Source organism: Ruditapes philippinarum, unplaced genomic scaffold, assembly GCF_026571515.1.
Source record: "Ruditapes philippinarum isolate M1 unplaced genomic scaffold, ASM2657151v2 ctg633_1_1_1_1, whole genome shotgun sequence".
Classification (NCBI taxonomy): domain Eukaryota; kingdom Metazoa; phylum Mollusca; class Bivalvia; order Venerida; family Veneridae; genus Ruditapes; species Ruditapes philippinarum.
The window spans coordinates 109820-232470 of NW_026861215.1; the positions used below are offsets into that span (position 1 = coordinate 109820).

A 122651-nucleotide genomic window follows, 5' to 3' on the forward strand; every position below is an offset into this window, starting at 1 on the left:
GCGCAAAGTGAACCAAATAAGCAATTATATATTTATTATCGTTTGAAGCAGCGGTTATTCAAATATAAATATATCATAGCCACTGCGTAATTTCATCAAACAATACATTTTATTCATTTTATGTTATTCCGTTTACCCCGCCGACAACCTATATTACAAAGTTATGTTAATGTAATTTATTCAATATACCTTTCATTTATGCAAAACCTTCCATCAGTAAATAATTACCAGTTATTCTTACAATAGTCATAAGAAATAATGATAACATTGGATAAATCAAGTGTGTATGTAATATTGACGGAATTTTGGGACATGTTTAATGTTTTGTGGGGACACAATAAGACAAGAATACTCAGTGATTTTATTTTCATTGGAAAAAATCAAATCAAACTAAACAAAAAATAAAGAAAAAAACGAACAAAACCCCAAATTTCAGAACATCATCATGAGGCCCAATACTTTGTTATGTAGAATTTTACATAATCTTCGGAAACGTTAGAGGGTAGATGTTCAAATTATATCTCTTCGCTTAAAATTGGCCATCCCCGGGGGTCAAAGGTAGTTCTTATATGTTAATAGTTTAAAAGTGTTTGGCTAAAAACTTCATGTGAAGGATCTCTAGCAATGTTGTCAAATTATGGAACTGGGGTCAAAAAATGGCCCTGTCCCGGGGCCTTGGTGTTCCCATGCTTTAAATTGTGTTTTTTGTAAGTTGTTTTTTTTTCTCTAAAGGCATAGAGCTAATCTAAACAAATGGAATGAAATTGACCCGCAAAGAAGGATTTTGGGTTATCCAATAATAAGTTATGACTAATAAACCACTTTAAATTTTGAGGTTAGTCGGTCAAAGGTCAAGATCACTCCAAAATATTATCCAACACTACACTATAGAGAAGAGAACATGGTACCACTCTGTCACCTGTTAAGCGATTTTAGGCCAATTCCCCGTTAATTTAAAACATTTGAGTGTCTAATAATTTGTTTCGAATGAATGAAAATTCATGATTGAAAATAGAGATATGTCTTATGTCCATTAAATGGAACAACCACGTCGTGAGATGATGATACCGGGTGTTATCGAGCACGTCATCTGCTACATGTTTAAAGGCCCATTATGCCTCAGATATCCTTTATTTCTATTTCTCAAAACCTTTTAATTTTGGTGTACTTTTTTAGTATCAGCAATCAATCTTCATGTACCTTAATATTACTCTTCGGATAAGGACCTCTCACAAAAGTATGAATACATGGAAAGAATACGGTATTTCGGTCAAACCTACGCAAAGAAACTAAACATGTAAACAAATAGAAATTTAATGCTGAATGGGAGTTGTTGCTGTTTTTTTCCATTATATCAAGTAAAAGTCCGCCTTAAATAAGTAGATTATATATATATATAATATATATATATATATATATATATATATATATATATATATATATATATATATATATATATATATATATATATATATATATATATATATATATATATATATACAAACACATTCCTCCATACGGGGCATCGTCTATTGATACATACTTGTGGGGGTATATAATTGGGCATACATATCGCAACTCTGCATGTTTAAAACGATGTATGGGGCGTAGGCTACCCTTCTTACATAGTGCCCGTAGGCCGGTTTAGTAGTAAATGATATATGTCCCCAAATGTATATATTTTTAATGGGTTTTCTGTTATTGTCAATATGTTCACCTATGGTAAAATCAAATATATAGTTTATATATATAACTAAGTACCCCTTAGTTCTTGTATGGAAATGTTCATTATAGGCCTATATAGTGGCGTATATAAAAAACTACTGCATGAAATAATGCCACTCAACTCGGTCTTATATATGGGCCCCGTAAGTGAAGATATGTGAATATATATATAATATATATATATATATATATATATATATATATATATATATATATATATATATATATATATAATATATAATATATATATATATATATATATTATATATATATATATATATATATATATATATATATATATCTTTATGCAGATATATTTTCAATCATAACTGAAACAGACTTTATTTTCCTTTGGATGACAAATATATACTTTCGTCTTACATTGTCGAAGATTACTCTCTCTTTGAATCTGTTAACATCTAAAACCACGTGGTATTTCTACTTTCAATACGTATTAATTCCGAGGTTATTATAGATAATAGCCGAGGACATTCCGATCGTTTCCAAAATGTTACTAATTGGCAATTAACGGAAGCATCTTTTTTATCTATTACGCTTTTTGACAATAAGTAGGCTCACAGAGACAGAGTATTATTATGGATGTCAAAATACTACTTTGTTTACATTTTGCTACGTTTATGACATATTTTTTCACATTCATCGCTACTTTTCAAGGTACGAGCATCTTACAATTCTCTTAAACCATCATTTAAACATCATAAAATTCAAGTTTACACCTTCTAAAGAAGTTAAAATAAAATTTGTTACTGAGGGAAAATAGGCTCATTTATTGATTATGCTTTGCCTGCCTGACCCATATCTTTTTGTTATCTTATAATTTTGTTGATATTTGTAATGTTATCAACATGTCCAAATATCAGGCTAAAACAGTTTTTCCTTTAACGAAGTAAATGATCTGAAGCGTTAAGATTAATTAAGTGACGCATGGTCAACAAATTTTGAAATTATGTTTATATTTAGATTTACATTCAGATATTTTGTAAAATAAATGAGTAATTATTATATATCAAATAAGATTTTTGGTATATATATTTTATCTAAAAGTCAATTATATAGAAGCATGGGAAAACATTTTTACAAAGATTCAATGTTGCTTTATACATTGAAGCGTTACAAGTTATTTAAATCATTATTAAAATCATTATGAAAAAGTATAAAAGGGATCTAAGTTCCTTTGACATGTTAAACGATTTGATTGTTTCTTTTCTTAGCTTTCGTTTAAGAAATGTTTCTTACATAAAACCAAGCTACTGAATTATGCCACTTATAAAGATTTGGAAATTAATCAATGACAACAACAGTATAAATATATGAAAATTGAAGTGTCTGTTCACGAAATATAATTTCCTTTTTCTGTTGAACTTATCAAAGGGACACCTAAAATATTCAGCCAATCAATAAATGGTAATGTATATGTAAGGTTGCGTATATTAGTGTAAGACCTCTCATATAATCAGATAAAGTTTTCTTTATATATATATATATATATATATATATATATATATATATATATATATATATATATATATATATATATATATATATATATATATATATATATATATATATATATATATATATATATATATATATATATATATATATATATATAAGATACCAACAACTTATACACTTCTTGCATTACAAAATATTTAAAATGTTTGGAGCTGCAGGGCAGCTAACGATTTCATCTTCATTGTCACAGGGTGAGAATCGTGTAATGAAGTCTCTAAAGCTTCTTCTAGGCACGAAGTATTCGAATTTTTATTATTCAAATTCAGAGTAAGATGACAAGGCCGTGAAAACTTACTTTAGGGAACACAATGCAGATAGGATTCACTTTATCTGGATTTGTTTTTACGCATAACCACTTGGTAAGCCTTCGTGCTTCGTGTAATGGGGATTTACCAATAAAGCTCACAGATTTCCTAGTGGTTTACATGCTGCTTAACACAAATTTAAGGGAGATCACATACACGCGCGCACGCACACAAGTGCACGCGCACACACTCAAACGCGCACAATCAGACACGACATAAGCGCGCTCACTCACCCGCAAGACACAAAAGCATGCATGTTCACTATTTTTAAACGCTGTCTCATAGTCCTTTTCTACTGGCAATTTTTTATATATGAGCCTATTAAAATCAATTATGTTAATGAATGTATAAATCACCTCTCGGCTATTCTTTTAGAACAAGTCATAAAACATAAGTTTTGCAAACAAAATAAATCTATAAAATGGTTTGTTTGTTTGTATTAAATCTCAAAGTACATAAATTAAAACTTTGTTTTTCATCCGACTTATTAAAACAATGCAGAATAATAATAATAACAACTTTCTGTGAGAGAAAATATGAAAAGGTAAAGATTAAATTCTAATGGTTTTAATCATTATTAAACCGTTTTGATTTCCCAACACTTTTTACAATCTTAAACACAAATGCATAAATGACGTTTATAACTATTTGAAGTTAGAAGTTAAAAGGAAAGAATAAATAGATCTTTACTTTCAAACTGATTTTTTTTATTTAATTAAATTAAAAGATAAGTGTTACAAAAGATACTTGAATGGCATGTTACTTTGATTCTATATCATTATCATAAGTAAGTGTAAGTATCCAATTGCAAACACAATTTCCACGTGACACGGCTGGAATTATAAAACGGGTGTTTTGGAGTTTAAAGAAGGACTATATCAAGTGGTCTGTTTTAGATAAAAAACATGTATTCTTATCCGTATACCTTATATATATTGTTTTGTAAAGGTAAGTAGCGTTTTTTGAATGGTTATATTCTTTCAATGTTAATTTTTACGTAGTAATTATTGTTCGTAAACGCATTTATTTGAAAAAACGTAACTATGTTGATTACTTATGATAAATGCATCTGGAACGTTATCTCACTCAGTAATGTGAAAATTGCATAGACTTAAACAGGTCGCGAAAATAGATATAAATGTTGTAAATTACGTTTACATAGACAAATTAATGTAGTTTAATTATTGACGTTTAAAAGCGCCTAACTCTGTTCTAGCCCTTTGGTCACTGATAAAAAACCTTTATTCGGTCCCTTCTTTGTTTTTCTTTATGAATTGTAAACCAAATGATGTGATTTAACCCGAACTTCTGGTGTATTATGTTTTCCATTATTTAAATTGTTAACAACACTTATGTCCTTATTTGATAATAAAAGATGAATTGTAATCTTGTAATGAATTTTTAAAAATTAAAACGAGTTTGTTAAGATAAAATAGTGTAATACTTTACATGACGCCAATGAGAAATGACAACATATTAATAAAGTACACTTGTTGAAGGTTCATGATGGCAAATCGGAGGATATTTATTTTACATCACCCTGATCTTATTTGTCTGGACAGTGGCAACTTTAAATGCATCTACTCTAGAAGCTTTTTGTGTCGCTCACTTAACATTGTGATCTACTTAAAAATGAGTAGTAGATAATTGAACACGCAGTTAAATATGTCAAACATATTCTTGATTAAAGACACTCAAATTAAGACTTCTTTAAACAGGCGATTCACATCATAACGGTTGGTCTAAAACCGCAACATAAAGATAAATATGCGCAAAACAAAATTCCCATTGATTTAAGACTTAAGTGTAAAAAGTCTAATGTATATGATGTTTCAGAACATAATTTAAGAGGTGTTATCTAACGGTGAGTCCGAAATAACGGTGATCCACAACATGATTAGCAAATGTCAGGTCGATAAATGACAATGGTCGTCGTACATGTTAATGTTCATGACTTTCCATATTGGATACACTCGATCTTCCTTAACAGTGCCGGTGTAGCTCAAAATCCAACACAACAACATCATTAAAACATGTTAACATGTAGTTGATTAATAAAACCTCTTCCGAGGAAAATAATATTAGTTTTTTTTTCACGGAATAAGTCACGTTTTGCTGCGAGTTTAGTCCCTAGATGTTACTAAACTTAGATCGACCTATTCCCGAAGAGAAAATTTGATATAGGCAATAATTTTATTTTTCAGTGTACGTAAATAAATCTCGTAGAGATACTTTTGGCAGATTTAGGGTATTTATTCTTCAGTTTATGTAAATAAATTATGTGTTTGACGCTTGCAACATTTTGCTACACCGGCGAAAATTTAGTACGACGGGTGTTCAAATATGAATGAAACTTGATTTATTTTCAGAAGAGCTCAACAAACAGTACCATTATAAATGTAATATACGAAGTGTTAGTCTTTTATCCGATTTGTAAATTTAATGCGTTTTCATAATCTTTTCGAGGTATACAGTTCAGAAACTCGAAAATAACAGAACAGAGATTTTTTTCCGCGTTTGATATTTTCTTCAAGCAAGGTATTTTCTGAGACTCGGAAATAATAAAAAGTCAAAAGGGGCAAGATCTGGCGAAAAAGGAGGGTGAGGAAGCTCGATAACCTTCTTTGTTTCAGATATGCTCGTAAAATGGTCGCTTTGTGTGACAACAATCTGACACCACAGAGACCAGTTGATAGTCGACGTTTATTTGAAATATTTCTTTAATCTATGAAAAATTTAGCCTTTGTAAAGTTTGCATTTACAGATTTACCCTTTGCTACGGCAATCTTTATTGATAAAGAAAATTACATACACGTCCTTTTTGACGGTCATGATGTGTTTTGCTATGCAAGGTATTTGACTTCCTTTGGTTGCCCATGTTTTGTTATGTATCGTTCGGTTTGGGTCATAAAAGTTAACACATGTTTTATCGCCAGTTATGATTTTTGCGATTTGTTGTTTGTAGGGAACTGTTTCAACAATTGTTTGGAGATTCTTACCCGACCTCTTTTTTGCTCTATAGTAATGTTTCCATCTGGCACTTATCCATCTCACTTTAAAATCACGTCTGATATTTGTATGAGCGGCTCCTACAGAGATACAAACGAATTTAGCTATATACATAGTTCTAGATCTTGCATCAGTAGCAATCAAATCCTTTATTTTCAACCATTTTTGCAGTTGCAGTTTTCGGACGGTGTGAAGTTTCAGTTTTCCGACGGCTTGCATAAGGTGCATCTTGCACTAAATACACATCACTTTAAAATTTATTTCACCATCGTGTGACAGATGAAAAAGAAAATTCAATGTTCCCATAAACAAGACATATTTAATTCAATATGTTATTCGCCAGTATACCAAGAGTACAGTGGATATTGATAAAGGACTGTTTTTGGTCAGTGAAAATGAGACCTTTTCCCAACCATTTTAGCTTTAGTATACAAGAGTAGATAGCGTTAATCGAATTAATGTCAAAGCTAGATTGAACTGATTTACACATGTATTGTATCCATTGAGAGTTAACGTAACCATGTAAGCGATACATGTACAAAGTTCGTAAAAACGTTGTTAAAAGCAGGATATCAGCTTAGTTGCATTATATTTGGACACCCCTCGTTGTAACGGCATTGCGTATTAGGTGCCTTTCTGTATAAATGATATTCTTCCTAGTAATTATATAATATTTATCAGATTTTATCTTGCCGATATTAAATCATGTTGTGAATGAAGTGTTTTAATAGAAAAGTCTTTAATAAAAAAATAATTTTGTCATTGTTTATAGGAGAATAGGTTTTAAATAAAAGTGTTTTTTTTTTAATTTTATTTCACTTCTTTAAATGTTTAGACTTAAGTTCGAGGACAGTACTTCTTTATTTTTTTTCTATAACTTTAATAATTAGTTTAAAAATAGAAGAGTATCAGCTTAATACCTTAGCAAATCTTATAATGTATATTTAAGCCATGCTTTTTAGGTATTGCACATGCTGCTTTGGTAGAAGTATGGGAACGTTCAGCAGCCATTATCCCATGCGATTTAAACGTACAATATCCAACATGGACTGGACCTAGTGGACTTGCGGACCCTCTTATAACCGGAGAAACAATGAATGAAGTAGACATAAAGCGGTATGAGAACACGAGCCTCATTATCATGAAGGCATTGCTGAAACATGATGGCTATTATACATGTTCAGATGATAATGGTAACAGTCAGACAACAGAACTTGATGTTCAATGTATGTACACAATTTTTACTAAGAAATAGGCATGTAATACTTAATTCGAATAATACATGCGTTTGTAAGTATGCTATCGAGTAAAATATGGTCATGGTAGCGCACACTTTTTTTCACCAGAATGGAAAATGAAATGAAAATGTATAAAATTCTCCAGTTACAATTTTACCTGTTCAATCGGTTTACAAGAAAAACATTTGCTGACAACATCTATCGGTACAACGAATTAGATATGTTGTGATAACATAAAAAATATATCGTATGAGTGCAATTCTTGGAATGGTAACAAACTATAGCTTTTATGTTTAGAATTATAAAGATTCCAATCTTCATCATATCAAATCGAAAAAAAAGAACAAGTGGGGAAAAATGTATAACATTTTGAACTTTTATACTTTTCACAGATTTTTTACCTTCGGCGAATTTATCTGCAGCTTCAACAGAGAACACCACAGCAGTGTTTACTTGTCGTTGCCATAGTAACCCACCTTGTGTGATATTATTGTATACTAGTTCCTATCACCAACCTGATGTTCTTTTCATAAGGAATTACCCTTGTGAACCAGTAAGTTCCGTTACTTTAGCATAAATTCATACAGCAAGATTGATTTGGATTCAATTACTTCAACAAATGCCAGCATTTAAATACTATTTGCCTATATGATTTATATTTTGAGCATAGTATAGACTATACCATTGTGTGGGAGAACCATATCTGCAGTTATACACAGAAGACCGAGATGATGCGAGTGACAATAATATGAACAACAAATTGAGGCACTTACTAAGAAAACTCAAATTGGCTTTGTATTGATTCAACTGACAAAATGGTCTTATTAGACGGGGGTCTAACTTATCTTGAAAAGTCAAATCTCGATAAGCAAAGGCCTTCTAAATATTTACTCTTTTGTTAAAGATTGTAAACAAATTATTATAAATTACACATACGTACATAGCTAATTAGTCCCCTACTGGTTTAACTGGAGGGGACTTAAGGTGTATCCTCCGTCCGTCTGTCTGTCCGTCCGTCAGTCCGTCCGTCCACAAAACTAGATCCTGCGATAACACAAAAAGTACTGAAAATATTTTATGAAACTTGATATATGGATAGATGGCAGTATGGAGATTATGCACGTCTTTTTCTTTTCTTCCTATGTTGAAAATTCTGGTTGCTGTGGCAACAAATAATCTGAAAATATGATTAATTCAAAACATAAACTGGATCCAGCGATAACTCAAAAAGTACTGAAAATATTTTATGGATAGATTTATAAGTAAATGGCAGTCTGTAAATTATGCACATCTTTTTCTTTCTTTCCATTGTTGAAAATTCAGGTTGCTATGGCAACAAATAGTCTGAATTTCAAGATTTCTGATTTACATTTTTCAGCTTTTTCACTATAAGTTCTTTATTTCTTAAGGTGTTTACTTCAAACTTTAAACTTTAAATACAAGTTTTTGGTCATCAACCACATCCTATGTGACAAGGACAAGGTTTACAAATCTAGTTTACAAATCTAGCACAAAAATTATCAGTATTACCGCCCTTGAACTTAGAAACTTATGAAAAAAATGTTGTTTTTTAAATAACTTCTTTATTTCGTAATGTATCTACTTCAAGCTTCATATATATGTTTCTTATTATCACTCAACATTTTTGAGTAGGTTAAATAATATAGCAAGTCTATTTCCAGAATTATGTCCCCCATGAACTTAGATTTTTTTCGAAAATTTGGTATTTTTTACTCCAACTTCTTCATACCTTATAGGATTTACTTTAAAATCCACATCGTAATAATATGACAAGGTTGTATAAACATAATTTCCTTACTAGGCAGGGAAAATGATACAGAAAACTTAGAACTCAAAAGATTAAGTTCATTCATGTCATTCATTCACTGGTAAAATTGAATGGCCAATGGCCCATCATAATGTTGCTGGGGTTCTAACCGGTAGGGGACTTATGGATTGCTTGCAATACTATGATAATTGCTTGTTTATTTCAATATTACATGTATAAGTGATAAAAATCTGTTCCATATAATAGAATATGTTCAAAATACATTTATTAAGGTAAACTGGTCGTATAAATGCCACGGAAGAATATTTCCCCTAGGAACCTTTAATCTCGAAACTAGCTTTAAATATTTATGTCTCAAATCCAAAATTACCCTGATTTCACTGTTTCAGACTCTGAAATATATTTTTTGCGCCAGCAGGATTTAATATTCATTCATTGATATTGAAAATATTTTTTTGCAGGTATTAAAAAAAAAATTTCTGTCATTGCTTATATTCTTCTTGTCATACATAGGATCCAAATCGTGAAAATCGAACAATGTGTAGCTTTGTAACAACAATAGGGATAATAAAAGAAAGTAACGGTCTCGAAGAAAACCAATGCGAATTCACGTACAAAGGCATTTTTAAGTTCTCTACACTTACTACAAAAAATACTTTTTACTGTAAGTCACTTGTTGTAAAAACTTTATTCCTTGTTGTTTTTGTTATTGTTGTTGATTTTAAATGCTATAAAGTTATTTAAATCGTATTATATGAAGCCACATTGGAATTTTCCATAAGCTTATAGCGAGGCAATCTTCAATAAATAGAGGACATCGAATGAGTGTAGTTTAATACTAAATTTGATAAAAACATATTATGCGAGCCTCTGGCGAGCATAATATTGTTTTATTCAACGAGTTCAATAAATTTAGTATTGAATCTACACGAATATAATATTCTTTTTATCACATATATAAAATAAAAACAGTAAACTGTTAAAATGAGTAATTTTTCAATGACGCGCCTATAGTGTAACGCTAACATTAGCGAGCTTTAACGCTATGTTTCTATATAGCGCAAATGACGTCACGTCCAAGTGTTATTACACTAGTGTAATATTGTTTTTATAAAATGGCTTTATTACACTCCTGTGCCGCAGTTTATGTGATAAATGTTATTATGTGACAATAGATAATAAAATAATATGAAATGATGTTCCATATTTTACATTTAGTTCCACCAACATATGTCAACATAACTGCAAATAAAGATGAGAAGACTGTGACCCTAAACTGCACAACCGATTCGTCAAACCCTGTTGCTATGTTAAAATGGTATAAAGGGAATGAAGATGTAGCCTCAAATAACTCTATAATCACAAGTGATTATCAGTCAGTCATTGTTGACGCGGAGTATAATGGTAAAAATATAACGCAATCTCTTGATATCAACGTAGATGATGTTAAAGATGGAGAGAAGGTCTTCTGTTGTGGAAAACAATTGAATACCGAGATCTGTAACTCTATTCTACTGGCACAATTTAGAGAAACATGTGAGTATCATACAAGGTGTTTGTTTATAACGTTAAAAATCATCATTTGTGACTTGTGATGATAAGATGTATCGTTGTTTCAATGAGTGAAAATTTTAGCTATCGCGTATAAGGGGTGACAAGGGTTGTTTTCATATCTATATACATTACCATAAGAATTACTTTTTCTATTGATCAAGTGAAGACAGTTTTCACTGGTTATATATCTTTATCTTATCAATTGTACTAAAATAAAAATATTGTCAAGGATATTTCACTGTCATTCATTGACCCAAAGATATATTCTAATCATAATATGAATGATCTTGATCTCATCTTTTTGACATACTTCGTCTGTATTAAGTCACGTATAAAACACGTCGTTTCATAGCATATCCTCTTAAAAACATAGTTTTTTTTCTTTTACAGCTGGTGGCTCCTGTCTTACAGTATGGGTGACTTTGATTATTGTTGCGGTTTCCGCCGTTATCATTTAAGAGAACAGCAAAGCACTGTTTTGTTTCGGTGCTTTTTTCATGAATGTGTTGTCGAGTCCATTGTAATTTATTGTTCAGTGCCATAATGTGTCATTTAGGTAAGGTGTTTGTACTAGTACAATAGAAAACAAAGTGTTATTTGTGCCATGTGGCGGATGCAAAAAGGCTCCCCGTATATTTAATCAAAGATGTTATATTTTCGATCCTTGAAGATCGTTCACCACGGCATAATTATCGTGTATACATTTTATGTGGTATGTTTAGTTTCTTCCATTTGACCTTTCAACTTTGGTGGTTCCAGTATTCCTACTTGAATACTGTATAATCACCCTTAGAATATGTTGCCTACTTTTTAAACTGTCTTTTGACATCTTGTCTGTGATATTCAGGGATCATAGACTCAGATCCCCTTTCAAAATTCAATATTATTTAATTTCGGCCATTGTTTTTCTCGTTTAGGGCACAAGCATTCTTTTATTTGGGGACCATATGCCCCTTTTCATGAAATATCACTACTATGTCGATGTCACATTGAAGGTTTTATGATAACCGCCGTGTGAGCACATCTGCAGATGTTTCTAGATTCAAAATTTCACCATTTTCATGTTTAGATATTGAATTCTGCCAGAGCCGGTGCTATGGGGCGTGGACGGTATCTTGCACTTTCCAGTACCGTCCATGACGAGACTCAATCAAACCAAGCCTGCAACATTTTCATTTCTGCCGTGTTGGACTTTCTTTAGGGATTCTGTTTCTTCTGTATTTTCTCTATTTTGTACTCAACAATGTATAATAACCTCATGATATAAATATTAAATATATATATATTGTAAATAATTTATGTTTAACTTTTACGGTAATATTTACTTCCAATTGAAGTTTCTTGGGGTCTTTTTGTAAACAAGTTTAACTAACGTCGTCGTTAATGCAAAGATTTCGTGACCCTAAACTGTACACTCAAATCGTCACAACCTGTAGCAGCTGTGAGTGGGATTCAGATTTAGCCTAGTAAGATAATGAAAATGTATCCATGTACAATTATATACAATCTATAGGGTTCTTTGATACGTTATTTATCTTCAATCGAAATATAGGATATACACCATTTTTGGAGATAAACAAGCAATAAATTTTTCAATATCTTATTCAGGTGGGAGAAACCAATAACCAAATAAATCATTATAATACAAATAACAAAGAGTTGTATAATAGTTTGGGGACCTTTCTGTTGAAGATGTGTTAAGAGTTAAATCGTATACATATACATGCACAGTGCGTTAACTGGAGTGCAGGTATTAATTACCCGCACTCCAGAGCAAGCCCGTTGATTGGCTCATTTTTGCTTTGGTTTACTTATAGTGACGGCAAAAAAAAGAGAAAGCGATAGAAATATCATATTCAGGTGCTCAATCATTAGTTACTTTTTTCTAGGGTTTCATTTTGTGATGACAGGGAACTAGATTTTATGTTTGACTATGCTAAAAAATAGAAAGAACATCAAAACACTCGGCAGTCTGATTAATATTCGGAGGCTATGCCCCCTCGTACAAATCAAATAGCCTCGTGTTTCGATGCTCATTCTATTTAATATGCAACAAACAATTAATATATTAAATATTTCATAATAACAATAATGTCAATAATTACAATATATACGAAGGGTTATCCAAACATTCGTTGACTTTTTAAGTATGTCTTGAAAGTCAACGCGTATTATGATGAAATTTTATCAGCAATTTTGTAGAATATCATCAATACATTTTGAAAGGAACATATTACTGCGCCAATAAATAATAATATTATATTGCTATTAAATAAACACATACACGACAATTGGCGCACGGTAGAAAAACGTAGATAGCCATCGTATATTTTTTGCCAAAAAAAACTAATAATTAACGTAGAAAACCAGCTAAACATCGCATGTTTCCTCCATGACGTCATTTAAGTGATTTCTTTTTAAATTGTGGACGTCATTTCCGTTAGTTTTGGTTAATATCGCTAGAAACGCCAGACGCCGATATTGTTTACAACGGGATAATGACGTCAACACGCGCCTTAATAAAGATAGGCGGCAAACCATTAAACAAATTATGGAGGCGGCCGTTTGCAGTTATGGAACAATGTGGCGCATTCTTTATGAACTTTGCGTATGTGTCACGTGTATCAGCAAGATGGGTGCCTAGACTTCTCACAGATGAGGAGCGAAACCGTGGTGTCTGCGAATCAACAGCATTTCTTTGCCGACACCGAAGGGAACCAGACCGTATCATCACGTACGATGAAACGTCGTTATGGACATTTGAGCCTGAATCCAAGCAACTCTCCAAACTCACTCCCGCCCAAGAAGGCTCGTGTGAACCGTTGTGAACGACTATGGTGATAGTATTTGCTGACAAGTCATGAATCATATTGTGTCACGCAGTTAAACGGGGATGCACCGTGAACTCTGCTTACTACTCATAGTTATGTTGAACTTTAATAAAACTTAATAATTGAATAAAAATAATGTAAAGAGCAGCAATAATGTAAAATCATTATAATTAATTATTTAATTAATTCATTTGTTTATTATTAATTTAATATTTTAAAGGTTTTACACTCACATTGTAAGATTGTTGGACTATTAATCTGTGCGGTAAATTGATAAGGTATTCATAATAATGAAAATGTTATTGATTGATTACAGGTGTTGAGACGCAATCTGGTGCATGTTTTGGAAAAGAAGAGGCCGGGTCTTCTGATCAGCACATTTCTGCTACATTATTTTTGTTTACATTTAAATGAATATTATATTCGTTACATGCTAATTACAGGGCAAGGGATAACTGCGGGGTCGCCGGTTCCAGGCCATTGCCGATCTTATGATAGCTACACAGCTTATTCTGTGTCAATTAGATGAAACATTGTTTTCAACTGTGTACCAGCGTTGGATCCATCTTTATGAACGATGTGTGCAGGCTTTGAGAAACAGTTACGGTCATTGACTGCGTAATGTTATTTACAAGTTGAACGTTAAAATGACGTTGACGTCAATATTGTTATGGGGTTCGCCGCTGTTGCCGATATGTGTTTATGAAAAATTAAATATTGTTGTATATTAAGAAGCTACTAGCATGATTCTTTCTGTGTTTATTTGCTTTTTTTTCTTCTAAGCAGTGTAAAATCTTCAAATGAATATCTAAAATATATTCTACGCGATTTTTTGGATAACCCCTTGTACATTATCAACATTTCACAATGCAATTTAATAAATATATGCATACTAGGTTTTGTAATAGAAGAAATCTAATGCAACAAGAAATGTCGAACGACACATATGCCCCTTTCTAGCCCTTTACTCATACTAATGGTAATTTTGTTATAGAAACATGCTGAAAATGGGTATGTGGAAGAGTTCAGTTATGGAAAAAATGAACTATATATGAACTGAAACTGACTGAAAGCTATCATTAATAAATTATACAAGTTGGAGGGTAGCTGGAATAAAATTTATGTTACAAGCGTATAAATGTAACCATTCCGATATTTAAGGACCCTGTGACCTTGACCTTTGACCTAGTGACCCTGAAAACAACAGAGGTCATCTACCTATTAATTGTTATTTAAATTATTCCCAGGTAGAAATCGGCGAATTTATTTGTAAAAGTTTGATATTATATCTATGGTAATAGAAGGCCTTAAAGGTCTAAAAATAAAAGCAAATCAATTATTGAACAATTAAGGACCAAAATTATTTTTCATAATCTTAAACATTTCACCATAAAATTACGTTGTTCAATGAAATGAAATATACAAATATAAACATCTTTACACACAACATTACAATTTTCATAAAATGAAAATAATGATGTATCCCTATGGACAAGTTATTGAATATAGGGATATGTTTACCTTTATTCTAAGTGTCAAGCGTTGTTATTTCATGATGGATAAATCATGAATGATATTTAAAATGACACTTTTAAATTATTTGGTTCTTTATAGCTTACTCTTATGAGACCTTTTATATTTCATTATTTAATCTAGTTATTAACAAATTCTCCCTGTTCTTTTGTAAGAACCACGTGACTACGTGTTGTATGTTATTGCTTTAAAATCTATTAATAGTAACAGATTGCTGATAAAACATACATGTTACTTGTGAATGGTTGGAAAAATGTATGGTGGCTGATAAGATGCAAATCATAATAATTTTGTATAAACAATTACAAAGTTATTTTTCATTAATCGGTTTTATATTTTATATCAATAGAAAGGTCTGTATACTCATATTTTACACATTAAAGAATAAATTTTAAAACTTGGCCATTTCTGTCAAACTTCTGACAAAAACGTTCAATAGTTTAGTTTAGGTTAAAAATAGATTAATGCCAAAAAAAGCACATTTATTGAAATTGTCGTCATTAAATGACTTCTTATCCAGTTACCTCTCAGACATGGGTTCGATCCCCGGGAGATGCTTTGGTAGTTTAGCACGGAGAAGGTATTCTAGTACTGGTGTAACTCTGCAGGAACGATGGTTAGGAAACTACCCTCCTATATGACTGAAATGATGTTGGGGAAAGGCGTAAAATGAAACAAACAAACAAACAAAACAAACAAAAACATCCGAGGGATTTTACTTTCCAAGAAATGTTAAACAATCCGTTTGTTTCTTTTCCTCACACAGTTTAAGTCGCTTTCGTTTCAGAAAATATTTCTGACACCAAACTAAGCTACTGAATTATACCACTTCATAAAAATCCTGAAATGAATCAAAGACAACAACAATATTTATATGTGAAAATTGCAGAGTCTTATTATGATTGATAATGTCTTTTATTTTTGTAAACTAACCAAAGATTCACAGATAAAAAAACAAACCAATCAATAAAATGTGATTTATTCATTTTTAGGTTGCTTATATGAGTATTTGACAAATACTGATATACATTTTCTTTATACATGTATAAATATACCAACAAAAGTACAAGATACCAACAAAATGAACACTTCTCGTGTAAAAAAATACATTACGTATATATTCTGTTTTAACAAAGATAAAGATTAAAACACGTATATAATATGATGCTTCTTTGCTCAAACTTTTGTTGTTTTTTATACTCGGATTACCTGTTGTTCAGAGCAGGAAGATTTCTCATTAATAAAATTTAGAATAAGAGGTTAAGGTCGTGCAAATTTACTCTAGTTAACAAAATGTAAATAATAAACACATTGTTTGGATTTGTTTTCAAAGGACAAATACAACCACCTCGTCAACCCGATATACTTATGGTATATACCAATTAAGAAGACAGATGTCTAAAAGGTGTAGATTCTTTTAACGTGAACTGAAAGACAATAACTTCATGCATGCATGCATACAATTCTTAATTCATGTGTATATTTTAGTATGATTGGCTTTTTACATATTAGTCAATTCATATCATCTGCGTTAATATTTGTTATAGTCACCTCTCGGTTTACAATTAGGAGAAGTCATTTGTCACAAAGAAATTAAGTCCAAGTGTTAAATCAAATTTAAGGAAAATTAGTCAACACTATCAAATAGACAAAACAATTAAATAATAATGCTGTGACCTCAAAAGCTAGAAATCAAAACATCCGAAACATACTGATACAATGCAAAAACAAAGTAATTTTGCATAAGAGTCTTAAGAGCAATGATATAAATGTATAAAACATAAAATCATAATGGTTTTCATAATTATTAAACTGCTTTGTTTTTAAGCACCATTTACAATCTAAAACACAAACATTCACTAATGACTTTTATAACTATTTGAACATAGAAAGTTAAAAAGATAATAAATAAACTTTTACTTTGATATTATTGTTTTAATCACGTTAATGGCTAAGTGTTACAAAAAGTACATTGAATTTCAAGTCTTTTTTCATTCGATATCATTTTATAAGTAAGTTAAAGTATCCAATAGAATGAAAACAACTTTTCATGTGTCACTGCTGGAACTATAAAACAGGTGTTTTGGAATTGAAAGAAGCACAATATCGAATGAACTGTTATATATAAAAAATATGTATTTTAATCCGTATACCTTATATCTATTGTTTTGTACAGGTAAGTAGCGTCTTTTTAATTGTTAAATCTTTTTAAATGGTTTTGTAAGTTTTGTTTACAAACACAGTTATTTACAGCGATTCTTCAAAATAAATGCATGTTTAACGTTATATCACTCAATAAAGTGAAAATTGCATTAACTTCAAAACAAAGTCGAGAAAATAGATAAACATGTTATTAATTACATTTACACAGATAAATAAATGTTTCTTTATTTTAAAGCATAGTAAATATACATTGCCAAATTTTGGATAGCGTCAATATAAGAGCATGACATAAATCTGTAAAAGACTGAAAAGGTGGGTCATCAAATACTTGGCAGATATATGTACAAAGCGCACGTCAATGCAAAATGAAACGTCGACATTTCCATAACAATACAAACATGTTCGATACCAACATATCTACCAGGTTAAATCATCAATTTCGAAACAATGCTAAACATTTTCTAAATTTTAAAATATAAATTTTCAGTATATACTCTTCCATGTTTTCGGTATTATACTTTTCCGTGTAAATGTCGGTTCTATATTCTATGTAATGAAATAAGTAATAGAAAGAGCATCGAAACACGAGGCTATCTGATTTTTACGAGGGGGCGTACCCTTTCTCTTCCGTCACAATTGGTAACCCCCAGCAAAAATGAGCCAATCAATGGGCATGCTCTGGAGTGCGGGTAACTTTTACCTGCACTCCAGTTAACGCACTGTGCTTGTATATGTATACGATTTAAAACTGACACATTTTCAACATAAATGTCCCCAAACTATGATACAGCTTTATTTTCACAACATCAAGCATAATAAAATTGATTATATAGATCTATATGCTGCTGAACATAAATTCTTTAAACCAACTGATCATCATCTACATACTGGTTTTCCCAAATATTTTAGAAAAATCAATTTGCAATAGGAACAACAATATGTAGCAAAATATCCGCATTTCGCATTTCTAGTTACTTGCGGGCCAAAATATCTGTCTTCTTTGTAGAAGAAAAGTTGCAACACTTGAAGAGAGTAGTTAGAACATTATATCTCAAACTGGCAAGGATTACTTCGACATTGAGAAGATTACATGCTAGATTTAAAGTTTCGAATCCGGAACTTATAAGTAGACCAGAGCAAACCCTCTGGTAATGTAATACCACAACTGCTGCTAAATCACGTAGATCCTCCGCTGAGCCGCCGCCTATGAATAATATAATCCGGAAACAATTCCGGTAACACGATCAAAAGTACTTCCGATAGACATGAAAATGACATTTCTATACTTTACAGAAAGTATTCCTAGTTTCACAAACTGCCCTTAAGTACGCTTTCTGTATTTACCGGCATAATTTTAGAATGACAGACATTTTTGAGATTCGTAGAAGTCATGTGTACACAATAACGCTTCTTTTTTGACGTACAGAAGTTTGCATATCTAAGATCTTTACTCCACGCCGATGCTATTTGGTCCGGTAATTCTTTACACACAGGTGAACTCCATAACGCTACGCCGCTTCATTCCTTACGGGGACACGTTTTATACAGCAAACGATAAAAGACAGAGAGCTGAACGTCAAAGATATACATACTTTTTGCGTCGATCATCATTTAGCAAGTAAATGTAGTAAGGTAACTAATATTGTTAAACGTTAGAAAATTGTGAAAGAGAAAAAATTATATTTATTATCTATGAAGCTACCAACTAACTGCATGTTAATCGAACCATCGATGCCGCTTTTGTAAGCGAAAGCACCACCCTAGCATCTGTGCTACAAATGCTCAGCTGTTAACTACACATAGTAATTTCACATTCTACACAACAGGGCAGACCTAAGGTTTCGTTGAAAACCGCTATTGCGAAAGTAAAATCTGGAGTTACATCTGGTACCCTTTGTACTATTGTTAATATTTTATTTGACGAAGGGACACATAGGTAATTTGTGACAAAGAACTCTCAGAATGACTCGAACTCAGAAGAACGGGAACAGAAGTCGAACGATTGCTTCATCTTCAAAGAAAATATGCCAAATTGATAACGTGACAGTATGCTATTTAACTGATATCAAACTAAATATAGCTATAGATGTCAAGATTGTCTTAACTATTTCCGTCCCCCTAAGAAACGTACAACAAGTCACAACAGCACTCCTGTGTCCTCTTGGGTTTAAATATACTAAAAGTCTTATTAGTTGGCAGAATAGAGCAGAATATATCAATTGTTTAATAACAAACTTATTTCAGAGAAATCACTTTGATAAAGCAGATATAAATATCACCTCGGTAATGAAAGGAACCAGACAGAAGTTGCAGATGATACAATCCCCTTCATGTATTTGTGTTGCAAGTCTACAAGCCTGTTGACCAGTGGTATACATCGTCAAAGGTAAGCAGTCTACATTGGTCATGTCGAAACTCGTATTTTGCCACTCCAACAATTGACACTACCGGCACTCGAACTTATGGCTGCGGTTGTTGGAGCCTGTCTTACAAAACATGTGTTATATTCTATATAAGCACATTCAGTCTACTTGTGGTTAAATATCTGCATCGGTTGGTAACAAATCGGTAGTTGAAGATATTTATACAGAACAGGGTAATGACGATTCACGATTTACAGAGAAGGGAGGTATTGTCCAACAAACCAGAATCCGGCTAATCCTATTAACAAAAGGTTGGTGGGAGCCACTTATTGAACTTACAAATACAACTATCAGAACAATGTTAGCTCGTTCATTTATTATTTACGAGAACATTCAGACCATAGAAAAAGATATTGTAGGTATAATGAACGACATACCACTTACTTACGTCACCTCCGATATAGGAGACCTAGACGAATTAACACCGGCGCACCTTCTTTATGGGCGACGTATTACATCCCTTCCATATGATGGCAATACACAAAAACCGCATACTGTTACAATGTCTGACTTAACGAAAAGGGCACGGATGCAGGCACAACTAATCAGTCAATATCGTTTACGAAGTCGTCATGGATATCTTACGTCACTACGTCAGTACCACATTCAAAACAACAAGAAACACTGTTTGAGTTGGCAACGTTGTACAGATTTATGATGAATCACCAAGCACGCAGTGGAAACCAAGCGTAATCCTTCAGATAATTTACGGTAATTTCAGTCTTGCACGAGCAGAAATTTTTCGCACGAGTGTTCTTATCACTATGAAACCTATTGTAAAACTGTACCCATAAGAATTCATTTCTACATAATCCAAGTAATCATATTGTGTCGGAGAGAATGTCGAGAAAATGTACGCTACGTATAGGCAGCAATTTTCATGACTTCTTGACGGCTGTATTCAAGATGACGTCAACCTTTCTATCAATGTAATATCCGTTAACTTGTAAACCATTTGAATGGTAAAATACTTATATAACTATACCCTAAAAGTACTAATTTAAAAGCTTTCTATATCTGTTGGAGGTGAACATTTAAATTGTGTTAAAGTTGAGATGTTACAGGGGTTAGGTAAAATTTGTTATTAAATACATGTATATCAAGGAGAAGAGTTGATATGCTTCCAAACATTCATACTTAAACATTCTTCAGATGTAAAATTATTCGAGATATTTCTTACTTTGCCTTTTTATCATTGTCTGTATAGTGTAGTTTGTATGCTATGCTTGTATTTAAACAGAATATCGTGTCATCATAATTGTTTGAACGACCCTGTCTTGTATGTCCTTTGGATCCCATAACTGATTGAAATAATGCAAACAGATGCACCTACGGTCTGCATCACAGTATGAGTGTGACTAAAAATCAAACACAAATTTAAAAAAAGCACTTTCATTGAAAAGTGTACACATGTAGATAATTTATTTATCTTTTGCAAAGGAAATTAATATTGTCAGATCCGGTAATATAGTGTTCCCTTCCCCTTTGGCTTTATGAACCTGTTTGTTCAGCCATTTATTTGTTTTCTTTGAATTCATTGTCAGTTTCCAACTATTTCCTATAATTCAATCATTTATTTGTTTTCTTTGAATGTCTTATCAGTTACTAATTATTTATCATTTAGTGATTAGCCTGTCCTTGCTCTGCCTAGTGCCCTGTCCTGTTTTTTGTTTTAGGTCCGCCTGGGATCTTTGTCACTGGTTCTTGTTGCTTGGTTATGTGGGGGTTGCGTTCATTGAACGATGCCTTTCCTTTTTGATCTTGTTAATCATATTTGAAACTTTGCTCGATAGTTGTTATGCGACATAAGAAACCTTTAGCAGAAGATAATACAAATGTTTTATTTTTATAATATTGCCAAACGTTACCGATGCAATAAAATTTTATTTAACCGATAAGGAAAACTGTTAGTATTGTAACTTGATTATTTTTAACTATTCTGAGTGATTTTTTAAATGGTTATATGTAACAGTATTTTTATGAAAGACTTTACAAACCTGGAAACAAAGTGATTCATCGGAAGCAAATATTACCACAAAATAACATGAAAATTGCAGACTCTGTTTAATTGAGTCTCTACATGAGGTAAATGAGACCTAATAGGTGCCCTGTCTGTACATAAAGCCAGTATTAAGAAAGAGAAGTCTTGAACCAAAATTTACTCCTGTTTTTTTTTTATTAAAGAATTGAAGTTAGATCATATATTAAATAAGGAAGTTTTATTTGTTTTTTTTTTATATTATTTTTATCAGTTTTTAGATATTTTGATTTGAAATTCGATGGCAAGATAACTGTTTTTCATTTTTTCTTTTTATTTGTTTTTACCTTTAAATTTATAATAAGTTGCCAATTGAAAAGAATCTGCTGATTCGCAAATATTATAATTTCAATTTAAACCATGCTTCGTTTAAGGCATTGCACATGCTGCTTTGGTAGAAGTATGGGAACGTTCAGCAGCCATTATCCCATGCGATTTAAACGTACAATATCCAACATGGACTGGACCTAGTGGACTTGCGGAGCCTCTTATAACCGGAGAAACAATGAATGAAGTAGACATAAAGCGGTATAAGAACACGAGCCTCATTATCATGAAGGCATTGCTGAAACATGATGGCAATTATACATGTTCAGATGATAATGGTAACAGTCAGACAACAGAACTTGATGTTCAATGTATGTACACAATGTCAACTATATTTTTATGTGATATGCAGGTATAATGTATGCATTCGTTTGTAAGTATACATTTGAATGTAATTGTGTGAACGGCAATGCAAACAATTTATTTCAACAGTATGGAAAATGAAATTAAATTAACTTCTGACATGTGTAAAAATTCTTCAGTGACAATATTATTTAATAAGGTTATGGCATTTTCAATTGTTGTACAAGAGAAACGTTTGCTGATAGCACCTCTCAGTTCTATGAATATAGGGAGGACATCAATTCTTATGTTTCTTTATAAGGTATTACATGTTGTTTTGATGATAGAAAATAAGGTTATCTCGTAATTCGTGCAATTCTTTAAATTATAAACTATAGATCTTATTATTAAAAATACCTATTTTTATAAGTCGTATCATATTTCGCATCGTGAAAAATGTATAACATTTTGAATTTTGACTCTTTCACAGATTTTTTACCCATGGCGAATTTATCTGCAGCTTCAACAGAGAATACAACAGCAGTGCTTACTTGTCGTTGCCATAGTAACCCACCTTGTCAAATAATTAGTCTTACGTTTTCCTATCACAGACCTGATATTTTTGTCTATAAGAAATATCCTTGTGTACCAGTAAGTTCCGTTCCTTTGACATAACTCCTAAATGAAGGATATGATTTGCATTCAATTACAGTGACAATTATATCCATTGAACTGTGGTCTGCTTGTCAGTCGTATTTTTTATAAGCCAAAATTGTGTGCCATAAAATTTGTGTCCCAACTTTCTATCCTAAACAGTTTTTTTGTTGTTTTTTTTTAAATGTTTTGTTATTACAAAAATCAGAGTTTTAATGCAAACATCTTTTAGCCTTCAATATATTTTAGCATCGAGTTATTGATATTAATCGATATGCAATAATGACAATCGGCACACCTCGACTATTATTCATAACAATTTCGGTTAGATTATTTTTAATAGTTAATAAAAAAATTATTTTACTCGTATGCCTATAAATAGGACTTGTACACAATATAATACCTGAAAAATCCCAGAATTTAATACTTTTTGTCTACATAATTAGTTTTTAGGGTTAAGATAAGGCTGTTCTTTTTATTAATACCATTGTTTTGAATGCTCTTATCTGCCATTAAACACAGACGACATACAATATGCGATTGACAACAGTAAGTAATAGTTACCGTACGAGGAATAGGTCTGCCTAGTATTTACAGACCCGGGTGGCGATTTGAAGACCGAGAGAGCGTAGCGATCGAGGTTTTTAAAAGGCCACCGGGTCTGTAAATACTAGGCAGACCTATTCCGAGTGCGGTAACTATCTTACCTACATGCTCTTTTGTTTTTCTATCCATACATCAGTTTTTAACTCAGTATTTATTAATATATTACTCACAAGTAACATATTATTTATGTACTTTATCATGTTTAAGAAAGCATTCCAAAGCCAAGCAAAGATACCATCCGCTACGCTCTTGTAATTTATTCGTTCACAAATCAGGTGTTATTTGAATATTCTCGTGATTTTCGTGGGGTTTCATTAGGTAATGTGCTTGCTGAGTTGAGTCACAGAAAAAGAAAACAGAAATTGTCGAATAGGGAAAGGTAAGATCATTATTTTGATATATGAATACATAACATATTAATAATATAAGCAAATACTGAGGAAGATAAAAATGTTTTCTAATCATAAAAACGGAACACTTTATCTTTATATATAATAAATTTCATGGTAAATAGATGATCAGGCTATTTCTTATATAATTAAAATATAAAAGGAAAGTAAAAGACGGGGTTATATGAATAAATATTAGTAATACATGTAGTAACACAGTTATGTAAGTTGGGTTTTGTTGTTGTTGATTTTTATGATGGCTGATTTTAAACGTTCTTAGAATTTCATCCATGTTTGGAAGAATTTTCTTTCCGTGTATTCTTAATTAGCATCATCCGTTATAAGACCGCATAATTATGTAAGCACGCAGTCTAGAATGGAAGCGCAAATCGTATTCTTGGTACTGGTATACAAAATCCAAATTGTAATGTAAAAATAAATGGGAAAAATGAGAAAAACGGTCTTATACTTAAGATGAACTATACTCTCACTGAAAGTAATATTTTGGGAAAGAAAGATGCAGAAGTTGACTTTGATTCGATATGCACCAATAATATAATCGTCGTATATATCCTATAATGCAGAATTGTTAAAATAATGCAGGATTGTGCAAATTCAGACATAGTTGTGGAAATAACTAGTATCTTATGAAGCTATATAGTTCGGCAAATGTATTAGGTATACCGAAAAGCAAACTTTAAAGAAAGGCTTTATATGCGTTGTTATACTCATTAATATGGCGAAACACAAAACTTCAACGCCAGAACAGTAGCCAGTTCGTTTTTCTCACAAATAATCTGGAATATAAGTTATGAGGGTACTTACAGCCGTATGTGCTAATTTATTTCGATTAACCTTTAAAATATATATCGACCCTTTTTCCTATTCAATCTTTTTTTTCAATTTTATTTATTCACTCAGATCATACATGACAACATGAGGTAATAATACAATTACATAATAAATGAGGCTTCAGAATCAGAAAGTATCAAAATATATTTTATATAAATTGTTAACATAAATATTGCGGGAGAGTCAGTATTAAAACATATACTTCAATAGGGTTCTCCACAGCATTAAATTTATACAATTTTTGGCTCATTTGAATCTTAATATAATTTCTTTAATAAATAAACAAAGTCTTTTTGTAATCTGGAATGTTAACATCAGTGTTCATAAGAAGATCAATAGCATGTATATTATGTTTCTGTAAATAGTTATGTTTCAAAAAACGTTTCCTGCTGTTATTAAAACAAGGACACTCAAAAATATAATGAAATTCATCAACAATTGATCTATCACACAGTGTACAGACACGCCTGTTAAGTTCGATGTTGTTCCAACTTCCGGTTTCTACTGGCAATTTGTTATTTCTTGTTCTAAATTTTATCATGTATTGTAAAAATTTTGATGGAGTTTTTACAAGATATGTTTCAAAACAAAAGTTATGTTTGGATAATCTATAATTTATACATTTACTAGAATTCTCAATATCAGAATACCATTCATCTAAAAATAAATCTGATAATTTTTGTTTGACTGACATCGTTAACCATTTATGGTTATGAAATTCATGGTTATGCCAAATGTTATACAGACCACATTCATACAAAATATTCTGAACAAATTTTATCCACTGAAATCTTAATCTAGATACAGTCTGGGAGTTATTAAAATTATTTAACAAAATACGATATATCAAACACGGTAACTTGTTCTGTTGTGGTATGACTAAGTCAGACCAATATGATATAATTCTACATTTAATTTCAAGAGATAGTGGTTTAACACCAGTTTCACCGTAAACCATACAATTTGGTGTACTTGACTTTAAACCTAGAATATATTTTAAAAATTTAAGCTGTACTCTTTCAATACAATCAATATTACCAAAAAAAAATTACTATTCAAAGTGGTCATTATCCCCCCCCCCTCCCCCACAATTCAGCGTTATTTTACGGTGAATATTGTGTACTGTAATGCACGAGTTTCTCGACTTCACATATATTCTATTGTATAGAAAACAATAGAACAATAACCGGTCGGTATCTATTTGCAGACCTGTTAACCGGTCGGTAAGTGATTTACTAGACCGCTTTTAACAAAGGAGCCGGTAGGTAAATGGGTTTTGCACAGCACGTAAAGGCAGTTTTTAAAATTATTTTTGCTATCTTTCAATTGAACTGACAAATGGTCTTATTGAAAACGGGCTCTAAATTATCTTTAAAAAAAGTCACATCTCATATTAGATTCATTGACTGTATAAATACCTAGGAAGAATATTGCAGTGTTCTTAAAGCTGTCATTTATAATGTCAAAGATACAAACTAGTTTAACGGTTAATGGTTTTGATTTACAACCCATTTGACCGCTTGCATGTCTGATAGTGCAAATATTGATACCTCGAGTAGTATTCTATTAAAAGTATTGCCCCTGGCATATTTTAACTTTTACCGGTGAGCTTTGATCTCAAAACTAGCTTTAATCATTTATATAACTCTGAAATTCATCACGCCCCAAATTTTCCTCGAACTTTCAGGCTTTGGAATTTGAAATCGCTAGCAGGACTTAATATTCTTTCATTGGTACTGAAAGCATTTCGGCGCAGGTTTATAAAGCATTTTGTCATAGGTTACTTTTTTCTTGTCTTACATAGGATCCAACTCGTGAAAATCGAACAATGTGTAGCTTTGTAATAACAATAGGAATAACAAAAGAAAGTAACGGTCGCGAAGAAAACCAATGCGAATTCAAATACAAAGGCATGGAGAGGTTCTCTACACTTACTACAAAAAATACGTTTTACTGTAAGTCAATTATTGTGATAACTTAATTTAATTTATTTGTTGTTGTTTTTGTTACTGCTGTTGTTTATCTGAAATGAAGTTATTCAACTGATGTTTTTTTATTACGCCATTTTTATATTTTCTTTTTTCCATAAGTCTATAGCGAGGTCATCTTAAATAGAACTAATGTGACAATAATTTATTACATAAAATAAAAAGATGTTACATACATTTCATTCAGTTCCACCATCAAATGTCAACATAACTGTAAATAAAAATGACGACAAGACTGTGACCCTATACTGCACAACCGATTCGTCACATCCTGTAGCTCTGTTAAACTGGTATATAGGGAATGAAGATGTAGCCTCAAATAACTCTATCATCTTAAGTAATTATCAGTCAGTCATTGCTGACGCTGAGTATGATGGTAAAAGTATATCGCAATCTCTCGATATCAACGTAGATGATGTTAAAGATGGAGAGATGGCTTTCTGTTGTGCAAAACAATTGATTACCGATATCTGTACATCTATCCAACTAGCACCAATTAGAGAAACATGTGAGTATCATACATGGTGTCAACTGTTATTTATAACGTAGCAGCAAATTATCATTTTGCAAATCGTGATAATAAGACATATTGTTTATTCATTAAATCAAACTTTAGTCATCACACCATTTTACTCATACGATCGATCTATATCATCTTTTTGTAATAAGCTACATATTATATAAGATTTGAGCCGCGCCATGACAAAACCAGCATAATGCGTTTGCGACCAGCATGGATCCGGACCAGCCTGCGCATCCGCGTAGTCTGATCAGGATCCTTGCTATTCGCTATCAGTTTCTCTACTTGTTATAGGGTTTGTAAGCGAACAGCATGGATCCTGATCAGACTGCGCGGATGCGCAGGCTGGTCTGAATCAATGCTGGTCGAAACCCATTATGTTGGTTTTGTCATGACGTGGCTCATTTGTTTTTTTATACCATCTTTAACATGTGGCTTTATTTTTCTTTTACAGCTGGTGGTTCCAGTCTTTCAGCCGGGGTGACTTTGATTAGTGTTGCAGTTTCCGTCATTATCATTTAATTGAACAGCGTAACTTATTCTAAAATCATCAAAATATGATAGTTGACTTGAACTGTTATGAATATTATTATTCAAGATTATCATAGTTTTTGGACATTTATCTTTTCGGAGTGTTTTAGTTCTTTTATTTATGACGTAAAACGAATTTAATTTATGTATCAGCTAAAAGACAAAGAAATATGAATTATGAAAGATACAATTAAGAAAGTTGGCTATGAAATACTGAGCGCTGTTTTTCACGAGATTTAATCACTACAAGATATAAGCGATGTAGAAACAAGTGTCATGGATGGCATTCTGTGAATCATTGATTTCTTATGGTTACGCTATCAAACGGACCTTTAAATTACTTATGTCATCGTCATGCGATTCAAGAGATTATTTTTTACGTAAAGTAATTACAATTTACCTTTGCAAGTTACAAAATGTTTTAACCAAATTGATAAAAATGAGTCGAAAAGTAAGTTAATGTCATTTTAACACAGTTAATGTTTTATCGTACGCGTACTATTGAATAAAAGATCAATTACAATGTATCTGATGTCATTTGATAAAATTATCGGCAGATTGCCATTATTACATATTTTCAATAATTGGGAGGAAAAAAAACGTCAAGAACTAATCAATATTGTCGAAAGAAAAAGGAACGACCTTTCCAATGTATCTTATTTCTGTACTGAACAGTTTTCCAAAATTTCGTATTTTGTGTTGTTCATAGTCCACTTCAGATCCATACTGTTTTAGGAAATTGAATTTCTGAAGATGAAAATTTACCTTTATCTGAACATATTTATTATTTTCTAATATCATTCTGACTTTAAATATGATTACTATATAGCTTTCTAGCGTTCTTTTTTAAAACACATCTAGTGTTATATTCAATGACAGAAAAATCAATGCACACTTTATCATAATATCTCCAAATAAATCATGAAATCCAATTTTATTCATGCAAAACTATAGCTATGACAAGTTTTGTTCAGTACAGTTCAATTTATTTTTGTGGAAATCAACACAAAATTTGCCATCTACCATTTACGATGTCATATAGCAATGTCAGAAAAAAGTATAAATCATATTGTGCTAAATTGAATAAACATTCTTTTAATTTATCGATGACATAAATTGTTTGAATTTTGAATAGCTGGCCACGACCCTATACCTTTATAGTTTCTTCTAGCAGCTCATATTGGACAACCAATAGACATTATTGCATTCTGACTCGTCACCATTTAACTACAATTCTGATTTCTCTATTTACATTTTCTTACAAATCAACCACAATAAGTAATTTATGAGAGCAAAATAAAAAACTAGCTTTTCGTTATTGATTCATTAAACTATCATTCGATATAACTTCCAAATATTTTTCGAATCAGAAATAAGCCTTATCATTGCAATAGATGTTTTTTTCGACATATTTGTTCACCATTCTTGAAGTAAATGATCCTTCATTTTGGCTTTTAACGCATTTACATAGATAAAATAAGGATTGAATTTTAATCTTATAATCATCAAACCAAGAATATCTCTAAAGAATTTATTCTGCTCGCCAAATATGGTGTATTTATATTTTGGCATGCATCTCTATAGACATTGTAAGTTGGAAAACATATTGGGGAGCTTTGATTTATGAATGTGAATGCAACTAGGCCAATATCTCGCGTTTAATCACTTTTTGTAAAAACTCTATACATATATCTCATAAATAGTTATGTAAGCTATCAATTCAAACAATATACTCGTATGTGTAAATCAGTTCATTTTATCTTTGACAAAAGCTCAATTAACTCTATTTACTCGGGTATACTAAAGCTAAAATGGTTGGGAACAGGTCTTTTTTTACTGACTAAATACGAACCGCTGTATTCATGGTATACATGGGAAAGACATATTTAATGAAATATGTCGTGTTTATGGGAACAATGAATTTTTCATCTGCCAAACGGTGGTGTAATGATTTAAAAGTGGTGTGGATTCAGCAAAAGGTGTACCTCATGCAAGCCGACCGAAAACAGCAATTTCGCCAAAAAAGGTTAAAAGGGTAAAGAATTTGATTTCTACTGATGCAATACTCAAAACTAGGTATATATAGATAAATGCGTTGCTATCTCTTGGAGCCGCTCATACAATTCGCAGACGTGATTTAAAAATGAGAAGAATAAGTGCCAGATGGATATCCCATTACTACACAAAAGATCAATACTTGCTCTGGTTAGAATCTCCAAAGAAACAGTTCCCTTACAACATTCGATCTTTTGCAAATAGCATCACCGGCGATTATACGTGGATTTACTTTGGTGAGCTCAAGCGGTATATACATAACAAAAATATGGGCAACCAAAGGAAGTCAAAGACATTCCATTGCAAAACGCACCATGAGCATAAAAAGGTCATGTATGCAATTTTCTTTACCATTCAAGGTCCTGCTATTCAAATTGCCGTACCAAAGTGTTATTCTGTAAATGCCAAATTTTAAAAAGGCACGGTCCTTCATAAATGAAAAGAACTATTTCAAAAACCGTCGACCAGCAGGTGACAATGCTTCATCACACAAAACGGCCATTGTTCGAGAATTTCTAAAACAGGAAATGGTTGTCGAGCTTCTTCACCTTCCTTATTCGCCAGATCTTGCCACTTGTCACTTTTTCCTATGTCAGAGGCTCAAAACCCATTAAAGTGTTCTTTTATTAGGAAATATTTTGTGGTGAAATTCTTATTGTAATAAGAATGCCTTAATAATTCAAATTAATCGAATAAGGGCCATGTAGGGATCTATCAATTTATAATTTCCTCACATTTCTTTCTTTTTAAGAGCTTTTTAAATACCGCAAAAAACGCCTTACAGAATGCAAAATTTAAAACATTACAAGAGAAATTAATGTATTGACTCAATCAAACTTACTTTGCAATGTTCGTGTTATTTTGTTGTGATTAATGCTCCCGAGGGATTTCACTTTCCAGATTTTCATTTCTTATTAAATAGCATATGAAAATGGGAGGGACGGCAATGATGATATTTATTTTCAGCAAATGCCCAAGAGTTTCTCTAATTCTCATGCATCTTATGGTAATGGCACCTAGAATCTCCCCTGTGTGTAATAAGATATAAAACACTTACCATTAATGTTGTTTTAATTTCAAAACTATTTTTCATCAGATCCATAGCCTGTAGACAGTTTGCCTCACAGATAAGAACGAATTTGACTTAAAAGGGAATTTTCATTAACAAATTGATCTAAACGTCCTTTATCAAATCGATTTATATAATTATATTCACTATCATTGAGGTTAGTCTCATGACTGTACATAAAATAGTATCTTATGCAAAGAAAAATCCTACGTTTCACACACAAAGAGGATAAATTGCAAAGGACTCCATAGTGCGTGATAGATATAAACAAGCAATGTTATATGAACACAAAATTGTTGGCAGTGCATTGGGAGTTCATGTAGGACATATCAATAACAAATGGAGATGCGCTTTGGTTTCGTTCATATATTATTTGTCCTTTATCTTCTGTTTTCAAACAATCAAACACACCTTATATAAGCTGAGTATTTTAAAGAATACACAATTAAAGAAAGCTAAAAAATGTTTCAAAAATGCTTCTTCAAGTTATGAACTATCAAATATTTGAATCTGATATATACTTATGATTACCCGTAGTCATAAAGCCATCCATCCACCATCCACCCACCTTATATCTTATATTTAACGGGGTCATAAAAACCTGGTTATAATGAAGGGGAGAAACTCTTCTACTCTTAAAGGTTTAAGCATTCATGTTACTTTCCTTTTTATAGTAAGCACAATATCAACAAAAAGTTACAGACATTTCTAAAAGTTGAGCATTCTGCCTCAATTGTGGCATACCGGTTAACAGCGTCAGCATAAAATTGATCTTATTAGTGTTTAATGTATGCAAATTAAAACATTTATCCAGTACCGTTTTAAAACTTCAAATGCTTTATTTGTTTTATTTTTATATTTTCAATTGAAAAAGAAGACGCAAGATAATAAATAACCCAAAACTTTACATGTTGAATTTTAAGCGGTTCGCGTTGAGGCGGACAATGTCCTTTTTATTTGTTTGGGTCGTCAGACCAAACAAATAATGGTAGCGAAATTTCAGACCCTGATGCTGTTAATTGTAAATGCCGAAAATAGTCCGCTTTTTTGAAGCGGTTACTTCCCTTTATATGTACACTAACGCCGAAAAATTCAGGGGAGATCACTGCGTAAAAATTGTAAAATGACAGGCGCATTAATTCAAGCAAAATAGTTCCCGAATGGTCGAACATTTCTAGTATTGTTTTATTCTTTATAGACATATAAGCTCCATGATTATTTACAATTGTGTTAAACAACAGGTAGCGTCGTTACAAACCCTAATTTAGAAAAATATGGTTTTCTTCAGGCCATTAACTTATAACTTCACCGTGGCCGAGGGGTTAGTGCGCTCGCTTAGGAAGCCAGAGGTCTGGAGTTCAGATCCCAGTTAAGTCAAATAAACATGAATTAAGTATCAGTGTTGCAATTAGTCTTATAGCCAATTTACTACAATTAAAACGCTTGAAAGCATTGGTGGTACTATACAAAAACAAATGGTTTATTATCTCACAACCTTCACCTTTCTGACATTCTGAGACCCAAACAAATTCAGCGACTTCTGTGCTTTGAGTCTACTTGTCTTCAGTAAAGAAAACAGTTGTTATTAATTTTCTATGAACGAGTTTTATTATTAACATGAAACTTTTTGATAAGCCATGCTTATAAGGAGATATTGCGATGATGTAAATGCAAATGACAATACCATACTGCTGAACTCTTAGTAGCTTGCTTGTGGCAACACCCATGATACCAGTGCAGACCAAGACCAGATGGCACATCAGGTGCCTTCTGGTCATTGTCAATACTGTTCTCTAATCCATCAATACATTCAAATACATATTTACTTTTTCTATTTTTCCATAAAAGTAACATATTTTCTAAAAAAGGCAAATTCCATTTAATAATTAATTTAGGAAATTAAGGTTTTATATCTTATATTCTGCTATTTGGTTTAAAACTGAATGGATACTTAAATAAGAGGAATTACAAAATTTGTTTTATGTCTAAAAGCTGTATAAATCTTTCTATCTCCGTTTTGAAATTCACCAAGATTAGTGGAGAGATCCAGTGATGAATAGCAATTACAATGTTTAAAACAAACCAAAGCTACCCCTGTAGCTACCACAGTGACAATTTGTCATAATTTGCAAATAAAACAACAGTAAATACTCATTTACAAATAGATATTTCTGCTGTTAAATTCAAATTAATGACATAAAAACACCATTGGAATTTCATTAAAGTTTCATTGCACCCATGTGGCTGTATTACAAGGTAAAATATCTTAAATCAACTTAAAGTGGCCGAATGCTTTAAAAGGTAAATAGCAAAATTTTTTCAGATTTTTCTTTTTTTTTCTTTTTCCTTTCATTAATTTACACAAAAATCCTTTTTGGCTTCTAGTAATAATAATCGAGGTAGGTCCAATAAAAAAAAACATTGTTGAATATTATCGGAAGTCCTCAAATTGTAAAATTATTCAAAGTTTCAGCTTTATAGTTATGTCACTAAGTATTTCACAATTTAAAATGAAACAGTTAAGGATCAACAAATCAACATTTATCTAACATTTAGGAATACCAGTTGCTGTTTTGTATATAATAAATATTATGTATATAATCAACAGATTTATTAAACAAATAACTAATTACAAATGCTAATGATAACAAAACTCAGAAAATTGAGAAATTAAAAGCTGAAAGAACCAGAAAACCTCATTCCTGGCAAACATTTAAACTAAAGCTTTTGTAATATTTATAACAAGTGTTATCAATATATTATCATAATAATATATAGAGGATATTCAAGTTTTTTCTATAACTACATTATTTATTTTCATCGAGTGGTATGAAAATAAATATTTCATGAGTGGCGGTAGCCACGTGTGAAATATGGTAATTTTCATGCCACAAGATGAAAATAAATCATGTATTTTTAGAAAAAACTTGAATTTTCTGTTTATTATATACATTTTTTCTCTTTCTTGACATTAAAATTTGAAAGACCTTCCCTTAAATTTTGAGTGCTGGCAGAATTTAAAAGAAAGTAGTCCGGCAAGACACCAGTGAAAAATACGGAAAATATGTTTCACTGCAGTGAAAAATAAATTTTTACAGTGAAAATACGGAAAAGGATTTTATTTTGTAAATATTTCTCAATATTTCACTTAAAAGTATATAATAAACAAGATTAGGTTTTAAAAAAGCTAGTAGCGACTCGCTTCGTAATTTTTTCCAGGGGTGTGTTTAAATGTAAAAAGGACAGTTCTGTTACCTGAAGAGACTTCAGCGAAGTTATGGAAGCCAGTTCTCTCAGTTTAACAAAGAGGAATATGAGTATATATGAAGATGCATGTAAACAGATAGAATGAAGTCTCTATGTTTATGCACATTTACTATATGGCCTGTTGACCTTGACCAAAAATGTTAGATAGGTAGAATTCATAAAGATGTCTCTTTATACGAAGTTAAGTTGTAATATGTCATTTAGTATTCGAATGAGTGACAGACACAAATCCTATACAGGAATATATTACTGAAGAACTGTCTTGGGTGTGGGCGAATTTAGATTCATGGGGCATGATTAACATTTGATTTGTTCAAGTTCTCAAGGCATTGGTACATATTCAATATTAAAGCTGGAGGCATTGAAGATTATATCAATAAGACTTAAACATATTTTCCCTAAACATTTTAATAAAAATTATGTCCACTTCATCTTGATATGTGAAACATTTTAAAAAATGGACATGAACAAAATTTTATTAAAGTGGTCAACAAGGCAATACCACATGCCAAATATTTAAGGTTTAGGCATTAATAAGGTATAAAGGTGTGCGTATGTGTTTCTATATAAGACGTGTCCTTGACCTATGTGTAAAACAATATAAAAGAGGACTCCTGTAGTGTGGTTAATGTGCAGTCTTTGGTTTCATAGATATCATTTAAAGAGAAACTAAATTATACATTAGGGACAGCAGATAAATAGGGATCCCAATTCCTGTTTATGCTCACCAGAGCACAACTTGCTCATAGTGAGCATAAAAGGGAATTATATTGTAAGAGGGCTTGGTATAATGATAATGGTATAATCTCCTGTACAAAAATTCAACGACAATAATCAACACAAATATAGTTTATATTCCTTTTCCCTTTATATCTAATACTATCCCGGATCCCGGGCGTCCCGGATCCCGGATCCAGGGATTTTCCCCCCACCCTAAATACCGGAAAGGATAAAATGACCGGAAAAAAAGAAAAAGAAAAAATGCACTGAACCAGATGTATATTTATGTTAATTAACGAAACGAAAACTTACTACAGAGAAAACAGGTGAAATCGCTAAATCAAAAGTCAGTGTAAATATGATTTATTAAAAATAAACATTTTAATCATCATTATATCTTTGTGCTCAAAGCAATACTTGTTGCTTTTTAAAAATGGCGTGAAAATTGAAGTTTTTTTGACGCTTTGTAAGATTAAATTTGATTGGCTAAATAATTTTGGAGTCCAGCCCTGACAGATAAATTTTGTAGAAAGCTGGAAGCCAAGCTTCGATTAAATTTTTGGATGGATTCGGACTTTTAGGTTGTTTCTTTGTAAAATCATATCGTAATACCGCAAAGTGTTGCAATTTTGTTGTAGATTTAACAGGCAGCATCAGCCGGTAACTTGAGCTTATAGCATGTTTATAGCGGGTAATTAAACAATAGAAAACATGCATACAATATTTTTATCATGTACATCATCACTGAGTCACATTCTAGAGCATCCATGTTGTTTAACCATCGGCACCATGATTTTCACATTAAATATAAAAATGCTTCAAAAGTCTTATATCAGATATTAATAAAACAGTAAGATCACTTGAAAATTGCATTAAGTCTGCATTACTGGATACGTGTAGGAAAAAGTGGCAATTCACATGTTTAAATAAAATCTGCTACAACCTTGCCTTAGGGTTGATAAAATGTAAGAACGACATGCTTTAGATTCTCATAAAACTAAGCGAAACTGATTAAGAAAATATACAACATTATTTTCTGGCTCAACATTTTAATTGTAAACATTTTTCTTTTCTTCGGCACAGAACAGAGAAAAGAGTTTTGCTAAATTAAAATCTCTCACAGATAATTGTTCCTTTATAATAAGCTGGAAATAATAAAAACACGTAGAGGTTTTGATGCTAAAACATCAAGTCGCCGGATAGAAAAATAATTGTATTATCATAAATATAATGAAATATCAGTTTAATTAATGGTTTAAGAAAAGAGGAACAATATGTTGTGTAACTGTTTAATCACGATAAACATCACATTTGAAGCAAACACTTACTTAACAATACTGTCATGGAACTGTTATCATTATTAAACAAGCAAGTATTGTTTGGCAATATTGAACTGAGATTCATTAATTTTCGGGAGGTGTTTTGTTAGTTTACGTAACTTATTATGATTAATGCTAAATATGTTATTGATAGTATAGATCTCAATATTAAATCAATTAATACGAAGTTGTAACCTAGTAGTCCAAGTTTGAATATTTGAAAATCATTTTTGTAGTTTTCATAAAAATATTTTTTATTATTTCTTTTAACTATATGAAACATAAGTTGATAAATCGTGTGTTTCATTTCTACCATTTTTTATTTCATATGTTAGGCGAGTGATATGCTTGTAATTCTTATTGTAATTCTACCTTATACATATACCGTTATACCAGACATCGAAATCCGTATTGTATAATTCAGTTATTGCATGAAACAATGCGCAATTCTACCGTAAAAGTGGTATTTGCATAAAAGAAAGTATTCTGATGTGCTATCGAAAAAAAAATTTAGTTGAAATTAGTGTTAGGTTTCGAACTAAAAAATCACAATCGATAATCGGACCACCAAAATCGAGTGTCTGCCGATAGGATAATCGAGTTTCATAATTTTTATGGGCCTTTTTTTAAGGTACTAATCCTTTTTTTTTTACAGTAGTGACCACATTTCGATAATAAATAAACTCTTTTCTCCAAGATTAAAGTAAGATTTACTCTTTGAATGCAAAACAAACAACACAAATACCTGATACAACTTTGTGACAGACAAGTTTTAAAGTTTTGGGTCGTCAGACCAAACAAATAATGGTAGCGAAAACTCAGACCCTGATGCTGTTAATTGCAAATGCCGAAAGTAGTCCGCTTTTTTTTAAGCAGTTACTTCCCTTTAAATGTACACAGGGGAGATCACTGCGTAAAGAATGTAAAATTACAGGCGCATTAATTTTCAAGCAAAATAGTTCCCGAATGGTCGAAGATTTCTAATATTGTTTTTTTTTTTCTTTTTTTTATAGATATACATGCTTATAGTAAGCTCCATAATTATTTACATCTGTGTTAAACAACAGGCAGCGTCGAAATTATAAGAGTTACAACCCCTTTAGAATAATATGGTTTTCTTCAGGCCGTTAACATATAACTCCACCGCGGCCGAGCGGTTTGCACGCTCGCTTAGGAATCGAGAGGTCTGGAGTTCAAATCCCAGTTGAGGCAACTCATTTCTTTTTCATTTTCTTTTAAGTCAAATAAACATTGAATTGAATATCAGTGTTGCAATTAGTCTTATAGTCAATTTACTACAGTTAAAACACTAACAAGCATTTGTGGCACTATACAAAAACAAATTGGTTTATAATCTCACAACCTTCACCTTTCTGACATTCTGAGACCCAAACAAATTCAGCGCCTTCTGTGCTTTGAGTACTGCTGTAATGCTGAGAAATGAGCACAGTTTCCTTCAATATTATTTTGATACTTTCAATGGTATACAATAATGTTGATATTGTTCCTTTATCCATGAAAACAGACGATTAATTTATTGGTGAAGTAAAGCGAGGGCATCCGTGTGCGGGTTTTATTTTGGTTACATTTAGTAACAGGTCTGGTGCCTATAGAATGCCTTACCAACAATATATAAAAAGCGGCAATCATCGTTTTGGAAGCCAAATACACGTCCGCTAAGCACAAGTTCAATCGCCTCAAAAGAAAAATAAAAAAGTTCAAAATGAACTTTTCTCTAGTTCTTAAAGGCTAACAGATGAATAGATAGAAAATAATCAGCTGTTTTATGACAACGCAATGCATTAGCTCTTACACCGATGCGTTTTAACTAATACAAAACAGTACCTTTTAGATAAGTACACCGCTTTTTCAGCAGGATTTACTTTTAGCTTTGATTCGTGATTTAACATTTCATTAAACATGATTACATCTTCAAACTTTATACACAGTCATCTTTAAATTATCAAAATAGAAATATAACAGAATTTTGAATCGACCTATAAAATTATTCAACATAATGATAAGATAAAATATCGTATATTTTAATTTTAATTTATTTACACTTTGTTTTACTATTGTATAAAAATGCTCGGGCGATTTCACGAAGCGGCCGTGGTCTCAGGGTAGGACGCTCGAGCGTCTGGAACGGATACCCGTCAAATGAAACACCTCTGATCTGAAAAAATTTCCCCGAGTTAAGTAGTCAATATGTGCAAAGGAAAAAGCATGCGTGTGTTTTAAAAGTAGAAAAAAATAAGAATTACAGATACTGTCTTGTTGATTTGAAACAAGAAGAAATATGTATGTATCAAACTCATAATCTTGTAAAGTTTTGTTTTTTGCCATATTTTTTATAACTTGTTTAGATCTATTTATCTTTGCATATGTTTCTAATTTAAAAAAAATATGAGAACAAAGATCAGAAAAGGCAGCCCAAACAAATCCCGGCTACACCGTACTACCGACACGGTACCCAGCCGTGTACCAAGAAGATGCAGGAGAGGGCACAATGAATCAAACTAGATGTCCCATATATTGGCACTAGATTTAGTTGTTGGAACAGATTTGCATTTCATGATTCTGGTAAAAGGAGGCATGTGTTTATAATTTGTGTTTTACAATTTCAAGCGGAAGAAAAAGAGAATAACAATGGCAAAAGTCCGAATGCTTTTAACTCTATTAATGACTTAATATTATTAAAGCGCTAAACAATTCCCTTGTAGAAAACATTTTAACTTGTATCATATCGTGCACCAATTCTTGCGATAACAAGCACCAATAACTTCTGATCAGTCTACCTTTCTTAAGAGCTCATGCATTTTATCAAGCAGGCTTCAGAACTTCTTACCCCTTTTCAAAGTTCCTTTATTATTTAACTCCGCCCATTGTTTTCTCATTTAGTACACACACATTCTTTTACTTTTACTTCTTTCACTCAGCATACGCTGGAGAGTGAGGCCTAATCGCATACGTGTTGAAGTAAAGACACTGTGAGGAAAAAAATGAGAATTCATGAAGTTTAAATGTCCCACTGGTCTTTGGCAGAAAACATATACGTTTCACTAATGTACAAGTAAAATGGTTTCCTGCGGGGAACATTTTTAATGATATAAAGATATTTCATTTTACTATTTTCAACATTGTTTTGGGGGGGGGATAAATAAACGTTTGCATCAGTTGACAATAATCGATAAATATAGAAGAAGGTCTTTGGTGATGGTGACCGTTGAAGACCGGAGAAGTTCGAACATAAAACAATTATTTATTTTAAGAAAATTATTAAATAGGCCTATTATTTTATGAATAATTTCGAGCAAAAAAAGTAAATACACAAGTTTACGCATATAATATCTCTATTTATTAGATGCCACTACGTATATTTTAATCTTGTAGATTTTCAGTATAAACAATTTATTGTTTGTAAAATTTGAGATAGATATTAAAGAAACATTGATAATTTTCAAACACATCATTCAAGTTTTTCCACCTTAAACGGTAAATGATTATAGAAAATTAGAAATATCACGTAATAGTGTTTTGTTCTTAATGAGGTGCAATTCGAACAAATTCCCTAGAGGTAAATCCGTAACGTACCGGCAAATGGTATTTAGCTAGGTTTTTTTCGAAAAGGTCAATTAACCAATCATGTACGGTTTACAGATCACATGCTCCTCCATGTACCGAAAACAGGTCACGTGCTCCTCCATGCCTCAAAAGTTAAACGCGTACCAATACCCTGCGGTCTCCAGACCGCAGAGAATAATTCGCATATAAATGGAATCTCGCACAAAGTTTCAAAACGATTTATAGCCAGAGGACTGTTTGTCTCAGCGATCTAATGGCATTTGACTTAATAGAGATTCTTATGAACGAAAAGAAATAAACATCTTCTTTCAGCACGATTATTTTACCATTGAGAATAGACGCATGTGAATAAATCATAAGATGAAACGTTTTCATTATTTTAAAGTGACAAGAAGCCAAATGTCTCGTTTGTGTACATCATTTATAAACCATTAAAATTTATGTCGAAATATATTTTTTCCTGAAATACTAATGAAATTATACAAGCTTAAATACACCTTTTAAGACCATGACAAAGAAGGGGCGTGTATAACGAGAACAATGACATAAATATAACCCACAGTCATTATCTATAAAGAATATCAACTTCCTCATCATAGCAATATACACCGCGAGTCAAAGTATTTTATCCTCTCAACATCAAGTATAGAAAAACAGAATCCCTAAAGAAAGCCCAACACGGCAAAATTGTAAAATGTTGCAAACTCGGTTTGATTGAGCCTGTTCATGGACGGTACTGCAAAGTGCAAGTTACCGTCCACGCCCCCTATCACCGGCTATACCAGAATTAAACATTTAACATGAACTGGTAAAATTTAGAATTTTGAAACATCCGCAGATATGTTCATATGGCGGTCATCATGGAACCTTCAATATGACACGTTAGTGCCATTCCATGAAAAGCGGCATATGGTCCCCAAGTAAAAAACATGCGCGTGCCCTAACAATGGGCGGAACTAAATAAAATGTAATTTTGAAAGGGAATCTGAGCTTATGAAGCCTGCATATCAGAGATAAGACGTCAAAAGACAAATTTAAAAAGCAGGCAACATATCCTAAGGGTGATTATACAGTATTCAAGTAGGAATACTGGAACCACCCAAGTTGAAAATGGCCGAAAAGAAGAAACTAAAAGTACCAGATAACATGTATGCACAACAATAATGTCGTGCTGAACGATCTTCAAGGATCGAAAATATAACATCATTGATTAAATGTACGGGGAGACTTTTAACAGCCGAAAACGAATGGCCCAAACGAAGAATTATGAATTCCATATATAATAAACATAGGCCCCATATTCATCAGGATCAAAAGCGCGATTAGGATTCCAAACACAAATTCTCCATTGCTTATCCTCATAGATTTAATATTCAACATTACCTAAAGACAAGTGGGCTTGAAATAGTATATTTGTGAACTTTCATTACTTCACAAGATATGGGTTTCCAACAGTTGGTCCAAATATTGATCTATTTCACGAAACTGACCTTTACTTGATCTGTATTGTTATTCTTCAACTCTATCACAATATAGGTTTTTTCATAGAAAATCGGCAACTTTTAATCTTTTGTTTCTGTATCATATGAAATAGCCTAATTTGATCAATTTCACTTTCATATAAGTATTTAAAAAGTATCAGATCCTGATCCGGATTTTTCTTTGAGAACAAAGGGCATTGTAATTCGATTTAAACACATTCTATTGCCAAAAAAACGACAAAGATATGCATAAACGTTACAATGCCATAACATATTTGACAAAAGACTTAGGGTTGATTCACAAGTTCTCCTAACATTTGCAACGAGTCTTCCCTGGTTCCCTGATGCAGTAAGTTACAAAAACGTAAATGATAGATGGACTTTCAGTTAGATAGAATAACATACGTATATAACATGTTGTACATGACTTTCTTATACACAAATAATGTGGTTTGATTTTAGATAAGAAAGAATAATAAAATTATGATTGGGTCTACGTGTTTACTAGTTTGATTAATATTGAATTGTAGAATGTTATCCGGAATTCGGAAAATATGGAAGTTTCAAAGCTAATGCCCCGGGACAAATACAATTAAAACGTTACAGCTTCACGTTACAGCTTCACGGTACAACACCGGTCGCCACAGTATAGTCAACATCTTGCTTATTTTCGAAGCTGTAACTGTAATTATATCAAATAGAGAAAGTAAGAATCCCTAAAGAAAGCCCAACACGGAACATAAGTTTGTTTATACTCCCAGATTAGCTGAGAAACCCCAAAATATTTTTTATTCCGGATTAAGCCCATGAAAGAAACAAAATCACAAAATTTTCAAAACAAAATCGCTCAAAAATGTTTGTAAAATATATAGAATAAAACCATTCTATATAGATGCCGATGGTTCTGTTTGTTCTTTAGCCAGAGGATGATATGATGAATTAAATAATTTAGCAAATCAAAATTTGATAGAGGGTCACTTAATAAATATTTCGCATTTTGACATAATGTCAAAAGAAAACAAAATTTAATTTATATTATTTGTAAGATTTCTTGTATCACCTAAGATACCTAAATACCCTTTTCTTCTCTGTCTATCTCTCTGTCATGTTCTGTTTGATTTTGTAGGAAGCTGTGAGTTTCTAGACACACTCGGAACCAACCTGTACTCAGCAATGAGTGAAAAGTTTGTTGCTCGAGAAAGCAACGGCTTGTCGAACCCATACGGTTAGCAATCCTAGTCCCACTATCCAGTTGTGATGTATGGTGCTAGATTTCATAAACGTTGTTCTCCTTTGTTAACATTACTCTTGTATCAGTCACAAAAGTCTACTATTTGATGCCATTTATCTCATGGGTCAATTTTAGCAATTTACGTTCTTACGAAAACATATACTTCTTATCTCACTTTCACCGAGATCACAGTCATCAAGTTCGCACTTTTCAAGTTAAAGCATAACTTTCACAATTGAATATGTGTTGTCTCGGATGCAATAATTATATTTAAAGGACGGCAATAATACGACATCTATATGTTTGGAAGAACGTTTTACGAAAAAGTTTTACTCGAGACTCTGGTAATTCGTTTACCATAAGACTAAATCAAACCAAATCAGTCCATTTACAATATTGTTTCTAATTTATAAATAGACGCTTAACGTAGTGTTGTGCAGCCGAAAAATAATAAAATTTATTTAAAAAAAAAAAGAATAAATATGCATAACAATTTTTTTTTAAACACTAATATTTATATATATAATTTTATTAGTGTTGTGCAGCCGAAAAATAATAAAATTCATTTAAAAAAAAAAAGAATAAATATGCATAACAATTTTCTTTTAAACACTAATATTTATATATATAATCATTTTCTAAAAGGTCATATTTTTAAAACAAAATTTGTAAAATTTCAAATATGTTAAGTTACAAATTGTATATGTTTCAATAACAAATGTCAAATTTAAAATTATGTAACTGGAAGATTAAAATGCGGCTTTTCCTCTTTGTCCAATCAACTGTGCTAAAAGTTTTATAATATATAGGTAATAAGGTCAATTAAGCTGTCTGTACTTATCATGTTGTTAAACCTTATAACTAATAAAATATCCAGGTAATAATTGTTGTTATAAATTCTATGTTGCTATGTTACATTATTTTGTATTAAAACCTAATTGGTCATTTTGTTATTTAAAACACAAAAAGGTTAAAATTCTATTGGTCAGTTAAAACAAAATCAATTTTAAAATTATTGTAAAAATACATGTAAAAAATTTAAAAACAGTTAAATTTTGGATTTCCAAGTAATAACGTTGTGGCTCTCCACTAGAAATAATTGTTACTGTTTTTAATATTAATTTGTAAACATCAGAATAACCTGTGTATATGTTATATATTATCTGTGGTATTCCACTAAAAAAAAAACATTAAAATATAAAACAAAACATTGTGTTGTAATACAATCCACCTTCAGTAAAACCTATAATTTAGCGCATAATAGTAGTTAAAAAAATTACCGTTACACGCGTGAAGAGATAAGTTAGACTGCACTACATACAAAACAAGAAACGTAATGTGATGAATCATTTGAAGATGGATGACCTTTATAAACGATTTTATTATTTGATTTGACTTTTATCATTCCGTTAATACGTATTGTTTCTGAAGTAACATTAATGGCAGGAACATCAACAATAACACAATCTGTATTTGAAAGTCATTTAGTATAAGTTGTTCAAATATTAATATTTTACAGGGAAATGGGATATATAATTGTCTAGCATTGTTCTTCATTTATCTTTATCACTTCAGTTGTATCTAATAAAAGACCCATATTGATCTTATATGGATGAACATATGAGCCGTGTCACGACAAAACCAACATAATTGGTTTGCGACCAGCATGGATCCAGACCAGCCTGTGCATCCGCGCAGTCTGATCAGAATCCATGCTGTTCGCTTACAGACCCTATAACAAGTAGTGAAACTGATAGTGAACAGCATAGATCCTGAGCAGACGACGCGGAAGCGCAGGCTGGTCTGGATCCATGCTGGTCGCAAACGCACTATGTTGGTTTTGTCGTGACGCGACTCATATATAGATTTGCTTAGATATAGTCTATTTGGAACCTTTAAGGACATGTTTGCTGGAAAATGGCTAGATATAATTTCTGAGGATGAAGGAACATTTTGGCGGCATTTGTTTAAAGTGGTCATTTTTAATAACATAACACCAAATTATTAGTGTTTTTATAGGAGTAGGTTGGTCATTAGGAGTCGGTATTTAATCAGAAACAGGAAAAAGGTTATCGTTTTATCGTTTTGAGTATAGAAAAGTATTTTGCCGACAGTTCTGACCGCTCCCAGTGTCCATTGTCAAAATTTAAAAAAAAGTATTGCAAACAGGTGTGGACTTTTATCTTAATCAAAAGTTCATGAGTCAACTAAAAAATAACGTTCATGTAATTGTCAATCATTATACAATACAATTTCACAATCGACTTCATTTTATATGTTACTTATATGAAATGAGTATACTATAAACATTAGTACATATACATGTAGTAGTTACCATCCATGTGATTTTTACAGTTCCCCGTAAATGAGAATCATTTTTGAGAACATTCGTGACCGAAATTACTCCAAACTATTAAATCATCAAGTTGAATTCAGACAGGACATAATTTAGATATTCAAGCGTGACAATATAATGACTATAATTTTTAGAATGCTGTCGCTAGTTAAACGTAAGAGGTAAAAATGACAATGTGTTTGCTTCTTAAAGGAATACTCACTATACTATCATTGATACCTTTCTGCACTTTAATATGGTGTATAAAATGTAAACTATTTGGAAACTTAAATGAACCGTTTTATTTACCTTTCGTCGGACACTTACCATTCTTGACAAGCTTTCAAGAAAACAATTTAGCAAGATGGCGATTGATGTATGGTGACGTATTTTGGTTACGCTTAGGGGGCTGGAAAACCGTCATTTTTAACGGTTTCAACGTAATTTCAAGCGCTACTAAACGTTCGAATGACGCGTTTTCTAGTCGACAAGCCTTCCTCACACAACGAGTTCTTAAAGATTTAAATCATGGGAAAGAATCACTCATCTTTTCTCCTTTCAACTGCGACTTTATTAAGCATCAAAAGATGACGTCATCTGCCTTGTATTTGTTCATGAAAACTGGATACAATTCGATACAAGACATTATCAATGAAGAAGCGGACATGTTGGCACAGCGTTTAACGGATAAATGCTTGTCAGCAAATATCGGTGTCAATGTGGCAGACGACATTCAAAAATCTGTTGCCACTGTTTCATACAAACTTTTCTTTGGACAAGGAAAATCAGATGAAACTGAAAAAGATATCAGAGAAATCATAAAGACAACAGAATATATCATTAGAAAGGCTGGTATTAATAATTTAGTCGAACTTATGCCTTGTTTACAATATAATTTTCCATGGAAAGTTTCAGAATATGTTACAAACTTACGGCGAATTTCTACAATACGGTACGTGACCGGCAGATTGCAAGTCATATTAACACATTTGACGAAAATCAAGTTCGTGACGTCATCGACGCTATACTAAAGTTAAATCCTAATGCGTGTGGTATGACCCCGGGGAACTGCTTACTCTGTACAGTTCAAGATTTCTTTGGTGGTGGTTTCCAAACAAGTACTGCGTTATTGACATGGTTGATAAAATATATGGCAGCTTTCCCAGAAGTCCAAAAACGGGTACAAGACGAGATAAGCATGTGTAGGGAAATATCCTTCAAAGAACGATCTAAATTACCATACACAGAAGCTGTGATACACGAAGTCATGAGATTATCTTGCGTGCTACCATTTTCTCTGCCTCATTGCTCCATTAAGGACACAGATTTTGGAGGAATACACATAAAAAAGGATACAGTAGTAATGCTTAACCTACAGTCTGTTTCGTTTGATAAAGATGTTTGGGGAGATCCGGATTCTTTTCGACCGGAACGCTTTCTGAACGCAGACGGACTGGATCGGAATATATGCAACCGAGTCCCCATCTTTGGTTTTGGGAGGCGGAGATGTGTTGGGGAAAAACTTGCTCGCTTTATCATTTTTGTTATGTTTGCCAATTTAATGCAAAAATGTACATTTATACACGAAGACAAAACCATAAACTTTAAAAGAGTTTTTGATTTAGTCTGTCGACCTAAGCCGTTTCGAGTTATTGTCCAATCACGAATTTAGTGATTGTTGATTATGAACATGTATGCATATATTTTTAGAGTTTGGGTTTGTTTCTCCTCGCCAAAAGAAAACAATGTTGATTGGAAGGAGCAGTTAGGCGTGGGTTTTTTTTCCGACCCACAATATTGACATATTGTTGAGTAATGACGTCAAAGGAAACATTGTCTTGCGCGAAAAAATGGACAAAAAAGTTAATTATAAAAACTATCAAAGTAATTTTTTGTGTTACCAATAGTACATTGCTAGATATGTTTCAACAGATAATATTCGATGCAGACATTATTTTGAATGAACCATTTCTGACTACTGAAGCAATAAATATTTTATGACATTATTGTTATCAAATGATTGATCAAATTTATGTAGTTAGATAATTATGTTAAATCGTAAAACATTAGGGCAAATCGAGTTGGGAAAAATCGTTAAGTGGTATATTATTGTTATTAATATCCTCATATTATAATGAAATGTTAAAGAGATGAAAATATTTGTTTGATACGAGTTATTTTGAAACATATGTCATTAAATGAATTGGGTGAGCTATAAAAAAATTTCCTTAGATGTATAAATAGTTATCCTAAAAGTGGGGTAAAACGACCAAATTGTTTTAATGTTTTTGCTTAAGATGTTTTACATGCCACACTTCACGTCGATCTCAATAACAAACCTGTTTACAGTATATCAGCCCAAGTGTAATTCTTAACCTTTATAGCAAAGTCTTAAAAAGCAGTAGAGTTGCTCTCGGTGGGAAACAAAGATAAGGCGCTCGAAAATGCATTGCCACGTGAAATATCTCACTGTCCTATAGGTAATGATTTTTCATTATCCACCATTAAAATATATTACTTATCCAAATATACTTGACAGATTGTTTATTGGAAAAAATTTTGTCATGCTCTTGCGTATTTTCTTTTGTATTAACAAAATCACACTAATAAAACTAGCTTTTATGATATACAACATGTCACCAAGCTTTAAGGAATTAAAATTAACGTTTAACTTAAGTGATAGTGCCATGTTTGAATATCATAATATTATTATTTTTATTTGCTATATTATCTCATTTTATTTATGTAATAAATAACGTACCAATGAGCCAGTCTATAGTCTAACGACGAGAGGGAACATGAGGTATGCCAACAATACGCAAACGGAGATTTTTTTTAAGCGCTACATGCGAAACGGAAATATTTTTTGCAAATGCTTAATCATGAAAATAATTGACATTTAAGTTATACACAAATTAACTAAGTAAAAAAAGTATTTTTATTTTAAAATGTGTCACAAATACATGTATTTGCAACAGGTTTTTTTTAAGGATTCTGTGCGATTATTCCCTCTGTCGAGATTCTTTATTACATTTAGTGGTTCTATATCTAAATTCCAGGCAAATATGCAATCTTGTGTTTAATCAAGTAGTTTAATCTTTTATAAATAAGTAAACAATACATAACTAAGATTTTATTTTATTTAACAATGTCTTCATAACTATTATTTGATATTACAGACATGTTTTTGCTGTTTGTTAAAATAACAGTTCGTCCTCAAATTCATTCGAACATTACGCAATTCGCACCAATATTTAAATGGCAACGGGGTATTTTTCTTTCTCTCTATCTTTGCCTTGAATTTAGTTAAAGTATACGAATAATTTCATTTTTACTTGTTATTCAATTTATTTTGCTTCAACCAGACCTTTCAATTTTTGTCGCAATATTTCAGAATTTCAGATATGACATTACGTTTTAATTGATGCATTATGTTCTACTTTTTCACAAAAATATGCATCTTAATTATTAAACAACGAGCACATTATTTAACAAAACATGAAGAAAAATTGGCGGCGTCTTTGATGTGCAGCATCAATATTTAACTTGTTTTAGTTTTAAACGTATGCTGTCCTGTTGCTGCAAACAGAGTACGACTCTGCAAAATGTACATCTACATGATGCCAATGAAAGAAGAAAATACCCTGTGCCATTTCAAATCTTGTGATTCATGGGAATATTTTTGAAATAAAAAATAATCAAAATGAAATAAAATTTATTTTTATTTTGGATGCAATTAAAGGGCGGTAATGTTTCAGTGACTCGTTCGGTTTAAGATACTCAGAGTTATTCCCCCTTGTTTACTCAAGGTGGATGTGGATTTGTTGTCACTCTTAATTGTAATTGTTATTGGATTGCAAAATAATCATAAGTTCTTTTCATAGTTCAATTGAAATATTTGATGTCATCACTACTCAGGTGCATGGAATAAAATATATTTTAAAACGATAATGCTATTCCTTCATTTTATTTACATTTTATTTACAATGTATTAGTGTGAACTGAAGTGTAAATTTGTGAAACATAAACAAAATTATTTATTAAATGTATAGGATAACTATTTGATTTATTTGGAAAAAATCGTAGGGTTTTGGGGTGTTGTTTTTGTCTTATGCTATATCCAAGAAATAAAGAGAAAAATAATTTATAATTTAAGCATTTTTAACATATATATTTGCCGAATATAATGTTGAATTGAATTGAATTTAAATAAATGTCACTATATAGACGATATTTTAGAACAATTAAACCTGTTCCACATAATGATATACATGTATGATTCGCAAATACCACACATAATAAAAATCTTTTAATATACTGTTGAAAAAAAGGAAATTAAATACGCCCATGTGTTGTTTTTGTTTTGTTGTTGTTGTTTATTTATTTATATTTTCCAGAATTAGACCAGCCAATTACAGTTTGTGAAATTTTAACTGCTGTAAAATCACTAAAGCGTAACAAAGCGTATGGTAGCGACTGCTTATTAAACGAGTATTTTATTGAAAGTATAGATATTTTATCAGCTCATATCTGTGATTTATTTAATGGTATTTTAGATTCGGGTTATTTCCCCGATAAATGGACAGAGGGTATTATAATCCCTTTACACAAAAAAGGTCACGATGACGTAAATAATTACAGAGGTATTACTCTTGTTAGTTGTATGTCAAAATTGTTTACTACTGTTATTAATAATCGAATTGAGAAATTTTGTAACGAACATAACACTAATTCGGATGCTCAATTCGGATTCCGTAAAGGAAGGTCTACTGTAGATGCTATATTTGTACTTATGTCATTAGTTGAAAAATATTTGAATGAAAATAAAAGATTATATGTTATATTTGTTGATATGATGAAGTGTTTTGATTCTATTGATAGAAATGGTTTATGGTTAAAAATGTATAATTTTGGAATACAGGGTAAATTATTAAGAATTGTTCGTGATATGTACCAGAAAATTAAGTCTTGTGTTAAACTTTTGTAATAGGATGGGTATTTACGGTAATCTAAGTTAACAGTTAATCTATAAGTTATGAGTTACTATCTTTCATACTTATTGCATGGTATATACAATATTATTTTCAACCAATCAAATTGTTGTAGTGAATACTGAATTGTATAAATAAGCTGACTTTTGCAATGTTAGCTAGGTTAGGTACTGTACCTACTCTGGTCAGTACAACAAGGCTTAGCCTTGAAACATTAAACTGGACTTAGTCCTTAACAAACGTTTATGTTTATTATAAACGACCATATATAAAAATATCATAAACATAATCTTAATTAAATAATAAATATAGTTATTCTTAATATAAAACTAAATATAATTTGATTAGTATTCTCTTTCAATTTGTTAGGGCTTTTCATATATTAAAAGCATTGATTGAAATTGAATTTACTAGTTGTTGTTGTTTAGTCCATCATCTTTATATAGTGACACTTATATATAAATCTACTGAGCCCTGAGAATTTACTCCACTTATAATTTGTGATCGTTTGGTCTCCGTGTAAAGCATTGATTCTCATTAGAACCTGACCACTATTACACTTTATTCAAATTATTCTGAATATTTCCAATATGCTGTTGGTCTCCGTCAAGGGGAGGTAATGTCACCTCTACTATTTTCATTTTTTGTAGAAGACATTGAATTGTATCTTCAAAACAATCCCGACTCAGGTTTAATATTAGATGATATTGTTTTAATACTTTTACTTTTTGCAGATGATATGGCAATTATAGGCAAAAGCCCTGAGGAAATACAGGAACTTTTAGATCTTTTGTATTTATATTGTAACAACTGTGGCCTTAAATTAAATACAACAAAAACTAAAATAATGGTATTTAGAAAAAGAGGTCGTATTTTAACAACTGAGCAATGGAACTACAATGGCCAAAATATTGAAGTAGTTAATGATTTTAATTATCTTGGGACAGTTTTTAATTATACGGGCAATTTTACATTAAATCAGGAATATTTGAGTGGTAAAGCTTTAAAGGCAATGAATGTACTTCTTTGTAAATTGAAAAAATTTGACCTTTCTCCCAGAACATTATGTCAGTTATTTGACTCATTTGTTTCATCGATATTAAATTATTCATGTGAAATCCGGGGATATACTAAGTCTAAAGAGCTAGAAAGAATACATTTAAGATTTTGTGAAAGGTTATTAAGAGTTCAACCTAACACTTGTAATGCTAGTGTATATGGCGAACTGGGAAGATATCCCTTATATATTCATAGGTTTGTAAGGATAATAAAATACTGGTTAAAAATTGTAGAAACTGATAACATTATCCTTAAGACAGTATATAATCAAGCTCTAGATGATAGCAACAATGGTCATAAAAATTGGGTTTCAAATGTAAAGAAGCTTTTGAATGATTATGGATTTTCATATGTATTTGATAATGTTGATATTATTGACAAAAAAATATTTTTATTTGAATTTAGAAGTCGTGTTATTGATTCTTTTAAACAGGAATGGTATGCTACTTTAGATAATAGTTCTGTATTGTATATGTACAAAAATGTTAAATGTAGTTTTGAGTATGAAATTTATTTGGATATCTTGCCAAGATGTTTAAGATTTTATTTCTGTAGATTAAGAATGAGTACTTTGTCTTTGAGAATACAAACTGGCAGATATTCTAGAAATAGAATTGTTAGAGAAGAAAGATATTGTTTATGCTGTAATACCTCAGACATTGAAGATGAATTTCATTTTGTTTGTATATGTCGTTGTTATTCAGAGATAAGAAAAAAATATTTGAAAATTAAATATACCAGAAACCCGTCAGTTTATAAATTTTTACAATTAGTGAACTCAAATAATAAATATGAATTAATTCAGTTATCAAAATTTGTTAAAGAAGCACTTGCTTTGAGAAACACACTGTTAAATGTTGAGCGTTAAACATCATAATAGCTCATTCTCCTTTTCGTATGTCTTTGCTTTTTTGGTTCGTAGTATACATATTTATCATTTAATTTTCTTGTTACTAGATAAATTTAGATGAAGAATTTTGAAATAATGTCATTATTGCAATTACCATTATATTGACGTTATGCTTGTAAAAATATTGTATTATAGATGATGTACTATGTACAAGTCTTAATAAAGTATCTGTTCTGTTCTGTTCTGTTTATTTCTTGTTGTTTATTTCTTGTTGTTGTTTTTTTTTTTTTTTTTTGTTGTTGTTTTTTTCTAAATAATTATTAGGATATTGACCTAGTAATGCGACAATTTTATTTGTATATGATTGTTTCTGCCCTTTGGTGTAGGTCTTTAGGATTTGTTTTTTCTGGCATGAAATTAAATCTAATCGTTGGTCAAAAATATAAATATGTATACATCAAAAGTAAGTGTGTCAACAATTTGATATCCGAAACAAATGTAATGAAATTGACGAACAAAAGTAGGAAAAACTACCACTTACAGTTCCATTTGAAAGCGAAACGAAGAAAGTGAAACAATTATACGTCACAATCATTAACTGTTGTATCGCCATGCTAAAATAATTCACGAAAATCGTTACAAATGCTCGATACGGTATTACCATTTCGTACATGACATTACATTTTGCTGTTAGATACTTTATGTAACAGTAAGCTGTGTCTACTGCTGTTAGATTAATTATGTAACAGTAACAGCAGATATAGCTGTGTCTACTGCTGTTAGATAAGTTATGTAACAGTAACAGCAGATGTAGCTGTGTCTACTGCTGTTAGATTAATTATGTAACTGTAACAGCAGATGTAGCTGTGTCTACTGCTGTTAAATAAGTTATGTAACAGTAACAGCAGATGTAGCTGTGTCTACTTCTGTTAGATAAGTTATGTAACAGTAACAGCAGATGTAGCTGTGTCTACTGCTGTTAGATAAGTTATGTAACTGTAACAGCAGATGTAGCTGTGTCTACTGCTGTTAGATAAGTTATGTAACAGTAACAGCAGATGTAGCTGTGTCTACTGCTGTTAGATAAGTTATGTAACAGTAACAGCAGATGTAGCTGTGTCTACTGCTGTTAGATTAATTATGTAACAGTAACAGCAGATGTAGCTGTGTCTACTGCTGTTAGATAAGTTATGTAACAGTAACAGCAGATGTAGTTGTGTCTACTGCTGTTAGATAAATTATGTAACAGTAATAGGAGATAAGCTGTGTATATTGCTGTAAGATAAATTATGTAACAGTTACAGCAGATATCGTGTTGTGTCTACTACTGCAGATATCGTGTTGTGTCTACTACTGTTAGATAAGTTATGTAACAGTAACAGCAGATGTAGCTGTGTCTACTGCTGTTAGATAAGTTATGTAACTGTAACAGCAGATGTAGCTGTGTCTACTGCTGTTAGATAAGTTATGTAACAGTAACAGCAGATGTAGCTGTGTCTACTGCTGTTAGATAAGTTATGTAACAGTAACAGCAGATGTAGCTGTGTCTACTGCTGTTAGATAAGTTATGTAACAGTAACAGCAGATGAAGCTGTGTCTACTGCTGTTAGATAAGTTATGTAACAGTAACAGCAGATGTAGTTGTGTCTACTGCTGTTAGATAAATTATGTAACAGTAATAGGAGATAAGCTGTGTATATTGCTGTAAGATAAATTATGTAACAGTTACAGCAGATATCGTGTTGTGTCTACTACTGCAGATATCGTGTTGTGTCTACTACTGTTAGGTACATTAGGTAGATAGGTAGGTAGGTAGGTAGGTAGGTAGGTAGGTAGGTAGGTAGCAGGCAGGGCAGGCAGGCAGGCAGGCAGGCAGGCAGGTAGGTAGGTAGGTAGGTAGGCAGAGCCTCGTTACCACCGTAAACAGTTATCCACCGGCTAGATAGTCCGATCTGTACCGACAGCCAAGTATACGTCCAAATTTATGGTGAGCAGTTGACCGAATAGAGCATCTTTTTGGTACTGTATTCGAAAGGAACCATAAAGTGTGTGACAGTGCTGCAGTGACAGTGACTCTTCAAAAGTCTACAAAATTTTCCTTCTTTCTTATATATCATATTATAATATACATGTAGTATATAAATGCAATACCAGTCTGTTGAAAACAATTTATCAAAGAAGAGAAAATTTCACATGATCTGCCTCAAGGGGTAGGGACTGTATGGTTTTAGAATTCTAAAATAATTTGTCATTTGATATGCACATTTAAAAATGAATTTCAAGTTAGATTTATTTTATTGCATGGTAAAAAGCGATTGCTGGAGCGCTGAAAATCGAAAAGAAAATGTCATTTGAAGGCATTGAACGCTTATGAAACATAACAAACATTACCTTGAAATGAAGGCGATATACGGATCGCATTGTAATACCGCACTTTCGGGTCAGATCCCAAAGTGCGTTACATTTGCATCGCACTTTTGAGGTCCAACGCACTTTTGGGTCAAAATCCATAAATTGACCCTAAAGAGCGTAAATATTAAACATATCAACGCACTTTGGGTTACAGAGTTCTGAAGGTGTCAACTGAGTTCTGCATAAATACTGAGTACTGACGTATTTTCGATCTGCGACATTGAAATATTTAAGGTGAAGTTCGAGATGACGGTCGATACTTTGTTTGATGATAAAGTGATAAAAGTTTCATTTATTTTACCACTTGAAATATCTGAAAATTGTGTCAATATAAAAAAGTACTCTAGTACATAAATTGTGAATGTATTCCTAAAATAAAAACATGCATTGAGTCAGTCTTTTACTTGATAACTTTTGGTGCCATATTGAGTACATCCGTAACTCTTGCAGGCAACGTCCGGGATGATCCGGAAACATCCGGCATTCGACCCCAGATTAATATCGCCGAGGTGGTCCGGGATGATCCGGGAAGTATAGCTTTGCCGGCTTCATCCTTGGCTCTGCCGGGAATGACCGAGGTTAAAACGGGGAATCACCGCCGCTCTGCCGGCACAAACAGGGGATGATCCGGGCAAATGCTGGACAGAGCTCCGGTAAACGCCGGCAGAGCCCCGGAGGGTGCCGACAGAGCCCCAGAAGATGATGATGGAGCCACGGCTGATCCCGGTAAAGCCCGGGCAAAGCCCAGTTCATTTCAAAAGAATCACGACAAATTCCGATGATTTCACTTGTTTGTTTTTTATTCGGTCTTGCATAAGGATTTTCAAAAAAAACATCATGAATTACTGTATTGGAACAATAGATATAATATCAAATAAAAATTATATATAATCATTGTCGCGCGTTTTCAATCCACCGGAGTTCTACCGAGACTCTGCCTGGATCGTCCTGGGCTCTGCCGGGGCTCTGTTAGGCTCGACCGGGGCTCTGCCTGGGTCAACCGGGGCTCTTATGGCGTAATCCAGGAACGAAATGGGAAGCACCGGTATGGACCGTAGATCATTTAAAATTCCTATTGATTCTGCTGTAATTTAATATAGAGGCTATTCGTTGCCAAAAATCCAGCCTTTGAAACTTGACAATACATACTTCGGTTCTACTAAACAGATTAGTAAAAATCTAATTGTCGATCCGAGAGTTACATACTGCACTGGTATTAAGCATTTTGATTATCTCGATTTGATAAAATGAAAGCTGAAGCTGTTAACTTGCAACTTAGATAAATTGCAAACTGTATTTATAAATGTATAATTTTAAAATTTGCGACATGTAGAAATGTAAACGATAGAACGTACACAATACGTTTTAATGATGTAACTACATCAACTTGACACACTCAGGTTTACAACACCACACTTTCCTGTTACATTCTAACGCGATTAACATTTGTAAACGATTTTGCAACTTCCATATATGGAATTATCACGGAAATAGACGAAAATTAATAGGCGGAGCCAATTTCACAAAAGCAGAATAAAAAGAGAGGTAACTCTTGCTGGTACAAAAATATTTCAAATTATATATAATAGAAACTGTTACATCAATCTTGACTTTGAACATCCTCTGATTTTGTTAAAACGTATTCTAGTACAGGATATTCAAGTAATGCAAAATTGGTTAAGATATAATGTAAAAATGTAACAACGTATATACTGATAATGAGCATAATAATATGCAAAAACTAAAGTTGGTGAAATAACATAAGGAAATGTTTCCCATATATAATGACACACATTACTAATCATTGATATCAATGATAGGGTTTTGTGAGCCACGGCAATACTCTTAAGCATATCTTTTTTTTACCTTCAGCAAATAGTACTAGAATGCGGTACATGGAAGGCACTTTTGGCAACACGAACAAAGAGAACTGAACAATAAGCCTGTGCCTTCTTTCTTTAAAGGTCTATGTTGGATTGTAGAAAAACTCATATTTTTGACCAAGTGTATAACCACGAAACAATGCAAAGTTTACTATCGATAATTCCGTTGTATAACCAAAACTTGTGAATTTGTCCCATATTAATGTTGAAATAAATATTCAGTGTATCCTGGCAACTCTGTTTACCTCCATTGGGAGGTATTTTGAGTCATAGGATGAGATTTAGCCTTTTATTGTTAAATATATGTAAGCTGGCGTAGGTTAAGGTCTTTTCATGCATTGTGCTGAATCAATAGCACCTCTAAAATATGTGTATACATGCTGTCATTAGCTGTTACCTAGATTTGCTGTCTAGATTTGCTGTCTATATGATCAAAAACAGAGAACTACTTTTATGTACATGAAATACTACACAGAATATTTATTAAGTTTTGTAAGTGATGGCTTTCTAAGAGATAAAATAAACAAGGTAGACATAAATTGATAATCAACATACATACATTTGGACTCATTTAAATTTTACTTTTTGAAAAACAAAATGGGAAAAATGGGAAAATATATGGTAAAAATAAAAAGTTATGTACGAAAGGCTACATACAACTTTGGTTATAATTTTACTATAATTGTTAAAAGTTTTTTTCTTGTCAACTCATGCGCTAGAATTAAGGCTACTAATATAATAGTACTACTAGGAAAGACAACAGCCAGAATTTGGTCTGTATTAGTAATTAGTCGTATCAAAATCTCTATCAGATGTTGACTTGATAATTTGAAAGTGGTAAGGTAGCAGCTTATCTGTAAATGTTACTCATTCCTATGCAAATTGGAATAACATCAGTAAAATTTATTTGTCGTTGAATATAGTCTTATCAATAGTTTTCACTTCCTTGAAAAATATTTAACCTCAGACAGTATGTAACCTGGTGTTTTGGTTTTTTTTTAAGTTTCTTTTTCCAGGAAATGTGGTGTCTACAACGTTTTAAAACTTATATGCCTATATTCCTTTAAAGTCCGCTGATGTTGATTCTAGGCAATCATGCAAGTGAATTATTTTTAGTAACTAAACACCTAAAAGGTATGATAAACGGAAACTACGCCGCTTCTTGTCGCCGACATGAGCGGAAAATACGTTTGTTTACGATGATTTAGTGGGCGGGGAAATGGGCGGAGCTTATTTTATCTCCTATTGAAAAACGTATATAAAGCTGGATTATGCTGATCTGAATCATGATGGTTCGACAATGTAAAGCTAAGAATGTAACTTCTGTTTTGAGTATTCGAACACTTGGTATTGCTACTATCAGTTAATGTTTTGTCGTTTAACAAAATGTATTTTGTTGAAATGCATGTTTACAATGTTAAATCGGCAAACTCAATCCAAGTATGCAACATTGGAGTTTACATACAAAGAAATACAATTGTATTTGTTCCATTAACAAACTGTTCAACTCAGATCAACAAGGCTGGATTTTTGGCAACGAATAGCCTCCATAATTTAAGGCACATGTTTTGCGTCTATTTGATACCTTGATTTTATTTAAATACGATGCATTTTAATCAAATGCAGTTATATTTTTTCTAAGGAACTACATGTATAAATATACTCTATTACAATGTCCTGGCGAAATATTAAGTTTCTCGATCGGACTGTAAATAGCGACTTTTACAAATACATTATTAAGCTTGTTTTGTAAGCTCCGTAACAACCGCTCGCCAGTGGCCTTTTTAATAGGAAATCTTACATACTTCTTCAGAAAGGGCAAACATGAATTTTATAATGTTTAAATAATGTAATCAGAGAAAAAGTAGATGCTTGTTACCTGAATAGAGTAGCAATAAATGTGAAATAATTTGTCAAAAAAGTAGCAAAATGTAAACAATGTAGTATCGTACTTCAATATAAATACTAATTCACTGTAACTTTCATTGCCTAAAAGTAACAGATGAAAAAATTATTCCGGTAATTGGCAAATGAGTAACTTTTTGGATACTTTAGAAGTACACCAAAATCTAAAAGCTGTTATGAAATACAAATAAAGCATAAATGTTATTTTTATTATCTCGGGACGCTCGACACCTCGCCATCCCCTCTAGACCCCTCAGTAATTCAGGGCAAATGTTTTGCATCATTTGATACCTTGACTTATGTTTACCTTTGGATTTGACTACAATATATCATTTAAAACGTCATGGAAATTATATTTATTGATTGACATTTTATGAACCCAAAGTGCGATCGCTTGTCTGATGCCAAAACATGCATAAGTACCTGTTTAACACGCGTTGGGGTCAAAAGTGCGGTGTTACAGTGCATAATCACGTGATTTAGACGATAAAACAGCAATGAATAAGACTGAATATTGCACATGCCGATTAATTTGAAACGCATCTGTTACTTGTTGTATAATTCTATAATGCTAATGATTTTTAACTTGTTCATGAAAAAAGCGGGGTTTCAAGGCAACATGCCTCTATATTTATGCTAATTATCAAACTTTTGAAAATATATTTCAAGTAAAAAAATTTGTGAAATGTACAAAGACAGTAATTTACACGTTGCAAACGGCACTCACAATCCACGTTACTTGTCAAAAATATATTAAAACATAAAAAACATTAATGGGTTAGTTACGCTGTATAAATATGGTGATAAATGCTGCAAGCACATAACATGTAAATTATTTCTACAATTGTTTTACTTCAAAAAATCTAAAAGCATTTTGCCCAAGTTTGATTTCCTTGTAGAAAAACACATTACAACAGTTAAAGTTTAGTAAGCATGTATCTTTATGCGTGAGAATTGAGTAATGGTTCATAATAATAATAAATAGAATAATTTAATAGAAGTCAAGTATGATAATACGTTTTTCTTTCATTTGCGATATCGTAGACTTGCAAAATCTTCAAAAATTGATATGATTTTTTTTCATAAAGTGGTAACTTGCATATTACCCGGTACCATCCTTAAAAAACATAAATCATACTTAGAGTCATATGTTAATAACTTAAGTAAGTAAAGTAGTATCTGATTCAGATTGTATTAAATATGTAATGGTAACGTCTGTCACGTAAGGTACAGTCACCTCAAAACATTTTATTAAATTATTTATGGTATTTTCCGACGAGATTTTATATTGATGCATTAAGATAGATAACCCCAAGCGTTTTTTTTTGTACATTTTTAGATAAACATTATCACATTAAGTAAAAATGTTGTAAACAAAATTGCTCGTTGGTGTGTAGCAAACAAAGACTATATACACTAAATACCACAGAAACCGTTATTCATATTAAGTCTGCATTTATGAACGGTAGAGGTGTCAGTCAACAAAAACAACATAAAAAAAACTAACAGAATCTATAGAAAAAACTGGCAGATACTTATTTGCAAACATTCATAACAAAAGATGAATACAAAATTACACTGTGGAACTCTGTTGCTATTTACAAGTAAGTCAAACATATTTATTGTTCTTTGTTTTCAAAAATCATTTTAACATGTATCTAGAGCCTTGGTCGAAAAAGTATGCAAAGCGTTACAACTTTTCAGGCCATTTTCTGTTGTCACTCATTTAAAATGGAAGAGATAGAGTTTTAAGCTAAATATTTATTTTATCTTAGACGAATGAAAATTAATACAAACTCTGTACCACAGACATCAATTTACTGCAAGTTAAAGAATTAATCACAGCTTCCATAAGAATATTTCTAAGTATTTTATATAAAGTGTCTCTACTACAGTACATAGATTTCAGGACTAAATTGAATAATATTGAAAAGACTGGAAGTGGCTAATACATAATACTAGGGTAAAAGGTAACATTCTATTTAAGCAATAGTTCAAACATACGCCATACTTGTAATGGAAGGAGATCCCGTGACGATCACGTGCCCTCTGACCGGAAGTTATAGATACCCAGTTTGGACTGGACCTGCGTCTTTGTCGAACCCTTTAACGTCAGGATCCACTTTTAACGAGGATGATATGCAGTGGGCGGATAGTGACGTAAACAGACATATACGACTGACGGAGGCTATGTTAAAACATGACGGAACATATACATGTCAAGATAGTACTGGAAGAAGGGCATCAGTTAAACTTGATGTGGGATGTAAGTTTGTTATAGACATATATGATATAAAGTTTATCACATACCACTTTCGCTTTTGCGACTCCGTAAAAATGGTATTGCACGGCCGTGCATATTTTTACGTGACGTTATACGCGTTGAGTGAGATTAAAAAAAGTATTGGAGCACCTAACTTAATACCGTAATCCGGTACATAACGGACAAGACGCCTGAATGTTTAAATGCTTAAAATCTTGTCTTTTAACCTTACGGAATGAACTTAAGGTATAGCTCATCTTTTCACATCGATTTATGTATGATAATGAATGAAAAATGTTGTAATCGGTGGAACAAAACACCATATTTGTCCATTTTAAGACCATGATTTCTGCAAGCTTCTACAGGTACTGCTTCATTCGCGTTATACAAACATAGCGTTTAGACGCGCTAAATGGTCTTTTTTCATTTCAAACGGTCGTTAGATTTGGTATGTGATAAAAAGAATATTATACTCGTGTAAGTTCATTACCATGATTACTGAATTTATTGAACTCGCTGTTTAAAACAATATTATGCTCGCCAGAGGCTCGTATTATAATTTTAGTCAAATAAATTCAGTAAACTTATACTCATTCAATATCCTCGATGTTAATGTTTTTAAACTACGTGTATATTTGAATGTTTATAACTGAATGAAAAAAATGTTGTTTTTTTTCATGATTTCACATCTGATTAAAAGTATCAGTTTTGGGTTTATATAAACGCTTACACACTTACAGATGTCTTTACACATTTATAAAAGATCAAAATATAAAAATATTCTCATTTACATTATATCCATCTAAAGTAATATCAATATACTGTTATTCAACCCCTTTGCTTATACATGTAGACAGGGGTACTTCTGCATATTTGGACATCTTTTAAGAAATTAATACAGATTGCAAGTTCCTTGTGCTAGCTTTAATTTATCACTTTCAATATTTTAACTCGTCATAAAAAATACAATCATGTATTTTGAGGTTCAGTATGGTAAGTGAGGTCTGGCGTTTAAAAATTGCATTAGCGGCTAACGTCAAAGTACCAGTTTGTTTGAAGTCTAAATCAATTATTCAATTATATAAAACTTCATTATTATAGTTTTTCATACCGGCCAAAGGACTTTTTATTATATGTTCGTGAAAGGTCCTTGTCCCTAAAGTCACAGTTCAGATCAAGGTTATCTCTACCTGATGGCAAAATTAACGTTTTAACTGAGCTAGAACTGTGTGAATATGATACATAATAAAACACTAAAATGTAGAAAATGATTTAATCTGTTTTATTTGTTTACGATGTCGCTGGAAGATCTTTGAACGGAAAATCATATTGAATTTTATGACTTAAATGCTTGTCTTTACAAGATGTTTCTGTAAATTCGTTATTTTTTTAAATTGTAAATGCATAATGCAAAAAAGTCATGTAAATCAATCATTCGTGAAAATTCGGCGGATTTCATCATGGTCCTTATCGAAATACATGTAATTATTTTGAGAGCCGGGACAAAACATATAATTCCAGTTTCTGTATTGATTTGAAAGGGACATGTTTAGTTCTGATCTTGTGATTTATGTTAGTATGTATTGTAAAATTGTTTATATTTGTATGACTGTAGAAGTAAAACATACAGTATAATTATGTTCTTTTCTGTTCTGTTCTGTTCGGCATATCTTATTTGATATGTTTAAGTTATGGCCTAAACATTGTTCGTTTCAATGGTGTTATATTAATTTGTAAGAATATTTATTTGCACATTTCCCTTTCATACTACATGTAATATTTAAAACGCCGCCAATAAAACTGCACAAAAGAACTGAAATCATGTACATTTAATTTTTGTCAATGTGTAAGCTAATAGTATTTGTACAAAAGTTATAGTCTCTACATTGAATAATAGCGACAAGCTTCGGTTTTATTGCATTACATAGTCCAAAACATATTTCACATCATCGTATTTATAAAATATCTCATAAAAATGCATATTTAAAGTAATATTATTGGTACTGACAAAATGTTTCTCTTTTAGATTACAAAATGCCATCGATAGATATAGAAACGTCAAGCAGTGGCCGAACCGTCCTAACGTGCGGTGCATACAGCAACCCAGCCTTACAAATACCAGTTAAACTTGCTACGGCAGCAAACATAGATAATCCTCAACCTGGTGCTAAAATTACATACAACGGCTGTGATCCGGTACACATCTTTTACTTTCTACTCTTTGTTTGTTTGTTTGTTTGTTTGTTTGTTTTAAGCATAAGTTAACCATTTTACTGTTTATTTCATATAACAGAACTTCACTACCCTGTGTAACAAATGAAAATCGCTGGCCAGCTTAAATTATAGAGACTTATCGGATGGCAAAGACGTGTACGTTAGCCTAGCTCTATTTCGGTGACAAAAGCTCTAAATTTTCGCTTCCAGTTTCCTTAAAAATAAGCATTAGAATAAGCATGAGAATAAATTTCATATATTTGTTGTTAGGCATCTCGTCTCGGTTTGCAAGTAAATGGCAATATCAGCAAATAACTGTCACAATGATTTTAATATGCGTTCACAAATAATACTAGTATGGAATAATACTAAAATGCTTATCTTAATTAAAAGAATACATATCTACAGACGAAGAAAACATATAAACATAAGCCTTGCAACAATCTCTTATATAAAGCAATTGAAATATGTTCTAAATCTTAATATAATACTTTTAAAAATAACGATGAGGCTTTATCACAACTATTCATTATTCTAATAAGATGTTCATTAACAAGGTGAGCTCAATCTTTGTACAAACTGATGATATCTTGTTTATATTCAAAAAATAATGCTGACTAGTGGCGACACGTACGATTCATAATTGGATTTAGTAATTTATATGAACACTTTATGTTTATATGATGACAATCTAAAACAGCATAGTTACCCGAATGTTGTTTACATTACTAAGATATTAACATTATTATATTTTTTATCCTAAAAGTCGAACCTCAATTATATATTTGACACATGATTGGCCTAAATGATGCAGAACACTTCATTAATTCTGTAGTATTATTGAAGGATTAAAAGAATTTAGATTGTACTAGCTGTGGAAAAAAATATTGAGCATGAGTTCCAATTTTAAACATAAAAAATTATGGTAACCATAAAACAGTTTTTCAGAATATTGGTTATTTTAACTCAAAGCAAAAAGGGCTTATTATCAGAATAATACTTTGTGGATAGTTTTGGATTGTCCTGCCATCATAAAGTCATCAAGAGTTTTATCTTTTACAGGATGCAGACATGGATAACAGAATGTACTGTTCCGTTACCGCTGTGTGGTATATGTGGAAGGGAGACAACGGCAAGGAACAAAGCTGTACTTTCGTCGTTAATAATGTCACCAAAAACATTCTTGCTAAGAGGGCATATTTCAATTGTAAGATTCTTTTTGAAATTATGTAATTTTTATATATTTGTCCGAATGAGTTACTTGTTCTGAGGGTATGGGATATCTATAAGCTATTAAGATGCTGTATTGAACGTTTTGAGTAATAACAACTGATCTTGTTTTAAGAAGTAAAATATTAAAAAGAATCGCATTGATATATATTGAATAAAAGGCAAGGTGGCGATAGTATACAAAGCAAAATGATAATAAAGTATTCAACACTTAAACACAAATTACATACAGAATGGTAATCGAAACGATGTTGTTTTTGTATCACTATGTTATAACAAGTGTTTAAATATGTATTATTTTCAGTCCCACCTACTATCGTTAGAATATCTGGCAATAAACCGGTTACAAAGGGTCCGACATTGCCGTTGACTTGTTCCACAGATTCGTCATATCCAGTTTCGACTTTGGTTTGGCGAAAGGGTACAGGGAGTGCACAAACCAACCCTATTATCACGAACAACGCCAGGAGCACTGTGAGGGATGATAAATACAATGGCAAGAACGTCTCTCAAATACTATCCTTAAAAGTGACGAACGATATGTCGGGTGAGAGAATCTCCTGCTGTGCGTCAAATGTGTGCGCCTCAGTTACACTGTCCATTAATATAACATGTAAGTTATCTTAGCATTATTGTTTGTCCAGAAAACTTTGCCAAGCTTATATATCTTAGATACTTTAGACTAACTAGAGGTACTTAGTACGCATATACATTGGTAAATTTTAAAATAGTTTTGGAATAAGAAAACAAACAAAGATTATCTTAAAGCTTGTTTTGTGAATTTAAAAATTTTAATGTGAAATGTTTTATCTAGATTGAAGCTCTTATATGATAGTAAGCGTTGAGATCCTTGTATCTTGGCGTCTTTCCATGTATAAGGCCGAATCTGGAAAAGCCTGACGGCGACCTCGGTAATTCATATAAACAATTAGGATCATAATCAATATTCAATATTCTTTGAATAAAACATAAAAAATTATTGTAAAGCAAAATGTCCGATGTGCACAATGTATAGGATACAAATGTATCTTGATATTGTCCAAAAGACACTGTGTTTATCGCATCATGATTAAGAGTACAATGGACAGTGAAAAATCAGGTTAGTGAATACAATATATACAATATATACAAATCTCGTCATTACATCGATACAACATATTTTTAGGATAATTTGATTTGTTTTTTCTTTAATACAGCTGATGGGTCAACCGTGACAATGTGGATGGTACTAATGGTAGCGTGTATAATCTTAACAAATCTCATAAAACATTAGTTCACTTTGATGTTAGGGTACATATATAAACTGATGTGACAACAGGTGTTTTTTCCCACACGCTAAACTTCGCTGAAAATGACTTTGCGAATCTTGTAGTTATGTTCCGTTTTAGAAACAAAAATCAGAGACATATATAATCTACATCTCTGTAAAAATATAGTGGGGAAAAGATGACGATCGGCCAATGATTAGCTTTCTACAAGGCAACTACACGATTATACTATTATTGTACAAAACTATCTTAAAGTGCTTCAAATATCATCTTAATCATTTCATTCTTTGTTTTGAAGATTTATTTATATTGATTCGTTGTAATCCATCAAGACTTTGTTCATCAATATTCCATTTTATTATTTTACTTAGAAATATTTGTTCAATAAAGCTTTTATATTTACTTTTACATATATATTGTTTAAGCTACTTTACATACACATACATGTTAGTTGCCAATTTAATAAAAATAAATAAATTTTAGATATTTATGTTTCCATTTTGAGTTTTACTGTAACAGTTAATCTCGCTTTCATACTTCGTTGTTTCCATCGCCACACCACACTTGGTCATGGAAACTAAAGTGAAATGTACTTCAACATAACCTGTAGAATATGTTCTTCATTCAAAAGTCAATTGTCGCACATTAATCTCCCTTTTTACCTTGACGGACTGGTTTTTACTCAAATTCGGAAATGAGGTAAACGCAGATTAACATTTCTACTGACATGTTTTCTAAGAATTTCACAAAATATTATTGTCTCCACTGTAGTTATTCAGTTCTTGTTAAAGCCATGTCTGTTTATTAAAACGAAACACTTTTAAGAATAGTTTTATTACGAAAAGAAAACAACAAAAACAACGTTTATAGACAATATTTACAAAGTCAACAATAGTTTGGAACACGTCAGAACCATCCTTTATTTGCTCTAGCCTTCTGCGCAGCCATTCTCTTGTTGTTTACTGACATTAAACCTTGCGGGTCTTTGCTTAATAGAAAACTTAGATATTTTGATAGTTTCTTTTTCTGTTCTTCATGCCTTTGTATTTCACCCTCCATTTCTTCATAAATGTCTTGAGTTGGAGCAACTTTGTTGTTGGCCCTGGCTTTTGCTTCTTCCTGCTCTCGTACCATTTCTTCTAACTCTTTCTTTCTGAAAATTGAGTGAAAACGAGCACTACACTAACAGTTATTGTATAAACATGAAATTGTGTTGAAAGTGCACGAAATATCTTAGTGACTCAAAACTTTTTTTACTGACGCAGCTTTGATAAAGCTAAAACTTTACTTAAGGAAAAAGAGAGGGAGAAAACTTCTTTTTCAGTGACGTTAGTTTTCATCTCATCAACAAAACAACCCTCCTCATTATAGATATATATCCAGTATGTACGAGCTATTAACTATATTGGGCAATGACCGTGACCTTACCAACGTTTTACAATTAAACCTAAAAAGGAAAGAAGACTAGTAGTTGTAATTTAATGAAAAGAGCCATGGCAAGACATGTCGAGAAAATGGTTTACAATTTTGTTCCGAATTATCTCGTGAAATGGATGTAAATTCAAGCCTTACATACTTATATAAAGTTAATCCCTCAAACGTAAAACTTCATACTTTTACATTCCTATTAATGACAATACCACACAATTGATATGATTATTTTCTCATTTCATTTCGAGCTTTTATGCTTAATTTTTCTTATTTTTGTTGTTGTTTGTTGTTGTCTGTTTCTTGTTTTATGTGGCATGCAACTCGACGTGCGAATAACAGCCACTGAAATAAGTTCATAATAAATGGATTTTATTTGAGGTTTCATTCAAGAATTGGCTATGGACCACTGGTACTCGAGCACTTTTATCATAGGCTTTTATCATTTAAATGCGACCTTTCAACTATGATTTATTTTAATTTCGGGCTTTATTTTAAAAAAAGAAAATATATCACTAGACTCTCGATCTCTTGATTTGACTTACCGTTTGCAATGATAAATAAGCCCGCCAATCGCACATATGAGAAGTAAACCACCAATGATAGACCCGAAGAACAACGCATTGGACATACCACTGACTATCCCAACATTTGCTGTAAATAAGAAAAATCAGAATAAATAAATAAAATGTACGTTGATACGACATATACGTGTTGTGTTTAGTGCAAAGTTATATCTAGCTCTTTGAAAAAACAACCTTTCTTTAGGCAACGTAGTATTGATATAATGTTTATAAGTAGCGAAATATACAAAGAAATAGATAATTTATAAGAGAGTTAAGTGCGATAGGAAACAAAAAACTAACACGATTTTGTCTTTATTACCCTTCAACATAAAATTATATACATGTTCAACAATAAATCCGTTTCCATGAAAAAGAACTTAAACTTTAATCTTTATTAGATTTGTCTGAAGTAAAAGCATTTATATAGAACATATACTCACGGTCGACCAACTCGTCGTACCAGGCCTGGTCTCCTGTATTTGTTGTTATATTTGACATTTTCTTTTTTAAACCATATATGCACAAAAAATTATGTATAAAACATTAAGTTCCAATATAGTTAAATCCGGGTTATTGTACACACCAAGTCAGATTTCAAGCCATTTCGATATAAAACTTGCCGCCGACATATATCAAATAAAAATATCACATGTTTAAAAAAACATTCAAATATATATTTTTAAGAATCTTGAAATCACACTTAAAAAACAATAAAAACGCACAGATAAACAACAGAACGGTTAAAAAGAAAACGCTGAAAATATAACACTAATCTTTGACCTGATAATCCGCTATTTTACACAATGATTGAAATATTGATGTACATTTACAGGTTTTTAAGTCGGTGTTAAATAGAATTATATTTAGTTTTAACGGATTACAAAGATTAATGTTAAAGGGGTAATAATATTTAAAAGTTCTGTAACACCATTCATGGTGAAAACAAATAAATTGATATAACTAATAGGTCATTTATCACAAAAAAAGGAAAAAAAGAGGGGAGCAATTACAAAAATATTGATGCTTTAATACTATTTGAATTTTATTTTGGAGATAAACTATGAGAGCATTCCATTAACGGGGCTTCACTAAGTAGGTAAGCAAGGTTACTCAGTCCGACTTTGGTACAATATGAATTACTTACCCTACAATGTACAACGGACAATAACATTTCGTAATGCAATGCTTGGTAGAAGCATGTGCAGGGTTTGTACACTGACGAAGTGTTCATAAAAATTATAATAAAAAAAACTGTACAATCAAATCACATGTTCACAAAGAGGCCTTTGATGTTAAATATTAATTGAAATCATTATGAATCAGAATTTTCCTGGGACAGAGATTTAACATATTTACTGATCAATTTCAAATGAATTTTCTTAAATAATTGAGGGTATAAATCTATATCCTTTGACATATTTTAGTTAAATTTATCAACTGTAAAATTATATTGGTTCCATTATTATATGGTTGATGTAACATAGAATGTCTCTGTTATTTAATACACATGAATAATGTACGTAAACAGAATAAAATGTTCCGAAACAAAATATTATTTCGCTATTTAAAGTATGGTTTTATCCGTTTTTTCATGCGCCGTTCGCAAGGTAATAAATTACCATATAAATTTCATACAAGCACCTCGGAAGTATACTTTTTTAAAATTCAAACAATAATTTTTGCATCAGATATACAAGTACAGCTTTATACACTTTAAGGTACTCATGAGTTAATTAATATTGAAATATTTCTTTCCATAGAATTAACCATTAATCTGCAGTTAGCTAAAAGCTCAGTTCAATATAGCTGTATGCTTCTATTTTAAATAGGGCTTTAAAACCGGTTAGTTATGACTTCTTTATGCGCCATTTTCTGTTATGGCAAAAATCTTACATATTTCTTTCATACAAGCATTATGGGAATATTCTTAAAAAATACGAAAAAGAAATAACAATAATTGTAACAGCAGATATCTAGCTTATCAAATTTTAAATTTTATTTTTAAAGTTTCACCCTGGTTTATATTCAGGTATCATGTTACAAATCTTGCGTTGCTAATGAGTAGTAATTTAACATGTATTAATATCGTGATAGTATGACACAATGTACATACCTCAAGTACCTCAAGTACTATGATAACACCTATCATAGTATATTAACATTATGATGGCTAGTTTAATTGACATTTTCAAACATCCGAGAGTCAAACAAGTTCTCATAAAATGGAGATATTCAAATCTAAAACTGCCAAAGTAGTTACGTTCATTGTTGTGTTACTGTTAATTGCTGCAATAGCTTTACCAATTTATATATCAACATTGAAAAGAGACGATGGTACCAAAAAAGCTGTTGGTGCATCTAGCAAAGAAAGCGCAGGAAGTGCGGCTACATCAACTGCGGTGCCGGTTACCCATGGTGCGGTGCCGGTTACCCATGGTGCGGTGCTGGTTACCCATGGTGCGGTGCCGGTTACCCATGGTGCGGTGCCAGTTACCCATGGTGGAAATTCTAAGAGCAAAATCTCTACGGAAACACGTGTGTCCATCAGTAAAAGAACAGCTAGCACGTCAACGACTACGAAGCCGGTGATCAATAGAGGAAATCCTTACATCAGCAATGGAGCGCTAACATTTTCAAAGAGGGGATTTCACCTAAACGGTACCCGGTTTAGGATATTGAGCGGGGCAGTCCATTATTTTAGAACTGTTCCAGATTACTGGAAAGACAGGCTCTCTAAATTAAAAGCATGTGGCTTAAACACCGTAGAAACGTAAGTTTATTTGAACGTACAGTCCCACGATTGGAAACGAAAATATGATATGTATTATTCGCACATTACACATGAAAATACTTAGTATGTAATATATGTAATCAGGAGCTTTGTAACGTATTAAATCAATCAACGATTTCTTCATTCTACATGTATTTGGGAAATCGTAATTTTTTTATTGCTTCTTGTCATGACGTTATATGACACGGAAATTGACGGAATGTGCCGAAGTGTTATGAGCTTGAGGCTGGGTTTTATTTGTTTAAATGATGAAAAATGAGAAGATATGTTGCCACATTTAAAACACCTCGCTGATTATTCATTATCATCTCGGAGTTGAAAACGGATTGAAAATAGTTCAACCACGTGACCTTTAATGTGCTGTAATTTCAATCTGCATTATAAGTAACGAATGTATTTAATAAACATCTGCCCTGGTAAAATATTTCTATATGTCTTACAAACAGATACACACGGAATTTATTCAACCATGCAGTCTGAAATAACGTAAACAAGTATATATTTTGAACTTGTCGTAACTAAAAGCATAATAATTAGTATATAAATACTGTACTACATTTTATATCTATAATTTGACTTTATTTTTTTAAGCCGACTATTATACAATGTAATGAAATAAACTTAGACAAGTCAACAAATCCCAACACCATATTTGTTTAAATGTGTAGATTACATCGACATGTGAAGTTATATTTTTGAGGTCCTTATTGGAAGGTTGCCATATTTGCTTAGTTGTATCATATTTTGGATCAGCAATTTGCTCGGCATTCTAAGCTAGGTGTAAATTATGACATAGATAAGATTTGACCTACATTTACAAATTAAATACAAAACTCATTTTATCTTGGGCAAGTTTGTACTGTTCAAGTTTAAGATAACACATAAAGGCATCCAGAAATTAAATTTAATGTTCAAATAACCATGTCAGCGAAAGGAAATAAACCATATGAAAGTGAAGGGACTTTAAAATTTGCTAAAGGAGATTTCAGTTTAGATGGAAAACCTTTCAAAATATTGTCGGCTGCTGTACATTATTTCCGGACATTTCCGGAATATTGGGAAGACAGGTTAACGAAAGTGAAAGCTTGTGGGTTAAATACAGTTGAAACGTAAGTTTAAATAATTTCAGTTTGACACGGAAAAAGTTGTTGTTGACTACGTTTGCATATGAAATGTGTCGTTTAGGCAGTGTTCGACTTGAATACCGCTTAAGCCGGTGCTAGGGGGCGTGAGTGATGTTGAACAACCATTATCCCCCATGAAGAGACTCCGATTGAGTCTGTAGTTTCCATGTTATTTTGCTGTTGTCATTGCTTCCTATTTTTCGTCATACATTCTATTAATAGCACTACATTTCTTTACACTCTCCGTGATCTGTTGCATTATAAATGCTGAACTTGCAAATTGTAAGCATTTACTTGAGAAAGAATGTTAACGCAAATTAAGGTAATCACAGCCAGGTTAGACATATATCCTGTTTTTTTTATATCTGATATATAGAAATATATCGGTCGTCAGGCAAATCATTATAATCAAATGTAAAAGCAAATATACCATTTTGTTATCTAAATATTATTTACTGATGTTTTTTACAACAGGTACGTACCATGGAATCTACATGAAGAATACCCTGGGCAGTTTAACTTTGAAGGAATTCTTGATGTGAGGTACGTCAAGTTTTGATATACGGTGATGTCAGATATTCATGTCTGGTAATGTAAGTCAAATATTGATGTACGGTAATGTCAGGTAATGTACGTCAAGTTTTGATATTAGGTGATGTCAGATATTCATGTCTGGTAATGTAAGTCAAATATTGATGTAAGGTAATGTCAGGTAATGTACGTCAAGTTTTGATATTAGGTGATGTCAGATATTCATGTCTGGTAATGTAAGTCAAATATTGATGTAAGGTAATGTCAGGTAATGTACGTCAAGTTTTGATATTAGGTGATGTCAGATATTCATGTCTGGTAATGTAAGTTAAAAATTGATGTAAGGTAATGTCAGGTAATGTACGTCAAGTTTTGATATTAGGTGATGTCAGATATTCATGTCTGGTAATGTAAGTCAAATATTGGTGTAAGGTAATGTCAGGTAATGTACGTCAAGTTTTGATATTAGGTGATGTCAGATATTCATGTCTGGTAATGTAAGTTAAAAATTGATGTAAGGTAATGTCAGGTAATGTACGTCAAGTTTTGATATTAGGTGATGTCAGATATTCATGTCTGGTAATGTAAGTTAAAAATTGATGTAAGGTAATGTCAGGTAATGTACGTCAAATATTGATATTAGGTAATGTCAAGTATTAATATCAGGTAATGTACGTCAAATATTGATATTAGATAAGTAGAGGTTATTACATGGGGCAAGTGTGCCTTTAGTCCATATTGGCACACTTGGTGACTTATTTGCCCGAGGGCTTTAGCCCGAGGGCAAATTCGAACCAAGTGTGCCAATATGGACTAAAGGCACACTTGCCAAATGTAATGACCTGTTTATTGCATATGTTCCGCAGCATTTTTTCAGACTGGAATAAAATCAAGCAATAAAGTAATTGTTATAATATATTTATTAATTGCTTGAAAATAGATATTTCAATGTATGTTTAAGCAGATAAAAATATATAGTTAATCCACAGTTCATGTATTAAACAATATAATAGTGAAATAAATAAATAACTGATTCAAAGTAAGCGTCTCTTTCATGCGCAATCACAGAAAATAAAAATAAAGAAAGATATAGTTTCTTCTTTCGATTTCTATGTAATATGTCCAATTTCAGTCTCTATTTAAGCACAAATTGTACTGAAGCATTGAATGTACAATTTACAAACATTCGACTTGGATCAAATTTTCTGCCAGATGTTTCTTTATCCCGAATACATGTGCTTAATGTTCCATCTGGATGATGAACTATAGGGAGATTTAGAACCTGTGCGCCACTACTATTTTCACAACTTTTCTCAAATTGTTCAATGTTGTTTAATGCTTCTTCGATTTCTTGAGATGCGGCTAACAACTCGGTGTCCAACTCGGTATCAGCCATTTCTTGCTCCTCCATTCTGGCAATGGTAGATGTTGATGCAGTTACTTTGTTTAATGCGTGTGCATTATCAGACATTGTTATCTGTTGCTCTATAGACATGGTGTTATAAGAGTTTAGTGACATTAGATTTTTATGTCCAACCAACTTGGCAACATGAATTGCCGGTACTTCATTTCTTAGTTGCTCTGTAACAGTTGTTTTCCTCCCACTGTGGTTAGTATGTCTACCAGGCAGTTTGGCTTTCTCTGACATGACTTTTGCAATTGTTCCTAACTTGTTTTTGCCCATCGCCGAATTCATGAACCAGCTTATGTCACTTCCTGGCTTGTAGTTAGGATTCAACCCAACATAAAACCTAGAGTCAGGGGTCTTCATCTTGTCTGGGCGCTTTTCTGCATATCGTTTGTACATTTCTACTGGACAGTCCTTGTCTCCTACAAAGCACATTCAAAGATAGTTAAGTCAATACCATCAATATAAAACACAGTTTTTTCATAGTTAAAATGTTTGCGAAATTTTAGATTAAATTTGATTTGTTTTGAGTTGTTTTCAAGTTTTAACATGAGCTGTGTATGTCCTGTCTATTTAGAAGATTGTTAATATAGATTACGATTTTTACGATTTTGATATCATTTATACGATATACAATGTATAAGTAAAACACCAATTTCATCGGTTTATACATAATAAACTCACAAACCTGGTTGTGCGAACATTTTGGGCACAAAATCCCTTGGGTCACTAGCGATGCCGTTTCTTGTTTTAGTCAGTCTCTCTGTAAAAGCTAAGTATTCTCTCCCTGATGCAGTTGTAAGTAGCTCTACATCTCCCCACAACATTGTTTGATGCTCCTGTCTTCCACGTAAACCAAAGTGAAGAATGTTGTTCAGCCAGATAGTGTTAGACAAAGCTTCAGGCGTTTCTGTAAGTTGATAAAAATAAAGATAAATCTTATAACAGTATTATGCGATAGAAGGCAGTAAATTAGTTACCCTGCTATTGTATATCTGCCATTATTCATATTGAGATCGAAAGAACTTATGCTGGTTTTTACGAATTTCTAGAATAGCCAATGCTGACAACAATAAATTGATAATTATGACTGATTGACAGTTGTATTGATTGACATTCAAACGATACGTCACAGTTTTCATGACGTCACTTTTACCGTGGTAGTCTATGTATAGTGTACATGAACGGCTATTAATGTAAACAAGACATTTATAGTGATTTTATTGTGTGTTAATCATTAATGTAGGATATTTAGTGGTTGTGGATTTCATCAGATTGTTCATCATTGACCAGGTAGATAGTTTATTTATAAACAGTATTACTAGAATAACAGCTGGATCTAGATCTACTGCAGATATGTCATTCTATGAACATTAGAAATATAACATGTAGGCTAAGAGCTATTAGATCTGATTTTATAAAGATGACACGGGCCATTTTCAGAATGATGCATGTTAAGACATAGCCTATTTAACTTATGGACCTTTACTTACCATTGCCAAGAAGCCCCTTTTGCTTCAAAATTGCGATCTCTTCACCAGTGAATGGATCTGCACGATTTTTCTTGTTGCCTTTTCCGTGGGATTTGGATATTTTCCTTTTAGTCGCAACCACATCACGGGTGTGCTTAAACGTATCACTGGTCATGATGTTTGTTCCGTAGTCGTGGTCCTTTAGATATCTGTTGACACTGGCGAGAATGCTCCCCATACTGTCTGGCTCGTACTCGGAGCCATCTACCTTTCTCAAGTTCATAAAAAACCTTGCAAGCAACATATTTAGCTCAGTGGTAGGAATTTCTAAAATATCTCGTTCTTCTCCTTCAGTTTGAAACCAAGTATTCAGTCTGTTCATATCACTTTTGGTTTTCTTTTTTGTATTATCGTTTTTCATACTTTCAACAAAAGCAAAAGTGTCAGCTGGCTGCCCTTGTTGTTCGATTATATTATCTAAATCCATCAAGCGATTCGCCAAAGATTGCAACGTCCTTTCTACGGCCATTTTTTTTTTGCAATGCGGTTGTCAATTACGTAACGTGTATATACGCGCTGACGTTCTGCCGTTACTGGACAACAGGTGCGTGATGACCGGAAATAGCCTCAATATGGGATTTTGGCACACTTGGCAAGTGCGCCAATATGGCATATTGGCACACTTGCTCAAATACGGGATATTCGCATGGCATATTCAAAAAAAAAGAAACGCATTTTTGTTACTAATTATAGTAACATATGCAATAATGTCAATTATTAATGTCAGGTAATATACGTCAAATATTGATATTAGGTAATGTCAAGTATTAATGTCAGGTAATATACGTGAAATATTAATATAAGGTAATGTCAGTTATTATTGTCAGGTAATATACGTCAAATATTGATAAACGGTAATGTCTAGTTTTCATGTCAGGTAATGTACGTCAAATACGTATATTGATATACGGTTATGTCAAACATTGATGTCAGGTAATGTATGTCAAATATTGATTTTAGGCAATGTCAAATATCCATGTCAGACATTGCACGTCAAATATTGATATTAGGTAATGTCAGGTATTGTAAGTCAAATATTGATATTAGGTAATGTCAGTATTCATGTCAGGTTATATACGTCAAATATTGATATTAGGTAATGTCAGGTAATGTGCGTCAAATATTGATATTAGGTAAAGTCAAGCATTGATGTCAGGCAATGTACGTCAAATATTGATATTAAGGTAATGTTATGTATTCTGTCAGGTAATGTACGTCAAATATTGATATTAGGTAATGTCAATTAAGTTTTCATGTCAGGTAGTGTCAAATAGAGGAAACAAAAGTTATACGTGTTATCGTGATATCAAAAAACAAACATAGAAATTGTCAACATATGCCAATAAATAAAATATAATTATTCTGTTCTGCACAAGTAACGTGGGTTAACCACCCTGAAATTAATCGCGATAATCATTATTGCGATTCAACTTTAAGTATTTCCAATGACTTCAAACAAGTATCTTTTACCCTCTCAAAACAGCAAGTGAAATTTAAATTATATCTTCTTTTTTTCGTTAAAAGAAACAAATAGTATTTGATTTCTTATTTAATCATAATATGATTGAATTGAGGATAGTTCAGTTTGTGAGTATGACTATACATTTACAGGAAGTTTATCATGTTGGCTCAAGACCTTGGGCTGTATGTTATCTTCCGACCAGGACCTTATATATGTTCAGAATGGGACTTTGGAGGTCTTCCGGCGTAAGTAACCGTTTCTTCATTTTTTATTTTTTTTTTGAAAATGGCATTCTTTTAGATTGATGACATGCAATTTAATATCTTAATATCCATTGAAGTCAATGATAAATTTGCTTTAGATAAGACACTTGTCTTAACCTTTGCGATGCATAAAAAGGGATTCTTATATCCACTGAAATCGTTCCAGGTGGTTGCTAAGCGACCCAGACATGAAAGTAAGAAGTAACTATAAGAATTATACTGATGCCGTCGAAAGATTCTTTAACAAATTGTTGCCAATGGTGGAAGACTTGCAGGTACTCACATCCTTAATATGATTTTAAAAATGCGGATGAGCTTTCATCTTCGTACATGTCATCCGCAAATAGGTCGTTGGATTTTTTTTTAAATCATAAAATCAAACACTTAAACAGTTACTAATTTTTTTTAATTTTTTTTTCGTAAGTTAATTAATGTCAATATAATTTGTTTTCTTTTTAGTACCAGAATAATGAAAAATTTAAACTGTATATCTGTGATCTTGCTTTCAATCACTTGAAATTACTTAAGTTGCAGTCCAAGGTCATCGTTCATCGTCATGACTCCTTATAATATGGGCATGTTAACAGACAGCACAAAGTTCTTGTTCATATATCGCAATGCTTAAACTACCAATTGAAGAAAATACTATATAAAAATGCTTTGTGGCAGAGGGTTTGCCACAATTGCAGCCAGCGTATATTATCCCTACATGATCGTAAGAAGCCACTAAATGGGTTCGACTTACTGGAGTCTATGCATCTCTTACGTCTAGCAGATAAGGTGGTTTTGAGCCCAGGTGCTGCTTTAAGTTTGAAACAACCGTGGTTAGCCAAAATCATCTTTCCTGTTTTTGGCGCCACATGCCCTAAATTGATTTGATTCGCCGGTTTGCACGCTTGAAATGTTAAGTGAACGCTCATTTACGTTTGTATTTCAGTACTCAAGAGGTGGACCAATCATTGCGTTTCAAATCGAGAACGAATTCGGATCTTACAGCTCTGAAATAGAACATCTTATATTCCTTAAGAATGTAAACCTTTTTAACGTGTTGTACCATTCTTTAAAATCTAAAATAAACACTAGACTTCAATATAAAGCAGTAATTATTCGATTGAATGTTTAACTGAATTTCTTAGCTTTTGCTATTGAATATCTTGAAACTGTTACATGTGTTAAATACAATCTAGTTATTGCTAAGAAAAAATGATTTGCAAACTAGCTGCAGTGTTAATAAATGTAGTGTTTACAAATAGCTATTTACGTTTACTTTTTGCAGGAAATATTAAGTAAAAAGACAGCATTTGTACTTTATTCTTAACACTTCTTTTACTTACAAGGAAACTCATTTTCGTCTTCCAGAACAGGGGAATATTGCTGTTTCTTTTATATTTCAGCTTTATCTGCGACATAATTTAACAGAACTCTTCCTTACCTCTGATAACGCATGGGGCTATAAGAACGACCCTTTCTACCAACGTGAGTTTGTTTACATACCTATTTTCATTTATTTTTATGTCTTTATTCATACATTACACATTTTAAGTATCAACCAGTATAGGGACTCCACTGAGGTTTAAAAGTCTAAAAACATAACATTTGAATTTCTTACATAAATGAGCTGGGGCACTTTAAACAGTAATATATGCAAAGATAGTTAAGAAATATACTTTGAAATAAATTGAAAATCGTATTTTTATGCTTTTCTTAGCCTAATTTGAGTGAAAAGCGTTTAAACGCTTTTCAGTTTGGGTCAGTTTTTTACAATTTGAATAATTATTCTGGAAAAACGGTGTGCGCGAATGATCTGAAATTTTGCACAAAGATTAGTGGTCTAAACCTACATCAAATGGTACAATTATCTGGAAAAAATATTTTCAGTCCCATCATGTCAAAAAACCTCAGTGGAGTCCCTTTGAACCTCTCTTGAAATTGTTTTTGTTTTCTCCTCGCTTATTGTTTTCTCGTTAAGGACACAAACAGTTCTTTACTTGGTAACCGTACGTGTCGCTTTTCATGGATGGCACTTATGTGTCACGTTGAAGGTTGTCATATTGAAGGATCAATGACAATCGCCGTATAAAATACATTGTATACCATTTAATGTTGAATTATTAACTTCTGTTAAAGCTAGTGCTAGATGGGGTGGGGCAAAGACTTTCCAGTACTGACTCAATCTAAACCGAGGATTCCGCATTTTCATAATTTGCGTGTTTTTTTTTGGCGTTTTTATTGGTTCTATTTCTTTTTATTTGGACAATATATTCACTTCTTTTGTTCTGAAAGTTAAGTCCACTAAACTACTCTTATTTGTCTGTCTGTATTTTAGTTTTCATTCTTTTTTACCGTTTTTTAGTATTAAATGAAAGTCATTTCTTATAGATGCCTTGCCAACAGCAAACTTCCAGAAAATGTCTGAAGGGCAACAAGTGTTTGACCAGATACGTAACTGGAGTTCTGACTTTCCTCTGATGGTCACTGAATTCTGGACTGGCTGGTTTGACCATTGGGGATCTGAACACGGAGGACTACCTTTAGATAGTAATTAAGTTATAATAAATTAATGCAGGTCTGTTCCCATGACTTACTCGGAAAAAAAGTTATTTAATATAGCTGCGTGATTTTTGAATATAATTACAATTACATGAAATAGTAATATTTAGATAATTACAATTACATCGAGCAGTGGTATTTAAATAGCGATATATGTTGTCCTGCACAAAGTAACGATCAATTACTGAATATTAATGCCCGTGTCCGGATGAATTATTTCATAAAAAAAACATTTTTATAAATCTGTAATTAAATCTATAATGATGTGTCGTCTTTTGATTGAATCAAATTGAATGATTTCCGATAATCTGCCTACAAACTAGCAACTGAATATTTTTTTTTAAAACGTTTAAAAAATTACTTTTCTTAAACAGTATGGTGTGTTAAATTCTGTGTGCATTAACCGTTTCAAGAGATGACAATTAAAATATGGTAGACATCTATCAGGCATAAAGAAGGGTTTTTTATTACCTGTATAATATTATGTATATTTCAAGAATATGAAGAAAGTTTGTCGCAAATTCTACAAAACAACGCATCTGTGAATTTTTACATGTTCCACGGTGGGACGAACTTTGGTTTCATGAATGGTGCTAACAAAGAAGAAAATAACTATAAACCAGACGTATCTAGTTACGGTGAGATAACAATTCTGTCAAATTACTATAATATATAAATTAAACGATGTTTATACATTTTGTGTCTTTTTAGTAATGGCCATTTTACTTTATTCGTTGAAGTATTAGCTCTCGATTCGGTCAGTATGATAGAGACGCTAAAATTCTATAAACATGTCGTGTTGTTCACCAACATTTTGTCTGTCTCATATTTACATTATATGAAAATTATAATTATACATTTGCAATATATTAGTTTTGCAACAAAACAACAATTTAAAGAATGAATTCTGTAGATTACGACGCATTGCTGACAGAAAAGGGGGACATCACTCCGAAGTACTTAAAAACTAGGGAAATGTTACTAGAAAAGATTTACAAACCACAAGGTCAGTTGCTAAATCCATCAGTTTTAAAAAGTATATTGCAGACACATTGGTCCTCTCTCCCTACTTTGTTTAAACCTATATATTCGATATATTTATGTTTTGCATGATGAACAATATAATTATGGTGTTCTTTCTTAGTTATAACAGTTAACATTATGTACAGCTGTTTATGGCATTATCATTCACAAAGTTCGTTCAGTCGAAAATATATCGAAGGCATTTAAATATACGTGTATCAAAGGTATTCTCTCCCTAGTTAAGGAAGTTGCATGCGAAAATATCTCATTTTTCACTGACTGTATTTATTGATATGATGCCAATAAGATTTATAAGATTTTTTTAGGGAACTACTAGATTATCTTAGTTCGTGAAAATTCAAAATACTTGAGAGGGTTGAAAATGATATACTCGTGTATCTTAAAAAGAAAGTTTTGTTGTTAACTGATCTACTCTAGTTTCTTAAACATTTTACTTTCAGGGATAAAATCGCTGCCAGAGCCGCCGAAAAATATTACTTCCAGCGCATACGGTAAAAATTTATTGCTATCTCGAACATGTAATTCACTATATAGCTCTAGTCATCAAATACTACTACAACTACAAATTGTATCATAGTTTGGGGACCTTTCTGTTGAAAATGTGTCAGAGTTAAATCGTATACATATACATGCATAGTGCGTTAACTGGAGTGTAGGTATTAGTTACCCGCACTCAAGAGCATGCCCATTGATTGGCTCATTTTTGCTGTGGCTTACTTATTGTGACAGGGAAAGCGACAGAAATGTTCGTTCACTGGTTACTTTTTTCCGAGGTTTCATATTGTGACAACAGGGAACGTGTTTTTATGTTTGACTATGATACAAAAGAGAAAGAACATCAAACATTCGGCAATCTGATTAATACTCGGGGGGCTACGCCCCCTCATACAAATCAGATAGACTCGTGTTTCGATGCTCTTACTATCACCTATTGTTCTCCGTAGCTGTAACGTTTTGCGAATTTGCGATAATCGTCCATGAATTTAGTGACCAAATCTGCTTCAATATTTGCTTGAGGCCCCGACATATTTATAGAGAAATTAACCAATTTACTGATGACAACGCCTGGGACGGACCCGGTATCACCACATCTCCTTAGAGATATACTGTATATAGTAAGAATAGAATTGCTGACTTGCAGTTTCTGTTATGTGATTTAAGTTGTACTTCACTTTTTTATGAACTTTTAATGTAAGACTATTACAAACTCTGAGAATATTACATTATTGTTTTCTTTTCTATTTTTCTACAAATGTTTTCTTTTAAAAATTATTAACATTATTAATCATGCGAATAATTTCTAACAATATAGGTACGGTATCCGTCGATGGCTATTTATCTTTTGAAGATCTGCTGAAGTCAAAAGGACAGGTAAATGTGAGTAACACTTCGCACATAATATAACAAGATACTCTTAAAATACCTGTATAGAGTCGTGAAAATAGTAGTTACTATAATAGCTAATAGTCTGAAGCTAAGTGATTACATCCTCTCAAAGAAGGCATAGCTTTTATAAAATGTTTTTCTAGTACAAATGAGTTTTACTTTCCTTTTTAAAGAAAACTATGTAATTCTATATGTTACTGTAATAACCATTTTGTTGATACATATATATAGATATCATCGGACAAAGCTGTCCCAATGGAAATGTTAAAACTGAAAGGCGGCTATGGACAAAACTATGGGTATATTTTATACAGGTGTACAATACCCGGAAACTCTTCCGTTCTCTCGTTTGAAAACCAACCTGCAGACAGGGCCCAGGTAAGGCATTATATTCTTAGTCGACAGGAAACGTCATTTTGGCCTTCCTGAAACGAACTTACATTGCGCATTTTCGGTCTACTTTTTGATGCATTTGTTTATATTTTTACTCTTTCCATAAATGAAAAATTAATTGAATAATAGTAAACTAAGAATTGACTACATGTAGTATTTATAAGTTTAAAGGGAATCTGTAAAAGAGTACTTGTCTTGAATTTATCTTCAAGTCTACATTTTATCATCTAATATAATATTATCAACATTCTTCATCAAAAATTAATTTGTACTATTTCAAAAGTAAAGCGGGATAAACTCTTTTCATTAAAAGTCACTCTTAAAATTGCTTTACTTATGTCTGTGTTAAAAGATGATACCTAAGGTCAAGAATATAGGAACTACTAGTATAACAAGTACTAGCACTGAACACATCATATTTCATTTACTGCTTTGTCACGTGTTACCTACCATATGCGAGTTTTTTTACATTTGACTGTTATTTCAGATGTTACATGTATTTTAGATATATATCGACGGGTCCGAGGTAGCTGTGATAGACTGGAAATCAAACAACAAAACAGTAAAACTACAGGCAGATGGTTCGAAGGTTTGCTTTATAAAACATTATTACTTTTTTGTTACGTATATGTTTAATACGATAAGTATACCTTTTGCTATCGAATACACCTCAGACACGTCACGAATCTTGCCTTTCCATGATGATTACTAACTTATATAGTACTTAAACTTCGATTTTCATTCGATAATCATTTATGATATCTTTACCTACATGTATATAACTTTATACATGACTAGTGCAAATATGTGAATTTATTTATTTCTTTCTGTTGAGAGAGAGCAATGGCACAGTATTATAAATACTGCTTGTATGCAAGCTTTGAAGTTGTAAATCTTTTTCTTTCTCAAATCTCCAGATTTTCATTGGTCAGTGCATATTCTGTGGCAGTTTTAGACCAATCAAATACTTGATATCTGAGCTTGAGCTTAGAAAATTTCTGTATAACAGTTATTTGCTATTATTATAAAACATTCTCCTATAGACTTGGGGCTACAAGCGTTTGAACCTTTAAATGTTCTGATAAAAAAGACATTGTCATATAATGTTTGTACAAGATTCTAAGCCAAATGTTTATTCAAACTTACGTTTATATATACACGTCACATTTATATTTTCTAATGTAAATATTTAGTCAGAACGACGGTTGGACATTCTGGTAGAGAACAATGGTAGAGTAAACTACGCCAAAGAAGAGACAGGAATTCTTAACTCTGAACGAAAAGGTACGTCAATGTCACAAAATTTGTGCATGCGCAACACATTTATTACACTCATTTTGTTTTTTGGTACTAGTATTATTATATACAGTTCAGTAATCTAATGTAGTGACGACCAACTGATCTAATTCATTCAAAAACATGAAATGCGGTTAAAAGCATGAATTACAAGTGGTTGAAAGGATGACATGTGGATAAAAGCATTAATTGTGGTTACAAACTCTGTTCTATCTAATTCTCGCAGAAAAAAGTACATGTAAAGTTCACAGAAGACGGAGCTTTATTTATTCTTGAATAAATATAACTATTTGACATTTCTAAATCAAGTCTTGAAATCCTGAAACTTTGTCTATTTGCTAAATATGTGTCCAATTTAACCAAGATGTTATCGAGAATCCTATACCTTAATGATTTTATCATTATGGATGAATAAGATGAACGTAGCAAATGCATATTTTCTACAAATAAATATCGATAATTTTGCTTCATTATTTTAATAAGTTTTCTCTCTGTTTCTTATCAGGTGTCAGTGGTAGTGTGAGCATTGATGGTAAAGCAATCACAAACTTTACAATATTTCCTTTGGAGTTCAAAAACAATACCGTAACTAGGTACCCATTGCTACAATCATTGCAATTAAAGTTATCCGATTTTATTCATTACTTCATGTTATACTACATCTTTTTTAGATACGAGAGATGATTTAATTCATTGTTATAATTGTTGAGTAATAACATTTACAAAGTTACACATTTAGTCAATTACATATGAACCACAGGAATGAACTACAAAATGTCTGCAAGATTTTGCAAATGCTATATAACTGCTATTTGTTGTTTGGAATTTTAATAGTGAAACGACAATGATAAGTAAAAGATGTCCTAGTGGTTAAAGTGTATGCCACGGCTAGGGGTCGTGGATTCGAGTCCTACTGGTCTATACAACAAAAGTAATCGTTAATACCAAGGAATTGGTTCCGATAACTTTCGCCTTTATCGAGCCAAAAATTTCTAGTAAAATGACTAATTTTCCTTAAAAGACTTGTAAAACTCAACTGCCAGTAAAGCTAGTACCTTTCTGTGTGACACACATAGTAGACAACGTCTTGTAAATATAAAGAATCTAATATTGAAATATATTTACATTTATTAATTATCTATTGTTTTAGGGATAATTGGCAGGGAGTGCCAAATGTTGACACCGTGCCAGGTTTGTTCAAGGCAACGCTGAACATAACTCAAAATGTCACGGATACCTTCATCTTTTTAAGGGTAAACTACGATAACTTTTACATGTAGTCACAAAGGGTTGAATTTGCCAATATTTACATTGAATTTATCTATAGATATTCAGTGGATTAAAACTTAATAGTTCTTTGAATGGCTGCAAATTGTCATTGGTGCGTTTAAATTTTAATTTTCTATATTTGAAGTATTCAAACAACGAACTTGGTCATAACACAACTGTTTTGTACAAAATATAAATTAATTGTGATTTTTTTTTTAATCTTAAGATTTTAATAAAACATATATACAAACGATTCTTATAAAATATATAACAATTTCTTTAAGGGCTGGGGCAAAGGTATTGTGTTTGTGAACGGTTTTAACCTGGGTAGATACTGGATAGTTGGACCACAACAGACCCTGTATGTGCCGGCACCAGTGCTCAAACAAGGGGCAAATCAGGTAAACACAAGCTGTGATTTCTCCCAGCAGCAAGATCAAATATTTTACGAAGGTTATTCAATAAGATAATCAATTTCATGTGGAGAAGGAAGAAGATATGTTAGGTATCATTATAATAAATGGAAAAGAATTCTCGCACGCTGAAATTTTCATGGAGAGCCGAGACATATCCCAAACTCCAGATTCTGACACCATGGACACAATGATCATTCAAATAATTTTGTCATTGCATTTCTGTACTCAACTGTAAGGAAAAATACACACGACATAAAAAGTGAATCCTATGTTTATCAATGAATGCATAATAATCGAAACGATGTTGAATATTTTGGTAAGTTATTCCGAATCTTTTAAAGATTGATGTAATTTAAAAAGAGGTAAATGAAAATGCTTAATTAAATTAGTCATGTTACTAAGTTGTTACCTTCTATTCTTGTAATTTAGATAAGGCTTCTATAATTTTAAATTATTTAGGGAATAATTAGAAACTCAGCCTAATTTATTTATACATTATAGATTGTGATATTTGAGCATCAGAAGATTGGTACAGACATTGTGTTTACTGATAAGCCCATACTTGATGTGAACAACCAAACACAAATAACCAACTTGTAGAGACGCCAGGTAGTGGGAAATTGTTAAAAGGTTATTTAAAGACGGTGTCAATGTGTAGAAAATTGTCGAAATATTTTTGTGTGTGAACAGATCTGCAGAGACATTAATAAAATGAAGTTGCAGCGGTTGTGGTTTAAACTGAACTGTACATATGAGGAAAAACATAATAGGACAAAATCTATTTGAAATTGTATAAGGACTTTGTGATGGATTGACATAGGGTCTTTCAAAGAACTTTAATGAAATATATTAAAAACTCTATGCCACTTCCGTTATCTTTATATCCTAGTTGTTTAACAAATACAAATAAAAGTATGATAAAATTAGCATAAAACAAGTGTAATCCATGTGTATCACTTATCAGTGTTATTTCTCTTATGTCCCCTGATAAGGAAAGAATACTTATGATATCATAAGTTAATCTTCAATGAAATTCAATGTATAGATAATCTGTCATGTTTGATTTGATTTAAAATATACTTAATTACATTGTACATGAATCTCTCACACACACTTAATCGAAAATGATGTGATTGATTATCTTTGTGCAAGGGAAAGTTCTGTATCAAATGTTTTCAAATAAATTTATTTTACAGAATGTTTTATCCATGTTTGTCATACAAACTTTAATACCTTCTGGAAAAAAAAAGAGAAAAAAAAATTTTTTTTTCATTTGCATATTTACCATTTTATTCAAGATTTATATATAATAATAATCAAATGACTTTAAACAAATTTCAACAATTTCTAGCAATCTAATAAAATAATAATAACATTGATTAGACTACACTAACATAAAAATATTTTCTTTTGATACTTAAATCTATACACAAATATAAATCAACATATTCTTATGTTTATTCTTATGTTTTTTTAACAAACTTCATTTGTTATTAATGGTTTCACAAGACCTGATTTTTTATTTATTTTTAATAAAACACAAGAATCTGTTCTTTGACAGACTTGAATTACAGTGATAGACAGACAGCTTAAATGAATGATACAGATGCCTCATGCTGTCCTTCAATTACATAAAGTTTTAAGAAATAAAAGCTCAGCATCTTTGAAATCAAACAAACAATGATACATTGTAATTCAAAAAATCTGAATTTTGATAAGATATTAACAGGCTTGTCAAATTATACCTAAATCATTAAAATTATTTTGACCAAAACTATGAATAAAGAAGACATATACCAATTAAAATAAATCATGTTTTGTTTTTCATTATGTATATTACTTATAATATAGTAAAACAAATTATGTAAGTAATATACATAATGAAAAACAAAGTAACTCTTTGAAAAAATAAACCAAGATTCTAAACACTTCACAATGTCTGCAATATCCACATGATAGTTATGTTAAAAAAATCCTGAAATAAAGGTCAACTTTGTAAAACATTTGAAATTCTAATTAAAGATTTTGACCATTTAAACATTAACAAAAGCTTGTTGGTAGCACAGTGTGCTTGACTATTCTCAGTGCTTGAAATTTAAACAAGAGCCTCGATAACATAGAATTTTCTAAGTTAAAAAAATAGCTATAATTTTGTCAAATTTTATGTTAGAGTTATGGGCCTTGGACAGTGCCTACCAATTATACTCTCATATAAGTGTGTGAATTTCACACAATTCCCTTCAGTTGTTTTAAAGATACCAACTTGCACGCAAAAAATTAACCAAAGTGTGACACATTTGGAAGCACAAAAGCTCCCCCTATTCTTTGAATAGTCCAGCTAAAAATACTATCAATAAGTATGATCATCTTTTTTAACTTGATTGTCAAAAGGTACCTGATAGAGTTATCTAACATATTGGAATATGCAAACAAGCGAAGCATTAGCAATTGGTATATGCACATACATTTCGTTTGATTGTTAAACTTATTCTTACATCTTACATTACATAACTTTTAATTCTTGCTTCCTAGACAAGAAACCATGACCTGAATGTGTTCTTAAAAGAGCTTGAGCACACATGTGAGAAGTGAGATGGACACCAAATGCATTAGATCACTGTTTCGCTAAACAAACTTTTTGTTAGAAATGATGAATGGTTATGTCCAAATTGAAACATGTGCTTAGATTTAAACACCAACAGTAATTCCAAAATATTTTTGTAAACTTATAAAATACAGCAATCCAAAGTAGCATGAACAGCTGATATATCAATTTCTAACATTATTGTTACCTCTTTAAACCTTATAATTTCATATTCAAATAATGTACATTAACACAAGTATACACAACAAGAGCTGTCCGTAAGACAGCGCGCTCGACTTTTTTATTGCTTGCCAGTAAAAGGCAATACAAGAATCTCTGTATTTTTAAAGTGAACTAGTTGTTTGATACCCTTGAATATTACAGCAATGTTTATATGACATAATTTATGGTAAAGTGAACAAGTGGATAGGAATGAATTTTTTTAGATTTTTTAAGTTTTTTAGTGCTTGCCTATAATACAAAACATTGACAGTTAAGGGCCATAATTCAAATAAAATCTTTGACAGAATTACCTTCTCCTGGACATGTTTGGGAATCATGATTGTAAACAAGTATTCCAACTTTCAAATTAATATCTCAAACAGTTCAGTCAAAAAGTGGACTGGTACTAAAAACTTAACCAAGATTCTAAGTCGATAAAAGGCCTTAATTTTTAAAACAAATCCTTGACAGAGTTACCTTCTCTTGCGTACAGATGGGGGTAATGATGTGAAATAGCATTAAAAGTTTCAAAGCAATATCTCAAAGGGTTAAGGCAATAAGTGGATTTTACCCATATTCAATGTATTTTCTAAGTCAAAAAGGGGCATAATTCTGTCAAAAACCTTGACAGAGTTATGTCCTCTTGTCTGTTGATGAAGGTCGTGATGGTAAACAAGTATGGTCAGTTTCAAAGCAATACCTCCAATGGTTTTGAAATAAAGTGAGGTGGTACAAAAAACTTAACCAAGCTCAATACACTTTCTAAGTCAAAAAAGGGCCATAATTCTGTCAAAAACCTTGACAGAGTTATGTACTCTTGTCTGTAGATGGAGGTTATGATGGTGAACAAGTATGGTAAGTTTCAAAGCCATACTTGTAATACTTCTGAAATAAAGTGGGGTGGTACGAAAAACTTAACCAAGGTGTGACGCCAACGCTAACGCCGACGCCGACGCCGGGGCGAGTAGGATAGCTCCCCTTTTCATAGAAAAGTCGAGCTAAAAACAACAATAATCACAGGCTGATATCATTGTAAATCACAGTCAATTTTTTGTAAATCAATGTTGATAATGTTCATGGGAACACATTTTTGCAGGCTGATCAAGTTTTTGTAATTTTACAGTCTATCGCCCTCATGGTAACAATCATACACCAGATCAAAATCATTCTTGGTTGAGTCACCGCTATACTGTCCTAGTTGTGCATTGGTTTTAACTAATGATAAATCTTTCTCACACCATCTAAAAATAAACACATGAAATATTGGTAAATTTTCAACATTTCACAAAATACATGAATTGTCTCCACAGGACACAAATGATGTCCATTAGTCACAGATGTCCCCACCTTCCACTGTTGTAAGTTTAGGGATGGACAGGGTGTCTGCAGGGAGGATGTAAAAGAGATAATCTAAATTTTCCATCCCCCTAAATAATGGGGGCAAAAACACACTGTATAATTCATACTTCACTTTGTTTAAAGGCCCACTATGCCCCATAAATGACCAAAGGAAAGAATCAAAACAAGAAACCAACATTTTAGTTGCCAACAGATAAGATTCTGGGTTGCTCAGATATGCATATTGACTTGACTTCATACTGGTGGCCCATGCATGTGCATGCCTTATTTGCATTTATACATGTAAATCATTGATAGAGTAAAATACCAGTAAATAAAAGAGAATCAACAGGTTACCTTTGAGCAACATAAACATCCTGTGGTGTACTAACATTACTGCAAGCATGATCAACAAGAAGTGCTCCTGAGAAAATAAAACAAGAAATATATTACTTCACTATATTCCATTCACTGAAAACAAAAGAGAACATTTAATTATTTATATAAACATACCACAGTGTAACCTCTGCAGAACAATTACCTCATTACAACAACAGTATAATATTTTCCAGTGCATTACTGCTCTTAAATGGTTTTATTGTAAACATTCAAGTTTTTAAATCAACACAAATTAAAGTTCTGAAAAACTCTTTGTGAAGTATTCAGAACTTGTATAGATCTTAAACTAACATATTTTTATACTAAGCACCAGTTCACAAAATCACATTTCAGCCATTAACTGGTAGGCAGTTAGGTATTCCTATAATAAAAGTAGTATTTAAAACCACTTTTTATCTGTCATTCTGTAAATTTGAAAGATCAGCAAGACATATTGTTGTTAACCAAACCTTCACTGAAAAACATATTCCTTGTCTACGAACCCAAACTCAAGACCAACAAGGGAAACTAAAATAACTATATATTTACTTATTTGACCTGAAAATTAAACTGTTAAATGAAAATCAGTTACCTGTATAAGTTCTACATAAACTGAAAGCCAGATCCCTTGCTGCCATTTCCATAACATCTTGTTTTGTTGCATTGTCCTGTACAAACTTAATGATGGCATTGTTGGCATCCAGAACCTTAGCTGCTGAAGGTGCAAGAGTTTCGTTCTTCAGTCCTAACATTCGATCATTTATGTCTTTACTAAATGACGCAAGAACCTGACCTTTGGTCTTTGCGATGGCGCGTAGTACGTCCAATGACAGAATGTTAGTTGTTCCCTCCATATTGAAAGCACCTGTAAATATATATATTGCAGCACCTTGAAGTACAAATTGAAAGCACCTGTAAATATATATATTGCAGCACCTTGAAGGACAAATTGAAAGCACCTGTAAATATATATATTGCAGCACCTTGAAGGACAAATTGAAAGCACCTGTAAATATATATATTGCAGCACCTTGAAGGACAAATTGAAAGCACCTGTAAATAAATATATATAAAAACTACCTGTAAGCACATACTGATAGCACCTGTAAGTATATATAGAGAGCATAGCACCTGTAAGTATATATAGGGAGCACCTGTAAGTACATATTAAAACCACCTTATTGAAAACAGTTGTAATGTACATATTGAAATCACCCTATTGAAAGCACCTGGAAACACTAGCATGTAGATATTGAAACCAATTAAATGAAAGGACCTTTAAGTTAAAATACATATTAGCATATTAAAACTACCTTATTGAATGCACATTTTATATTAATATTGAAATAAACTTAAAGATCATGTATGTTTTGTGATTGATATTGTTACTGTGTGTATACCACACTTGCAAAAAATTATATTTGTATATAATTATGTAAATAAATTTTTTTTCAAACATCGAAGAATATGTAAAATGTGTACTGCAAATATGTGTGCACATTATTTTTAATCAATAAATTATATGCATTCATTTCTTATTGGAAAATTTGACTTAGAATTTATAGAAAATAAATTTCTAATTACCTCCCTTTATTTACATGAAATGTTGAATTCGGTAATATCTTTATAAATAATGCTTATTGGAACTTACAATACTGACAGATCTTAATTTGAGCATCATATTTATGAAATAAAACCATGAAAAAAATGTGTTACAGGATCTTTAATGAAAGCACTAAAGTCTTGTTATTACATATTTTGAATATCTTAAATTAAGGATAGTGTTCCACATTATAAATAATACATATTGAAATCAAAGCACTGAATGTACTGATGGGGAGGCTATGAGAGAATGTTTCAGACTTATAGTTTTTTTTCTTTTTCCTTAAAATGTGCTACCAAAATAAAAAGATATGCACATTGCGCTATTTATCCTTACTGTTGTGTTCAACCATTCATATATATGGTTAATGTGGTTGACTATTCATTTTGTTAATATTCCAGAACATTTCATTGAGGTCTGCATTCGGACTGTTAATCATTCAAATTTTGAAAAACCTAAACTGTCAATAATAAATGACATACCAGCAAGTATGACGACTGTTCATTATCAGATAGCAATAACATTTTACAACTGACGGTTCCTTATCAAAATATTCTAGGACTGTTCATCATAAATACTTTATGTCATTTTAATATTATTGAATGATAATAACAACTGCAAGTGATGCAACATTTTTATTGAACATAAAAATTATACACATTTAGATGTACCATAATTGAGATCAATAAGATACTGTCTTGTGATGAGTATTAATATTCATGCTATACGGACAGAAGGTTGTCTTCTCCAGAAGCAAATCTCGAATAAAACCACGTTTCAGAAAATTATTCCCATTTCATAACTGACGGCGTCGGATAATATTAAAGCTAAATATTTCTTGAAAAAATACATATCTGCAAAGCTTATTCAAAACTGAATCAACCTAAGTGAAAATTGATCAGGAAGTTATATCTTCTTTTTTACCGCCAACACTCAACCAACTTATGGTAGTTCAATCGATAGATTCTACGTGTATTTTTAAACCTCACTAGCTTGAAATATATACTGCGGAAAATCTGTTGTTAACAGGGTGTGCGGTTATTACGTAGGGTTTTCCCTGTCGACCATTTCCCGCAAATAGATGAGAACATCGAAGCCGTCAGTGCTATGAATGGTGTTATAAATGGCGTGTTTGGAAGTTTTTGTTGAAACTTCTCCAAATCCCTCCAGAGGTGTGCACGTCGCGGAGAAGGCACACGGAAGGTCATAGTCAAGTCATCATAAGTACCAGAGGTGATTGGTTGACCTGTCGTGACTTACCCTGGAGGTTTGGCGCTAATAGATGCCGTTTTTGTTGTCGTCAGTCAGAAAGTTGATGCCTTGACGGTATTGTCGTCTCCTTTACCACCAAAGAACGAAGAATGGGCTTCCAGGAAGAATCTGCTTGAAAAAGACGTCCCAGATGCTATAATCTCGGACATATGGTTATTCCGGCGCCGAGTATAAATAAACTTAAAACACACACACTTTTGTTGAAAACAAAACAAAAAAAACAACAACACATTTTCTGTAGTAATTTTTCAAGTGTTGTAAAATGAATAAGAAATTCCTCTTATGCCGCCGGGTTTTTTTGGGTTTTTTTTTTGTTTGTTTTTTAATTAAAGCTTCTTATTCTTTAATATTTTTTATGTATCTCATAATCTGTATTGAAAATTTGAATTTTATTACACATGGACTATCAAATTATGATGTATGCCCTAGAATTGAATAAACTTTCTAATTACACAATACGGGGTCATACTGATCTTTGCGTCTTTCTCTGAAATAATTATTTCCTTGTTAAAACATATTTGACCACATATTTCTGTCAATTAACTGTTCACTTTACTTCCGATTTTTGTTGTACGGAAACACATGTTTCTATTTGTGTTTTCTAATCAATTCGAATCTATAATCAGTTTAATGGGATCACCACCGGGTAAACGACTACTAGGTACTTTGGTCATGTTTTTTACCCCAAATATTTGAATGTTTCTATTGGGATTAAAATGAGCATAGTTAACTAAACAACTGGTTGTATAAATCCCTGACCTGTCTAATTCTAATTATGAGATTAGTGAATATATAAGACTTTCACTACAAAATATTCCTAAACAAAAGAGCACATGTTTAAATTTATTCCTATACAAATAAAAGATCGGAGTAGGGATCTGTCAATTGCCAGACATATTTTTAAAAGATACTTTTATGTTAAAAGTTTGATTAATGAATTATGTAAGATGAAAATATAAGTATTGCTTTTTTTATTTTCCTAATGTAAAATGTAATATTGTGCTGGAATTTTGTCGGAGGGTCCTTAGGGGTTTTGTAGTTAAATAGTTTTTTTTCGGCGATAATGGTTCAAGAATATAATGTTTTCAAACTATATGTTCATCACCATCAGTGAATTTTTAGTTAAATGTATGCAAAATATTTACTAACAGCTATATGATATAGCGGTTTATGACCGTTTTCCGCGTACAGCCTCCTGGGGTGTACTAATAAGTTAGTTTTCCTTAGTTATCACGCAAGCATGATCCATGTCTCTGATGTAAGCGACAGCTTACAATTATTTGTCTTTAAAAAATATTAAGGACTATTAATGGTTTATAACAACAAAAGAACATGCATGATATTGAGAATACGGTGTTGCAACGTTCTAGTTAATGACCCGTCATAAACAGTTGGTCGCTGCGTAGTAATTGGAAAATTGTTATCAAAAATAATAAAGAATATTTGCCACAAAATTAAAGCATTTACTTATAAATTTTCATTTATGCTTTTTGTTAAAAAAATATTGATAAAGTTATTATTTTGAAGGGTTTTCATACCAGAACTATTTATTACAGACGTACGTATGCATAAACCTGATTACCGCGGCAGTATGACGTCACGGAGTAGTGATTTAAACAAAAATCAAGAATTTTTCAGAGAATTATTATCTTTACAAATTTCAGATATGAAATTAAAGAATGAAAATATTTTCATATTGTAAATGTCTGTGATGAGTGATGAGTCAGCTTAGAAAATATCAAGGTACTATTTTTTGACCTGATTACCGCGGCAGTAAGATTTGACGGATGGTTATTAACATTGGGTCGGCATAGCCTCCCCAATAAAACAAGCAATTATCATAGTATTGCAAGCAATCCATAAGTCCCCTACCGGTTAGAACCCCATCAACATTCTGAAGGGCCATTGGCCATTCACTAATGTTTCAATTTTTCTCTATTTTAAGTAAATTTGTTGGAAAAGTTCTTTAAAAGTGATCACAGGAAACAGTTTTTATGCACAGACAGACGTACTGAAGGACACTCTAAAGTTAATATTTGAAACATCCCTGTTACCAAAATATAACATTTTTAAAAGCAAAATTCTTAAAGAGGAGATAACTCTTGAATTAAAGATGCAATTTCATAAAAAATTTCAGCTCTCTTTGACTAATCACAAATATTTTTATATTTGCCATGTTTTAAGCCTATTTGTTGCCAAGGCAACCAATATTTTTTCAAAATAGGAAGAACAGATAAGACATGCATAATCTCAAGACTGCCATCTACCCATATGTCAAGTTTCATAAAAATATTTCCAGTACTTTTTGAGTTATCACTGGATTCAGTTTATGTGTAAAATTTGCCATATTTTCAGTCTATGTGTTGCCATAGCAACCAGAATTTTCAACATAGGAAGAAAAGAAAAAGATGTTCATAATCTCCAGACTGCCATCTACCCATATTTCAAGTTTCATAAAAATATTTCTATTACTTTTTGCGTTAACACTGGATCCAGTTTATGTGTAAAATTTGCCATATTTTCAGTCTATTTGTTGCCATAGCAACCAGAATTTTCCGGTCCTACTAAACACTGCTAAGGACTGCTAAGGACCGCTAAGGACTGCTAAGGAGCCACAAAGGACTACTAAAGAGGCACAAAGGACCTTAAAATACCTCCTAGGCCATTCTTATATTACATGGTATTATTTTTAGTGAAAAAAAAATTATAATTTTAAGAAAAAATATGATTTTGGTGAAAATTTTATGAGTTGTCGGACCGCTAAGGACTGCTCAGATACACAAAAGACTGCTAGGGAGGCACAAAGGACCTTAAAATACCCCCTAGGGCATTCTTATAAGACAAGGTAGTATGTTTAGTGACAAAAAATGTATAATTTTAAGGAAAAATATCATTTTAGTGATAAAATTTATGTTTTTAAAGAGTTGTCGGACCGCTAAGGACTGCTCAGGTGCACTAACAACTGCTAGGGAGGCACAAAGGACCTTCAAATCCCTCCTAGAACATTCTTATAATATATGGTAGTAAGTTAATAGACAAAAATGTATTATTGTAAGAAAAAAATATAATTTTGGTGATAGAATTTATGCTTTCGATGAGTTGCCGGATCGCTATGGACTGCTCAGGTGCGAAAAGGACTGCTAGGGACCTTAAAATATTTCCTAAGTAGGCACAAAGGACCTTAAAATACCTGTGAGGGCATTCTTATAATACATGGTAGTATGTTTAGTGATAAAAAATGTATAATTTTAAGGAAAAATATCATTATAGTGATAAAATTCATGTTTTCGAAGAGTTGCGGACCGCTAAGGAGTGCTCAGGTGCACTAACAACTGCTAGGGAGGCACAAAGGACCTTCAAATCCCTCCTAGAACATTATTATAATATATGATAGTAAGTTAATAGACAAAAATGTATTATTGTAAGAAAAAAATATAATTTTGGTGATAGAATTTATGTTTTTGATGAGTTGCAGGACCGCTTAGGACTGCTAGGGAAGTACAAAGAATCTTAAAATACCTCCTAGGGGCACAAAGGACTGCTAGGGAGGCACAAAGGACATTTAAATACCTCCTAGGGCATTCTTATAATATATGGTAGTATGTTTAGTGAGAAAAAATGTATAATTTTAAAAAAAATATAATTTTGGTGATAGAATTTATGCTTTCAATGAGTTGCCGGACCGCTAAGGACTGCTCAGGTGCACTAACAACTGCTAGGGAGGCACAAAGGACCTTAAATTACTTCCTAAGGCATTTTTATATTATATTGTAGTAAGTTAATAGATAAAAAATGTATTTTTTAAAGAAAAAATATAATTTTGGTGAGACTAAGAATTTATGTTTTTGATGAATTGGAGGACCGCTAAGGACTGCTAGGGAGGTACAAAGAATCTTAAAATACCTCCTAGGGGCACAAAGGACTGCTAGGGAGGCACAAAGGACATTTAAATATCTCCTAGGGCATTCTTATAATATATGGTAGTATGTTTAGTGAGAAAAAATGTATTATTTTAAGAAAAAATATAATTTTGGTGATAGAATTTATGTTTTCGATGAGTTGCCAGACCGCTAAAGACTGCTCAGGTTCACAAAATACTATAAGCGAGGCCCAAAGGACCTTAAAATCACTCCTAGAACATTCTTATAATATATGGTAGTATGCTTAGTGACAAAAAATGTATTATTTTTATTTTAAGAAAAAATTTAATTTTCGTGATAGAATTTATGTTTTTGATGAGTTGCTGGACTGCTAAGGAGAGCTCAGGTGCGCAAAGGACTGCTAGGGAGGCACAAAGGACCTTAAATTACTTCCTAGGGCATTTTTATATTATATTGTAGTAAGTTAATAGATAAAAAATGTATTATTTTAAGGAAAAATATAATTTTGTTGATAGAATTTATGTTTTCGATGAATTGCAGGACTGCTAAGGACTGCTAGGGAGGTACAAAGAATCTTAAAATACCTCCTAGGGGCACAAAGGACTGCTAGGGAGACACAAAGGACCTTAAATTACTTCCTAGGGCATTCTTATATTATATGGTAGTATGTTTAGTGAGAAAAAAGGTATAATTTTAAGAAAAAAAATAATTGTGGTGATAGATTTTATGTTTTCGATGAGTTGCCAGACCGCTAAGGACTGCTCATGTGCGCAAAGAACTGCTGGGGAGGCACAAAGGACCTTAAATTACTTCCTAGGGCATTCTTATATTATATGGTAGTATGTTTAGTGAGAAAAAAGGTATAATTTTAAGAAAAAAAATAATTGTGGTGATAGATTTTATGTTTTCGATGAGTTGCCAGACCGCTAAGGACTGCTCTTGTGCGCAAAGAACTGCTGGGGAGGCACAAAAGGACCTTAAATTACTTCCTAGGGCATTCTTATATTATATGGTAGTATGTTTAGTGAGAAAAAAGGTATAATTTTAAGAAAAAAAATAATTGTGGTGATAGATTTTATGTTTTCGATGAGTTGCCAGACCGCTAAGGACTGCTCATGTGCGCAAAGAACTGCTAGGGAGGCACAAAGGACCTTAAATTACTTCCTAGGGCATTCTTATAATATATGGTAGTATGTTTAGTGAGAAAAAAGGTATAATGTTAAGAAAAAATATAATTGTGGTGATAGAATTTATGTTTTCGATGAGTTGCTGGACCGCTAAGGACTGCTCAGGTGCGCAAAGAACTGCTAGGGAGGCACAAAGGACCTTAAATTACTTCCTAGGGCATTCTTATAATATATGGTAGTATGTTTAGTGAGAAAAAAGGTATAATTTTAAGAAAAAAAATAATTGTGGTGATAGATTTTATGTTTTCGATGAGTTGCCAGACCGCTAAGGACTGCTCATGTGCGCAAAGAACTGCTGGGGAGGCACAAAGGACCTTAAATTACTTCCTAGGGCATTCTTATAATATATGGTAGTATGTTTAGTGAGAAAAAATGTATAATTTGAAGAAAAAATATAATTGTGGTGATAGATTTTATGTTTTCGATGAGTTGCCAGACCGCTAAGGACTGCTCATGTGCGCAAAGAACTGCTAGGGAGGCACAAAGGACCTTAAATTACTTCCTAGGGCATTCTTATAATATATGGTAGTATGTTTAGTGAGAAAAAAGGTATAATTTTAAGAAAAAATATAATTGTGGTGATAGAATTTATGTTTTCGATGAGTTGCCAGACCGTTAAGGACTGCTCATGTGCGCAAAGAACTGCTAGGGAGGCACAAAGGACCTTTAGTTACTTCCTAGGGCATTATTATAATATATTGTAGTAGGTTTATAGATAACAAGAGCTGTCCGTAAGACAGCGCAATCGACTTTTTTATTGCTTGCCAATAAAAAAAGTTTTTGCAGTAAAAGGCAATACAAGAATCTCTGTATTTTTAAAGTGAACAATGGCCATGAGCATTAAGATATTTAGTGAAGAATTATTTTACTGAATTGTGTGATACCCTTGAATATTACAGCAATGTTTATATGACATAATTTATGGTAAAGTGAACAAGTGGATAGGAATGAATTTTTTTAGATTTTTTAAGTTTTTTAGTGCTTGCCTATAATACAAAACATTGACAGTTAAGGGCCATAATTCAAATAAAATCTTTGACAGAATTACCATCTCCTGGACATGTTTGGGAATCATGATTGTAAACAAGTATTCCAACTTTCAAATTAATATCTCAAACAGTTCAGTCAAAAAGTGGACTGGTACTAAAAACTTAACCAAGATTCTAAGTCGATAAAAGGCCTTAATTTTTAAAACAAATCCTTGACAGAGTTACCTTCTCTTGCGTACAGATGGGGGTAATGATGTGAAATAGCATTAAAAGTTTCAAAGCAATATCTCAAAGGGTTAAGGCAATAAGTGGATTTTACCCATATTCAATGTATTTTCTAAGTCAAAAAGGGGCATAATTCTGTCAAAAACCTTGACAGAGTTATGTCCTCTTGTCTGTTGATGAAGGTCGTGATGGTAAACAAGTATGGTCAGTTTCAAAGCAATACCTCCAATGGTTTTGAAATAAAGTGAGGTGGTACAAAAAACTTAACCAAGCTCAATACACTTTCTAAGTCAAAAAAGGGCCATAATTCTGTCAAAAACCTTGACAGAGTTATGTACTCTTGTCTGTAGATGGAGGTTATGATGGTGAACAAGTATGGTAAGTTTCAAAGCCATACTTGTAATACTTCTGAAATAAAGTGGGGTGGTACGAAAAACTTAACCAAGGTGTGACGCCGACGCCGACGCCGGGGCGAGTAGGATAGCTCCCCTTTTCATAGAAAAGTCGAGCTAAAAAATGTAATATTTTAAGATAAAAAATTATTTTGGTGATAGAATTTATGTTTTCGATGAATTAGAGGACCGCTAAGGGGCACAAATGACTGCTAGGGAGGCACAAAAGACCTTAAATTAATAATTATTAGAGTATAGTAATTCTATTTAATTTTGTTTAGTGATCTTTCTATTTTTATGTATTTTGGTGTTGATTATTATGTTTTGGATGAGTAACAGGACTGCATAGGATGTGAAAATTGACTAGGTCTTTAAGTAAATGCTCTTATGTTAAGTGGTAGGATACATATATAGAGGATATTGAATGAGTGTAGTTTAATACTAAATTTATTGAAAGAGTTGAATAAAATCATATTATGCGAGCTGTGGCGAGCATAATACTGTTTTATTCAATGAGTTCAATATTAATTTAGAATTGAATCTACACAAATATAATATTCTATTTATCACATATACAAAATAAGAACAGTGAACTGTTAAAATGAGTAATTCTACAATGACGCGCCCATAGTGTAACGCTATGTTTATATATATAGCGCAAATGACGTCCTGTCAAAGTGTTATTACACTAGTGTAATATCGTTTTTATTAAATGGCTTTATTACTCTCCTGCGCCGGGGTTTCTGTGATAAAAATATATATATAAATTTTTTTTTTTTAAGGAACTGAAGTGGACAGATGTAACAGAAATGAGCAAATGATTCTTTTTACAAAAACACTAAACTTATCTTGTTCTTATGTTGTATGATATGGAAGTAGTTAGCTTTGCAACTGTACATAGAAATATTTCACACTAAAATTAAATAGAATAATCATAACAGAATGATAAATCTTATCAGGCTATATATTCACAGAAAACTATTAAAGTAGGATATATAGAATGTTGAAGTGACATTGTGGTTAAAATTAATCAATGGTTAAAACATAGATTCTTTAAGATCATTCTTTTTACTTCAATAAAAAACAAATCATCTATCCCAGCCCCTCATAAAACAGTGGGATAAGGATCCTAACTATATACATACATGTACAGATGGGGCTGGCACATTATTGGAAGTTAACAAGCTGTATATTGGGAGCTGTGTATTGTATATTGGGATGTGTGATATATTACAAACCAGTGGGGGTGCCAATATAGGGTGGTATACTTCAAAACAGTGGGAGGGACTTTCTGTTAGAGAATGCCTATTAAGTAGGCTGTAGATCAATAAAGTCTAAGGATCTATTGAACATCATTTTTTTATTGGCCAAATATATAGTCAATGAAAAAAAACAACCCAAAAAACAAATATATTTCACCACCCTGAATAAAGTATTTGTCTCCATATTCCAGCACATTGTCATATCACTTGACCAATATAATTATTATAAGAAATGGAAGAAGATCATAAGAAAAAGGATTTTAATATATGGTTATGACCCCAGTAATGAAAAAGTGATAATAATTAAAATTTGTTTGTAAACAAAGTCCTAAACAAATATTTTGACTCTATAAATTTTAATGAATGATCAGCTGTCCATTTATACTGAAACATTAACATAGAGAACTATCAATACTGGGAAATAATGAACTTATAACACTGAATCATAATAACATCTTCATATAATAATGTTACTGACATTTCACATAAATAAAAATAAAATTTCATCAATTGGTAGTAATAAATTACAACAATTTAAAAGCAGATCTGTAAATTTTTTAATGAAAATTTTTATTTGTTGGTATTTACTATTTTAGTAAATAGAAATTCAAGCTTATGACAACTTATAATTTACTTCAGCCTGTATAATATCTATTAAAAACATAAATCTGATTATATCACTGTATATTGTTTTGTAAATATATATAGAAAGTTACTGTCTGTATGATAATTTTCTTTAACACAATGGTAATACATTATCTGGAAATAAAGAATATTCCTTTCATTATCAATGTTCTTATTTAATTCAGAACAGTTCATTCAAATGTCTATGCAACTTTTCATTTTGAAATACAAAAAGAAAGGAACTCCTTGATCAAGGAGCTTGATTCTAAGTATTTTTGCTGAAAGAGCAAGGTTCACTAAGCACCAAAAATGGCCCCATCTTAGATATTTATAAAAACCTAAAGATGTATAGTACAATGTGTTACATTTTTAAAATAGACATTTATTAGGCATTTCTGGTTACTATGACGACATAATGACGTCATAATTAGAGCACCTGCTTAATTCAATTAAATCACAAATTTGACGACAATTTTCATACAAGACTAATAAATTTGTGTGTTTGACTGAATTAAACTCATAAAGATAGCAATATATTTCTTATATATTGTAAACAAAATTATAGTTTAGTTAAAATTAGACTAGTGTGTCACAAAACTAATATAAAAGATAAATTGGGCTCGTTTCGGATATTCCAAATTCGGATATTTAGAAATAAAAATGTGCATGCATATTATTTTTCGCCTAACTAAATGTATTTATTTTTACTTTTATAAATACTGTAAGTTTGTTCATTTTTTAATAATAAATGTCTAATTTGCTTGTTATATTCATCTACTTCTTACATTACGCTTAAAATAAGGGTGTATAGAATCAATCGCAATTTTAACGGCCTTTTTAGTCAGTCTTTAGACAAGGACGTTGAACATAATAATAATAATAATAATAATAATAATAATAATTATAATTATTATTATTATTATTATTATAACACAAAACAGATAGGTATTTCTGTAAATCTTAACTAAACTTACACTGAGTAACTATATACATGTAAGCAAAGCAAATATAATGTAAATACTAGGAGTTGTTGACTTATTCCAATGTATAGTGTAAAAGTCCGCCTAAATTAAGTAAATTTATAGATATAAAAGTACGTTAGAATTTTTTTGTCAAGTAAAAATAATGTTTGACTGTATGCTCTTTCGGAGTATACGTAATATTTGATACTGAACTGCAAATTCGATACTATTTTCTTTTATGAATTATGATACAGCCAAATCCAGAAAACGATTTGTGTTATTTATAATTATGGAAATCAGACATTTTTATTACAATTGTAATGTAATGATCCATGACGATATGAGAACTGAGAAAAAACAAGAGCTGTCACAGAACGTGACAAATGCCCCTGAAGGATTCTAGTTCTAAACCAACTATTACATGTTAAGTGTGGTGGTAAAAATTGACAAAGTTTGAACCCCAGCAGTGAACTATAAGTTATACAAAGACACTTAGGTCTTGTTCACAACACTTTGTCCATCTATAGTGACTTTATATTTTTAAATAAAAATTGAAACTTTCATGTATATACGGAAGTTACAGAGCGGACACAACAACCACCATTTATATGTATATAACATAAATATTGAAAAAGTTTAAACCCCAGCAGTGACCTTAAACTAAGGCGTAGGAACACGGGTCTTAAGGGCAACACATCATACATTTATGATAATTTCATATTTGAAATAAAAAATATAATCCTTTCATGCATATTATTTTCAGAGCAGACACGACCATCTCTGCCTATATGTATATTAATTTCAAAATTAACAAAGTTTGAACCCCCACAATTACCTGGACCGAAGTCATAGAAACCAGTCTTGTTCGCGACACACCATACATCTATGGTTATTTCATATATGAAAGAAAAATTAAAATCCTTTCATGCATACTGAATCAGAGCGGACATGACCACCACTGTCTATATGTATAAAGCCTAAATGACTGACGGAATGACAGACTGACAGACGGACGGTTCGATTTTAATATGCCATCCTTCGAGGGCATAAAACATTTATTTATAGTATTCATAATTTATGTCACATAAAACAACTCTAAGTAATGATTTGGTTTATATCATTCCAATATGCCCTTACATCTACATAATGAGTGTAAATTAAACACTTAACATAAGGAAGCCTACAATCAAAAATTTAATTTAGCATTGTCTCTTTTACTGTTACTTTTAACGATTCTCTTTCACACTGTATTGAATGGCTATCAATTTCAAAATACCGCTACATGATCAGCAAGATTATCAGCCCATCTTCTCACTCCTGACTGAGTCTCACAACTTCTCATGGTGTCCATATGCGAGATACCATGTAACGGTGGAAACATCGGAACACATTCAAACTACGTGTGCACCAGCCATAAGAAAGGCAGTAATACACATCAATGCTGTCATTCGTGTAGATAATCCAATTCATGTAGTTATTGCTGCTTACATGTATGCTCTGCAATTTCGTGCACAAAATAAAAGGATCCTTTTGAATTGTGAAAAAGGACAAGTCAAGTCTTTCTGTCTATTTATTCTTGGAAACAGCTAGAGCTTAATAACATGCTTTTTTCTCATCCTGGGAAAGTGTACTGAAGACAATTCGTCCGTTGACTCCTAACATACTTCCTGCTTTGGCAATTTCTTGTAAATATTTTTTAATGAGAATAATACTAAATTAATAAGATTTGAAACTTCTTGTTGAATTTTTAAGCAATTAAATGTCTAACAAATCTTTAATACCTTAATAACTATGAAATAGCACTGATGCTTAAAATCTGAAGGAATAAATACATTAATGAAATAACATATTATTTACTGAAAAAGCACTATCTATTTTATTAATTATTAAAAAAAAAAAAAAAAAAAGAATTCATGATCAAGGTTTTGAACTCAATTCTCCTGGGTGAGAGGCTCCCATGCTACCACTGAGCTAATGCCACATTCCGGGATGCTATGACATCATTTAACAAGTAGTTTTACATATACATCAATGCAGACGATGTTATAAAGTTTAAATACTCTATATACAGTATCTTTAAATTGTTTTGAGACTTGCGATAATTTTATTTTCACAAAGTAAATTGAATTCTTCTTATCTACCTTTTAAAAAGACATAAAAACCTCTTAATCACTGTGTGTAAAACGACCACAGTTGTTTGTTGTTGTTGTTGTTGTTTTTGTGAGGGCGAAAGAACCGGACCCAGATCAAGTATTCAGCAATAAAATAGCTTGAACAGCATAAATTCTTTCAATGAATCAATAAAATTACATAACAACACCTTGCTCATTCTAAGAATGAAATATTTAAGGCATAAGTAGAATTTCAGCATTTATTTATAAGCGTTTACATATAATTCTTTTAACCTGCCAGAGTTTTGTTTACAACTGTTACAGTGGAAACCGTCTAACTCGTACCAAAACATAATCGTACTTATTTTAGTGAAAAGTGCCTTTAATTTACTAGAAATGATTTTCCTGCAAACATTTATTGAAATATATGTTATGAATCATATTTCAACAACTTAGAATACAAATTAATCATGTTGAGTGCAATATACATGCTCCATGATTTGCATTTACTGAAATTAATGCCAGAAAATGACGTTTAGATATTAGATAAAAATCTTATTTTGGAATAGAGCACAGGCAAGCCCCAACTTTATATTGATATAGTTGAAGCCTTTGATACATTACAACACAATGGTGTAATGATTTTGTTGGGGCTGGACTGTGCTGATACTTTAATTTTCGTTTAAAACACCAAAAATACGTGAATTTTCCTAATTTTGCTTGAAATAGGGGTATTTCCATAGAAAATAAATCATACTAAATGTAAACATATGTCTATAAACTCATAACTGTTTAACAGTTTAAGGGTTGAACTTATAAATAAAACCTAAAAACAAGAACTTTTCATCAAATTATTTTTTGCCAAAATCTTGGGCAAAAATCCATGGTTAGTGAACCTAGCTCTTTGTTCTATTTGTTTACATTAATTGAACATTATGTACTATTTAAAGCAAATAAAGCTATTATCATTATATTAAAACCAAAATCCCAGGGACTATGAGATCTGAACATCTAGTGTAACATTTCCCCCAAAAATGTAACAAACGCCTCCCTGCGGCGTGTAATTTCTGGGTTTTCTAACAAAAAATGATTAGAAAGTCATAGAATTTTTGATGTTTTTTTTAGGAAATGTGTTTGCATATTTGATTTAAGAATGATTTGGTGTTTGTATCTTGTTTTAAGATTGACAATTTGCAGAATATTCATCCAAATAGTTATCCTTTCTGTGATATTAAAATAACTTTATTATTTGACATAGATAGTCCATTTACTGTGCAGAAGGGACAATTTGTTCAGCCAATATACACATTTTCAACATACATGTATATGAAAAAATGCGATCGATTCATAATGATATGTGTTTGTATATATATTCTTTTTATATGTGCTTGTACATTTATATGTAAAGTCAAGATCTGTGTTCATGTATATAGATGTTTTGATATGTGTTTAAGACTGGCTTTATTATTGATATGTGCTTAAACATTAATATGTATACCTGCATTATTGTCAGGGTATGTCTTTGTATATAGTAGTTATGGTATTTTAAGGTCCTTTGTGCCTCCTTAGGAAATATTTTAAGGTCCCTAGCAGTCCTTTCGCACCTGAGCAGTCCTTAGCGGTCCTGCAACTCATCGAAAGCATAAATTCTATCACCAAAATTATATTTTTTTCTTACAATAATACATTTTTGTCTATTAACTTACTACCATATATTATAAGAATGTTCTAGGAGGGATTTGAAGGTCCTTTGTGCCTCCCTAGCAGTTGTTAGTGCACCTGAGCAGTCCTTAGCGGTCCGACAACTCTTCAAAAACATGAATTTTATCACTATAATGATATTTTTCCTTAAAATTATACATTTTTTATCACTAAACATACTACCATGTATTATAAGAATGCCCTTACAGGTATTTTAAGGTCCTTTGTGCCTCCTTAGGAAATATTTTAAGGTCCCTAGCAGTCCTTTTCGCACCTGAGCAGTCCTTAGCGGTCCTGCAACTCATCGAAAGCATAAATTCTATCACCAAAATTATATTTTTTTCTTACAATAATACATTTTTGTCTATTAACTTACTACCATATATTATAAGAATGTTCTAGGAGGGATTTGAAGGTCCTTTGTGCCTCCCTAGCAGTTGTTAGTGCACCTGAGCAGTCCTTAGCGGTCCGACAACTCTTCAAAAACATGAATTTTATCACTATAATGATATTTTTCCTTAAAATTATACATTTTTTATCACTAAACATACTACCATGTATTATAAGAATGCCCTTACAGGTATTTTAAGGTCCTTTGTGCCTCCTTAGGAAATATTTTAAGGTCCCTAGCAGTCCTTTTCGCACCTGAGCAGTCCTTAGCGGTCCTGCAACTCATCGAAAGCATAAATTCTATCACCAAAATTATATTTTTTTCTTACAATAATACATTTTTGTCTATTAACTTACTACTATATATTATAAGAATGTTCTAGGAGGGATTTGAAGGTCCTTTGTGCCTCCCTAGCAGTTGTTAGTGCACCTTAGCAGTCCTTAGCGGTCCGACAACTCTTAAAAATATGAATTTTATCACTAAAATGATATTTTTCCTTAAAATTATACATTTTTTGTCACTAAACATACTACCATGAATTATAAGAATGCCCCAACAGTTATTTTAAGGTCCTTTGTGCCTCCCTAGGAAATATTTATAGGTCTTTGTGCCTGCCTAGCAGTCCTTTTCGCACCTGAGCAGTCCTAAGCGGTCCGGCAACTCATCGAAAGCATAAATTCTATCACCAAAATTATATTTTTCGTACAATAATACATTTTTGTCTATTAGCTTACTACCATATATTATAAGAATGTTCTAGGAGGGATTTGAAGGTCCTTTGTGCCTCCCTAGCAGTTGTTAGTGCACCTGAGCAGTCCTTAGCGGTCTGACAACTCTTCAAAAACATAAATTTTATCACTAAAATGATATTTTTCCTTAAAATTATACATTTTTTGTCACTAAACATACTACCTTGTCTTATAAGAATGCCCTAGGAGGTATTTTAAGGTCCTTTGTGCCTCCCTAGCAGTCTTTTGTGTATCTGAGCAGTGCTTAGCGGTCCGACAACTCATAAAATTTTCACCAAAATCATATTTTTTCTTAAAATTATAAATTTTTTTTCACTAAAAATAATACCATGTAATATAAGAATGGCCTAGGAGGTATTTTAAGGTCCTTTGTGCCTCTTTAGTAGTCCTTTGTGGCTCCTTAGCAGTCCTTAGCGGTCCTTAGCAGTCCTTAGCAGTGTTTAGTAGGACCCAGAATTTTCAACATAGGAAGAAAAGAAAAAGATTTCAAAATAGGAAGAACAGATAAGACATGCATAATCTCAAGACTGCCATCTACCCATATGTCAAGTTTCATAAAAATATTTCCAGTACTTTTTGAGTTATCACTGGATTCAGTTTATGTGTAAAATTTGCCATATTTTCAGTCCATGTGTTGCCATAGCAACCAGAATTTTCAACATAGGAAGAAAAGAAAAAGATGTTCATAATCTCCAGACTGCCATCTACCCATATTTCAAGTTTCATAAAAATATTTCTATTACTTTTTGCGTTAACACTGGATCCAGTTTATGTGTAAAATTTGCCATATTTTCAGTCTATTTGTTGCCATAGCAACCAGAATTTTCAACATAGGAAGAAAAGAAAAAGACGTGCATAATCTCCAGACTGCCATCTACCCATATTTCAAGTTTCATAAAATATTTCCAGTACTTTTTGCGTTATCACTGGATCCAGTTTATGTGTAAAATTTGCCATATTTTCAGCCTATTTGTTGCCATAGCAACCAGAATTTTCAACATAGGAAGAAAAGAAAAAGACGTGCATAATCTCCATACTGCCATCTATCCATATATCAAGTTTCATAAAAATATTTTCAGTACTTTTCAAGTTATCGCAGGATCCAGTTTTGTGGACGGACGGACTGACGGACGGACAGACAGACAGACAGACAGACAGACGGACAGACAGACAGACGGACGGAGGGTAAACCTAAAGTCCCCTCCGGTAAACCGGTAGGGGACTAATAATGCATAATCTTCTATTCTCATTGGCCATTTATGTATGATTTTAACCATACCACTACTGCTCATGGCTTAACATTTGGATGAAGTAAGAAACAAGGTAGAAATTAAGATATTGTTACAACTGAACTTACTGGTGTTCAACATAATTCACTAAAACAGTATGTTTCAAATTCAACATTTTATAAATATAATTAATAAGTAAATTCTTTAATCTTTGTGTCAATATAAGCAGTAAAACAAATCATCTTACTTGAGCATCTCTAAGTATAGCAGGAATTCCGGTGTCTTCAATGTATCCTTGTCCACCAAAACTCTCTAGTCCTTCAGTACCCACTTGTAATGCCTTCAAATAACAATATTACAGAAAAATATTAACTCTGAAACACAAAAACTATTTGTACTTCATTATCAGTACGCTTACTGATTTTAACATTCATCTTCAAACTTCAAAGCAGAATTTCCATTTTCTGTAACTGCAAAATCATAACCATGTCTTACAATACAGCTTTAACATAACCATGTCTTACAATACAGATTTACCACAAAGAGCCACTATAATGGACTTGGGGGTCAGTCAGTCAGTAATTTTCTGTTGTTCTATAGATGACGATGGCCCAATATTATTATGTAATGAAATAAAGTCTATAATTGTTCTTGTCAATTTTGTTACTGTAAGGTGGCCATTTAGTCACTATAAATCCCTTGAAAAAACCACAGCTCTAAGGTTTGTGACAACAATGCTGCTGGAAGCCAAAACAACTGTCTCAAAACACATTTTAGGCTCTCAAAACTTAGAAAACACTCTTTTTTGTATAACTGTGATAAAACCGAAAATGACTTGACTCAAATTCAAAACAATAAGGGAGTACCTTACCACATGTACCAAATTACTAGAACTTAGCAGTTAACAGTATAGAACCAGGTAAGAGTGCATAATTTGTTTAGGACAGAAACCTGCTATAGAATCAATGAAATTACCGCAATTTTCTCACTACATACCTGTTTTCCACTATACAGTTTAGACAGTGGTACAAGCAATCTCAATAAATTCTTCTCATCATCTGTTGCTATACCAACATCCTCCCTACCCAGCAACCTCATGTTTTCTAAACAAAGTATTACAGCTCCCCTGCTTTCAATCTACAACAAAAACATAAACTTATATACTTGATGCATACTTTCTTTTTTAATGAAAATGTTCAAACTTATAACTCATGCTATTTGAGAAAAATTGCCCTTAGTTTACACTAATATACAGTGAGGGATATAAAGCAAGTGATATATACAGTAAGTGATATACAGTGAGTAATATATACAGTGAGTGATATACAGTGAGTGATATACAGTGAGTGATATATACAGTGAGTGATATATACATAGAGTATAACACAGTAAGTGATATGTACAGTCTGTGATATACAGTGAGTGATACATTCAGTGAGTGATACATTCAGTGAGTGATATATACAGTGAGTGATATATACAGTGAAAGATATACAGTGAGTGATATATATATAGTAAGTGATAAACAATGTAAAAGAATTATATTCTGTTAGTGATATACAGTGAGTGATTTGGACTATATCTCACTCTTCCAATGCAGTATTTCATTTAGTTACATGAAATAAGATTATTTTATTATAAAATTCCATAATTACCTCCATCCTAGCCAGTGTCTGTATATGTAGGGGATAGTTTTTCAACTTGTTACCGAAGGCTGACCTTCTGGTGCTGTAGTCTCTAGATAAATTCACCATTCTATACAAATAAAATAAATAATTATATTATACTCATATTTCTTTTTGTTTAGGTTTTACGTGGCACAAACACATTATAGGTTTACATGGCACAAATACATTATAGGTCATATGGGACTTTTCAGCTTTACTAATGGAGGAAGGCCTCAGGTGCCCTTCTGTAAATTATATCAGACACAAAATGGCACCTGAGTAGGACCACTGACGTTCGGTAAGCTAGCTGGATAGCTTTCTCACATATAGAACCTGACGACGCTTACACAACTATAACCTACAATGGTGAGAGGCAAATGGTTTGAAGTCAACACCATTTACCACTCTGCCCCAGACGCCCCTGTCATAACAAAGGATCAATTTGAAAACATATGAATTATCAGAAAGTATCTGATATGCTCCCATAGGATTTTATTTCTGTAAAATACCCATGACACATTCATGGATTTTTGGACAGTGACCTACAATTATTTAACAAAATTTGCGACAAATTTTCTGCTGTGACTGAGAAATGATGTGAGACCTAAAACCTTAATGAAGTATAATGCCAATGTTGAAAACAATGTTTGATAGCTTCCCTTGGTCTTTGAAATTTATGATAGGTTTATGTGTTAAAGATAACATATAATGTAACCCATGAATTTAGACTAAAAATTATGTAACACCTTAGAAAAAACATAAGGTTGAGTTTAAATATTCTGTCTATAGTAAAAATCTTACAACCTAGAAAATTCAGACAGTCTGATTTTAATAGATAATTAAGGTGGAAAAGATAGTAAATCAAGAATGTGTGTGCTAAATAATGTGTTTTATGTTAAATATATTAAAAAAAACAAATTAGGCCAAAAAAAAGAGATATTGATAGTATCCAGACATAATTACAAATGAAAAATCTAAATCCAGACCTATGTTTATTTCCAGGTCTGAATCCAACTAAATGATTTATTATCATATATGAGACAAGACACAATAAATTTACATATCTGAATCCAGACACAATGATCATTTTCATATATGAATCCACACACAAAAATAATATACATATCTAACCCAGACACAAACTAGAACTGTGTCCAAAGGACACGGATGCCCCCACTGTGCAGATGTGCTCGTAAACAAGAGCATGCATATCTGTATGTAAGATTTTTATGTGGAACTTTTTATTAAAATCTGCCATCCGGTTTAAGAGGAGTTGCGTTCACAAAATTTCTATATGGTATATAGTGAAAAAATCAACAAAGGGCCATAATTCTGTTAAATTTGGTCGCAGCAAAAATTCCTTCCTTTACTACCATCTACACATTAAGGTTGTTCATCCCTGGAAGTTTAAGCAAAATCTGCCATCCGGTTTAAGAGGAGTTGCGTTCACAAAATTTCTATATGGTATATAGTGAAAAAATCAACAAAGGGCCATAATTCTGTTAAATTTGGTCGCAGCAAAAATTCCTTCCTTAACTACCATCTACACATTAAGGTTGTTCATCCCTGGAAGTTTAAGCAAAATCTGCCATCCGGTTTAAGATGAGTTGTGTTCACAAGATTTCGGGACGTACGGACAGAGGTATGGACGGACGTTCTCACAGGACAGTAATTATGTGGCTACTCTATTGTTCTCTCTATTGTTCTTTTTAGCCACGCAAAAGAAAATAGCCACATAAAAGCATTACGGAATGAATGGCATCAAAGAGAAAGAACAGTTACCTATTGTCCCTCTAGCCACATAATTACTCTCCTGTGAGTGCGGACAGAAGGACGGACGTACAGACAGACAAGTGCAGCGAAGCAGAACATGCCTGCAATATGCATAACTCGGGTTGGTATTGATCACTCTCTGTAAAATTTCATTGAAATCCCAACAACAGTTTAATCTGTGAAAGCCAGGCAAGCTTTAAAGTGGACAGCCAGACAGATGGCTCCCAAAATTTATGCTTTATAATCTGGCACAAATCTTGATGTCATTCTTCACTGGAACCTTGATGGATTACCCATAGAATGTAATAAATTAAGAAAGGGAAAAAGGAAAAGCAGGATTATCATAGGTAGTGCAAGTGATATCCTTCAATAGGTTATACATCCTTTAAAATTGACCACTTTGTATGGTTTATTCACCCCCATTTTAACACATTTTTGGTCATATCTTCCCTGGTTAACTAATCAGTAATGACAAATGTCTCCAAAAATTGACCAACTACTGTCCCACAAGATTTCTATATCAGCAGTGAGAGACAAATGAGCCCTGTCAGAACAAAACCAACATAATGCGTTTGCGACCAGCATGGATCCAGACCTGCCTGCGCATCCGCGCAGTCTGATCAGGACACATGCTGTTCGCTTACCAACTCTATTACAAGTAGAGAAACTGATAGCGAACAGCATGGATCCTGATCAGACTGTGCGGATGCCCAGGCTGGTCTGGATCCATGCTGGTCGCAAACCTACTATGTTGGTTTTGTTGTGACGCGGCTCAAATGATCATTAGATTACTGGTAAATGTCAGGGATCAATAGTAACTGAGAAGTTCTGCCTAGCCAGGATTAAACCAGAGACCCTGGAGTATGAGACCTTGGATTACAAATTTAATACCCTCTCTATTAAGCTAAGCCAGTGGAAAAGTGAACATGATTTTTTTTCTATCATAAAATCAAAACAAAATCACTTTTTATACAATAGCTACTTTAAGTCACCATTTAAAACTACAAGTCAGTCTCTTATTTAATTCTAGAAGCAAGTCAAGCATAAGCGCCATGGAATATAAAAGCAATACTGGGTGAACATGAAGACATACCGCCGTAATGATCCAATGGCCATTATTGAAGTATGTATCCTACTTATTTTCAACATGTTAGTTATGACTGACACACCCCTCCCACTGTCTGACACCTATAGATAAAAGAAGGTTTGATTTATCTATGATAATGAAGTGAACAGAAGTATGTAATACCGTCTCATTGAGCTAGCCGCTGCTACAGAATTATGTATTCTGGTCAGTTTAAGCATGCTGCTAATGGCAGGAACCCCTCTACCTTCATCTGATACCTATATATAAAGGGACAATAAAAATGTATTCTAAATAGAAATGACAAAGAATGTTCCATTTTAAAGTGACATTATGCTCATAATTTCATTGTCAAATTGAACTGAATTAACTATATATATTTAAACAAGAGGGTCACGATGGCCCGGAAATTGCTCACCTGTATATAGGCTCCCAGGGCTGAGCCAATTTTAACCTAGGAGCTATTATTTTAACAAACAGACGGACACGGAGGCCGGACAAAAAGCGATCACAAAAGCTCACCATGTAACTTTGTGACAGGTGAGCTAAAAATTGACTGTTATAACGGTGATTGACAACGATTGATATTGAAAAATGTATAGGATAAAATGTTAATCTGCCTTAAATATGAAAAGACTGCCCCACACTTTTTATAAATTGAACATTACAAATAAATTCCTATGGATATATATGGAGAAATTTCCTTTGGCCATGTGAGTTATTTATCGTTCATGCAAAGTAAATTATAAAATTGAAAAGAATTCTGGCAAAATGTACACTTTTTTGAATTTCACCCGTTCACTCACTATATACCCTGGATTGGCATAAATGTCACTTTTACTGCAAAGTTATAACTATTTAGAAATGATTTTCTGCATGCATCATTTGCTCATAATATACATATTTCTTTTGCAAAGGTAATTTTCAAAATATAAAAATAAATTATACATTTAAAACTACAGGCACCAGATATATAGCTTTATACACTGTAATGTTAAGCATTTTAGTATTGAAATACCTAAAATAAGCAGCCAACAGTTTAAAATTTGGTCATATCTATGCAGGCGCCCTACAGTTATCCGTAACCTTAGTAAATGTGCTCCAAAAAGCTTAAGGCAAAAAGTGTCTTGTAACCTTAAAGCTGCATGCCTCCAGATCAGCAAATATATTTCAATAAAATCAAACTTGAGAAAAATGTACTAAGATTTTGAGCAAGGTAAAAAGATTGAAGATTCAAGTAAAAACTTAAATGTTTTGTGTGAGTAATGACTGCATGATTTTGCAGTTTCATCACCATATTTCTTCTGCATAATTAATGCAGTAAGGGCTATTGTTTGCATATTTTGTGTTCATTTTGGTAATTTATATGTAAATTTTAGTGCCGTTTGCAAAATGTAAACAACTTTCCTAGTTCACTTCACAATATTTTACTTTTAAATACATTTTTTTTTAATTTTGACAAAAATTAGCATGAATCTGGAAGCATGCTGCTTTAAGATTACTTGATATATATCAATGTTGTGATGAACTTATAAACTACATGTTTTATAATAGGAAATATTGAAGATTCTAACACATACTTTAAATGCTGTACATCCGTCTAGCAGTAACTCTGCTGTCGGCAGCTGCCTGGTTCCCAGCTTATTCTTCAACCTAACAATCTCTATATTATTTAGGGACCCATCTTCATTGTGAACCTCCATGTAAAATAGGGATAACCCTTTGGTTCCCTATATAAAAAAAAAAAATCCAAAATTGAAATATATATAACTGTACCTACAAAAAAAATGTGATATTTTTTTTCAAAATTTATTTTCCCTTCACATCAATCAGGAACTTACAAAGCTGAAATCAATTATTATTTCTATGACTCTCTTCATTGTTTGTTTTATATATTTCTCCACATGGAGCATTTCAATCAAAGATTGCAGTAGTAAACAAGTTAAAATTTCTAGGTTTCAAACATTAATCTACTCCATATTTTCTTAATTTACTGTGCTACAAAAACCAGCTACAAGAGTAACTCATAATGTTTTATCAAATGTTTATAATAAAGTACTTTACATATTTCTCAATCCCTAAAAAATTTGCCTTACCATAATTACCTTTATCATGTATTCGTGCCCTTAAAACTGGTAATGCAGGGTCGTGCATGTATTTTGATGTCACGACTCATTTGTGTTATACAAAATAGTGTTGAGACAAGCTAAATGTTTGTGTTACACTATTGACACGTCAATAAGAAATAATTTTATTTTTGAATTTAAATATTTATTTTGTGTATATGATAGAATATAATATTTGTGTTACTAAGGTTCATAACAGAATTTATTGAACTTGTTGAATAAAATAATATTTTGCTTGCCAGAGGCTTGTATAATATAATTTCATTCAATTAGTTTAATAAATTCAGTATTGAACCACCACTCATTCCATATCTTCTATAATATTCATCATAAACCACATTTGATTAAAATTTCTAGTATACATTTTTCTAAACATACATTTCCTATTGCTGACTAGAAGACAAGACAGATAAGAAAATTTGCTTCATATTTTATTTAAGTCATTCCAGGACTTAGGGAGCTGTATAAAAGTTTTGTATCGTAGTTTGGGGACCTTTCTATTGAAAATGTGTCAGAGTTAAATCGTATACAAATCATGCATGTACAGTGTGTTAACTGGAGTGGGGGTATTAGTTACCCGCACTCAGAACATGCCCACTGACTGGCTCTTTTTTGCTGGAGAAAAGGATAGCGATAGAAATATCACATTCAGATGCTCGTTCATTGGTTACTTTTTTCTGGGGTTTCATATTGTGACATCAGGGAATAAGTTTTTATTTTTGTCTATGATACAAAAGAGAAAGAACATTAAAACACTCGGCAATATGATTAATACTCCGGGGCTATGCCCCCTCGTACAAATCAGATAGCCTCGTGTTTCGATACTCTTTCTATTACATACCTGGATGGTGTTTCCTTGTCTATCAACGACTCTCGCTAGGGTAAATGTAATATCAGCATCAGTGGCTGAGGAGAACCACTTGTAACCGTAAAGTTTGTACGTACCATCACTCTGTTCTACAGCCACTGTTTCTGTACCATTAGCTAACATAGAAGGTCCAAGAACAACATAATTTATATCCTCAAAATCTATTGATGCATAATTATAATTTGTCTTTATTGATTTTTTAGCCAATCAGAGAAACACATTTAAAAAGCTATTTATAGAGAATACAATAAAATCATTTATGCACACTGACTTCAGTACTGGCCACCTAATGAAATATCATTCCCTTCTATGGAATGAATCAGAATCAAAGATACCACTTAAAACCCACATGGTAGATCAATTGCAGGGTTATTGACTAAGCAATAGATCTCATAGCAGTTAACTTCTATTTTTTCCTGCATCAACAAATGAAAATATAACAGATTAGTATAGCAGACATGCACTTCAGTATAAGTTTATTAAGAACATACCAACATCTGAGCCACCACGTTTTTCTGTCATCCATTGCCCAGAGGTCCAAAACAGGGCAGGATCCCTACTGGTCAGTCTAGGGTAAGCCTTGTCCATTAACCAGGGTGCTTCCTCCTTCAAACCCTACACACATTACAAAAACATCAGACAATTAAACAAGCACTACTTTCAAATGCAATTAGTAAATAAGCAATACTTAAGATGCAATTTGTAAACCTCATAAATAGTAAGAGAAATTACTTAATCTCTCTTTTCAGACTTTAGGTGGACCTACACAAACTTATTTAAATCCTAACCCCTGTATATTCAGGTAATGAACTTCATGTTAAATGTTGAGTTCTGCTTAAGCCAATGCTAGGGGCAGCTGACAGTAGCTTTCACTTTCTAGTACCCTCAATATGAACAGATTTAATCAAAAAGAATTCTGAAACATTTTAATTTTCTTCAGGAATTCTTTTTCCTCAATTCTATGTGCTTCAAATTTTGAATTTTTCAATTCAGTGTTTAGGGATTTAAACATCAAAATCCTTAGATAAAACAGCAAACTTTACCGAAGTGTCACACCAAGGCTGGGTTGAAGACAAAAGTTCTCCCTATTCTTCAAAAGGTCGAGCTCAAAATTAATTGTTAAAAAATCATATCAAAACCTCTCCTTAAAGTCAAATAACATAAACAGTAATAAAGATATCAGGAGTTAAGAAAACTTAACCTCAATTATTTTAGCAGCACCATCCGTCATTGCCAGGGGACAAGAATACAGCCCAGAACTTGGTGTATTAAGATAATTCTTCACCAAACCATATAAACGGCTGAAATAAAGATACATGTAGAAAAAATGCTTGGATATGTTCACAATAAAGGTATGAAAATTGCAGACTTATCTAAACATCTATTAAAGTTTGTTTACTATGAGAATTCCAAATTTTGTATACAATGATTCCATAACAGTTTCAGAGATATATAAAAACATTGAGTTTTGAAAAGAAGGGTTTTATTTATCATAAATTGTACCAGCATTTAAAATTGAATCTTCTGTCTGCTCACAATCTCTTTTATTTTTCTATTCAAAATTTGTCTACTGGTTTATGGGTTACGAGCTCAGATGTAGAGTAAATGTATTTGAGATTCCTTCCTTCTAACTTCCTCATGTTCTATCATTAATGTTTTTAAAATATAATATTTCTCCATAGTAAATATAGTACTATGTTCAAGACAATAAGTGGTTCTTTGGCATCTCATATTATCAAAGGTAACCTTCTTCATCAGATAGCCACTTAAAATCACAACACAAAAATTTCTTGCATGTAAGACAGAATTTTCTACCATTTACACTGGTGCTGGAAAATGTCATTCTGTCACCATCATAAATGAGTTACATGGTTTGAAAATAAAGCAATGTCAATCTGCTGTTATGTATTAAGTTGTAATTTTATATGCTACTATAAATCCATTACGTATTGATATAAATTTAAAAACAAGAGGGCCATGATGGCCCTGAGGTCGCTCACCTGTATATAGCCCCCCCCCCCGGCCCAATTTTTACCCAAGGGCTTTTATTTGTTTATTTGAACAGACTTGGTAGACACCCATAAGAAGATGTTTCATGCAAAACATCTAAGTTCTAGCTCATTGGGTTTTTTAAAAGAAGATTTTTTAAGTTTTTACTATACACATAGAGTAAAAAACAATGACACCCCTCGGGCAGGGCCAGTTTTGACCCCTGGGCTTTTATTTGAACAAACTTTGTAGATATTTACTTAAAGATGTTGCATGCTTAATATCTAAACTCTAGTTATTTGGGTTTTTTCAAAGAAGATTTTTAAGTTTTTGCTATGTATATAAGGAAAATCAATGACCCCCGGGGCGGGGCCAGTTTTGACCCCAGGGCTTTTATTTGAACATACTTGGTAGACACCCATTAGAACATGTCTCATGCTAAATATCTTAGCTCTAGCTCTTTGGTTCTTTAAAAGAAGATTTTATAAGTTTTTACTATATGCATATAAGGAAAATCAATGACCCTTGGGGAGGGGCCAATTTGGACCCCAGGGGTTTTATTTGAACAAACTTGGTAGACATTCACTAGAAGATGTTTCATGCCAAATATATAAGCTTTAGCTCTTACAGTTCTTTAAAAGAACATTTTTTAAGTTTTTACTATATGCATATAGGGAAAATCAATGACCCCCTGGGGCGGGGCCAATTTTGACCCCAGGGCTTTTATTTGAACAAACTTGGTAGACATTTACTAGAAGATGTTTTATGCCAAATATCTAAGCTCTAGCTCTTACGGTTCTTTAAAAGAAGATTTTTTAAGTTTAAACTATATGCATATAGGGAAAATCAATTACCCCCCAGGGCGGGGCCAATTTTGACCCCAGGGCTTTTATTTGAACAAACTTGGTAGACATTCACTAGAAGATGTTTCATGCCAAATATCTAAGCTCTAGCTCTTTGGGTTCTTTAAAAGAAGATTTTTTAAGTTTTTTACTTTATGCATATAGGGAAAATCAATGACCCCCTGGGGCGGGGCCAATTTTGACCCCAGGGCTTTTATTTGAACAAACTTGGTAGACATTCACTAGAAGATGTTTCATGCCAAATATCTAAGCTCTAGCTCTTACAGTTCTTTAAAGGAAGATTTTTTAAGTGTTTACTATATGCATATAGGGAAAATCAATGACCCCCCGGGGCGGGGCCAATTTTGACCCCAGGGCTTTTATTTGAACAAACTTGGTAGACACTCACTAGAAGATGTTCCATGCCAAAAATCTTAGCTCTAGCTCTTACAGTTCTTTAAAAGAAGATCTTTTAAGTTTTTACTATATGCATATAGGGAAAATCAATGACCCCCCGGGGGCGGGGCCAATTTTGACCCCAGGGCTTTTATTTGAACAAACTTGGTAGACACTCATTAGAAGATGTTTCATGCCAAATATCTAAGCTCTAGCTCTTAGGGTTGTTTAAAAGAAGATATTTAAAGATTTTTCTTTCGGTTGCCATGGCAACCAGAGTTCTGCATGGAATTAAATTCTTTGAACAATTTTTAAAGGTGACCACCAAAGGAACATTCCTGTGAAGTTTGGATGAAATTGGCTCAGTGGTTTATGAGGAGATGTCATTTAAAGCAAAAGTTTACGGACGGACGACGGACGACGGACGGACGACGGACGGACGGACGGACGGACGCCGGACGAAAAGCGATCACAAAAGCTCACCCTGTCACTTTGTGACAGGTGAGCTAAAAATCAACCAATTATTGTTATGTTTGCAAGAAAAAGATTCACACTTGACAGCAATACAGGTGGGATTATCTGGCTCTAGGGAAGCTGTTTAGATGTACTAAGACTCGGCCTATAACTTTCTAGCTGGAAATTACCATTTGTTCTGGTAGCCAGTGTAAGCTTCTTATACTATATATCAGCCAACAAAAAAAACATCATGTGACCGTTACAGTGTTAAAGTAACATCTAAGAACCAAACCAAAAGTACATAAAGAAATTAAGGAAGCTATCTAGCTAGCTAACATAACGTTGGTGGTTCGACTCAGGCTTGTGCCTGAAATAATGCATAGAGGGTCATATGAGGTCTTCCTACACCAGTAAAGCTGGAAAGTTATCATAAGACTTGTAGTGTTGATGCGACGTAAAACCCAACAAACAAACCAAAAAAAAACAAACAAAAAAATAGATAAAGAAATAAATTTTACCTGTACTCATCATATTTCCTTTCATAAGATATAGCTATAAGACCTTCTTCAGCAGAGATGTCATGCATCTTTCTCCATGCCGGCCCTGTTACCAGCTTATCCACAAGTTTTCCCCAGCCTTTAATATATGTATCAGTAACAACTGGTTAGTTGATTAGTTAACCTTGCTTAATTATTCAACAAAATTGAAATTTGTAATATTGTTAAGTTCTCTAAATTGTATGTTATTTGAAAGGGTATTGAAAATCTAACTACTAAAGGTAAAGAGAAAAAAGTCATCATTCTTTAGAGATAATGAAATTGATTTATCCGGGAAAAAGGTAAAGTTAGGTGTAAATCTTTGAAGTATAATCTATGTTCTGCATTGAAGTCTGTTTTAAAATACTTCATATATGTCAAATTAGAAAAAGACATTTAACTTTTAAATTCACTTTCAAATAAAAAATTTGAAAAGATTACATTGTGTAAGTACATAACAATGTGCATAAATTTATTTCGAACAAAAACTCATTTCATCATCATGAACTGTTACTTTCTAACACCAGACATCCTTAAATAAATTAACAATCTGTAAGATGCCATGAATTTATAAGACCATCAAGAAAATAAGGATAGAAAATTGGTACCTGTGAATTTTTCAACATATGGCTGTTCCTTTTCACATTGTAAACTGAGATCGTACATCTCCGTGGCAACTCTCTCACCAAATCTAACTAAATCTGCTTCTATATCTACCAATACCTACAAACCAATCTGATGAAATCAATGTCTAAATGAAATTATATATATATGTATATAATTATGCTTATAAAACAATTTTCAAACATTGAAGAATATGTAAAATATTTACTTCAAATATTTGTACATATTATATGTAATCATAAAAATATATGCATTCATTTCTTATTGGAAAAATAGACTTAGTCTTTAAAGAAAATAAATTTTCTATTACCTCCCTTTATTTAACTAAAATGTTAAATTTGGTAATATCTTTATAAATAATGCTTTTTGGAACTTACAAAATTGTTAAATCTTAATTTGAGCATCATATTTATGATATAAAACCATAATAAAATTGTGTTACAGGATCTTTAATGTCAAACTCTCTTGATCCTATAGTGATGTTGTATAATTAATAATGAAAGAACAGATTTCATACATAAAGTTTAACAATGCATTTTCTTTTTTATCAATGATTATACACTGATTTTGATATGATCATTTTTCCTAAAAAAAGGCTAATATCACAATGAAACTTACAAATGTCTAAAGTCCAATATGCTTAGCATTATCAAGTGTCAATAATTTTAGAAAAAAATGTGTAGTTTTAAAAATTTTACGAAATGAGATACAAGATTAATCATTTACAGACTTACCTTTTGTGGTACATATCTCTTTAAATAGGACTGGAGTAAAGCATCTTCAAGGTACTGGTTCCCAAGTACAGGCGCCTCTTGCACAAAGGTTCCTAGCCTTGCTCTTGCAAATGGGAAATCAAACTCTCTAACAGCCCCTTCAAATGATGAAGCCTGCGTGTGCTGGTCTCTGGAAGAGCCATTATGAATTGTCCTACTATGATGGGCTATAAGTGCCAGTGGATTTGAGGTCTGATGCAAAGTGAATAATTTCCTAACACAAGCTTGTTTGATTCTGCTTACAATCATTTTGCCGTCACTATAATGATCTTGTCATTTACTCATAGTATTCAAAACTTGGCTGAAAGAAAAAAATCAGAGTTAGTTGCTAATTAAATTCTATACACATGTAAGTCTACATTACAATAGGCAATTATTGGCCTTTTTGGAAAAACATGCATAGTGGACCCTGGAAGATGTTAAAATTATATTAGCGTACTTGCTTAGAAGGGACTGCTGCTCCCCATCCACCCAAAACCACTGCTTTTAAGTTTTTAACATATTTCTTTCTAGCAGTACAAAAAATTCAGAATAAATAACACCTACTTACAGAATAAAAGCAAAGTTATGGAAGCGTATTCACCCTTTGTTTTAGGGTCCATATTATGGACTAGATTCTATCCAAACCTCGTTTTTAATATTATAAAGAAAAACAACATTCATTACTCAGTTCTGATACAGGTAAACAATAAACAGTACTTCAAGGCTGAACACCAAGTCAAAGCCAGAACAAACAGCATTTATATTTAGAATGGTCCACATTACCTACAAGATTTACTAAGAGTGATATTAAAAAACTAGCTACTTAAACATACGGGAAAGAAATGTATTGGTATTATAAATTCAACAAAGAAACTGACATTAAATAAAATGGATTACCATTCATTAAAATAAGTTATCTCTTTATCATTTATATTGTCACAGCTTGAATGCTATGAGTATTGAATATCCTCCTGCTTCTTTCAGTGAAAGTCAAGTTCAGTTTCACAACTTTCTTTGATGAATCGGATTTAAAAGCAGTGACTCTACCTTATAAACATCAAAGATTGACCAGATTCTTTTGGACAAACGGCTAGCTCACCTGTTTGACGTTTAATCGGAAAATGCGGATTTTGATCCATGTAAAAATTAGCTTCAAATCCGCGGTTACGTCTAAATATTTGGACTAGCGTAAAGATGTAAACCTATTCAAATGAGATTATGTGTGTCAAAAAATATGTTTACCTTCGTGTGTGGTTTATTCTAATCTGTACTTTATTCAATCATATAATGACAAATTTTAATCGCACGAGATTAAATTCATTTAATAAAACAAAAATGGGACTCCAGGCAAATGGCGTTTTAAATAAAAAAGGGAAGTAACTGCGATGAAGGAAATACCGGGGATCCCCCGGCGATCGTATTAAATATTCGTCGTCCGCGTTAGCTCCAATCGGGTCAGATCGATACGCCCTTATTAAACCCTTTTATCAAAAATATTTTAATATTTAAACACGAATGGGAACATCTGTTTACAACGATATTTTTA

At 32.2% G+C, this 122651-nt stretch overlaps 7 protein-coding genes across 10 annotated transcripts; 3 read left to right on the forward strand and 4 right to left on the reverse strand.

The window, feature by feature from the left end:
- Nucleotides 1-6399: 6399 nt before the first annotated feature.
- Nucleotides 6400-12418, forward strand: LOC132714916 (uncharacterized). The gene is made up of 6 exons (XM_060697843.1): nt 6400-6418; nt 7538-7801; nt 8206-8366; nt 10116-10266; nt 10821-11138; nt 11547-12418. Exons 1-6 carry the CDS (start codon nt 6400-6402, stop codon nt 11612-11614), a joined length of 981 nt encoding a protein of 326 aa, XP_060553826.1. The 3' UTR covers nt 11615-12418.
- A 47504-nt stretch (nt 12419-59922) lies between these two features.
- LOC132714919 (uncharacterized) lies at nt 59923-65881 on the forward strand. The gene is made up of 6 exons (XM_060697846.1): nt 59923-60059; nt 60443-60721; nt 62745-62914; nt 63995-64139; nt 64467-64775; nt 65359-65881. The coding sequence occupies exons 1-6, from the start codon at nt 60017-60019 to the stop codon at nt 65433-65435; spliced, it is 1023 nt and encodes a 340-aa protein (XP_060553829.1). The 5' UTR covers nt 59923-60016; the 3' UTR covers nt 65436-65881.
- Nucleotides 65882-66201: 320 nt separating this feature from the next.
- LOC132714921 (uncharacterized) lies at nt 66202-68252 on the reverse strand. Its single transcript, XM_060697847.1, has 3 exons — nt 67865-68252; nt 67404-67512; nt 66202-66583 (listed from the first exon to the last, which is right to left on the reverse strand). The coding sequence occupies exons 1-3, from the start codon at nt 67920-67922 to the stop codon at nt 66337-66339; spliced, it is 414 nt and encodes a 137-aa protein (XP_060553830.1). The 5' UTR covers nt 67923-68252; the 3' UTR covers nt 66202-66336.
- Nucleotides 68253-69599: 1347 nt separating this feature from the next.
- Nucleotides 69600-85826, forward strand: LOC132714912 (beta-galactosidase-1-like protein 2). 2 transcript variants are annotated; one of them, XM_060697834.1, is made up of 18 exons: nt 69600-70194; nt 71814-71882; nt 76422-76517; nt 76702-76810; nt 77473-77565; nt 77930-78011; nt 78915-79073; nt 79583-79723; nt 79999-80091; nt 80570-80620; nt 81442-81506; nt 81747-81893; nt 82414-82497; nt 83102-83192; nt 83710-83797; nt 84355-84457; nt 84758-84874; nt 85391-85826. In XM_060697834.1, exons 1-18 carry the CDS (start codon nt 69647-69649, stop codon nt 85487-85489), a joined length of 2235 nt encoding a protein of 744 aa, XP_060553817.1. In that variant the 5' UTR covers nt 69600-69646; the 3' UTR covers nt 85490-85826. The 2 variants fall into 2 exon arrangements, with proteins under 2 accessions (XP_060553817.1, XP_060553818.1); XM_060697835.1 differs by lacking the exon at nt 69600-70194 and adding an exon at nt 71050-71324.
- Nucleotides 72851-75468, reverse strand: LOC132714922 (uncharacterized protein KIAA1958-like). The gene is made up of 3 exons (XM_060697848.1): nt 74772-75468; nt 73967-74188; nt 72851-73700 (listed from the first exon to the last, which is right to left on the reverse strand). Exons 1-3 carry the CDS (start codon nt 75277-75279, stop codon nt 73006-73008), a joined length of 1425 nt encoding a protein of 474 aa, XP_060553831.1. The 5' UTR covers nt 75280-75468; the 3' UTR covers nt 72851-73005.
- Nucleotides 85827-87764: 1938 nt separating the features above from the next.
- Nucleotides 87765-121425, reverse strand: LOC132714913 (acyl-CoA dehydrogenase family member 11-like). Of its 3 annotated transcripts, none has more exons than XM_060697838.1 (14): nt 121085-121425; nt 120335-120449; nt 119709-119826; nt 116709-116808; nt 115999-116122; nt 115481-115623; nt 114094-114243; nt 112523-112617; nt 109645-109744; nt 108986-109126; nt 108237-108329; nt 90004-90276; nt 89391-89457; nt 87765-88936 (listed from the first exon to the last, which is right to left on the reverse strand). In XM_060697838.1, the coding sequence occupies exons 1-12, from the start codon at nt 121370-121372 to the stop codon at nt 90172-90174; spliced, it is 1572 nt and encodes a 523-aa protein (XP_060553821.1). In that variant the 5' UTR covers nt 121373-121425; the 3' UTR covers nt 87765-88936; nt 89391-89457; nt 90004-90171. The 3 variants fall into 3 exon arrangements, with proteins under 3 accessions (XP_060553821.1, XP_060553819.1, XP_060553822.1); XM_060697836.1 differs by lacking the exon at nt 112523-112617 and adding an exon at nt 112679-112773 and having other exon boundaries at nt 87767-88936; nt 121085-121421; XM_060697839.1 differs by lacking the exons at nt 87765-88936; nt 89391-89457; nt 90004-90276; nt 112523-112617 and adding exons at nt 90608-90640; nt 112679-112773 and having other exon boundaries at nt 121085-121422.
- Nucleotides 88813-90163, reverse strand: LOC132714917 (acyl-CoA dehydrogenase family member 11-like). Its single transcript, XM_060697844.1, has 3 exons — nt 90004-90163; nt 89391-89457; nt 88813-88936 (listed from the first exon to the last, which is right to left on the reverse strand). The coding sequence occupies exons 1-3, from the start codon at nt 90161-90163 to the stop codon at nt 88813-88815; spliced, it is 351 nt and encodes a 116-aa protein (XP_060553827.1).
- Nucleotides 121426-122651: the final 1226 nt, after the last annotated feature.

What these genes read in the sequence shown, in the direction of transcription:
- LOC132714913 (XM_060697838.1), bottom strand. Translation starts at nt 121,372, where the DNA reads ATGATTGTAAGCAGAATCAAACAAGCTTGTGTTAGGAAATTATTCACT. An exon ending in AGAGATATGTACCACAAAAG is followed by an intron (nt 120,450 to 121,084) that starts GTAAGTCTGTAA and finishes ATTGGTTTGTAG; the next exon opens with GTATTGGTAGATATAGAAGC. An exon ending in ATATGTTGAAAAATTCACAG is followed by an intron (nt 119,827 to 120,334) that starts GTACCAATTTTC and finishes CATATATTAAAG; the next exon opens with GCTGGGGAAAACTTGTGGAT.
- LOC132714912 (XM_060697834.1), top strand. Translation starts at nt 69,647, where the DNA reads ATGGAGATATTCAAATCTAAAACTGCCAAAGTAGTTACGTTCATTGTT. An exon ending in GGCTTAAACACCGTAGAAAC is followed by an intron (nt 70,195 to 71,813) that starts GTAAGTTTATTT and finishes TTTTTACAACAG; the next exon opens with GTACGTACCATGGAATCTAC. An exon ending in TATTACTTCCAGCGCATACG is followed by an intron (nt 80,621 to 81,441) that starts GTAAAAATTTAT and finishes CTAACAATATAG; the next exon opens with GTACGGTATCCGTCGATGGC.
- LOC132714916 (XM_060697843.1), top strand. An exon ending in AACAGAACTTGATGTTCAAT is followed by an intron (nt 7,802 to 8,205) that starts GTATGTACACAA and finishes TACTTTTCACAG; the next exon opens with ATTTTTTACCTTCGGCGAAT. An exon ending in GGAATTACCCTTGTGAACCA is followed by an intron (nt 8,367 to 10,115) that starts GTAAGTTCCGTT and finishes TGTCATACATAG; the next exon opens with GATCCAAATCGTGAAAATCG.
- LOC132714922 (XM_060697848.1), bottom strand. Translation starts at nt 75,279, where the DNA reads ATGGCCGTAGAAAGGACGTTGCAATCTTTGGCGAATCGCTTGATGGAT. An exon ending in AAAGGGGCTTCTTGGCAATG is followed by an intron (nt 74,189 to 74,771) that starts GTAAGTAAAGGT and finishes ATCAACTTACAG; the next exon opens with AAACGCCTGAAGCTTTGTCT. An exon ending in CAAAATGTTCGCACAACCAG is followed by an intron (nt 73,701 to 73,966) that starts GTTTGTGAGTTT and finishes TGTGCTTTGTAG; the next exon opens with GAGACAAGGACTGTCCAGTA.
- LOC132714917 (XM_060697844.1), bottom strand. Translation starts at nt 90,163, where the DNA reads ATGTTAGGACTGAAGAACGAAACTCTTGCACCTTCAGCAGCTAAGGTT. An exon ending in TTTATGTAGAACTTATACAG is followed by an intron (nt 89,458 to 90,003) that starts GTAACTGATTTT and finishes TTATTTTCTCAG; the next exon opens with GAGCACTTCTTGTTGATCAT. An exon ending in GATGTTTATGTTGCTCAAAG is followed by an intron (nt 88,937 to 89,390) that starts GTAACCTGTTGA and finishes GTTTATTTTTAG; the next exon opens with ATGGTGTGAGAAAGATTTAT.
- LOC132714919 (XM_060697846.1), top strand. Translation starts at nt 60,017, where the DNA reads ATGAATACAAAATTACACTGTGGAACTCTGTTGCTATTTACAA. An exon ending in AACTCTGTTGCTATTTACAA is followed by an intron (nt 60,060 to 60,442) that starts GTAAGTCAAACA and finishes ATTCTATTTAAG; the next exon opens with CAATAGTTCAAACATACGCC. An exon ending in ACTGTCCATTAATATAACAT is followed by an intron (nt 64,776 to 65,358) that starts GTAAGTTATCTT and finishes TCTTTAATACAG; the next exon opens with CTGATGGGTCAACCGTGACA.
- LOC132714921 (XM_060697847.1), bottom strand. Translation starts at nt 67,922, where the DNA reads ATGTCAAATATAACAACAAATACAGGAGACCAGGCCTGGTACGACGAG. An exon ending in GTACGACGAGTTGGTCGACC is followed by an intron (nt 67,513 to 67,864) that starts GTGAGTATATGT and finishes TCTTATTTACAG; the next exon opens with CAAATGTTGGGATAGTCAGT. An exon ending in CTTATTTATCATTGCAAACG is followed by an intron (nt 66,584 to 67,403) that starts GTAAGTCAAATC and finishes CTCAATTTTCAG; the next exon opens with AAAGAAAGAGTTAGAAGAAA.